The sequence below is a fragment of the Lethenteron reissneri genome, chromosome 56 (genome assembly GCF_015708825.2).
Source record: "Lethenteron reissneri isolate LAM-NWPU_2019-01 chromosome 56, ASM1570882v1, whole genome shotgun sequence".
In the NCBI taxonomy this organism is placed as follows: Eukaryota; Metazoa; Chordata; class Hyperoartia; order Petromyzontiformes; family Petromyzontidae; genus Lethenteron; species Lethenteron reissneri.
In genome coordinates, this window is record NC_083834.1 from 1,962,856 (window position 1) to 2,069,914 (window position 107,059).

The 107,059-nt window shown below is 53.3% G+C and overlaps 2 protein-coding genes across 4 annotated transcripts; both read left to right on the forward strand.

Annotated features, from left to right (window-relative positions):
• The first annotated feature begins 17,012 nt into the window (after positions 1–17,012).
• On the forward strand, positions 17,013–54,641 carry LOC133356956 (probable ribonuclease ZC3H12B). Of its 3 annotated transcripts, none has more exons than XM_061574678.1 (8): positions 17,013–17,124; positions 19,260–19,415; positions 32,954–33,158; positions 46,394–46,772; positions 48,162–48,306; positions 49,094–49,233; positions 49,836–50,070; positions 50,692–54,641. In XM_061574678.1, the coding sequence occupies exons 3-8, from the start codon at positions 32,985–32,987 to the stop codon at positions 52,376–52,378; spliced, it is 2,760 nt and encodes a 919-aa protein (XP_061430662.1). In that variant the 5' UTR covers positions 17,013–17,124; positions 19,260–19,415; positions 32,954–32,984; the 3' UTR covers positions 52,379–54,641. The 3 variants fall into 3 exon arrangements, with proteins under 3 accessions (XP_061430662.1, XP_061430663.1, XP_061430661.1); XM_061574679.1 differs by lacking the exon at positions 17,013–17,124 and adding an exon at positions 17,463–17,491 and having other exon boundaries at positions 32,960–33,158; XM_061574677.1 differs by lacking the exon at positions 17,013–17,124 and adding an exon at positions 17,464–17,491.
• An 8,439-nt stretch (positions 54,642–63,080) lies between these two features.
• LOC133356961 (F-box/LRR-repeat protein 4-like) lies at positions 63,081–87,486 on the forward strand. The gene is made up of 10 exons (XM_061574684.1): positions 63,081–63,119; positions 67,467–67,742; positions 69,090–69,401; positions 70,948–71,509; positions 73,166–73,410; positions 75,365–75,644; positions 77,332–77,403; positions 79,126–79,260; positions 84,556–84,733; positions 85,471–87,486. The coding sequence occupies exons 2-10, from the start codon at positions 67,498–67,500 to the stop codon at positions 85,713–85,715; spliced, it is 2,274 nt and encodes a 757-aa protein (XP_061430668.1). The 5' UTR covers positions 63,081–63,119; positions 67,467–67,497; the 3' UTR covers positions 85,716–87,486.
• Positions 87,487–107,059: the final 19,573 nt, after the last annotated feature.

Consider the following 107,059-nt stretch of genomic DNA (forward strand, 5'->3'; position numbering starts at 1 on the left):
TGCATTGCAATTACATCTGACGTGTGAATGTTTCAAACGGTAAGGGAAAGGCGCAGCCGTGTAAGTGTGTCGTTAAAGCCACCGCCACCCGACACAGCCAGTTAGTACGGTTGCGTTACGTAAATAGAACGTGCCAATTCGTGACGAGTACAGCACTAACCCGGGTGTGTTGTTGGAGAGCAAATCCACACCATTTACACGTTTCACCAGTAATTACAACCGGCATCATCAGGCGGCGGCCAGATCTGTCGGGCTTTACGACGCACTTTTACACCATCTTACCCAAGCAAAACCTGCGCTCTGGACAAGGGTGGCACAGTCGGATTTTTTACAATCGGGTTTAATTGTCTTTATATTAAACCCGATCGTCTGAGATTGGGAGAAATCCGGTTTAATTGGTTCTAATTGCGGCATCCGAGCGGAACTTCTCAACGATGGGCTTCATCCATTCCAAGCTAAGGAACTCACTGGCGCCCATGATTGTGGAGGAGAAGCTCGTGTTCATCAAGACCAACCTGCCCGCCGCATTCTAGGACTAGCCCGTGCCCGGCGGCCCCGAGTACGATAGCAGCACCGACCAGGAAGCAGCCGAAGCCTTGGATCAGAGTTTCGTATTCATTAAACCAGGTTTGAATTCCCCGAAATCGGGTTTAATTATATTAAAGAAAAAACCCGACGCCTGCCGCTGGATAAATCGGGTTTTTTCCACCCGTGGTTCTGGATGATATTGGTCACGAAAGCCGACTGCGTGCTCCAACTGAAAGGGGGGCAGCCTTGATGACGATATGCTAACTCCACTGTTGGCAGAAGGGCCTCCAACTAAACAGAGCTCTTCCTCTGCAAGGTATTTGGCCTACTCTTTCACGCTGTCCAGATGTCTTGGAAGAGGCGGGGGGTACCCACGTTTTACCCCACCAGCACACCTGCCAATCGTAGATTACCCCGTGGTGAACCCATTTACAATGCTGAGTGGAGGTGGGGGGGTTAAGAAACTCCCCATCATTTAAACTGCCGCGCCGGGAGAATGAACCGGTGGCCACCTCTGGGTGGCAAGTCCGGTGCGATCTTGGCTTTTACGCTTGCCAAACGAATGGTGATCAGAATCGTTAGACTGCGGGAGGAATCCGATGAGCTTTAAAGATCTTTTTTTCACAGATGTCCAGTCGGGGCACGGGGTAAGAACGTTACAACAACAAACACGTTATGAGTGCCAAGTACAAGAAATGTAAACATCACCCATCACACATTCAAATACAACACGAAACCATCCCCAAGCAAAGCCCACTGAAGGTGTAGTGAGTTCAACTGAGTCACAGACGTATTCTTTGGAGGCAACACATTTATCAATACCAACACAAGGGGTAACTGCCCCTTAACAAGATAATAACCTATGGTGGTGACCACCAGGCTAACTACCCTAATTACACTGGGAGTAGCTACAACGGACCGCACCACAGCTTGGGTCCCGGTCCACGTGTTGGTGACTTCTGCAGGACCTAGAACGTAGAATGTAGATTCTTCAGGATGAACAACAGCTGGTCTCTCTCGGGGACCCGGCTTATATCCTCTGCGGCGTGGCTGGCCCCGCCCTTGGCCACGCCCACCTTCCAGAATCCTCGAGCAGGATCTCGACCCTGACCACGTGACCACCCCTCGCTCCCACTTGGGGGCCCTGTGTAGACTTTACCGGTCACGTGCCCTCTGGGCTCAACCAGAGTGCCATGGCCTCTAGTAACCCCATTCTCGTGGCCGGCACTCTCACACCCTATCCTGTAGGGGTCGGCACTGCACGCAGAGCGTGGTGCCATCCAGCACTGTCAGCGCTCACGTGGTATCCGCGATGTCGATACAATGCACGCCGTGCCTCTCTAGGGCCGGCATTACACAGTGACATCCGCGATGTCACTACAAAGTTATTAAATTATTAACTTAATGTCCAGAGGCAACGTGGCCACCACAAGATGATAGTTCGACAAAGTGGCTCCGTCACTTGGACATTCATTGCAGCCAAAATAATCGAAATAGTCTCGATGCATGTGTAATGACGACACACTTCTCTTGAGATGGCACTTTATTGAAGACACGTTCACTTGACATCAAGAGGAGACCCCCACTGCAACAGCCCCGAGTCTCCCCCGCATCTCCCCCTTTTATACCAACCGAGGCCACGCCCCCCTTCTCGATCCGTCTCGTTGACTGGACGCTCGCTCCACCGGCAGATTCTACCGTCTTTTGTCACCTGACCATGCTCCCTTCTCGAATAATCCGGTAGCCACCAGTCCCTTTGCACTCACAGCTGACTCCCCTGTCATTACCTCCCGTAGCCACCAGTCCCTTCACACTCACAACTGACTCCCCTGTCATTACCTCCCGTAGCCACCAGTCCCTTTACACTCACAGCTGACTCCCCTGTCATTACCTCCCGTAGCCACCAGTCCCTTCACACTCACAACTGACTCCCCTGTCATTACCTCCCGTAGTCACCAGTCCCTTCACACTCACAACTGATACCCCTGTCATTACCTCCCGTAGCCACCAGTCCCTTCGCACTCACAACTGATACCCCTGTCATTACTTCCCGTAGCCACCAGTCCCTTCACACTCACAACTGGCTCCCCTGTCATTACCTCTCGTAGCCACCAGTCCCTTCACACTCACAACTGACTCCCCTGTCATTACCTCCCGTAGCCACCAGTCCCTTCACACTCACAACTGACTCCCCTGTCATTACCTCCCGTAGTCACCAGTCCCTTCACACTCACAACTGACTCGCCTGTCATTACCTCCCGTAGCCACCAGTCCCTTCGCACTCACAACTGATACCCCTGTCATTACCTCCCGTAGCCACCAGTCCCTTCACACTCACAACTGGCTCCCCTGTCATTACCTCTCGTAGCCACCAGTCCCTTCACACTCACAACTGACTCCCCTGTCATTACCTCCCGTAGCCACCAGTCCCTTCACACTCACAACTGATACCCCTGTCTTTACCTCCCGTAGCCACCAGTCCCTTCACACTCACAACTGACTCCCCTGTCATTACCTCTCGTAGCCACCAGTCCCTTCACACTCACAACTGACTCCCCTGTCATTACCTCCCGTGGCCACTAGTGCATTTGCACTGTAGGCTGACTCCCCTGTCATTACCTCCCATGGCCACTAGTCTACTCACACCGCATGCAGGCTTTATTGTCATTACACATGTGTAAGGACAGTACGGGGCCTAGTGGCCATAATTAATAATTGCAGCGATGAGGACAAGCAGGATGAAGTGAGGTAACTGGGTGAGGAGTCAACACGGGGGTCAAAGTGGAACCCCTGAGGTGTTAGTGAGGCAAAGGAAATCTCCGACAGGAGAGAGTTCTAGAAAAGGGGCATGGCAGAGCCGAAGGGGAACAAAAGGCAGTGCGGAGCGGGGCTCGAGGCTGCCGTGGGGGAGTCGGAGTCCGGATCGTCGTCATCGTCGGGGAAGGCTAGCGAAGGAAGTTATATATTTAGGCCGTAGCTGCTACATTGACGGCTCCTTTATAGTCAGCCAGCTGTGTAGGGAACGTTGTGTAGCCGCTACATAGTCACCCAGTGTAATATAGTCAACCTGTGTCCATCTGTTAAACCTAATCAAGTCGGGTGGACTATTGTTTAATTCATATTAAAATAACTTAAGAAGCGTCTCTGAGTGCTGCATTATACATGTAACACCAGTTTTCTCCAATCGTTTTCAAGAGGGGGGGGGGGACCACTTTCGCCGATAAGACATCGCCAGCGTGGTTGAGTGGCCACCACAACCTTTGAAACCATTGGGAGTTTGGACAGCGCAATGACGATGATGGTGGGGGGGGGGGATGTTTTCACTCTTTGTGTACTGCTCAGGGTCCTCACTAAAGGCCCGTGAGACCTTGTAACGAAGGGGCTATAAGGGTCGCGCTCGTTACACACAAAGTGCTCGCCACAAATGAACCACAACATCTCGCTGACCTCGTCAAGGAGCATCGACCATCGTCACGCGAACTCCGGTCATCATCGTCGCCGGCGGCAGCGGCGGCTTTTGGCGAAGCCGTTGGACAAAAACGGTCACTGCATCGCGCTCTTTCAGATGCTATATACACTACACTATACACTACACTATACACTACACTATACATTACACTACACACTGCTATACACTACACACTACACTATACACTACTACACTACACTATACACTACGTTATACACTACGTTATACACTGCACTATACATTACGTTATACACTATGCTATCCACTACACTACACACTGCTATACACTACACTATACACTACACTGTACGCTACAATACTATACACAACACTATACATTACACTATACACTACACTACACACTGCTATACACTACACTATACACTACACTATACACTACATATTACGCTATACACTACGCTATACACTGCTACACACTACGCTATACACTTTTTTGTACGCTACACTACTATACACTACATTACACTATACACTACACGATACATTGTACACTAGACACTACACTATACGCTACACTACTATACACGACTATACACTATGCTATACACTGCTATACATAACACTATTCACTATACTATACACGACATGACAGAGAGAAACACCGCGAGAGAGACATGGGGGAAGAGAGAGTCACTGGGAGAGAGGCAGACTTATACTGGTAGGAACCTCCTGGTTACACCAGCCCACAGGGGATTATTGTGTCCGTCCGTCGCGCAGGGAGGGGCTGGGTGGGGAGGGGCTGGGTGGGGAGGGGCTGGGTGGGGAGGGTGGGGAGGGGCTGGGTGGGGAGGGTTAGGCTGGGTGGGGGGTGGGAGGGGTGGGGCTGGGTGGGGAGGGGCTGGTCACCCCGTGGTGCCCTTATAAAACTCAACGTTTAACCTACTCACGCTGGCTTGTGCCCGCCCTCACAGTCGGCCATATTTGTGGAATACACCACGCCGCCATTGACCGAGCAACCCAACGTTCCTACCAGCTCCCCCCGCAGGAGGAATGTGTTTTTGTTGAACCCGGTGAGAAATGAAGAGGCCAGGCAGGATCGGAGTCAACCAGCAGTGGTCTGGTGCGTTCATCTGCTGTCAGTAGGGGGCGGTGACTGCCGCTCCTGCTGCTGCTGCTGTGTTTGTGTGAAATCCTCAGCCTCAAATGAGTACTTGGTCGAGCGGTGTGTAGTAAACATCGCCACCGGGGAGACAAAGGCGGCCGGGCGTGGTGCTGGCCACCCATGACCTTCATGTGCCGTGCCGGCCTTCGTAGCTTCTACTCGCTCTCAGCACTTGCCCCAAAAGGTCCGCTTAGACTCGAGTGGGATTCCCAACCGAGGAGTGATTTGTTTGCGCTGTGATGTTTCCGTATTTGGCACAAATTTGGATCGTGATCTCCCCCACCGCCACCCCATCCGGCACACAATTCTGCCCACCACCCACACAATGGCCTCGTCTGGCGAAGGACGTCACGCGGGGTCTTTAACGTGCGAGGTGACGGCAGCCGGTCTCGCGCGCTGGCGATGGTGACCACCCTCAAGCACCACGTGTGTGCGCGTGCACCACCACCACGTGTGTGCGCGTGCACCACCACCACGTGTGTGCGCGTGCACCACCACGTGTACCACCACCACGTGTGTGCGCGTGCACCACCACCACGTGTGTGTGCCGTGTACCGGTCGTCATCAACAGAGCAAAGTGCTCGCTTAACGACACTTTCCCCAACAGCCTGCGTAGGCTATCTTTTGGGGTGGGGGGGGACTTTGTCTTTGTTCTGATAAGTCACCGATATTTGCCTAAGAATGCGTGACCGGAGGCGCTGTGGAGTGCGTGGCGGGGGGGGGGTGTCACGGTTAAAGAAAATAGCAAAAAAACACCCAGCCACGCAATGCAAATGAAAAAGATCAAGACGAGTGAGGTGCCAGAGGTCTGGTTCTTCACGTTCTGTAGATGCCACTGGTTCTTCACATTCTGCAGATGCCACTCATTCTTTACGTTCTGTAGATGCCACTGGTTCTTCATGTTCTGTAGATGCCACTGGTTCTTCACGTTCTGTAGATGCCACTGGTTCTTCATGTTCTACAGATGTAGATGCCACTGGTTTTTCATGTTCTACAGAAGTAGATGCCACTGGTTCTTCATGTTCTGCAGATGCCACTGGTTATTTATGTTCTACAGATGTAGATGCCATTGGTTCTTCTACAGATGTATATGCCACTGGTTCTTCATGTTCTACAGATCTAGATGCCACAGGTTCTTCACGTTCTGTAGATGCCACTGGTTCTTCACGTTCTGCAGATGCCACTGATTCTTCACGTTCTGTAGATGCCACTGGTTCTTCATGTTCTATAGCTGTATATGCCACTGGTTATTCACATTCTGCAGATGTAGATGCCACTGGTTCTGCAGTTCTTGAGATGTAGATGCCATTGGTTCTTCAGGTTCATCAGATGTAGATGCCCCCACCGCCATCTATTACGACTCTCGGTCCGAACGGCCAACCGGACATATGGATAAGGTTTGTTCGTATCTCTGAAAGTTCGTAAATCGAATGTTCGTAAGTAGAGGATTGCCTGTTCATCTTAACATATATATGTAATGACGACTTGACACACTTCTCTTGAGATGGCACTTTATTGAAGACACGTTCACTTGACATCAGGCAGAGACCCTACTGCAACAGCCCCAAGTCTCCTGAGCATCTCCCTTTTATACCAACACGAGGCCACGCCCCCCTTCTCGATCCGTCTCTTTGACTCTGGTCGCTCGCTCCACCGGCAGACTCCACCGTCCTCTTCCGTCACCTGACCTCGCTCCCTTCTCAATAATTGCTGTAGCCACAAGTCCCTTCGCACTCACAACTGATGCCCCTGTCATTACTTCCTGTGGCCACTAGTGCATTCGCACTGTAGGCTGACTTTCCTATCATTACCTCCCGTGGCCACTAGTCCAGCTTAACACACCACATGTAGGCTCTACTGTCATTAAATCACGCCCCCCCCCCCTTCTTAAAAATATAGCCTTCCCAGCTAATACCAAGACTTTTAAAAAAGACAAAAAATTCAACAATTATGGCAGAATGACAAGCGACATCTGCATCAAAAAGAATCCATCGCTCAACTATAGAAACCAACAACAACACAAGATGACGCGTGAGTGGTGGAAACAACCTCACACAAACAACAACAACTGCACCGGGGTACACACACAAAAAATGTTTGGCCTTGGGAATCGAAAGTCCACTTCGTGGTTTGGAGAGCCGCAATCGCAGCCGTAAAACTGTCGACCGGGTCCTTCACGCCGGTCCAGCGCACGTGGCAGAGTCTTGTGGGCCTCTGAGAATCAAAGGGTCGCATTCTGTCGGCGGCACAACACATCCCAGGTTACATAATAATCCCGGACGACTACCCTGGCACGTCGGACACACCAGACCCCGGCCACACAGGATATGGAGATGGGCGGGGATGGATGTATGGTTTGAGACGCGATGGTGGACAAACCAATGGTGACGCCCCGCCTGTACTCGCACGTACTGAGGCCGATGCACTTCCACAATCTCGACCAGTCCCCGCCACGGGCGGTGCAACTTAGGCGATGTCCGCAGTGGCACCTGCGGACAATGCAGCCATGCTCTGTCACCGACAGCCCAAGGAAGCACGTGCTTGATCCGCTCTGCGCTCTTCTCATTAGGGGCCTGTGTCGTGGCAGTATTTTCCGTTGCCGCAGCACGTGCCTCCGACACTCGCCCAGCGCGACCTGCCGTGGCACGGTTACGTCCCGCATTTGTTTCCTTGAAGCGTGTGCTATGGCGGCCCCGTGCTCCCGCCCACACATCAGAGAAAAAATAAACTGGCACTCGACAACGCGACCAGCAAATAGTCCACACACGGAAGTGGCATGCACCAGCCACTGCTACCATGTTCAGTTTACGGAAGTCAACACAGAACCTCAGACTACCGTCTGACTTTTCCATCAGCACCACAGGGGCACCCCAAGGACTGGTCGACGGCGATATTATATCCGCCGCCAACATTTCTTCCACCACTTGTTCACACGTTCCTTCTCAATCGGACACATCCGATATGATTTCTGGCGAACAGAGCTGCGTCTCCCGTATAAATATGGTGCTGCAATAGAGAAGTACGACCGATGTCGAACTTGCTTTTACAGAAAATATCTGAAACTGCAGCAACGACTTCAATTCGCCCCATTGTGCCTTAGACAAATCAAGATTCTCGTTACAAAGGGCTTCTGACCACGTTTCATCTGACCCGGCTCTCTCCTCCATCGCTCCCGCGATCTGTCGCCAGGTCTCCCGCCTCGCAACACGTGGGCATCACGTGGGTCAATACGGTACCTGCTTGGACCACAGCCGTCCTTCCACCTACATTCAACACTTGCAGGAACGGCTATTGGTCCGCTCTTCAGGTCGTCTGCGTACCCGCCAGCGTAAGCTCACGGGCCACACTGTTGGACGGTGTCAGGAGAACCGCCGCATCTGGGTCGGCCGAATGCAACCGCTTGCGGTACTGCAAGGGACCCAACATCTGTATGCTCAGCGGGATCTCTACCGACTTTCTCACCAAGGCCTGAATCGCAACGTTTTCACCCGCCTCCCTTCCAATAGGATCCAATAAAAACAACCGCTGACCCGACGGCATCTCTATACACTTCTGATCCGTCATATTTCTGAGGGGCATTCTATTTGAAAAGTTGGTGTCCCACAGATAGCCCGCGTTTTTGAAATCACAACGGGCCCTGACACGGCAATCCCCCCCAATCCTTACACACACTTCAACCTGGCCCATGATCTCCATGCTTCCTCCATTGAATGCCCGACTTGGGCCATCCGCCCAGAGTCGAATCCCGCCATTCACCCGCGACCAACGCAACCGACGCAACCGACGAAGGATGCAAGGTGACCATGGAGCCCAGGGGATGCGACTGCCTAGATGTGTGAGGTGACGTTTCGGGTCGGGTGTCTGTGGTGTCGCGACTTGCCTTCCGTAGTTATGGAGTGGCCGCCGGCGAGAAGACGGACGCCGATGACGTCGTTGTCCGGGCGTCGCTCCGACATCCCCGTGCGATGTGCCTCGGTCGGCCGCACCTGAAGCAGGCGATGCTGGGCCCTCGTTGCGGAGCAGTCACCTCCCCCCTTGGTCCACATCCTTGAGGCCGTCGCAAAGTCTCGCCCCGGCGTCGAGCCCACCCGTGTACCGCCGCCATCACCTCCTCCCACAGCTTCGGATCCTCCTCCGTTGATGTCCCCGCACTCCCTGCTGATCGGACTGTCGAGGCCTCACCCAACATCGGGTCACCCGACCATGCCACCACACGAGGTCGCCGGTTCACCCCCTCGTGCGCCTGCAGGCATCGGGCCACCCATAGGAAAGTCTGCGCAACCTCGTCCACAATTGGTAGCACGACTGCCATCTCCTGCACCAGCACCAGCATTTTCTCCATCGCCAGATAATCCAGCGCCGTCTCGTTCAGCCACGAGTATGCTACCTGGCTCAGCGGCTATCAATGTGCTGCGATAAGCGAGGGGCATCTCGGCCTCCCCTCACCTCCGCTGCAGGAACTTTTTCCGTGCATTTGACGGGGAATCGAACACAGCCGCCATTTCAGGAGAAAGGGTTTTTTTTCCGTAGCCCTTCGTTCCTCCGGCACAACACGGAACACCAAGAGGGCGTCGTCGTCAAGGGCGGTAGGCAGGGCTCCCAGTGCTTCCCCTTTCGACCATCCAATGGCTGGATAGGCTTCTGGTGAAGGTGCCCCAGTCGCCTTCCACTACTACAAATTATTTTACAGGCATCATCCGCCGTGGGTGGTCAGTTGTTCTTTCCCACGCCGCTGGAGCTGTAGTTTCTTCGGCGGCCATTTGGTTAACTCGCGAAATGGCGGCTTTCGGTTGAGCGGTTTCCACCGTGGCAACTCCCACCGTGCTCTCCGCTGTTCCTCCTCTTGCCGCAGCCACGGCAAGCTGCACGGTGAGCTGCGAGACTCCTGCTAACAGCCAGTCCAGCCATCCCGTTACCTCGTCCCACTCTTCGTATATTTGCTTCTGTCGGCCGGCCCCCTCCTCGTTACCGCCGCCGCTCCCTTTTATACCAACACGAGGCCACGCCCCCCTTCCCGAACCTTCTCGCTGACTCTGGACGCTCGCTCCACCGGCAGACTCCACGGCCTCTTCCATCACCTGACCACGCTCCCTTCTCGATCATTCCCGTAGCCACCAGTCTCTTCGCACTCACAACTGACTCCCCTGTCATTACCTCCCGTAGCCACCAGTCCCTTCGCACTCACAACTGACTCCCCTGTCATTACCTCCCGTAGCCACCAGTCCCTTTGCACTCACAACTGACTCCCCTGTCATTACCTCCCGTAGCCACCAGTCCCTTCGCACTCACAACTGACTCCCCTGTCATTACCTCCCGTAGCCACCAGTCCCTTCGCACTCACAGCTGACTCCCCTGTCATTACCTCCCGTAGCCACCAGTCCCTTCCTTCTCACAACTGACTCCCCTTTCTTTACCTCCCATAGCCACCAGTCCCTTCGCACTCACAACTGACTCGCCTGTCATTACCTCCCGTAGCCACCAGTCCCTCCGCACTCACAACGGATACCCCTGTCATTACCTCCCGTGGTCACTAGTCCACTCACACCGCATGTAGGCTCTACTGTCATTACATATACACACGGAATACTTGATGTCTCGGACAATGGGCCGTCTTCATAGTACAATGCAGCACGAGCAAATGTTTCCAATGTATTGGCCAAATCAAATCACCTAATGCTAAACTAATAACAATGTACATTTATAAAGCGCTCTTAAGCGATCGTTCTCAGGACGCGATGCATGGGAAGGTGGAAATAGTTCAACATCACGCAAGGTAAGAAGAAGTGAGAGAGACGGTTTGAAAATAACTAAAGAGAGAGACAGAGAAAGCCATTTTAAACAAAGACGTTCTTCGTGGAGATTTGAAGATGTGTCAGAGACTCGGAAGTCCCCTGACCTCGAAGGGGCAGCGGGCTCCAGAGTTGAGGTGCCGCACTTGCCGAGGCGCCGTGACCACCCACAAGTCTGCGCCTGGAATTCATTGAATTGGGATCAAAAGGCAAATGTCCCGCATACTGAACAGCCTTGACGGACTGTTGGGGCAAGTGCTGTTAGCGAGTAGCAGCGCCTTATGGAGGCCGGCACCGTGGCTCACAAGTGTGGCAATTAGTTACTAATTCTAGATTTGAAGCTTTCGTGACTGCAAGGATTCATATTCTTAGGTTTTTTTTTGGTAAAGTGACGTAGGTAAAAAATTAAAATTAATAAAAGTTAAATAAAAATAAAATAAAAATCACGACGTTTCGGAGGCAACACAAGCTTCCGTCTTCAGGTGGAACCGTCACAGCACGATAGCTCACTTGATACAGCTATCACTTGATACAGCTATCACTTGATACAGCTATCACTTTATACAGCTATCACTTGATACAGCTGTCACTTGATACAGCTATCACTTGATACAGCTGTCACTTGATACAGCTATCACTTGATACAGCTGTCACTTGATACAGCTATCACTTGATACAGCTGTCACTTGATACAGCTGTCACTTGATACAGCTGTCACTTGATACAGCTATCACTTGATACAGCTATCACTTGATACAGTTATCACTTGATACAGCTGTCACTTGATACAGCTGTCACTTGATACAGCTGTCACTTGATACAGCTGTCACTTGATACAGCTGTCACTTGATACAGCTGTCACTTGATACAGCTATCACTTGATACAGCTGTCACTTGATACAGCTATCACTTGATACAGCTATCACTTGATACAGCTGTCACTTGATACAGCTATCACTTGATACAGCTGTCACTTGATACAGCTGTCATTTGATACAGCTATCGCTTGATACAGCTATCACTTGATACAGCTGTCACTTGATACAGCTGTCACTTGATACAGCTGTCACTTGATACAGCTGTCACTTGATACAGCTGTCACTTGATACAGCTATCACTTGATACAGCTATCACTTGATACAGCTATCACTTGATACAGCTGTCACTTGATACAGCTATCACTTGATACAGCTGTCACTTGATACAGCTGTCACTTGATACAGCTGTCACTTGATACAGTTATCACTTGATACAGCTATCACTTGATACAGCTATCACTTGATACAGCTGTCACTTGATACAGCTATCACTTGATACAGCTGTCACTTGATACAGCTATCACTTGATACAGCTGTCACTTGATACAGCTATCACTTGATACAGCTATCACTTGATACAGCTGTCACTTGATACAGCTATCACTTGATACAGCTATCACTTGATACAGCTGTCACTTGATACAGCTATCACTTGATACAGCTGTCACTTGATACAGCTGTCACTTGATACAGCTATCACTTGATACAGCTATCACTTGATACAGCTGTCACTTGATACAGCTGTCACTTGATACAGCTATCACTTGATACAGCTATCACTTGATACAGCTGTCACTTGATACAGCTATCACTTGATACAGCTATCACTTGATACAGCTGTCACTTGATACAGCTGTCACTTGATACAGCTATCACTTGATACAGCTGTCACTTGATACAGCTATCACTTGATACAGCTATCACTTGATACAGCTATCACTTGATACAGCTGTCACTTGATACAGCTATCACTTGATACAGCTATCACTTGATACAGCTATCACTTGATACAGCTATCGTGCTGTGACGGTTCCACCTGAAGACGGAAGCTTGTGTTGCCTCCGAAACGTCGTGATTTTTATTTTATTTTACTTTTATTAATTTTTTACCTACGTGACTTTACCGAAATAACCTAAGAATTAGTTACTAGTCCAGCGCTAATCGGTGTGTTTGGAGAACAAACCCGCGCCGTTTACAATTCGCTTACCGTGACGTTTCTGGCCAATCGCCTGATGAAGCTGGGTGTCAAAGGGGGCGTCCATAAATGACGTCACGCACCTAGAAGGGGGGGGGGGGTGGGGGTCAGACATTTGTGACGATGTGGGGGGGGGGGGGGGGTTGAGAAATGTGACGTCACATCAAAATGCGCAACTTTAAATGAATATAGACAACACGTTCTACTTAATTAAATAGACTTTTTAATAAATGTTTTCTCCTACAACATCAGAGTGCAGCGCCACATTAAATACGCACTACAATGACAATAGTTTAGAGCGATTTGAAGCATTTTTTTATTTTTTTTGGGGGGGGGGGCAGAGCTTTGTGACGTCATATTTAAAGGGAGGGGGGTCTGACTTTTTTGTGACGCCGTGTGACGACGACGGGGGGGGGGGGGGGGGTCAAAAATCCTCAAAAATCGCGTGACGTCATTTATGGACGGCCCCTAACTAGCGAAACGCTCTTACGCACTCACTCACACTCTTACTCACAAAGATCCCCCGTATAGCCTGTAACCGACTGTAGGGGCAAGTGCTGTTAGCGAGCAGCACCTGTGAAGGCCGGCGCTGTGGCACACGAGGGGGTGGGTGGGTGGCCAGCGCCACGCCCGGCTGCCTTTGTCTCCCTCGTGGAGATGTTTACACGGGACCGGTTCAGATGATCGTCACCAGAGTTGTTGGCCGTGAGCTGGAATCGAACTCGGGTCGTCAGGTTCCGGCCAGCACTCCCCCGCACTCTTCACGCGACAAGAGGTCAAGAAACAGCATCAGCTGTTCGGAACGCGAAGCAGGAAAAGCGCACCACAACTGGAATGTCCCCATGCGAAGGTGACATCGAACATTCCGATTCTCTCGAGCTCGTTCTGTCGACGCTTCTCGTTAGAATTCAGCATCACAGGAAACTGAACTTTTTTCTTTCATTGCTACCAGATGTAAGGGCCCCACTTACAGAGGGAAAAAAGTATTTGATCCCCTGCTGATTTTGTACGTTTGCCCACTGACAAAGAAATGATCAGTCTATAATTTTAATGGTAGGTTTATTTAAACAGTGAGATACGGAATAACAACAACAAAAATCCAGAAAAACGCATGTCAAAAATGTTATAAATTGATTTGCATTTTAGTTCTTTTCCAGAAGTCTCGTGGCTACCACAAATGATGGGGCTCCAACGAAGTGGGGCTTCATCGCGGAGACATTTAACGCAGCGGCCAAATAACTCTGAACGCGTGATGTCGACCACGTGGGGAGAGAAAGAGACGCGCCAACTCCGAATTTCGAACAGGCCTTCGGTCGGGATCGAACCCACGACCTTCCTGTATACCAGGCGAGGGAGTTAACATCTCCTAGCCACCGTGATAATGATGAGAGACACGCAAACTCCAAATATACAGCAGCAAGCGTCAGGGTCGGGATCGAACCCACGACTTCCTGCATACCAGGCGAGGTAGTTAACATCTCCGAGCCACCGTGACGATGATGAGAGAGAGACACGCAAACTCCAAATATACAGCAGCAGGCGTCAGGGTCGGGATCGAACCCACGACCTCCTGTACACCAGGCGAGGTAGTTAACATCTCATAGCCACCGTGATGATGATGAGAGAGAGACACGCAAACTCCAAATATACAGCAGCAGGCGTCAGGGTCGGGATCGAACCCACGACCTTCCTGTACACCAGGCGAGGTAGTTAACATCTCCTAGCCACCGTGATGATGAGGAGCCTCAAACGAAGGTGGCAGCAGCAACCACGTGGCAAGGAGCCGGCGCAAACCAACAATTTCCCAAGCTCTGCGATCCTCTTTATATGATTATTATTACGAAGTTGTCATCGGACATTTAGTGCTGCCCTTTGTGTTCAGTTTGTTGTACTTCCGCAACCCCCGCACCTCCGATTAGCACGGTTGGCTACGTACGGTGCGAAAGAAGTTCAACATGCATACACACTACACTTTACACTACACTATACACTACACTATACACTACACTATTATACACTGCACGATACACTACACTATACACTACAATATACACTACACCACTATACACTACACGATACACTACACTCTACACTACACTATACACTACTATACACTACACTATACACTACACTATACACTACACTTTTATACACTACACTATACACTACACTATACACTACTATACACTACACTATACACTACACTATACACTACACTATTATACACTACACGATACACTACACTATACACTACAATATACACTACACCACTATACACTACACTATACACTACACTCTACACTACAATACACACTACACTATTATTACCCCGAGCTCTCAATATTCTGATAGTGCGCTGTCTTTGAGTTGTACGCCTTTTGGCGTCATCTGGTCCAACACCAGTGGAGACTAGGCTCTAAGAAAAGCTGTCTCGGGTGTGGACCAATCAACTTCAAGGACAGTGCATATCATTATCATTATCAGAGTTGTTTCTTTTTGTATGCATTTTGACTGCTTGTGTTGTGGTTATTGCAAACATGATCCCTTGTATAAAGGTGCCAGTTTTTGTACCAGTTGAAAGGGTAAAAACCTATACACTACACTACTATACACTACTATACACTACACTATACACTACACTACTATACACTACACTACTATACACTACTATACACTACACTATACACTACACTACTATACACTACACTATTATACACTACTATACACTACACTATACACTACTTACACTATACACTACTATACACTACACTACTATACACTGTATTAGATATTGATCAAAGTCCTAAAATTAGACGGAGATAATCTGATTAAAACAAATCACGCGACCACGTGATGCTCTTTTAACATGTATTCATCCTCAAATCATTGAGAATTCAATGTCCGTGAACTTCTGTAACTGGTGTCACCCCCTTGAGCATCATTGACTCCCCCTCGACGTTCCCTGTAACCGTTGGGGGGCTGTCCATAAATGACGTCACGCACCTATGGGGGGGGGGGGGGAGGTCAGACATTTGTGACGATGTGTGACGAGGGGGGGAGGGTTGAGAAATGTGACGTCACATTAAAATGCGCAACTTTAAATAAATATAGACAACACGTTCTACTTCATTAAATCGACGTTTTAATACATTTCGATTTAAAGCTTTCGTGACTGCAGGGATTCATCTTCTTGGTTCTTTCGGTAAAGTCACGTAGAAGGGAAATAATAAAATAATAAAAATAGAACATAATAAAATACAATTCTCACGACGTTTCGGCCACAACGCAAGCAGCCGTCCTCAGGTGAAGAACAGGTCTGTAGCATTCAGACGCTGTCTTTCCGACAGACCTGTTCTTCACCTGAGGACGGCTGCTTGCGTTGTGGCCGAAACGTCGTGAGAATTGTATTATGTTCTATTTTTATCTTTGTAATAAATGTTTTCTCCTACAACATCAGAGTGCAGCGCCACATTAAATACGCACTACGATGACAATAGTTTAAAGCGATTTGAAGCATGTTTTTTTTTGGGGGGGGGGCAGAGCTTTGTGACGTCATATTTCAGGAGGGGGGGGGTCAGACTTTTTGTGACGCCGTGTGACGAAGGGGGGGGGGGTCAGAAATCGTCCAAAATCGCGTGACGTCATTTATGGACGGCCCCTCAAGACCTCCTCCCACCATTGACCGGCGTGGTGAAGTATGGTCACACAACGCGAATGGATACAAGTCGTCGAATTCCTGAGCGAGCTGTCAATCACGTTTCCAAGCCCCTCCCCAACTACCCCCCCCACACCCCTCCCCCCCTCCCACCTCATTTGCATAATAAGCCACCGCCCCCCTTATTTGCATAATTCCGGATGGGGAAACACCCGCACGTGGCCTGCTGGTGACGTCACCGGCGGTCTCGCGCCGGTGGAAAGGATGGGGGGGGGGGGTGGAGTCAGACGGGGCGGGGGGCGGAAAGGGGCGTGGCCTCTACCCAAACTCGGGAGCTGATTGGCTGGTGGGAAAACAGGGCGGGGCAATTTGCATGTGAGGGGGGGTGGGGGAGTGGTGGTGCAGCGGTTAGCGCCAGCTGTCTTCGCCGCGTGAGAAGCCGTCCCCACCCGAGTTCGATTCCTGCTCTCGCCCACCAACTCGGCCTGCGACGATGATCTTGAACCGGGTCCTGGGCCTCCCCTAGGTCGACTCAGCCTTCGAACGGGTAACCCGCTGCCGATGCGTGAACATCGCCACTCGGTATAACAAAGACCCCCCCCCCCACACGGGGCGTGGCGTCCTCGTGTGCCCGTGGGGGTTGCCCGCCTTCTTTCTGTTGCCCGCCTTCGCTGGCGTTGCTCGCCTACAAACAGCCCTTGCCAGAGGCGACTTGCCTTGTGCAAAGGGGGCGGTGGCCTCTAGCGCAGGCTGCGTGCTGATTGGGTAGCTGGTGGTCAGCTGGGGTGGAGGGGTGGGGCCAGCGGAGGTGATTTGCATGCGGCGGTTGGGTGGGAGGCGTGGCCTCAGCAGCAGCAGCTGGGCCGGAGAGTCGAGGAAGCATTGAGGAAGGGGCTGTCTGGGTGAGCGGCTGGGTGAGTGGCTGGTTGAGTGAGTGAGCGAGTCGGTGAGTGAGTGGGTGAGTGGCTGGGTGAGCGAGTCGGTGAGTGAGTGGGTGAGTGGCTGGGTGAGCGAGTGGGTGAGTGGCTGGGTGAGCGAGTCGGTGAGTGGCTGGGTGAGCGGCTGGGTGAGTGAGTGGGTGAGTGAGTGAGTCGGTGAGTGAGTGAGCGAGTCGGTGAGTGAGTGGGTGAGCGAGTCGGTGAGTGGCTGGGTGAGCGGCTGGGTGAGCGAGTCGGTGAGTGGCTGGGTGAGCGGCTGGGTGAGTGGCTGGGTGAGTGGCTGGGTGAGTGGCTGGGTGAGCGAGTCGGTGAGTGGCTGTCTGGGTGAGTGGCTGGGTGAGCGAGTCGGTGAGTGGGTGAGTGGCTGGGTGAGTGAGTGGCTGGGTGAGCGAGTCGGTGAGTGACTGTCTGGGTGAGTGGCTGGGTGAGCGAGTCGGTGAGCGAGTGGGTGAGTGTCTGGGTGAGTGGCTGGGTGAGCGGCTGGGTGAGCGAGTTGGTGAGTGAGTGAGTGGCTGGGGGAGCGAGTGAGTGGCTGGGTGAGTGGCTGGGTGAGCGGCTGGGTGAGCGAGTTGGTGAGTGAGTGAGTGGCTGGGGGAGCGAGTGAGTGGCTGGGTGAGCGAGTCGGTGAGTGGCTGTCTGGGTGAGTGGCTGGGTGAGCGAGTCGGTGAGCGAGTGAGTGAGTGTCTGGGTGAGTGGCTGGGTGAGCGAGTCGGTGAGCGAGTGGGTGAGTGGCTGGGTGAGTGGCTGGGTGAGCGAGTCGGTGAGTGAGTGGGTGAGTGGCTGGGTGAGCGAGTCGGTGAGTGAGTGGGTGAGTGGCTGGGTGAGCGAGTCGGTGAGTGAGTGGGTGAGTGGCTGGGTGAGCGGCTGGGTGAGCGAGTTGTTGAGTGAGTGAGTGAGCGAGTCGGTGAGTGGCTGGGTGAGCGGCTGGGTGAGCGAGTTGTTGAGTGAGTGAGTGGCTGGGGGAGCGAGTGAGTGGCTGGGTGAGCGACTGGGTGAGCGAGTCGGTGAGTGGCTGGGTGGGTGAGTGGCTGGGTGAGCGAGTTGGTGAGTGGGTGAGTGGCTGGGTGAGTGACTGCCTGGGTCAGTGGCTGAGTGAGCGAGTGGCTGGGGGAGCGAGTGGCTGGCTGGCTGAGTGAGTGGCTGGCTGGGTGAGTGGCTGGCTGGGTGAGTGGCTGGCTGGGTGAGTGGCTGGCTGGGTGAGTGGCTGGCTGGGTGAGCGAGTGGCTGGGTGAGCGGCTGGCTGGGTGAGCGAGTGGCTGGGTGAGCGAGTGGCTGGGTGAGCGAGTGGCTGGGTGAGCGAGTGGCTGGGTGAGTGGCTGGCTGGGTGAGTGAGTGGCTGGGTGAGTGGCTGGCTGGGTGAGCGAGTGGCTGGGTGAGCGGCTGGCTGGGTGAGCGAGTGGCTGGGTGAGCGAGTGGCTGGGTGAGCGAGTGGCTGGGTGAGCGAGTGGCTGGGTGAGTGGCTGGCTGGGTGAGTGAGTGGCTGGGTGAGCGAGTGGCTGGGTGAGCGAGTGGCTGGGTGAGCGAGTGGCTGGGTGAGCGAGTGGCTGGGTGAGCGAGTGGCTGGGTGAGCGAGTGGCTGGGTGAGCGAGTGGCTGGGTGAGCGAGTGGCTGGGTGAGCGAGTGGCTGGGTGAGCGAGTGGCTGGGTGAGCGGCTCGGTGAGCGAGTTGGTGAGTGGCTGGGTGAGCGAGTGGGTGAGCGAGTTGGTGAGCGAGTGGGTGAGCAAGTGGCTGGTTTACTCGACAGAGACGGAGCTCTCGGAGGGTGGAGGAAGAAGAGGAGGAGGAGGGGGGAGACTGAAGTGGTTGCAGGAGACGGGGGCGAGGAACTGAGAGGCAACACGAAAGCGGCTGCGGCTGCGTGGAGACGCCAAGTTGAAGGGGAGCTGATTCCAGCCTCGTGGTGAGTAACAGGACAATGCGCGACCCGCGCCGAGACTAACACCACCACCACCATCACCACCACCGTCACCACCATCCCCTGGTGCTGTCACTCTGCCTCACTGTGAGTCGGTATCAGCATCCGCACTGTCGACACCACCACAATCCCTCTGTAACGTGGCAATGTACCGCCGCAACCATTCCTGTGTCATTGTCGTCGTCGTCGTCATCTACAAGACACTTCGCACACCACTCACCTACCCACTCACCCACTCACTCAACTACCCACTCACTCACCGACCCACTCACTCACCTACCCACTCACCCACTCACTCAGCTACCCACTCACTCACCGACCCACTCACTCACCTACCCACTCACCCACTCACTCAGCTACCCACTCACTCACCGACCCACTCACTCACCTACCCATTCACCCACTCACTCACCTACCCACACACTCACCTACCCACTCACCCACTCACTCAGCTACCCACTCACTCACCTACCCACTCACTCACCTACCCACTCACTCAGCTACCCACTCACTCACCTACTCACTCACCTACCTACCCACTCACCTAGCACTCACTCACCTACTCACCTACGCACCCACTCACCTAGCCACTCACTCACCTACCCACTCACCTACCCACTCACTCAGCTACCCACTCACTCACCTACTCACTCACCTACCTACCCACTCACCTAGCCACTCACTCACCTACTCACCTACGCACTCACCTAGCCACTCACTCACCTACCCACTCACCTACCCACTCACCTACCCACTCACCTAGCCACTCACTCACCTACTCACCTACGCACTCACCTACCCACCCTCTCACCCACTCACTCACCTACCCACTCACCTACCCACTCACTAACCACCCACTCACCTACCCACTCATCTACCCACTCACCTACCGACTTACCTACCCACTCACTCACCCACCCTCTCACTCACCTACCCACCCACCTACCCACCCACTCACCTACCCACTCACTCACCTACCCATTCACTCATCTACCCACTCACCTACCCACTCACTCACTCATCTACATACTCACATACCCACTCACTAACCTACCCACTCACCTAGCCACTCACTCACCTACCCACTCAACTACTCACTCACCTACCCACCCACTCACCCACCCTCTCACCCACTCACCTACTCACTCACCTACCCACCCACTCACCTACCCAGTCACTTGGCCACTTCAGAGTATAATTGTCCGAGTGTTGAACTTTACGCTCTCACTCCGGGAGACGCCCTGAGATCTTGTGTACAGTGCCAAGGGCTCAACACAAACCACCAGACGGACAGCAACAAAGAGCAGGTTACTCGAGTGGAGCAATGTTTGTTTAGTTGAAGAGCTTTGGGAAACCAGAGACGATTAACTAATCAGAGAAGTATTGTTATCTGCAGTGATGCGAGTGATTGGGCGAGTGGCTGGGTGAGTGAATGAGGCGATGAGTGAGTGGGTGGGTGAGTGGGTGGGTAGGTGAGCGAGTGAGTGGGTATGTGAGTGGGTAGGTGAGTGAGTGAGTGGGTGAGAGGGTGGGTGAGTGAGTGGGTAGGTGAGTAAGTGGGTAGGTGAGTGAGTGGGTAGGTGAGTGGGTGGGTATGTGAGTGGGTAGATGAGTGAGTGGGTAGGTGAGTATGTGAGTGGGTAGATGAGTGAGTGGGTAGATGAGTGAGTGGGTAGATGAGTGAGTGGGTAGATGAGTGAGTGGGTAGATGAGTGAGTGGGTAGGTGAGTATGTGAATGGGTAGATGAGTGAGTGGGTAGATGGGTGAGTGGGTAGATGAGTGGGTAGGTGAGTGAATGGGTGAGTGGGTAAGAGGAGTGAGTGGGTAGGTGAGTGAGTAGGTGAGTATGTGATTGGGTAGGTGAGTGAGTGGGTAGATGAGTGGGTAGGTGAGTGAGTAGGTGAGTATGTGAATGGGTAGATGAGTGAGTGGGTAGATGGGTGAGTGGGTAGATGAGTGAGTGAGTAGGTGAGTATGTGAATGGTGAGGTCCGCTGTAAGGGTTTAAGTTAGAGTCTTAGTTATGGTTCAGTTATCGTGAGTGACGTCAATCTATTATCAGCATCATGATGACTTCGCAGTATCATCTTGACCATCATCATCACAGTTCCTAAATCACAATCACCAACATCAACCACCATTGCTATGATCACCCCTTCACTGTCACAATTACTCCTGTGACGTCATGTCATTAGTACTGCCTCTGCTGTCTGTAGTTTGCTGTCTTGTGAGTACTCTGCTCTTGTGTACTGTCCTCTTGTGCCTCGTCTGTGATCTTGACGTATCTGTGCTGTCTTGTCTGCGCCGTTTTGTCTGTTTCATAGTTATCTCGTTTGTACTGCATCGTTCGACTTCCTCGACTGGTTCGTCTAGTTTGTACTGCCTCGTCTCTTGTGTCTGCCGACTTTGTACTGCCTCGACTGTATGTTGGCAGTTTAGTTTGTACTGCCTTGTACTGTCTAGTTTGTACTGCCTTGTTGTGTCTAGTTTGTACTGCCCTGTTATGTATAGTTTGTACTGCCTTGTTCTGTCTAGCTTGTACTGCCTTGTTATGTCTAGTTTGTACTGCCTTGTTCTGTCTAGCTTGTACTGCCTTGTTCTGTCTAGTTTGTACTGCCTTGTCTCTCTGTATAATGTGTACTGCCTTGTTCTGTCTAGTTTGTACTGCCTTGTTCTGTCTAGCTTGTACTGCCTTGTTCTGTCTAGCTTGTACTGCCTTGTCTCTCTGTATAATGTGTACTGCCTTGTTCTGTCTAGCTTGTACTGCCTTGTTCTGTCTAGCTTGTACTGCCTTGTTCTGTCTAGCTTGTACTGCCTTGTCTCTCTGTATAATGTGTACTGCCTTGTTATGTCTAGCTTGTACTGCCTTGTTCTGTCTAGTTTGTACTGCCTTGTTCTGTCTAGCTTGTACTGCCTTGTTCTGTCTAGCTTGTACGGCCTTGTCTCTCTGTATAATGTGTACTGCCTTGTTCTGTCTAGCTTGTACTGCCTTATCTCTCTGTGTAATGTGTACTGCCTTGTTATGTCTAGTTTGTACTGCCTCGTGTACTTTGACGCCAAGTCCATCTCAGCCACCGTCACCCCCAGCGGACCAAAACAAACATCGCGAAGATTTTGCATACATCTAATTTGCATGAATCGATTCCCCCCCAAAAACCGTTCTACCACGAACTGGAATCGCGGTAATAGAATCGGTTGCCAAGCAAATAGATTCTAACGACCCCACCCTTTCCTCACTTGACACCGGTCAAAGTTCACCCTTCAGCATCACCACCATCACCACCACCACAATCATCACCACCATCATCATCACCACCATCATCACCACCATCATCACCACCACCATCATCATCATCACCACCACCATCATCATCATCACCACCACCATCATCATCATCACCACCACCATCATCATCATCACCACCACCATCATCACCATCACCACCACCACCATCACCACCACCACCATCACCACCACCATCACCACCACCATCACCACCACCACCACCACCACAATCATCACCATCACCACCACCACCATCATCACCATCACCATCATCACCACCACCATCACCACCACCACCACAATCATCACCATCACCACCACCATCACCACCACCATCACCATCATCACCACCACCATCACCACAGCAGCAGCCATGGTCAATCCGCTGCTGGATGAAGCCCTCCCCGAGCCACAGCCAAGCCAGCGGTCGCACCGACGTCGCTTCCATCTCCACGAAGACGTCCCATGGGATTTGAATTTCGATTTAAAGCTTTCGTGACTGCAGGGATTCATCTTCTTGGTTCTTTCGGTAAAGTCACGTAGAAGGAAAATAATAAAATAATAAAAATAAAACATAATAAAATCATTCTCACGACGTGAGAACAGGTCTGTCGAGAATGAGTGGGTAGATGAGCGAGAAGGCCTTCTCGACAGACCTGTTCTCCACCTGAAGACGGCTGCTTGCGTTGTGGCCGAAACGTCGTGAGAATTATTTTATTATGTTTTATTTGTATTACTTTATTATTTTCCTTCTACGTGGCTTTACCGAAAGAACCAAGAAGACGTCCCATGGGACTCGCGTTCCATCTCTGATTGGTGATGCCCCCCCCCCCTGGTGCTGCCACTCCATCATGACCACCACCACCACCACCATCATCTATCCACTGCTGGATGTAGATCGGTGTCACTCATCTGTGTATTGTTCTCCAATTCGCATGTTCCTCGTTCCGTCTCTGAGTGTAACGCCAAGCCCGCATCTCCCCATGCTTTTACCATGACCACCACCACCACCATCATCATCTATCCATTGCTGGATGTAGATCGGTGTCACTCGCCGCTGTGTTGTTACTGTTCGCCAGTCTCCGTGTTAGTCGCGAGCATTCATCAAACCCCTCCATCTCCATCTCCTTGGTGGACGTTACCGCCGACTCGACCTTTGACGTTTAAATCCACCCAAACGCACCCAAACACACGAGGATGGAATTCAGTCGCTCTGTTCAAGGCGCGCAACTTGACATCGTACGAATGTGGACCCCGCACGTGTCTAGCAGATTTTCTGGACGCTTGTGAACACGCGTGTTTATTCTGGACGCTTGTGAACACGCGTGTTTATTCTGGACGCTTGTGAACACGCGTGTTTATTCACTATTTATACTGATGTTTGTTGTCCGGTAATGTTTGTGGTTTACGTTTTTTTTTAGGGTTTTTTTTCTCCACGTTTACTTCAATTATGTTGGTTTTAGTTTATTTGGCATGCAGTAACGGTGCTTATTCAACTAGTGATGTCCATGCGTGGCTGTCGTGTAGCAGAAACCCATGGTTTAGGTGAGGCTTCAGTCTTGAGCCGCGATGTGTATCGCGGTTTTTGCTTTCGAGGCACTTTCCAAGGGTCTCGCGTATACAAAGACAAAGATCCCCCTTATAGCCTTTACAAACTTTTGGGGCAAGTGCTGTTAGCGAGTAGTACCTATGAAGGCCGGCAAGGCACACGAAGGGGTGGGTGGCCAGCACCACGCCCGACCGCCTTTGTCTCCCCAGTGGCGATGCTTACACACCGCACCAGGTACTCATTTGAGGCTGAGTCGACCTAGGGGAGGTCCAGGACCAGTTCAGATAATCGTCACTGGTGTTGGCCGTGAGTGGGAATCGAACTCGGGTTTATGCCGGCTTCGTAGCGCCCGCTACACCACCCCTCTCCTGTATAAACACACACACATTATACACACACACACATCACACACACACACATCACACACACACATCACACACACACATTACACACACAAAACACAGACACACACCACACACACACACCACACACACCACACACACACATCACACACATTATACACACACATCACACACATCACACACATCACACACACACATCACACAGACATTACACGCACACCACACACACTACACACACACCACACACACACACATCACACACCACACACACACATTACACACTCACATAACACACACACCTACGTACACCATCATTGACGCTTGCTTACCGAACGCAGTGTAATACTTCCCGGTAGCGCAAATAATGATCTCGGGGTGTTTTCCAGGGGAAAAGTTGATGGCATAATGCCTCCTCACTCAGTCCGTGGTGACAGGAGGAGGAGGAGGGTGCCTGGGTGGGGGGGGGGTGAGTGAGTGGTTTAGTAGGTGAGCGGTTGATTTAGTGGTTTAGTAGATGAGTGAGTGGTTGAGTGAGTGGTTGAGTAGGTGAGTGGATGAGTGTGGTTGAGTAGGTGAGTGGATGAGTGAGTGGTTCAGTGGGTGAGTGAGTGGATGAGTGAGTGAGTGGGTGAGTGAGTGGGTGAGTGGTTGAGTGAGTGGTTGAGTAGGTGAGTGAGTGGATGAGTGAGTGGTTGAGTAGGTGAGTGGTTGATTTAGTGGTTTAGTAGATGAGTGAGTGGTTGAGTGAGTGGTTGAGTGGGTGAGTGGATGAGTGAGTGGTTGAGTAGGTGAGTGGATGAGTGAGTGGTTGAGTAGGTGAGTGAGTGGATGAGTGAGTGGTTGAGTAGGTGAGTGGATGAGTGAGTGGTTTAGTAGATGAGTGAGTGGTTGAGTGAGTGGTTGCGTAAGTGAGTGGATGAGTGAGTGGTTGAGTGAGGGATTCAGTAGATGAGTGAGTGGTTGAGTAGGTGAGTGAGTGGATGAGTGAGTGGTTGAGTAGGTGAGTGGTTGATTTAGTGTTTTAGTAGATGAGTGAGTGGTTGAGCGAGTGGTTGAGTTGGCGAGTGGATGAGTGAGTGGTTGAGTGAGTGGTTGAGTAGGTGAGTGGTTGAGCGAGTGGTTCAGTAGGTGAGTGAGTGATTGAGTAAGTGAGTGGATGAGTGAGTAGTTGAGTAGGTGAGTGGTTGAGTGAGTGGTTCAGTAGGTGAATGAGTGAGTGGTTGAGTAGATGAGTGAGTGGTTGAGTAGGTGAGTGTGTGAGTGAGTGGATGAGTGAGTGAGTGGATGAGTGAGTGGTTGAGTGAGTGGTTGAGTAGGTGAGTGAGTGGATGAGTGAGTGGTTGAGTGAGTGGTTGAGTAGGTGAGTGGATGAGTGAGTGGTTGAGTGAGTGGATGAGTTAGTGGTTGAGTAGGTGAGTGGATGTGTGAGTGGTTGAGTGAGTGGTTGAGTGAGTGGTTGAGTAGGTGAGTGAGTGGTTGAGTAGGTGAGTGGATGAGTGAGTGGTTGAGTGAGTGGTTGAGTAGGTGAGTGGTTGAGTTAGTGGTTGAGTGAGTAGTTGAGTAGGTGAGTGGTTGAGCAAGTGGTTCAGTAGGTGAGTGAGTGGATGAGTGAGTGGTTGAGTAGTTCAGTAGGTGAGTGGATGAGTGACTGGGCGAGTGAGTGAGCGGGTATCTGACGTACTGCAATGGGAATGAAAATACCTTGCCACCAGATACGTTCAACCCCATTCCAAAGGTTTCACATTTTGTATGAGACCTCCACCCCATCCCCACCAAAAAAATACCTGATAGATGTTTTGCATTTTAAAATAAGCACGTCATGTTTGTATCCAGCCCACCATTCATAAGCTCCAGGTACAGACTTGCATATGCCTCGGTTCAACAATAAATGGCTTCATACTCTTAGTTCTTTCGGTAAAGTCACGTAGGTAAAAAATGACATTAAAATTAATAAAAATAAATGAATAATGATTATTATTATTATTTTTTATTAATTTTAAAATTAATAAAAAATTAAATTATAATGCTTTTTATTATTTTATTTTTATAAATTTTATTTTATTTTCTACCTTCGTGACTTTACCGAAAGAACTACGAGTATGAATCCTTGCAGTCACGAAAGATTCAAATCTAGAATCAATGGCTTCACACAATGAGCCGATCCCCAATCAAGAATGTCTCTCTAATTGATGCCAAAGGAACTTCTAGAGCAACTTTAGAATGTACAGCGGTGTTGGCGGTCCAGACGTCGTGTGACCTCCCAGTTCATTGACCTCTTACCATGTGATAATTGTTTTTTTACCCTTCTATCTGGCAACAAAACTGACACATTTTTACAAGGAGTCATGTTTGCATAGACCACAATACCTGCAGTCATAATGCAAACAAAAAACATAACTCTGATAATGTGTACTATCACCCGAGACAGCTTTCCTTAGAGCCTAGTCTCAATCAACCAACAATCAACTTCAAGGACAGTGCATACATTATCAGAGTTATGTTTTTTGTTTGCATTATGACTGCAGGTATTGTGGTCTATGCAAACATGACTCCTTGTAAAAAGGTGTCAGTTTTGTTGCCAGATAGAAGGGTCAAAAACCAATTATCATATTTTTACTGGCAAATGAGGTTCCAATGGTGTAAACTCTTACCATGTTTTGTTGTTCCTTTGAATGTTCATTTCTGTTTATAAATCATCATCATCGTCGTCGTCACCACGGTCCATGCATGGGGAGACGGCGCCTGTCGCGGTGGTAGTAGCCGTGGGTGTGTCACTTGTTGTTTCCACTTTCCTCGCTCTCTCTCTGTCTTGGAGTGCCAATACGCTCAAGTAGTGCACATCATAGTAGTGTATAGTGTAGTGTATTGTATAACGTAGTGTATTGTAGTGTATAGTGTAGTGTATTGTAGTGTATAGCAGTGTAGTGTATTGTATATAGTGTAGTGTATTGTATAGTGTAGTGTATTGTATAGTGTAGTGTATTGTAGTGTATAGTGTAGTGTATTGTATAACGTAGTGTATTGTAGTGTATAGTGTAGTGTATTGTAGTGTATAGCAGTGTAGTGTATTGTATATAGTGTAGTGTATTGTAGTGTATAGTGTAGTGTATTGTAGTGTATAGTGTAGTGTATTGTAGTGTATAGCAGTGTAGTGTATTGTAGTGTATAGTGTAGTGTATAGTAGTGTGTAGTGTAGTGTATTGTAGTGTATATTGTAGTGTATAGCAGTGTAGTGCATAGTGTAGTGTATAGCATAGTGTATTGTAGTATATAGCGTTGTGTATAGTGTAGTGTATAGTGTATTGTAGTGTATAGCAGTGTAGTGTATTCTAGTGTATAGTGTAGTGTATAGTGTATTGTAGTGTAGTGTATAGTGTAGTGTATAGTGTAGTGTATAGTGTAGTGTATAGTGTAGTGTATAGTGTAGTGTATAGTGTAGTGTATAGTGTAGTGTATAGTGTAGTGTATAGCGTAGTGTATTGTAGTGTATAGCATAGTATAGTGTAGTGTAGTGTATAGTGTAGTGTATTGTAGTGTATAGTGCAGTCAAGTCGTGTCAAGCTGCTGCTGCTGCACGGTGGAAATCTTCCACGATGCAACACACGTCCCGGATATAATAAGTGAACACCTCAGTTGCGCTTTGCCTGGTGTGATGGGGGTGGTCTAGTTTTATTTCTGCGTGTTTATGGGTGAATTGTTCAGCTAAGGCTGCGTTGGCTGGGTCATGTAGCCCGCATGCCCAGCCACCACATGCCTAAACAGCTTCTGTTTGGCTGGATAGAGGGGTCTAAACAGGCGCGGCACAAGCTAGAGAAGAGATGGAGTGATGTGGTACAGGAGGACGTGGAGCTGAGTGGACTTGCCGATGACTGGTACCAGCGGTGTCAAGATCGGCCTCAGTGGAGGAGGCTCGTGAAGGACGCTACTGGGCAGTTGTAGGCAATCGCCCTACAACAACAACGGAGGGCGTAGGAGCGACGCTCACAACAACGAGCGGAGTGCCGGGTGGCTAAAGCACAGCAAGTTGGCACAGTAGGGGGCACAGGTGGTGCATCAGCCAGTCATCTCGGTCATCTCGGTCAGTCGACCTGTGGCACTTGGGTCTGCCCCGTGACCTCCTGCCAGCGGGCGTTCGACACTTCACGTGGCCTCAACGTGCACCTAGCCTGGCACAAGCGCCGTGGTGACATCATCGCCACTGAGTGGCGAATGGTGGTTGTTGTTGTTTAACCTTTCCTTCTACTTCACATTCCTGTCGTGTCTTTGTATTGTTTGTTGTTGTGCCGACCTTACCCCGTGCCACCGACTGAACCATCTGTGAAAAAACGAGCTGTAGAGATCATTGGATTCGTCTCGCAGTATATAAATAAATATAAATATTTATATATAATATATATATAAATAACCCGCCTCCGATAATGCAGGCAGCATGTTTGTGTGCACAGCTTCGATGCTTGTCAGACATTCATTTCCGTTTGTGCAACCCCCCCACACACACACGCAGCTTCCACACCGCTGTTACCCCCCCCCTCTCTCTCTCACTGAACAGAAGCTTGACGCTTGTTGTAATTGTTCCTGCTGAATGGGTGGGCGATAATCGCTTTGGAAACCTGCTGCCCCCTTCCCCCTCCTTGCGTAACGCCGCTGAAGTCGTCGTGAGACACACAACGCTTGCTGTCTCTCTCTCTCTGTCCGCCGGTAAGAGTCGATCACCTCCTGATCTCTCTTCTGTCGCTGCTACCACCACCATCACCACCACCACCACTCTTCCTGTGAAACTCATCGATTCGTCTCCTCCACGCGTGTTGACAGCTTGGGTCCGATACCGGGACATTTGACCGTCTCGTTTGATCCGCCACAATCGCCACCGCTGCCGCCGCCGCACTGCAGGTCACCAACAAGGACAGAGGTCCCCCGTGTAGCCTCTAGCAGCGGACTGTCGGGGCAAGCGGCGTTAGCGAGTAGCAGCATTCGAGGGCGGGTGGCCAGCACCACGCCGGGGTCACCTTTGTCTGCCGAGCGGAGATGTTTGCACATCGGCACCAGGTACAACGCCGTCGCGGGGAAAAAAAAAAACCCACAAAGCCACGCTCGCGTAACGATCGTTACGATCAGCGCCCACACGGCCAAACTCCCCCGATTCGTGGAAAAGTTTAAAAACACTGTGACACTCGCCCACTCACTCAGTCAGCCATACCTCTCTCGCTTCCAGGAATCGTACACACACACACTCGCTCACACACTCGCTCACACACACTCACTCGCTCTCACTCACTCACACACACACACTCTCGCTCACACACACTCGCTCACACACACTCTCGCTCACACACTCACTCGCTCACACACACTCGCTCACACACTCGCTCACACACACTCGCTCACACACTCGCTCACACACACACACTCGCTCACACACTCGCTCACACACACACATGCTCGTTCACACACACACACACACTCGCACACACACGCTCGCTCACACACACACACTCACTCGCTCACACACTCACTCGCTCACACACACACAATCTCGCTCGCATACACTCGCTCACTCGCTCACACACACTCGCTCACACACACTCTCGCTCACACACACACACTCTCTCGCTCACACACACTCACTCACTCGCTCGCTCACTCACTCAGCCATACCTCTCTTGCTTCCAGGAATCGTATACACACACACTCGCTCACACCACACCAGTTTTGTGGCTGAGTTAACCTAGGGAAAGCTCAGCACCGTTTCCGATAATCGTCACTGGTGGTGACTGAATCGAACCTCCTGTGAGTTCGTAGTGCAACGCGCAAACCGCGACGCTACCGCTCCCCACAACACACTCATCAACCCACACACACTCACCTTTAAACTCACTCACACACTCATCCACTCACCGACTCACTCACACACCGACTCATTCACCCACTCACTCGTTCCCGCACTAATTCACACACCCGCTCATTCACACACCCGCTCATTCAAACACCCACTCATTCACACATCCGCTCATTCACACACTCTCTCATTCACACACTCTCTCATTCACACACCGACTCACCCACTCACTCGTTCACGCACTCATTCACACACCCGCTCATTCACACACTCTCTCATTCACACACTCTCTCATTCACACACCGACTCACCCACTCACTCGTTCACGCACTCATTCACACACCCGCTCATTCACACACCCGCTCATTCACACACTCTCTCATTCACACACTCTCTCATTCACACTCTCTCATTCACACACCGACTCACCCACTCACTCGTTCACGCGCTCATTCACACACCCGCTCATTCACACACTCGCTCATCCATTCACCCACTCGCCACACTGCAGCTCACCTCACTTCTCTTTCTCAGTCTTCCCTCGCACCGCTCGCTGCCCTTTGCAATTCCTTCCCACCATCTCTTTCCCCAACGCTCTCGTAATAACAGCCTCGCTCAATTCAAGCAACGCGTGCTGCTCGCTCATCTGTTGCGACGTCAGTGGCGCCGTCTGTCACCGATGTGTGGAGGTGATGGTGGTGCTGGTGGTGGAGGTGGTGGTGGAGGTGGTGGTGGAGGTGGTGGTGAAGGTGGTGGTGAAGGTGGTGGTGGAGGTGGTGGCGGTGGTGGTGGTGAAGGTGGTGGTGAAGGTGGTGGAGGTGGTGGTGGTCACGCTCGCGCCTTGCACCAAAAGTTGGGGCCTTGGTTTGATTCCCGACTCCGGCACCTTTCTGCGTGACGTGTGTGTGTTCTCCCCTTGCTCTGCAGTGTGAGTGTGACAGTGTGAGTGTGTGCGTGCGAGTGTGTGTGACAGTGTGAGTGTGTGACAGTGTGAGTGTGTGACAGTGTGAGTGTGTTCTCCCCTTGTTCTGCATTGTGAGTGTGTGTGTGACAGTGTGAGTGTGTGTGTGCGAGTGTGTGTGACAGTGTGAGTGTGTGACAGTGTGAGTGTGTTCTCCCCTTGTTCTGCATTGTGAGTGTGTGTGTGACAGTGTGAGTGTGTGACAGTGTGAGTGTGTGTGTGCGAGTGTGTGTGACAGTGTGAGTGTGTGTGCGAGTGTGTTTGACAGTGTGAGTGTGTGACAGTGTGAGTGTGTGTGCGAGTGTGGGTGTGTGAGTGGGTGTGTGCGAGTGTGGGTGTGCATGTGTGTGAGTAGAGCGGCAGTGCAGTGGTTAGCGCTACGCTGCGCTACGAACCCGGCGACCCAAGTTCAATTCCCGCTCACGGCCACCAACACCGCCAGTGACGATCGTCTGAACCGGGTCATGGGCCTCCCCTAGGTCGACTCAGCCTCAAATGAGTACCTGGTGCGGTGTGTAAACATCGCCACTGGGGAGACAAAGGCGGTCAGGCGTGGTGCTGGCCACCCGCCCCCTCGTACCGTTCCGGCCTTCACAGGTGCTCGCTAACAGCACTTGCCCCTCCAGTCCATTAGAGGCTATTCGGGGGATCTTCGTCTTTGATCTTTGTGAGTAAGAGTGTGAGTGATTGCGTAAGAGTGTGAGTGATTGCGTAAGAGTGTGAGTGATTGCGTAAGAGTGTGAGTGATTGCGTAAGAGTGTGAGTGATTGCGTAAGAGTGTGAGTGATTGCGTAAGAGTGTGAGTGATTGCGTAAGAGCGTTTCGCCGGCGATGACACCCAGCTTCATCAGGCGATTGACCAGAAACGTCACGTGACGCGAATTGTAACCGGCGGTGGATTCGCCCTCCAAACACACCGATACGCGCTGGACCGGTAACGAATCGGCACACTCGTGTTTCACGTGCCGGGCCTTGCCGATTGCCTGTGCCGGGCGGTGGTGTGTCCAACGACTTTCGCGATCGAACTCGCGAAAAAAAAGAACCTTTATTGTGGATAACATCGGTCGCGAAAGTCTACGTGTTAAAATCATCATAATCATAACGATCTCTTTTCGATTTAAAGCTTTCGTGACTGCAGGGATTCATCTTATTGGTTTTTTCGGTAAAGTCACGTAGAAGGGAAATAAAATAATAATAAAATAATAAAAATAAAACATAATAAAATAATTCTCACGACGTTTCGGCCACAAGCAGCCGTCCTCAGGTGAAGAACAGGTCTGTCGGGTGAAAAACAGGTCTGTCGGAAAGACACTGAAGAACAGGTCTGTCGGAAAGATGCTGTCTTTCCGACAGACCTGTTCTTCACCTGAGGACGGCTGCTTGCGTTGTGGCCGAAACGTCGTGAGAATTATTTTATTGTGTTTTATTTTTATTATTTTATTATTTCCCTTCTACGTGACTTTACCGAGAGAACCAAGAAGATAACGATGTCTCCTCTGACTGCTGCCCCCGCCCGTGCCGCCACGCAGGAACAGGTGATGCGCAGGGTGCCCGGGCGTCATGCCGAGTGAGTTTGTGGTGCGGGAGGAGGCGGCGGCGCTGGTGGCGCGCCACCGCCTGCACGTGCGCCAGCGCTACGGCGTCGCCCTCGAGCTGGACGGCGCCGCGCCGCTCGGCGGCTCGCGCTGGGTGCGGCTCAGCGGCGGAGACGGCAGCCAGCGGCAGCGGGCCAAGGTAGGGTGATGGCGTCACGGCCGCGGACACGCACGGCCACCACCACCACGACCACCACCACCACCACGACCACCACCACGACCACCACCACGACCACCACCACGACCACCACCACCACGCACGACCACCACCACCACCACGACCACCACCACGACCACCACCACCACGACCACCACCACCACGACCACGGCCACCACCACTACCACGGCCACCACCGCCACGACCACCAGCACCACGACCACCACCAACAACGACGACCACCACGCAAGACCACGACCACCACCACCACAACTACCACCACGACCCCCACCACAACCACCACCACGACTGACACAAACACAAAGATCCCCCGTATAGCCTCAACAGACTGTCGGGGCAAGTGCCGTTAGCGAGTAGCAGCGCCTTGGAAAGCTACCGGCGCTGTGGCACACGAGGGGGGAGGGGTGGCCAGCACCACGCCCAGCCGCCTTTGTCTCCCCAGTGGCGATGTTTATCCGTCACCACCGCGCCGGACGCCCCATTATCAGTCCCGAGTCGTGCCGTGACAGCGTGCCGCTGACGCCGAATCACGGAGCCCCCGCCCCCCCCCCCCCGGTGATGCTGAGTGAGCGATGGGGCATGGGACGGAGCGGGGAGAGGCGAGAGAGAGGCGCAGCCAGCCCCTGCAATGGCGCGCGTCGTCGTCGTTGTTGTTGTTGTAGCCGCAGGGCCAACGTGCACCTTGAACTTCTTTCGCGCCGTACGTAGCCATAGCCAGCCGCGCTGATCGGAGGTGCGCGGGGAAGGACAACAAAGCAGTTGTAAAGAGATTCGTTTGTCAACCTCGATGACGATGGTGGTGGTGATTAAAAAGTGCAGCTTAGCACCCGGTGGCTTCCTAAGATCGTAAGGGAGAACGTTCCAGACGGCCGCAGAAGCGCACCCGAAAGCGCCGCCGGTTTCGCGTCAAGCTGCTGCTGCTGCTGCTACTACTGCTGCTGGCTGCTGCTGCTGCTGCTGCTGGCTGCTGCTGCTGCTGCTGGCTGCTGCTGCTGGCTGCTGCTGCTGCTGCTGGCTGCTGCTGCTGGCTGCTGCTGCTGCTGCTGGCTGCTGCTGCTGCTGCTGCTGGCTGCTGCTGCTGCTGCTGCTGCTGCTGCTGATGGCTGCTGCTGCTGATGCTGCTGCTGCTGCTGCCGCTGCTGCTGCTGCTGCTGGCGGCTGCTGCTGCTGCTGATGCTGCTGCTGCTGCTGCTGCAAGGATGCTGACACCCGGAGTCGTCGCGACGATCGTTCAGAGCCCCCCCTCCACACCGCCGACGAGATTGGCGAGCGAATTTTTAATTCGCGATCGCGTGCAAGCGGCCGTGCGAGGCCTCCATTACAACAATAACTATATTTCGATTTAAAGCTTTCGCGACTGCAGGGATTTCTATTCTTGGTTCTTTCGGTAAAGTCACGTAGAAGGGAAATAATAAAATAATAAAAATAAAACTATCTAATTCTCACGGTTGTTTTATTTTTATTATTTCCCTTCTACGTGACTTTACCGAAAGAACCAAGAATAACAATCACAATCGTAGTCACATTTATTTGTACCGCTTTTCATCAAGGCTCTCAAAAGCGCTGCCACAAGACGTAGCAGCAGCAGCAGACATTCGGCATACATTTTGTTCAAAGAATCCATTGACTAAAACCTTGACCTTGACAATGCACGCGAACTGCTGCTGGGCGTGCCGTGGGCCTCCCGGAGGGGCGGGGGGGGTCATGCCGTGTGGGGGGGGGGGGGGGGGGGCAGGCACGCGGCAACGCTGGCCGGCGGCGTTGAGGAAGCTCTCCCACCGCCCACTCTGAATATTTCTCTGCAGGTTGGCGGCGGCAGGGGGGGTGAGGGGGTGGGGGGGGTGATTTGCCTACCGCGGCGTCGCGCACCGACGAGGAAGTAGAAACCGACCCGACCCGAAGCTCTCTTCCTCGTAGCGAACATTTGCATAGACGCGCTCGCCCCTCTTGGCGAGCTGCGGCGCTTCAAGGGTTCTCTCTCGCCGATGGTGGAGCACCGATAGCGACTGCGTGCGTGCGGCTGCGCGTGTGTGTGCGTTTTGTTGCTTGTGACGGTGCGTAGCCAACCGTGGCCGCGGCGGTGGCGGCGTTGGGAGTGAATGGTTCGCACCGTTTGGCTTGTGAGTGCCGCGGGTCCCGCCTGTTTTGATTTGATCTCAATTGAAACGATGGCGGCAAGTTTGGCAAACCTGCCCGGCCAGCCAGCCAGCTACCCACTCAGCCACTCAGTCACCCAGCCAACCACCCACCAAGTCACCCACCCAGCCACCCACCCAGCCACCCAGCCACTCAGCCAATCAGCCACCCCGTTACCCACCCAGCCACCCAATCACCAAGTCACCCAACCACCAAGTCACCCACCCACCAAGTCACCCACCCATCAAGTCACCCACCCACCAAATCACCCACCCAGCCACCCACCCACCCACCCAGTCACCCATCCACCCACCAAGTCACCCACCCACCAAGTCACTCACCCACCCACCAAGTCACCCACCCACCAAGTCACCCACCAGGTCACCCACCAAGTCACCCACCAGGTCACCCACCAAGTCACCCACCTACCCAGCCACCCACCACCCCACCAGCCAGCAGGAGGAGTCAATGGTTCCCGACCGTGACGCCAAACCCCGTTGCCCCCTTCGTTAGTGCGAGGGGTCGGCCTTTCTCCGTGTGCTCCTGTTCCCTCTCACACACACACACATAATCTATGTGTGCGTGTGTGTGTGCGTGTGTGTGCGTGTGTGTGCGTGAGTGTGTGCGTGTGTGTGTGCGTGCGTGCGTGCGTGCGTGTGTGTGCGTGTGCGTGTGTGAGTGTGTGAGTGTGTTGAACTTCACCAGCACCGTTTGTAGCCAATCGTGCTAATCAGAGGTGCGGGGGTGGAAGGACAGCAAACTAAACACAACAACAAGCAGTTCTAAAGACATTCGTTTTCAATATATGTCAGTCTATGGGTCTGTGTGAGTCTGTGGGTCTCTGTGTGAATCTGTGGGTATCTGTGTGAGTCCATAGGTCTCTGAGTTAATGGGTGTCTGTATGAGTCTATGGGTCTGTGTGAGTCTGTGGGTCTCTGTGTGAATCTGTGGGTGTCTGTGAGTCTATGGGCATCTGTGTGAGTCCATAGGTCTCTATGAGTCAATGGGTGTCTGTATGAGTCTATGGGTCTGTGTGAGTCTGTGGGTCTCCGTGTGAGTCTGTGGATCTACGTGAGCCTGTGGGTCTCTGTGTGCGTATGCAAGTTGAACTTCTTTCACACCGTACGCAGCCAACCGCGCTAATCGGAGGCGCGGGGGTGTAAGGACAACAAACTAAACACAACAACAACAACAACAACCGGTTATAGTTCAATAAAAACTAAATGTGGTGGTGGTGGCAGCGGCGGCGGTGACGGGGGACCCTCCTGAAAACGAGCCGCAGGACTCGGTGCGGCGGCCCTCCTCGGTGAACAAGTGTGGGGCGCGGCGGTGGCAGCGGCGTGAAGCGTGAAGCGTGAGCAGCCCGCGGCTGGTGCCGCACGCGCCCCGACGCCGCGTGGACGGTGTCGGGGCGCGAGGGCTTCGCCAAATCCCCTCCACGGGAGGAGAGCGCTCGCTCTGCGCGAGGGCTCGCAGAGATCTTTAGTGGGAACCGGTTACTCGTCTCTTGCGTCTCACCCCCCCCACCCACGCCTGCTGCTGTATATTTGGAGTTTGCGTGTCTCTCTCTCATCATCATCACGGTGGCTAGGAGATGTTAACTCCCTCGCCTGGTGTGCAGGAGGTCGAGGGGTCGATCCCGACCCTGACGCCTGCTGCTGTATATTTGGAGTTTGCGTGTCTCTCTTTCATCATCATCACGGTGGCTAGGAGATGTTAACTACCTCGCCTGGTACACAGGAGGTCGTGGGTTCAACCCGACCCTGACGCTTGCTGCTGTATATTTGACGTTTGCGTGTCTCTCTCCCCTGTGGTGCTCGCATTAATTTTTCTCCGGGTCCTCTGGTTTTTCCCTCCATAATTTAGAATCAACGTCACGTGTTCAGAGTCTTTGCTCTATGAATTCCCACGTGATGATGACGATGATGGTTATGATAAGCCCACTTCGTTGAGCTATCAATTTTGATAGCCAGGTCACACCTGAAAATTAGCTACGTAGGACCCTTACCTTTCGATTTAAAGCATTCGTGACTGCAGGGATTCATCTTCTTGGTTCTTTCGGCAAAGTCACGTAGAAGGGAAATAATAAAATAATAAAAATACTACATAATAAAATAAAATTCTCACGACGTTTCGGCCACAACGCAAGCAGCCGTCCTCAGGTGAAGAACAGGTCTGTCGGAAAGACAGCGTCTCATTCAGACGCTGTCTTTCCGACAGACCTGTTCTCATTCAGACGCTGTCTTTCCGACAGACCTGTTCTTCACCTGAGGACGGCCGCTTGCCTTGTGGCCGAAATGTCTTATTATTTCCCTTCTACGTGACTTTACCGAAAGAACTAAGAAGATGGACCCTTAGCTTGTCAAATAAAAACAGGTAATTCGGTCGATGTAGTTTAACACCACGTAGCTTGTTGCGACCAACACACAACCGGCGTCCTGACCGAGTAACCAATTGGCACGTTCTGTTTACGTGACAAACCTTCCCATTCGCCTGGTGGCGGGTTTCACGGCGCATTTGTATTGACGCGATCTAACCCCCAAAAATAAAAAAAAACCTCGATTACGGATAGGCAGATGAGGCCGTGGCTGCGGAGGTAATCGTACGGCGCTCGCTCGCAATCTCAACGGCGGATACCAAACCCACACGGCCTCACCACCGCAGGGCGTGCGTGCGTGTGAGTGTGTGTGAGTGTGTGTGTGAGTGTGTGTGTGCGTGTGAGTGTGTGTGTGTGTGCGAGTGTGTGTGCGTGCGAGTGTGCGTGCGTGTGAGTGTGCGTGCGTGTGTGCGAGTGTGCGAGTGTGTGTGTGTGCGAGTGTGCGTGCGTGTGTGCGAGTGTGCGAGTGTGTGTGTGCGTGAGTGTGTGCGAGTGTGTGTGCGTGCGAGTGTGTGTGTGTGTGTGTGTGCGTGTGTGCGAGTGTGTATGCATGTGTGTGTGTGCGTGTATGCGTGCGTGTGTGCGAGTGTGTGCGTGCGTGCGTGTGTGCTAGTGTGTGTGCGAGTGTGTGCGTGTGAGAGTGTGTGCGTGCGTGTGTGTGCGTGCGTGTGTGTGCGTGCGTGTGTGTGAGTGCGTGTGTGTGTGTGTGTGAGTATGTGTGCGTGTGCGTGTGTGCGTGTGTGCGCGTGTGTGTGCGCGTGTGAGTGCGCGTGTGAGTGTGTGTGTGTGCGTGATGTATTTGCATAGGTCCTTGCGTCACTTTCCGGATTTAAACGCGCGCGTTCTCGCTCGCCCGTTCACCCTAAGCGGCTGAATTACAGGTGACACGATTACCATCGTCACCCTCGCCTCCCCCTTGTGTGAGTGTGGGTCTCTGTGTGAGTCTGTGTGAGTCTGTGGGTCTCTGTGTGAGTCTGTGTGAGTCTGTGGGTCTCTGTGTGAGTCTGTGGGTCTCTGTGTGAGTCTGTGGGTCTCTGTGTGAGTCTGTGTGAGTCTGTGGGTCTCTGTGTGAGTCTGTGGGTCTCTGTGTGAGTCTGTGTCTCTGCATGAGTCTATGGATCTCTTTATCGGTATATATGGGTCCCTGTGTGGGTGTATGGGTCTGTGTGAGTCTATGGGTCTCTATGTGAGTCTACGGGTCTCTGTATAAGTCTGTGGGTCTATGTGAGTCTACGGGTCTCTGTGTGAGTCTGTGTGAGTATTTGGGTCTCTGCGTGAGTCTACGGGTCTTTGTGTGAGTCTGTGGGTCTGTGTGAGTCTACGGGTCTCTGTATGAGTCTGTGGATCTGTGTGAGTGTGTGGGTCTCTGTATGAGTCTGGGTCTGTGTGAGTCTACGGGTCTCTGTATGAGTCTGTGGGTCTGTGTGAGTCTGCGTGTCTCTATGAGTCTGTGGGTCTGTGTGAGTCTGCGGGTCTCTGTATGAGTCTGTGGGTCTGTGTGAGTCTACGGGTCCCTGCATGAGTCTATGGGTCTCTATGTGAGTCTACGGGTCTCTGTGTAAGTCTGTGGGTCTATGTGAGTCTATGGTTTCTGAATGAGTCTATGGGTCTCTGCGTGAGTCTGTGGGTCTCTGTGCGAGCCTTCATCAGCCATTTTCAATCCACTGCTGGACGAAGGTGCTGTCGCCGTCTCTGGCGGTCCTGCGACGTGGCAATCCACTCGGCAGCCGCACGCTTTAACGACTTCATCGCTCCGTCTCCGCAGCGGGGAGCGGCGTCCCCTTGGATTGATTCTGTCCTTTGACTGCCACTCCGTCCTTAGCCTCGACCGTCGGCCATCAACGCCCCGTTGCTGTGCCGCTCCCTGCCCAAGATCCCGCTCACTTTCCATCACAGTTTGAATGATGTCATGAGCGTGCGCGCGTGTGTTCTCTAATCCTATAATCCATGTGTTCCTGTTCTGCTCTGTTGTTTGGCATCGTGCGGGAGGAACCGTGATATATAAATAGTCTGGGCGCCAGGGTGGCGAGGAGATGTTAACTCCCTCGCCTGGTGTGCAGGAGGTCGAGGGGTCGATCCCGACCCTGACGCCTGCTGCTGTATATTTGGAGTTTGCGTGTCTCTCTCATCATCATCACGGTGGCTAGGAGATGTTAATTACCTCGCCTGATACACAGGAGGTCGTGGGTTCAACCTGACCCTGACGCCTGCTGCTGTATATTTGGAGTCTGCGTCTCTCTCTCTCCCCCGTGGTCACGTGGATTTTTTTTGGTCCGGGTCCTCCGGTTTTTCCCTCCACACTTAGAAAATCAACGTCACGCGTTAGAGTATTTGGCTGCTGCTATAAATGTCCACACGAGGATGATGATAAGCTATCATTCGTGATAGCTTATCATTAGGTCACTTCTGAAAGAGATATTTATAGCTCAGTGGGCCTTACCTGCTAAAATACTGGAGGACCACGGGGAGAGGGAGAGAGACGCAAACTCCAAATATACAGCAGCAGCAGCAGGCGTCGGGGTCCGGATCGAACCCACGACCTCCTGTAGACCAGGCGAGGTAGTTAACATCTCCTAGCTACCGTGGTGCCACCAACCATGCGCCCAGGTGGCAATTAGCGCAATCGCAGCACGAGGCCACAGTGCCAGCACTTCCAAAGCCATTGATGTCACCACCACCGCCGCCGCCGCCACCACTGCGGCGGTGGCGGCGGCCGCACCTCATCGACAACGCCTTCTGCCCTCCGCCAGAGACCGCAGACGCCGCACAGTAGAGATCTGCCCCGACCACCATCTGGCCAAAGGCTCACTCACACAGAGACCCATAGACTCCAAACAGAGACCCATAGACTCCACACAGAGACCCATAGATTCCACACAGAGACCCATACACTCCACACAGAGACCCATAGACTCCAAACAGAGACCCATAGACTCCAAACAGAGACCCATAGACTCCACACACAGACCCATAGACTCCACACAAAGACCCATAGACTCACACAGAGACCCATAGACTCCACACAGAGACCCATAGACTCACACAGAGACCAATGGACTGCACACAGAGACCCATAGACTCCACACAGAGACCCATAGACTCCACACACAGACCCATAGACTCCACACACAGACCCATAGACTCCACACAGATCCATGGATTCGCACAGAGACCCATGGAGCCCAGCATAATCCCATCACACACAAAGATCCCCCGTATAACCTTGGCAGACTGTTGTGGCAAGTGCTGTTAGCAAGCACCTATGAAGGCCGGTACGGTACACGAGGGGGTGGGTGACCAACACCACGCCCGGCCGTCTTTGTCTCCCCAGTGTGCGATGTTTACACATCGCACCAGGTACTCATTTGAGGCCGAGTCGACCTAGGGGAGGTCCAGGACCAGCTCAGATAATCGTCACCGGGTCACCGGGTTTGGCAGCGCAGCGTAGCGCTAACCGCTGCACCACCGCTCCCCTACATGCACACACGCACAGACGCGCTGACACACACGCGCTTTTCAAGCATTGCAGGCGTCACCTTTGCACGGTGTCACATTCCGCACTCCGCCGCACTCCTCCGCACGGCGGCCTGTGGAGTGTGGGGGGGGCCCTCCCGGCCCTCCCGGCCCTCCCTGGCCCTGGCTGCGGTTGAACGCGGCTCCGAAGTCCACTGGGCGGTCTTTTTTGTGAACCCCCCTCCCCGCCCCGAATTCTCAGCTGATAACACTCGCGGCGGTGCAAGGTGGGGGGGGGGGGGGTGGTGGTGGGGGGATGGGGGGGGGGCTCGTCGATACATGCACCACAAAGGCAACGGGGGGTGGTGGTCTCTCTCCGCTTCCTGGGTCACTACAGAGACACTTAGAGAGGCTCTCCGTGAGCCTCTGAGCCTCTCTACGTGTCTCTCAGTCACTGTGTGAGTCTCTGGGTCACTGTGTGAGTCTGTGAGTCTCTGAGTATCTGGGTCACTGTGTGAGTCTGTGAGGCTCTATGAGTCTATGTGAGGCTCTGGGTCACTGTGTGAGTCTGTGAGTCTCTGTGAGTCTCTGTGGCTCTCTAGGTCACTGTGTGAGTCTTTGTGAGTCTCTCAGTCACTGTGTGAGTCTGTGGCTCTCTGTGAGTCTCTGGGTCACTGTGTGAGTCTGTGAGTCTCTGTGAGTCTCTGGGTCACTGTGTGAGTCTGTGAGTCTCTGTGAGTATCTGGGTCACTGTGTGAGTCTGTGAGTCTCTATGAGTCTCTGTGAGGCTCTGGGTCACTGTGTGAGTCTGTGAGTCTCTGTGAGTCTCTGTGGCTTTCTAGGTCACTGTGTGAGTCTTTGTGAGTCTCTCAGTCACTGTGTGAGTCTGTGGCTCTCTGTGAGTCTCTGGGTCACTGTGTGAGTCTGTGAGTCTCTGTGAGTCTCTGGGTCACTGTGTGAGTCTGTGAGTCTCTGTGAGTCTCTGGGTCACTGTGTGAGTCTGTGAGTCTCTGTGAGTATCTGGGTCACTGTGTGAGTCTGTGTGTCTCTGTGAGTCTTTAGGTCACTGTGTGGGTCTGTGGGTCTCTGTGAGGTTCTATGTGTCTCTGGGTCACCGTGTGAGTCTGTGGCTCTCTGTGAGCCTCTGTGTGTCTCTCAGTCACTGTGTGAGTCTTGTGGCTCTCTGAGTCTCTGGGTCACTGTGTGAGTCTGTGGCTCTCTGTGAGCCTCTGTATGTCTTTGAGTCACTGTGTGAGTCTGTGAGTCTCTGGGTCACTGTGTGAGTCTGTGGGTCTCTGTCAGTCTCTGGGTCACTGTGTGAGTCTGTGGGTCTCTGTGAGTCTCTGGGTCACTGTGTGAGTCTGTGTCTCTGTGAGTCTCTGGGTCTCTATACGAGTATGGAACTAATTATAAATTCAATCTTCATTTGAAGCTTTCGTGACTGCACGAATCCATACTCTTTGGTTCTTTCGGTAAAGTCACGTAGGTAGAAAGATAATAGATCACGACGTTTCGATCGCAACGCAAGCAATGGTCATCAGGCGGAAGACAGAGGAAAGAAGCTGCTGATGCAGGCTGCTTTTAAAGGTTAGAGATGAGCGAGTTGGGGGGGGGGGGGCTAGTGAAGTTAAAGTGAGAAGTTTGCAAGTAAATGTACTGTGTAAATGTGATTAGCATGTCAATGTACTGTGTAAATGTACTGTGTAAGTGTACTGTGTAAATGTGAATAGCATTTTATTGACCTCTTTCGGTAAAGTCACGTAGAATGGAAATAATAAAAATAAAACATAATAAAATAATTCTCACGACGTTTCGGCCACAACGCAAGCAGCCGTCCTCAGGTGGAGAGCAGGTCTGTCATTCTACGTGACTTTACCGAAAGAACCAAGAAGATGAATCCCTGCAGTCACGAAAGCTTTAAATCGAAATGTGATTAGCATGTCAATGTTAGCTCATAGCGTGCCATCACATCGAGGAATGTACATTGACATGCAAATTTCTCACTTTACATCACTAGCCCCCCCCCCCCCCCCCACTTAGTTTATCACTCTGGGACTACGCTCATCTCTAACCTTTAGAAGCAGCCTGCATCAGCAGATTCTCTCCTGTCTTCTGCCTGATGACCATTGCTTGCGTTGCGATCGAAACGTCGTGATCTATTATTTACGTGTATAAAAGGGAAATTTGTGATTGTGTGTCTGTTCAAAATGTTTAGTCTACTTCCCGACATGCAACAAACTTGAAATTTGCCAGGTGGGTACTTCCCAGACTGTAGACCATGCACACATTTTAAAAATAGACTTTTGTATATTTTTGGGGGTGGGGGGGGGGGGCTCAATAATGCATCTATTTTGCACGGCAAGTGAGCTGTGACGTCACCTCTCTGTCATGTGACCCGCATGCGGAAGCGTCACACAGTGTGCCTGCAGACGTCATACACACGTGTTGCAGCTCTACGGCGCTCTTCGTGCAGCGTTGCTGCTTTACTATTTGAGTCGTTTACTGCCGGACGCAGCCTGGAAGTTGTGTGTCTGCAGCAAGCGCGTGTACGTGTACCTATGGGCGTGTGTGTGTGGGGGGAGCGGTGGTGTAGTGGTTAGCGCGTGTGTGTGTGTCTGTGTGTATGGGGGGGGAGAGCGGTGGTATAGTGGTTAGCGCGTGTGTGTGTGGGGGGGAGTGGTGGTGTAGTGGTTAGCGCGTGTGTGTGGGGGGGGGAGCGGTGGTGTAGTGGTTAGCGCGTGTGTGTGGGGGGGAGAGGAGCGGTGGTGCAGTGGTTAGCGCGTGTGTGGGGGGGAGCGGTGGTGTAGTGGTTAGCGCGTGTGTGTGTGTCTGTGTGTATGGGGGGGGAGAGCGGTGGTGTAGTGGTTAGCGCGTGTGTGTGTGGGGGGGAGCGGTGGTGTAGTGGTTAGCGCGTGTGTGGGGGGGAGCGGTGGTGTAGTGGTTAGCGCGTGTGTGTGTGTCTGTGTGTATGGGGGGGGGGGGGAGCGGTGGTGTAGTGGTTAGCGCGTGTGTGTGTGGGGGGGAGCGGTGGTGTAGTGGTTAGCGCGTGTGTGTGTGTGTGGGGGGAGCGGTGGTGTAGTGGTTAGCGCCTGTGTGTGTGTGTGTGGGGGGGAGTGGTGGTGTAGTGGTTAGCGCCTGTGTGTGTGTGGGGGGGGGGGGGAGTGGTGGTGTCGTGGTTAGCGCGTGTGTGTGTGGGGGGAGCGGTGGTGTAGTGGTTAGCGCCTGTGTGTGTGTGTGGGGGGAGCGGTGGTGTAGTGGTTAGCGCGTGTGTGGGGGGGGCGGTGGTGGAGTGGTTAGCGCGTGTGTGTGTGTGGGGGGGGAGCGGTGGTGTAGTGGTTAGCGCGCTGTCTGTGTGTCTGTGTGGGTGGGGAGCGGTGGTGTAGTGGTTAGCGCGCTGTCTGTGTATGTCTGCGTGTCTGCGTGTGTCTGTCTGTGTGGGTGGGGGAGCGGTGGTGTAGTGGTTAGCGCGCTGCGCTACGAACCCGGCGACCCGAGTTCGATTCACGGCCACCACCGGTGACGATTATTTGAACCGGTCCTGGGCCTCCCCTAGGTCGACTCGGCCTCAAACAAGTGTCGTGTGTGAACATCGCCACTGGGGAGACAAAGGCGGCCGGGCGTCGTGAATCCGGGCGAAGCCGGGTAGTAAAGCTCGTTATCTATAAATTAGTCCTCTTCTAAGTTGACTCGGGGTGAAATGAGTACCTGGTGCGGTGTATAATAAGCATCGCCACTGGGGAGACAAAGGCGGCCGGGCGAGGTCATGCTCACCCACCCCCTCGTGTGCCGTGCCGGCCTTCATAGGTGCTGGCTAACAGCACTTGCCCCAACAGTCTGTGAAGGCTACACGGGTGAACTTTGTGTGTTGTGTGGTCTTTATTAATTTATTTTTTAATTCGACAAAACTTGTTCGCCCGGGAAATTTCCTGCCCGTGCTTTCCGGTCGTGAGGCCACGTGGTCATTCGTCAACGTCACCTCGTCGCGCGAAGACAAAGGTCCCCCGTGTAGCCTTCAACGGACTGCCGGGTCAAGTGCTGTTAGCGAGCGCCTATGAAGGTCGGAACGGTACCCGAGGGGGTGGGTGGCCAGCACCACACACAAAGACAAAGATCCCCCATATAGCCTTAGACTGTAGGGGCAAGTGCTGTTAGCGAGCACCTATGAAGGCCGGTACGGCGCACGAGGGGGTGGGTGGCCAGCACCACGCCCGACCGCCTTTGTCTCCCCAGTGGCGATGTTTACACACCACACCAGGTACTCATTTGAGGCTGAGTCGACCTAGGGGAGGCCCGGGACCGGTTCAGATAATTGCCACTGATGTTGGCCGTGAGCGGGAATCGAACCCGTGTCGCCGGGTTCGTAGCGCAGCGCGCTAACTGCTACACTATCGCACCACACACACACACAGACACACACGCCCACACACACACACACACGCACTTACCTGCTTCAGTGCACGCAGCACGGATTACCATCGGGGTGCGTCAAAGCTCACGGAGGTCGTCACCTCCAGGGGTTTTTCCGATGGTTATGAAAAGCATCGCGATGTTGTAGCTGCTGCTGCTGCTGCTCCCCGGCTCGTTCGATGTGAAAGGTATGAAGGGTGCAGCGCCCGCGCTCGCTCACCTACCCCACCGCTGGTGGAAGTGATTCTGCTGCTGCTGCTGCCTGTAGTGGTGCTGCTGGTACTGCTGCTGGTGCTGCTGCTGCTGCCTGTAGTGGTGGTGCTGCTGCTGGTGGTGGTGCTGGTACTGCTGCTGCTACTGCTGCCTGTAGTGGTGGTGCTGGTACTGCTGCTGCTAGTGGTGGTGGTGCTGGTACTGCTGCTGCTGCTGCCTGTAGTGGTGGTGCTGTTGCTGGTACTGCTGCTGTTGCTGCTGCTGCCTGTAGTGGTGGCGTTGGTGCTGGTACTGCTGCTGCCTGTAGTGGTGCTGCTGCTGGTGCTGCTGCTGCCTGTAGTGGTGGTGCTGCTGCTGCTGGCTGGACGGATGGCGAGCTTCAACGTCCGCAGCGAGCGAAGCCACCGGCTCCGTCGCGCTTGACAGTGACTGCCCCCGCAGCGTTCACCGGGGCGGCCTGCCGGGCTCCGAACCGCGAACCTCTGCGCCGATCGGCGAGCCACGAGCCAATGGCAGCCCCGATGACGATGATGATGATCACGGCGGCAGTGATGACGGTTCAACGGCCGAAGCCGGCAGGACGGTAACGAATGGCGCGTCTCTTCCGCAGGACTACATCGTGGCGCTGTGCTCCCCGGACTCTGCCGCCACGGCGACCGGAGATCACCGCGACGCCGCCGCCGCCGACGCCGCCGGCAACGGGAGGACGGCGGCGGCGGGCGAGGAGGAGGAGGCGGGCGACGCGGCGCAGCCGGGCGACGAGTCGAGCTACCAGCTGTGCCTGGACTTTGCGCGCAAACTCGGCTACTCCGAGTCGCAGATCCGCGACGCCATCGGCCGGCTGGGGGGCGCCCCCCTGCACAACACGCTGCTGGAGGAGCTGCTCAAGCACGGAGCGGCCGCGCCGGCGGCGGCCCTGGCCGAGGGGGCGGCCGGCGGCGGCGCCGGCAAGGCGAGGGGAGCGGCGGCGGCGTCGGCGTACGATGAAGGTGACTTTGACGAGGAGGATGAGGATGATGATGACGAGCACCCACGTTCAGTCGTCTCGGTCGTTCGCGCAAAGGGGACCCCCCCCACCACCCCCCCACCACCCCCCACTACCCCCTCCCCACTTCCAATGGCAGCTGTCTCTGCGTTATCATCGCGTAGCGACGCCCACGGACCCGCACAGAGGCCCATAGACTTGCACAGAGACCCATAGACTCAAGTAGAGGGCCATGGACTCGGAGACCAGTGGGCCCATGGAGAGACCCATAGACTTGCGCAGAGACCCACAGATACGGCGTGGCGTGGCACGGTGGCGCTCGCTTGAATGCCGCAGCATTTAAACCGCGGCGCTTTGCGTCACCAACCGTTCCACCACCCTGCCGCAGTGGAGCCTAGAGGTGGGGGCGGGGAGGGGGGCCAGTGGCAGCTGCCCCTGTGCACCGGCATGCAAGTGTCGAGGGCGGCGGTGGAGGTGGGGGGGGTTGTCGCCACGTCGCCATTCAGATGTATACAAATCGAGTGATTTTAAACAAAAATAATAATAGTGAGCGGTGTCACTTTTCACAAACCTGGCGAATTTTGACCGTGGCCCAAAGCAGGAATTGGAGATATTGAATCTTTTGCTTGCGGACTGGAAGAATCCGATGGTGGTGCGAAGCTCTTCTCTCGCCGACGTCCAGTGTAGGGGGGCGCGGGGTCGGGCAAGTTACGACCACGGTAAACGCAACGCAAAAAAACACAACGATCGCACAGACGTGTGGCCTCCTACTCCCCTTCCAAGTGACCGTCCCCAGATCTTTGTACGTCCGTTGAAATTCTTTCGCGCCGTACGTAGCCAACCGTGCCCATCGGAGATTCCGGGAGAGACACGCAGCGAGCGTACACGATCCACCACCACCATCATCATCATTAGCAGCATCGTCAATCCACGTGTGTGTGGGTGCGTTGAACTTCTTCCGCGCCGTACGTAGCCAACCGTGCCCGTCGGAGTTGCGTGGGAAGGACAACAAACTAAACACACGAAGCAGTGCCAAAGAAATTCGTTTTCCCAATCTAGATTTAAAAGTGCATAGCTCCAGTGGCTCGATGGCCACGGTGGTGATGATGAAGTGGTGATGATGAGGTAGCGACGGTATATACATATGTGCGTCTGTTGAACTTGACTACGCACCGTGCGTAGTCAACCGTGCTAATCGGACGTGCGGGGGGACCTCACACCACGGTTGACTACGCACCGTGCGTAGTCAACCGTGCTCATCGGACGTGCGGGGGGACCTCACACCACGGTTGAACCTGCACGCCGCACTATTTACCGTGGGCGGCCGGTCTGCTGAAGTTTGTCGTTTTTTCTCGAATGCTCGCTAACTCTCCCTTCGCTATCCGTGTTGCAGGAGGGCAGGAGCGGCTGCCGCGGGTGTTGGTGGCGCGTGGGGGCGGGGACCCAGAGCCGCCCGCTGACCCCGCGCCGCCCTTTGACCCCGACGACAGCTCCAACCTGCGTCACATCGTCATCGACGGCAGCAACGTGGCGATGAGGTGAGAGCCGGCAGGGCGCGGCCTTCTGATTCGGCTTCATCGGTGAGATGTTAACGACCTCGCCTGGTGTACAGGAGGTCGTGGGTTCGATCCCAACGCTGATGCCTGCTGCTGCTCCACGTGGTTTTTGTGCAGTCTAAACTAAACTCATTTTATTTTACCAGCTAAGGCCCACTGAGCTATGTAGCTCCTTTTTCAGAGCGAGGTGGTTATCACAAATGATAGCTCAACAATGTGACTTATCACGTGGAGATTTCTAGCGGCAGCTGAATAGTCGAAACGCACGTCGATTCTAAATGTGGAGCGAAAAACTAGAGGGCCCAGAGAAAAAACACAGCAGGCGTCAGGTTTGGGATCGAACCCACAACCTCCTGTATACCAGGCGAGGTAGTTAACATCTCCTAGCCACCGTGATGATGATGATGAGAGAGGCACGGAAACTCCAAATATACAGCAGCAGGCGTCAGGTTTGGGATCGAACCCACGACCTCCTGTATACCAGGCGAGGTAGTTAACATCTCCTAGCCACCGTGATGATGATGATGAGAGAGAGACACGCAAACTCCAAATATACAGCAGCAGGCGTCAGGGTCGGGATCGAACCCACGACCTCCTGTACACCAGGCGAGGTAGTTAACACGTCGGGTGGCGGAGGGTCTTACAACACAAATTTTGGCCAGATCGTTACTCGGCTTTAACGACGGCGCTCCGACGACGAATCGTGACGATGCACCCCCCCCACCCTTGTCCCCGACCCTTGTCCCCGACCCTGGCGTTCCGGCTTCAGCCACGGCAACAAGGAGGTGTTTTCCTGCCGGGGCATCGAGCTGGCGGTGAGCTGGTTCCTGCAGCGCGGCCACAAGGAGGTCACGGTGCTCGTGCCGACCTGGCGCCGGGAGCAGCCGCGAGCCGACGCTCCCATCACTGGTGAGACCCCCACCCTCCACCCCCCACCCCCCCAGCCCCCCACCCCCCCACCCCCCCAGCCCCCTCCCCAATGCACCGTAGGCTCAACACTGCACTATAGACTCAGCACTGCCCATAGACTCAGCACTGCCCATAGACTCAACACTGCACCATAGACTCAACACTGCACCATAGACTCAACACTGCCCATAGACTCAACACCACTGCCACCCATAGACTCAGCACTGCACCATAGACTCAACACTGCACCACAGACTGCACCATAGACTCAACACTGCACCATAGACTCAACACTGCACCATAGACTCAACACTGCACCATAGACTCAACACTGCACCATAGACTCAACACTGCACCATAGACTCAACACTGCCCATAGACTCAACACCACTGCCACCCATAGACTCAGCACTGCACCATAGACTCAACACTGCACCACAGACTGCACCATAGACTCAACACTGCACCATAGACTCAACACTGCCACCCACAGACTCACACGTTCGTTGCCCACCAGTTGAGCGTTGCGGAGCGGAGTGGGGGGGGGGTGTGCGGAGGGGGCTGATCCTTCACCATGTTTCCCTCCCCCCGGTCTCCCGCAGACCAGCAGATCCTGAGCGAGCTGGAGCGGCGCCGCGTGCTCGTGTTCACGCCGTCGCGGCGCGTGCAGGGCCGCCGCGTCGTCTGCTACGACGACCGCTTCATCGTGCGGCTGGCGCACGAGTCGGACGGCGTCATCGTCTCCAACGACAACTACCGCGACCTGCAGAGCGAGAAGGCCGAGTGGCGACGCTTCGTGGAGGAGCGCCTGCTCATGTACTCCTTCGTCAACGACAAGTGGGTCTCACCGCACGCACTCGCACGCACTCGCACAGTCTGTCCTCCTGTAACGCGGCGGTAGCGGTCGCGTTCCTGGAAGAACGCCGCGTCACGCGAAAGATCTCGTTGCGATGAATGATTAGTAAACGTAGGGTGGGTAAAGCACCGCCCGCGATAACGCGCGCGAGATGCGGGGTACGCAGGGCCCAGCGAAGACCGAGGTGGTGTGTGGGGAGCGTCGGGAGCAGTGGTTCTTCTTAACCTTAACTGCAGCCATTGGTTCTCAATCATTAAAAAAGTACAATGTCAACAAATACAAAGGGTTTGATGAAACAAAGTAAGTTGTATTTGGATTTAAAGCTTTCGTGACTGCAGGGATTCATATTCTTGGTTCTTTCGGTAAAGTCACGTAGAAGGGAAATAATAAAATAATAAAAAGGACAGTGCATACATTATCAGAGTTCTGTTTTTTGTTTGCATTATGATTGCAGGTATTGTGGTCTATGCAAACATGCCTCCTTGTAAAAAAGGTGTCAGTTTTGTTGCCAGATAGAAGGGTAAAAAACCAATTATATTTTTTACTGGCAAATGAGGTTCCAATGGTGACACCATCGTCGTCGTCGTTGTCGTCTTCCGCAGGTTCATGCTGCCCGACGACCCGCTGGGCCGTGACGGCCCCACTCTGGAGAACTTCCTGCGCAAGGTGCCGGTGCCGACGCAGAACAAGCGCGTGCCGTGCCCCTACGGCAAGAAGTGCACCTTCGGCAACAAGTGCAAGTACTCGCATCCGGAGCGCGCCAACCAGATCCAACTGTCCGTGGCCGACGAGCTGAGGGCAGCTGCCGGGCAGCAGCAGCAGCAGGAGGCGGCGGGGGTGGTGGGGGTGGTGGGGGCGGCGGAAGCAACGTCGGAGGGCAGGGGGGCGCCGGCGGGCAGCCCGTCGCGTGCCGGCGCTCGCTCGCACAGGAAGGAGGCCGAGGTCCAGCATCAGAGCGGCAAGCCGCCGGGAAAGCCGTTTCCCGCCCACCACCACCAGCAGCAGCAGCAGCATCAGCCGCCGCCGACGACGCCGTCGAAGGCGCAGCAGCTTCAGCCGAGTCAGCTCGCCGTCCCGCAGCTCCAGAATCAGCCGGCGCACGGGTACCACCACCACCACCAGCAGCAGCAACAGCAGCAGCAACAGCAGCTGCAGCTGCAGCAGCAGCACCAGCTGCAGCTGCTACAGCAGCAGACGAGGGCCGGCACGGCGGCTGCGGTGGGCGTGTGGGGAGCGCTCGACTGGCCGGAGGGGGGCGAGGAGTGCTCGCAGCAGGACTCGGGGTACAACTCGCTGCGCCAGCTCTCTGCAGCGTCGCAGGATGGCGCCGCCACGCTGCCGTCCGCCCCCACCGGCGGCGGCGGCGCAGGCGTCGTGTACGGCGCGGGCTGCTACTCCGACCCCGGCATCGCGAGCGACCCCTCGCCGGGGCAGTACCGCCAGACGCAGTACTACCAGCACGACGCGTACGCCGTGCAGGGCCCCTCGAAGCTGCCCCCGCATCACCCTCCCCCGCACCCTTCGCATCAACAGCATCACGCCAATCATCAACAGCATCTTCACCCTAATCAGCAGCATCATCATCAGCAGCAGCAGCAGCTTCATCAGCATGCTCACCATGGCAGCCATGGAGCTCCGTTCAACCCGGCCGCTGCGGCAGAAGGGCAGCTCGCGGCGACATTCCCGGGAGGCAGCGGCGCGTACCGTCCCGATCTCCCGTACGGCGCTCCGTGCAGCTGCTGCGTCCACTTCCCAGCTCAGAAGCAGCAGCAGCAGGTGCAGCAGCAGCTGGCGCCAGGTGCGTTCATGTCCGACGGCTTCCTGTACGACAGCGGCTCGAGCGTGCCGCTGCCGCAGCCCAACTCGTGGCACGGGCCGCTGGGCCAGCCGGCGGCGGCGGCGGCGTACCGCTCGCTCTACCCGCAGCACTCGTCACACCCGCCGGCGCACCACCACCACCACCAGCAGCAGCAGCAGCAGCCGTACCACAACCACCACCAGCAGCAGCAGCAGCGGTACCAGCCGCGACACTACCCGCCCAACGCTCAGTCGGCGCCGTTTCAGAACGCCGCGGTGGGCGGTGGCGACGATGGAGCCACGGAGCAGCTGCGGGCGCAGGTTTACCGGAACCTGTGCGGAGTCTTCCCGCAGCCCGTGGTGGAGCGCGTGATGGCGATGCACCCCCACGTCACGGATTCGCAGGAACTGGCGACGTACTGCGTCAAGATGAAGGCCTTGCCGCCCCCGCCGGCGGTGGCCGCCCCCATGCAGCCGCCCAGGTCCTACTAGGCCGGGCGGCACGGTGGCGCACCGCTGGGCAAAGGACGACGGGCCTCTGGGTTGGGCTGCCCCCCCCCCCCCCCCGCCTGGCCAGCAACGAGTTGGCACCGTTGGGAGTGCGATTGTAGGCGAAGAGCGTGGGGACGCATTTTGTAGGAATTTTACTGCGGGTGTTTGTTGTTGTCGTTGTTGTTGTTATACGAGTCGCTCTCGAGCGTTCGTCTTCCAGTGCTCGCAACCAAAAGCAGCGGGCCCCTGTCCGCTGAAGCATTATTGCGGCGCGCATTCTCTCTTCTCTGTTCTCGTGCTTGATTTGGGCGACCTCTTGACCTCGACGACAGCGCAGGGTCCTGTCCTGTGGCAGGTGTCACGTGCTCGCCAAGGTTGCGTTCGGTTGTCGCGAAAGCGGCGGCTACGAGAGGTTAACTCGCTCGCCTGGTATGCAGGAGGTCGTGGGTTCGATACCGACATTGATGCCTGCTGCTGTTTATTTAGAGTTTGCGTGTCTCTCTCATCATCATCACGGTGGCTAGGAGATGTTAACTACCTCGCCTGGTCTACAGGAGGTCCTGGGTTTGATCCCAAACCTCCTGACGCCTGCTGCGTGTTTTTTCTCCGGGCCGTCTAGTTTTTCCCCTCCACATTCAGAATCAACGTGCGTATAAATGTCGACACGATGATAAGCCACTTCGTCGAGCTAACCTTTGTGACAGCCAGGGTCGTTTTTGAGAAAATAGCCACACCGTGGCTCGGTGGGGGCCTTGCAGCGGGTCAAATAAAAGTCGCGGTGGTAGTCGCGCTGTGAACGCCTGCCGGTGGCTTTCGCAACACGGCCGCGTCCAGCGCATAGCCGCGTAATCGCTGACGCGCGATTGCATAACGCTAATCGATCGTCGCGCTCGGGCAGCGGATAACCGAACTCCATCCCCGCCCCCAGCGCCCCCCCCCCCTCGCGTGCCCCCCGCCCATGCCCCTACCTCCACCCCCGTGTGCAGCATTGGGTGGTTCTCAACGCAAGCGAAGCTTGGTTCGAGCAAAGGAGCCCGATTCTGCTGCTCCGTTAAACCAATGCGAGCGAAACTGACCGCTGATGAAACCAACGAATGTCGAATCCGGTCTGGAGTTTGCACGTGTTGTACCGATGGTTCAAGCGAACCTCACCGCTGATGAAAGAACGAATGTGGAAACTGGTGCAGAGCCTTGCACGTATTGTACCGATGGTTCAAGCGAATCTTACCGCTGATGAAACAATGAATGTGGCAAGCGGTCCAGAGCCTTGCATGTATTGTACCGATGCGAGCCTGACCGCTGACGAGACAACGGATGTCGAAACTGGTGCAGAGTTTTGGTTCGTGCTGAAGCAGCAGTGTGTGCTGCCGGTGACAAGATGCGCTCTCAGAAGGGCCGTGTGGCTGACGGGATGTGTGAACGAAAAAAAAAACAATGTATATTCACTTTGTGCTCGTACGTGTGGAGAAACGCATGGGGAAAGAAGAGGCGTTATTTATTTATCTTGCAAACGTACACGCAGGGTGATTGTGTTCGTGAATGGACTTGTGGCGCTTTCTTTTCGATTGTTTTAGGTTATAAACCAGAGTAGTTTATTGTAACTGTGGGATTAAAGAAGCATGCTAGGTTGTAACGTTACTGTGCGGTCATAAGCCATTAAGGGAGCGTAAGGTTTACCGTAACCTAACGAGACAGTCGCCAACATTGCTGGCATTATCAAACAACTATCACCGTCGTCGTCATCATCCACTGCTGGATGAAGGCTTCCTCATGCTGTTGGAGCGGGTGAGCGAGCAATTGCAGGGCTGTGCCTTTGCCTTTTGCCCATTGAATCGGTGCTCTGCCGAATGTTTGGCGGAGTAGATGACCGTGTGCCCCGTCACGTGACTCACAGCCCCATCATGTGACCTTCGCGCCCCCGTCATGTGATTTTCGCGGCCCGGTCACGTGACCGTCGTGGCCCCGTCACGTGAGAGTCACGACCTCGTCACGTCCTCATGACGTGGTCAGCGTGCCCCGTCATGTGACAGTCACATTTCCGTCACGCCCTCGTCACGTCCTCATGACGTGACCGCGTGCCCCGTCACGTGACAGTTACGACCCCGTCACATGCGTCAGAAGCATTACCGGACTCCGGGGTCGTCGAGTTGCGAAGATGCACGAAGACTCCCGTGGGTCCGTCGGGCTTGCGACGGGCGAACTGCTGTTGAAGAACTTCTGAGCGAAGCATTTTTTTTAAGTTCTGAAAAGTGTAAAAAAAACACGAGGCAACAAATATGCTAACTGCAATCACAGTTCCGTCGCGGAAAACCCGAGGGGCGTGACCACGGCGACATGTCACGGTGCGCGTCGCCAGCGTAGAATGCCGCGTTTGTCGTAACGGTGAAACGTCTAGAAATCCAACGCGCCCGCATGCTCGGACGAGACGAGGCCATTGTGACGTTTCTTTTGCGCAAACAAAGAAACCCCTTTGGGAGGAGTAACCCTACTCAAAGTCAATTGTAGGTCCTATGACCAACTAACTATTCCTGTATGGATAATCGTATTAAAACACATCCAGTGGAACGTGGACTTTTATTTGTGTGCGTTTTTTCTTAACCAACCGTGTCTGTCGCAATCTAAGTGTTGTATTTATACAAGTAGGAACAACAGTTCCACACTGCCCACCAGGGATTATGTGTCTGTCGTGCATAGCCCCTCCCAAACATGTAGTACGCTCCCGGATTGGTTGAAGTGCGTCACGTGACCGCGAGCTTTCTGTCGTGCACGAATGCGCTGTCCAACCAAGTCCCTACCTGCCCACTCCGAAGGAACGTGTTATAGAGAGAGCGCCCTTCACCCGAGGCGCTTGACACGGCTTACAAAGCGGTGAGCCAGAGTGTAATGATGGAGTTGACGGGGGCATTGCTACAAGGGTTGGGGAAAGAGTGACGGCGAGAGAGGGGTCCTTTGGGATCGCGAAAGGGGACGGGAGGGACGGGAAGGAGTGGAGGGGCGAGGGGAGGCACGCGGAAGGGATTCGACGATGGTGAAGAGGTGAGGATTTAAGAGAGGAATGGAAGGAGGTTAAGGAGGGGTACTTAATGTACTTGGGCAGTGTTAGGTCTGTGGTGCAGTGTTGAGTCTATGGGCAGTGTTAATCTATGGTGCAGTGTTAAGTCTTTGGTGCAGTGTTGAGTCTACGGTGCAGTGTTGAGTGGGCAATGGTGTTGAGTCTATGGGCAGTGTTGAGTCTGGTGCAGTATTGAGTCTGTGGGCAGTGTTGAGTCTATGGGCAGTGTTGAGTCTGGTGCAGTATTGAGTCTGTGGGCAGTGTTGAGTCTATGGGCAGTGTTGAGTCTACGGTGCAGTGTTGAGTGGGCAATGGTGTTGAGTCTATGGGCAGTGTTGAGTCTACGGTGCAGTGTTGAGTGGGCAATGGTGTTGAGTCTATGGGCGGTGTTGAGTCTGGTGCAGTATTGAGTCTGTGGGCAGTATTGAGTCTATGGTGAGCATTGCGCCTATGGGCAGTGTTGCTCAATATACAGGGGAAGTTGATTCCAGTGGAGATGTGCAAGGAGGGAGGACCGAACACGGGGACTGGGCACAGGGAGACACAGAGACAGAGAGGCAGAGGGACAGAGAGAGAGAGAGACTGAGACAGAAAGACAGAGGGACTTTTGACTTTTAAAGCAACTTTTATTGCCGCAAGCAGCAACAGCACTGGAGGCGATTCCGATACGAAATATACAGTCACCAGAAAACAAATAAACTATAAATCCATGCACTGTGGGCTAAATGCGCCACGCACAACACGAAAGAAAAGTCACGTGGCGGTGGTGGTCATCGCGCACGCCACGGTGACGAGCGAGCGCTTCAGAAGGTGAACACCACGAGGGTGCCGTCCACGCTGGTGCAGAGAGGGGCTTTTCGGGCTCCCCAGCGTTTGAAGAAGACACTCCTCACATCACCGGCATGTGTGTGGTACATGGCGTGCTCCAGCCGGATTCGTGCCTTGAGCAGGCCTCTGAACACTGGAAGCAGCACAGAGCAGCCGTCAGTGTCACCTTGCAGCATCTTTTTCCTCGTTCTGTACACCGCCATCTTCGCCTGAGCACAGAGAGCGACTGAGAGACAGACAGAGAGAGAGGGACAGAGAGAGACAGACAGCGAGAGAAGACTGGGAACGAAGAGGACGAGAGGGGACATGGAAGGAGATGAAGAGAGGCGAGGTGAGGGTAAGAAGGCCACGGAGAGATTTAAGAACTAACCACCGTCCATAGTGGAGTGGAGGGGGGCGGGGGGGCTCCCCACTGTGTGGAGGGACCGAGAGAAAGAGGGTGGGGGGGGGGGGGGGCATGGAAGGAGATGAGAGGCGCGTGGCCACGTGTCCAGGAATCCATTTTGCGAGCGTTGCAGACTTTTGAAGAGGGCTAAGAGCTTTAGACCAGAGGTCGCAACCGGGTACCCGATACCCGTACCCTACCCAATACCCGGCTACCCGTACCCGGCCAGGTACGGGTACCCGTTTGCGACCTTGGTGCGGCCGCGTACGGGTACAGGTAGACCGTGAGTCACTGGTGAGTCACCGTTTGTCACTCATTTCGGGTAGGGTACGGGTCGGGAATCAAAACCCGTTTGCGACGTCTGCTTTAGACTACGAAGCTCGACGCTGTGGTGGGCGTCGAGGGGGGGGGGGGGGTAGATGTTGGGGTCGTGCTCATTACACACGAAGCGCTCGCTACAAATGAACCACGATGATTTTGCTGATCTGGTAAAGGAGCATAAACCATCACCACGCCAACTCCCGGGCATTCTGGCAGCAGTGGCTATCGAACAATGGCGGTGGTCACCGATCATCGCGCGGCGCTTTCGAAAGCGCTTCTGCGGCCGTCTGGAATGCTCTTCCTTACCGATATTACGACGTTGTGGAGCTATGCACTGTTAAACAATCATCTAGATTGACACTTTCATTTCTCCACAATTGCTTGTTGTGGTGTTTAGTTGTCCTTCCCAGCACGGTTGGCTACGTACGGTGCGAAAGAAGTTCAACATGTGTAATGAATTGGGACTGCAAATGTATCACTTCTTATAGCAAGTTGATTGTATTATTGGTTCTTTCGGTAAAGTCACGTAGAAGGGAAGTAATAACATAATAAAAATAAAACATAATAAAATAATTCTCACGACGTTTCGGCCACAACGCAAGCAGCCGTCCTCAGGTGAAGACCAGGTCTGTCGAGGAGACAGCGTCTGAATGAAACACCACCACGCTTGGAGCGTCTATTTAAGCTGTCAGGAAAGCTTAAAATCGAAATTTAAGTTGATTGTCCTCCCTAGCAACGTCCAGTGGCCACCACCAGCCAACTCCAATCCCATGGTGAAAAGCACAATAGGCGTTTTACCCCCCTCTGGCAATCAAACAGGAGTTGTGTTAAGATGTTCAAACACCCAATAGATGATGCACGGTTTGCAATGCATCAAGGCACGGCATTAACCGCCAAAACATTAAAACAAATATTATATAGTATCAGAGCATTCTCTTTGGCTATTTCGCTAAAGTCACGCAGGTATAAAATAACAAATTAAATCACGACGTTTCGGGCGCAACACAAGCGTCCGTCATCAGGTGGGACAACCACAGCAAGAAACAATTGCTGAAGTGGGCAAAATGGCTGCTGCAACAAGAGGCTATATAAATATGCAAAATTCCTCTTGATATGCAAATTATTTTGTCAAGGCGCTCTTCCCCCTCCAACCCAGCTTAAATATACGCTGCCAAGCCTGGTGGTGTTCATTCAGACGCTGTCTTTCCGACAGACCTGTTCTTCACCTGAGGACGGCTGCTTGCGTTGTGGCCGAAACGTCGTGAAAATAATTTAATTATGTTTTATTTTTATTATTTTATTATTTCCCTTCTACGTGACTTTACCGAAAGAACCAAGAAGATGAATCCCTGCATCACGAAAGCTTTAAATCGAAATTTAAGAGGCTATATAAGTAAGAGACGGGGGGCGAAGCCAGGGTGGAGCGATAGAGAGGAGGGTGTAGATTAGGGGGAGTGGGGTGCTGCAAGTACAACACAATGCCGGGGCTGGGAAGTAAGCGTGGCTGGGGGTAGGAGGCTGAAGAAAACTGGTGATGCGGATATGAAGGAAACTATAACGCAGTTTAGGTTTTACCTGGTTAATAACATCCTTAATATCAGAGCATGTTTTCTTATTGTTCATACTTTGATAACGGACGGTCATCGACTTACGAACACAATTCGTTCTTGAGACCCGTCGTAAGTCGAACTGTTCGTAAGTCGGAAAACAGTAATTTACTGTGTTTAAATGCCCACACAGGTACACACAAGCACTCACTCCCAGCATGAGGCAGACTCATTTACATCTCGCGGAGTATCGCTGAGCTGAACAAAAAATTGTCCCGCGGATCAATTAGCAAGGTGAGAGATTTCGCGTTTTAAGTCGATTTAAAAAACAACAAATCTTTCATGGAAGCTGGTTCGTAAGTGCGGGTGTTCGTATGTGTGTGTGTTCGTAAGTGTGGGTGTTCGTAAGTGTGGGTGGTGTTCGTAAGTGTGGGTTGTTTGTAAGTCCGGGTGTTGTTCGTAAGTGTGGGTTGTTTGTAAGTGGGGGTGTTGTTCGTAAGTGTGGGTTGTTTGTAAGTGTGGGTTGTTTGTAAGTGTGGGTTGTTTGTAAGTGTGGGTGTTCGTAAATACGGGTGGTGTTCGAAAGTCGGGTTGTTTGTAAGTGCGGATTGTTCATAAGTGCGGGTTGTTCTTAAGTGCGAGTTGTGTTCGTAAGTGCGGATTGTTCATAAGTGCGGGTGTGCGTAAGTGCTTGTGTTTGTCCGTACGGATTGTTCGTAAGTGCGGGTGTTTGTAAGTGTGGGTGGTGTGCGTAAGTGCGGGTTCATAAGTGAGGGTGCTCGTCAGTGGGGGTTGTTCGTAAGTGAGGGTGTTCGTAAGGCGGGGACTGCCTGGACTGGCAAACAAAGGTCCCGTCATACCACTCCCCTGCCTTCCCTCTCCCCAGGGCCCCCTCCTCCCTTTTCATCCTCCTCGTCCCCCTCTATCATCTCCGCACATCCCCTTCGAACCCGGTGGTTTTTCTTCTTAACCTGGGGTGGTGTTCGTAAGTTAAGGTGGTGTTCGTAAGTTAAGGTGGTGTTCGTAAGTGCGGGTGTTGTTCGTAAGTGGACATGGCCAGATTTTTGTTTAGAAGGTAAATAATCGAAACACAAATTAAGCACGTTTCATCAAACCCTATTCATGCACGTTAAACATTCGTAAACGATTCAGAACCAAGGTTGCAGTAAAGGGTAATTAACACAGGGCTTAACCAATCCCTCTGGATGGCTTAGTCAACGGTGACCCCGCTTTGCCTCTTTCAAATCTCCCTGCCATCTCTCTCAAACCATTCAACCAAATCACCATCGACGCGAGCCACATCATCACCATCGCATCTCTCCTCGATGCAGTAGCGACCTCTTGTGGAGGTTGCGATATCCACCTCATTCACCCCACCACCTTGTCCGATACAAAAGAGATCGCACGTCGTTGAAGCTATCACACTGGTCAACAACAAAAACAACATTTTTTTCTGGCCTGGACTTTTGCAGCTGTTCTAGACTAATTTCAGGGTGCTGATTCCAAATCTGATCTCAGATTTGCTCTATCACATCTCATTTTTATGCTATCGGCATACCCCATTTTCATTGATTTTACCCGAAATTAACTGTCACTTATGATTGCAAGTTGTTGCGAGTCAGTGACTGCTTTAGTGTTAAATATGGTGCTGTATTTTTAGGATAGTGTGTTTAAAATATCATTTTATGTAGATATCCACATTTATTTAATATTTTTCTTCTGCAGTTTTTATTGAAAATGAAATATTTGATATCTCAAAAACCTGATGTGATAGACAAAAAATGATGCCAGATTTGGAATCGGCATCCCAAAATTACCTTAAAACCGTTGGAATACCTTATGCCAGAAAAAGTGTGTTGACCAGTGTTATAATTATTGGTGATGGCCTGCCAGGAGTGGGGCCTTACACCTCGTAATATACAACACACAATAGTTTAGTTGCTACATCATAGGACCTCCTTTGCCAGTTCCAAAATATGATTAAAGGTTTTCCCCTTTTTTCTGGCAACAAAACAGTTGTGTTGAGATGTTAAAACACCAAACTGAAACCTTTTACAATGAATCATGTCTGTATTGACCAAAATTCTTGTGGTCAGATTGCAAACAAAAAACATACTCTAATAACACTGGTCAACACACTTTTTCTGGCATAAGGTATTCCAACGGTTTCAAGGTAATTTTGGGTGCTGATTCCAAATCTGGCATCAGTTTTTGTCTATCACATCAGGTTTTTGAGATATCAAATATTGCATTTTCAATAAAAACTGCAGAAGAAAAATATTAAATAAATGTGTATATCTACATAAAATGATATTATAAACACACTATCCTAAAAATACAGCACCATATTTTAACACTAAAGCAGTCACTGACTCGCAACAACTTGCAATCCTAAGTGACAGAGTTTATTTCGGGTAAAATCCATGAAAATGGGGTATGCCGATAGCGTAAAAATGAGATGTGATAGAGCAAATCTGAGATCAGATTTGGAATCAGCACCCTGAAATTAGTCTAGAACAGCTGCAAAAGTCCAGGCCAGAATTGTTTTTTTTTGTTGACAAGTGTAATCGGTCACATCAAGAAAAAAACTGCAGAAGTCAGCAGTTTGTTCTTGCTGTGGTTGTCCCATCTGATGACGATTGCTTGTGTTGCGATCGAAACGTCGTGCTCGATTATTTTTCTACCTACGTGACTTTACCGAAAGAACCAAAGACTATGGATTCCTGCAGTCACGAAAGCTTCAAATCAAGATTATACTCTGATAATCTATGCATTGTCTCTAAAACTGATTGGGCCACACCAGAGACAGCTTTCTTTTGAGCCTCGTCTCAAAACGGTGTTCGTCCAAAAGACGTAGACCAATCAGTTTCAATGACAATGCATATTATCAGAGTATAATAAAAGGGGTTTTCTCCTTTTTTCTGGCAACAAACTGAAACCTATTTACAAGGATTCATGTCTTCCATGACCACAATACTTGCAGTCTTGTGGCGTCATCTGGTCGATCACCAGTTGGGTCGAGGCTCAAAAGAAAGCTGTCTCTGGTGTGGACCAATCAGTTTCAAGGACAATGCATATTTTTTTCACCTGAGGACGGCTGCTTGTGTTGTGGCCGAAACGTCGTGAGAATTTTATTTTATTATGTTTTATTTTTATAATTTTATTATTTCCCTTCTACGTCACTTTACCGAAAGAACCAAGAAGACAATACATTTATTATTAGAGTATGTTTTTTGTTTGCATTTTGACTGCAAGTATTGTGGTTAATGCAGACATGAATCCTCGTAAAAAGGTTTCAGTTTTGTTGCCAGACAAAAGGGGGGAAACCCTATTATTATATTTTGGTACTGGCAAAGGAGGTCTAATGATGATGATGATATTATCAGAGTATTTTCGTTTGTTTGCATTCTGACCACAAGCATTGTGGTTAACGCAGACGTGATTCCTTCTAAAAGGTTTCTGTTTCGTGTTTTAACATCTCAACATGTATAAAGGTGTCAGTTTTTGTACCAGTTGAAAGGGTAAAAACCTACTACTATATTTTGCCACTGGTAAAGGAGGTCTCATAGTGTAAATGCTTACCCCGAGCTCTCAATACTCTGATAGTTCGCTGTCTTTAAGTTGAACGCCTTTAGGCGTCATCTGGTCCAATACCAATGGGGACTAGGCTCTAAGAAAAGCTGTCTCGGGTGTGGACCAATCAACTTCAAGGGTAGTGCATATCATTATCAGAGTTGTTTATTTTTGTTTGCATTTTGACTGCTTGTGTTGTGGTTATTGCAAACATGAGGTGTCAGTTTTTGTACCAGTCGAAAGGGTAAAAACCTACTACTATCTCAACACCTGTTTTGTTGCCAGAAAAAAGGGGAAAAAATATTTTCATAATCGTTTCGTGTTGTCACGTTCTCACCCCGTGCCCCCACTGGACGTATCTGTGAAAAATAAGAGCTTCATAGCTCTTCGGATTCCTACTGCACTCTACAGGTTCTGATCAAATCGCGTTTGTCAGCCGCACCACTCGCCGTAGTTCCGTGTTTACACCCTTCGGTGACGTCACCCCGGTTGTGTCACCACGTCGGTGACGTCATCCTGCTCCGCAGTGCCATCATCATGGCGCGCAGGCGTCGTTGGCGTCATCACGTACGGCTCTACGTCATCACGTACGGCTCTACGTCGTGACGTCACGACGCACAGGCCGGCCACCAGCAAAGCGCGTCCGCACAACACGCTGTACGCGTGACGTAAGCGCTGCTCCCTTGAGCCCGTTGGTGCACGGTGACATCACACAGGTTTCTTTTAAATGACGTCACTAAACACGTTCCCGGATGTCAACGTAACACGACGCTTCCCGTGACGTCGTAACGCGTATTCGCGGGACGCGATGACGTCACTGCGCACGTGTGCGTTTCCCCACGCTCGCGGCTGACGTCATGGCGTGTGTTTACACGCTCGCGGTGACGTCACCACTTCATGGCGTGTGTTTACACACTCGTGGCTGACGTCATGTCGTGTGTTTACACGCTCGCGGTGACGTCATGTCGTGTGTTTACACTCTCGCGGTGACGTCACCCCGCAGTCAGCGCAGGGGGAAGGCCTCAAGTCGACCGTGTGAGTAGTTCGTGGTGTTCGCGAGCGAAAGTTGAACTCGGACGCCAACTCGCCGATACATGTCTTGTTGTTTCTACCCTCGTGATGGTGACTTTGTAGGATGAACGTTGAAGTTTATTAGGGGGCACGGGATGACCAATAAGGTCTAAATTGGTCTGCAATAAGGTAATTGCACAGTCACCAGCTGTTGGCATCGCGAGACGTACAGTAGTTAGCGCGTTGCCACGGTTACCATTGTTACCATGGGTCGTAGAGACGGGGCGAGCCGGTGTTGTGAGGCTCATTTGCATCATCAGCAGCATCAGCAGCTTGCGCATTGTGAGCTGCTGCTGCTGCTGCCCCAGTAGCCGTCTGGAACTCTCAGCCACTGCACATTCGCAAGCAGCATGCAAGGTCCACCACCACCACACTCACCTGTACCCACACTCACCCGTCAAAGCCCTCACCTGCACAGACCCTCACCTGTCAGGATCTAGCTGGGATAGCTGGGCTAATCAATGAGTGAGTGTCTGGGCTAATCAATGAGTGAGTGGCTGGGCTAATCAATGAGTGAGTGGCTGGGCTATTCAATGAGTGAGTTGCTGGGGTAGTCAATGAGTGAGTGGCTGGGCTAATCGACGAGTGAGTGGCTGGGGTAATCAATGAGCTAGTGGCTGGGGTAGTCAACGAGTGAGTGGCTGGGCTAGTCAATGAGTGAGTGGCTGGGCTAATCAATTAGTGAGTGGCTGGGCTAATCAATGAGTGAGTGGCTGGGGTAGTCAATAAGTGAGGGGCTGGGCTAATCAATGAGTGAGTGGCTGGGGTAGTCAATAAGTGAGTGGCTGGCCTAATCAATGAGTGAGTGGCTGGGCTAATCAGTGAGTGAGTGGCTGGGCAAATCAATGAGTGAGTGGCTGGGGTAGTCAATATGTGAGTGGCTGGGCTAATCAATGAGTGAGTGGCTGGGGTAGTCAATAAGTGAGTGGCTGGCCTAATCAATGAGTGAGTGGCTGGGCTAATCAATGAGTGAGTGGCTGGGCAAATCAATGAGTTAGTGGCTGGGCTAATCGACGAGTGAGTGGCTGGCCTAATCATTGAGTGAGTGGCTGGGCTAATCAATGAGCTAGTGGCTGGGCTAATCAATGAGCGAGTGGCTGGGCTAATCAATGAGTGAGTGGCTGGGCAAATCGACGAGTGAGTGGCTGGGCTAATCAATGAGTGAGTGGCTGGGCTAATCAATGAGTGAGTGGCTGGGCTAGTCAATGAGTGAGTGGCTGGGCTAATCGACGAGTGGCTGGGCTAATCAATGAGTGAGTGGCTGGGCTAATCAATGAGTGAGTGGCTGGGCTAATCAATGAGTGAGTGGCTGGGCTAATCAATGAGTGAGTGGCTGGGCTAGTCAATGAGTGAGTGGCTGGGCTAATCAATGAGTGAGTGGCTGGGCTAATCAATGAGTGAGTGGCTGGGGTAATCAATGAGTGAGTGGCTGGGGTAGTCAATGAGTGAGTGGCTGGGCTAATCAATGAGTGAGTGGCTGGGCTAATCGACGAGTGAGTGGCTGGGCTAATCGACGAGTGAGTGGCTGGGCTAATCAATGAGTGAGTGGCTGGGCTAATCAATGAGTAAGTGGCTGGGCTAATCAATGAGTGAGTGGCTGGGCTAATCAATGAGTGAGTGGCTGGGCTAATCAATGAGCGAGTGGCTGGGGTAGTCAATGAGTGAGTGGCTGGGCTAATCAATGAGTGAGTGGCTGGGCTAATCAATGAGCTAGTGGCTGGGCTAATCAATGAGTGAGTGGCTGGGCTAATCAATGAGTGAGTGGCTGGGGTAATCAATGAGTGAGTGGCTGGGCTGATCAATGAGTGAGTGGCTGGGCTAATCAATGAGTGAGTGGCTGGGCTAATCAATGAGTGAGTGGCTGGGCTAATCAATGAGTGAGTGGCTGGGGTAATCAATGAGTGAGTGGCTGGGCTAATCAATGAGTGAGTGGCTGGGGTAGGCAATGAGTGAGTGGCTGGGCTAATCAATGAGTGAGTGGCTGGGCTAATCAATGAGTGAGTGGCTGGGCTAATCAATGAGCGAGTGGCTGGGGTAGTCAATGAGTGAGTGGCTGGGCTAATCAATGAGCGAGTGGCTGGGCTAATCAATGAGCTAGTGGCTGGGGTAGTCAATGAGTGAGTGGCTGGGCTAATCAATGAGTGAGTGGCTGGGCTAATCAATGAGCGAGTGGCTGGGCTAATCAATGAGCGAGTGGCTGGGGTAGTCAATGAGTGAGTGGCTGGGCTAATCAATGAGTGAGTGGCTGGGCTAATCAATGAGCTAGTGGCTGGGCTAAGCAATGAGTGAGTGGCTGGGCTAATCGACGAGTGAGTGGCTGGGCTAATCAATGAGTGAGTGGCTGGGCTAATCAATGAGTAAGTGGCTGGGCTAATCAATGAGTGAGTGGCTGGGCTAATCAATGAGTGAGTGGCTGGGCTAATCAATGAGCGAGTGGCTGGGGTAGTCAATGAGTGAGTGGCTGGGCTAATCAATGAGTGAGTGGCTGGGCTAATCAATGAGCTAGTGGCTGGGCTAATCAATGAGTGAGTGGCTGGGCTAATCAATGAGTGAGTGGCTGGGGTAATCAATGAGTGAGTGGCTGGGCTGATCAATGAGTGAGTGGCTGGGCTAATCAATGAGTGAGTGGCTGGGCTAATCAATGAGTGAGTGGCTGGGCTAATCAATGAGTGAGTGGCTGGGGTAATCAATGAGTGAGTGGCTGGGCTAATCAATGAGTGAGTGGCTGGGGTAGGCAATGAGTGAGTGGCTGGGCTAATCAATGAGTGAGTGGCTGGGCTAATCAATGAGTGAGTGGCTGGGCTAATCAATGAGCGAGTGGCTGGGGTAGTCAATGAGTGAGTGGCTGGGCTAATCAATGAGCGAGTGGCTGGGCTAATCAATGAGCTAGTGGCTGGGGTAGTCAATGAGTGAGTGGCTGGGCTAATCAATGAGTGAGTGGCTGGGCTAATCAATGAGCGAGTGGCTGGGCTAATCAATGAGCGAGTGGCTGGGGTAGGCAATGAGTGAGTGGCTGGGCTAATCAATGAGTGAGTGGCTGGGCTAATCAATGAGCGAGTGGCTGGGGTAGTCAATGAGTGAGTGGCTGGGCTAATCAATGAGTGAGTGGCTGGGCTAATCAATGAGCTAGTGGCTGGGCTAATCAATGAGTGAGTGGCTGGGCTAATCAATGAGTGAGTGGCTGGGGTAATCAATGAGTGAGTGGCTGGGCTGATCAATGAGTGAGTGGCTGGGCTAATCAATGAGTGAGTGGCTGGGGTAATCAATGAGCGAGTGGCTGGGCTAATCAATGAGTGAGTGGCTGGGCTAATCAATGAGTGAGTGGCTGGGGTAATCAATGAGTGAGTGGCTGGGGTAATCAATGAGTGAGTGGCTGGGGTAATCAATGAGTGAGTGGCTGGGCTAATCAATGAGCTAGTGGCTGGGCTAATCAATGAGTGAGTGGCTGGGCTAATCAATGAGTGAGTGGCTGGGCTAATCAATGAGTGAGTGGCTGGGCTAATCAATGAGTGAGTGGCTGGGCTAATCAATGAGTGAGTGGCTGGGGTAATCAATGAGTGAGTGGCTGGGCTAATCAATGAGCTAGTGGCTGGGCTAATCAATGAGTGAGTGGCTGGGGTAATCAATGAGTGAGTGGCTGGGCTAATCAATGAGTGAGTGGCTGGGGTAGGCAATGAGTGAGTGGCTGGGCTAATCAATGAGTGAGTGGCTGGGCTAATCAATGAGCTAGTGGCTGGGCTAATCAATGAGTGAGTGGCTGGGGTAATCAATGAGTGAGTGGCTGGGCTAATCAATGAGTGAGTGGCTGGGGTAGGCAATGAGTGAGTGGCTGGGCTAATCAATGAGTGAGTGGCTGGGGTAGGCAATGAGTGAGTGGCTGGGCTAATCAATGAGCTAGTGGCTGGGCTAATCAATGAGTGAGTGGCTGGGCTAATCAATGAGATAGTGGCTGGGGTAGTCAATGAGTGAGTGGCTGGGGTAGTCGATGAGTGAGTGGCTGGGCTAATCAATGAATGAGTGGCTGGGCTAATCAATGAGTGAGTGGCTGGGCAAATCAATGAGTGAATGGCTGGGCTAATCAATGAATGAGTGGCTGGGCTAATCAATGAGTTAGTGGCTGGGCTAATCAATGAGTGAGTGGCTGGGCTAATCAATGAGCTAGTGGCTGGGCTAATCAATGAGCTAGTGGCTGGGCTACTCAATGAGTGAGGGGCTGGGCTAATCAATGAGTGAGTGGCTGGGTTAATCAATGAGTGGCTGGGCTAATCGACGAGTGTTGGATCATTGCGGATTGGTGTGCCTGCACAACAGGGCTGGCCCGTTTCCTCCTCCCCTGCACCTCATGCTGACGGTCCTGACCGCCGTGTACTACACCTGCCTACGGCACCTGCCCTTCGCCCACTCTCAACCACCGGCCTTCGATGCCGGCGCCGGCCACCGTGGCGCTGCTGACGATGGTGGAGGAGGGCGAGGAGGCGATGATGTCGTCGTCGATGTCTCATTGTCGGAAGAGGAGACGGACGCTCTCCCCGGGGCGGAGTCGAACCTGGTCTTCAGTCAGTACGCCTCGCAGGTGGTCGACTTCAGGTGCGTGAGTGCGTGCATGCGTGAGTGTGCGAGTGTGTGAGTGTGCGAGTGTGTGAGTGCGTGAGTGTGTGAGTGTGTGTGAGTGTGTGAGTGTGTGTGCGCGAGTGTGCATGAGTGTGTGCGTGCGTGAGTGTGTGTGTGTGAGTGCGTGAGTGTGTGCGTGAGAGTGTGTGTGAGTGCGTGAGTGTGTGAGTGTGTGAGTGCGTGCGTGTGTGCGTGTGTGCGTGAGTGTGTGAGTGTGTGTGTGTGTGCGTGCGTGAGTGTGTGTGTGTGTGTGGGTGTGTGTGTGAGTGTGTGAGTGTGTGTGTGAGTGTGTGTGTGTGTGCGTGCGTGAGTGTGTGTGTGTGAGTGCGTGAGTGTGTGCGTGCGTGAGAGTGTGTGTGAGTGCGTGAGTGTGTGAGTGTGTGAGTGCGTGCGTGTGTGCGTGAGTGTGTGAGTGTGTGTGTGTGCGTGCGTGAGTGTGTGAGTGAGTGTGTGTGTGCGTGTGTGCGTGTGTGAGTGTGTGCGTGCGTGGCGAGTGGTGGAGTAGCGGTTAGCGCGTAGCAGTGAGCGCGCTGCGCTACGAACCCGGCGATCCGATCTCGATTCCCGCTCGCGGCCAACATTAGCGATGAGTATCTTAATCGGTGCAGGGCCTCCCCAAGGTCGACTCAACCACAAATGAGCACCTGGTGCGGTGTGTAAACATCACCACTGGGGAGACAAAGGCGGCCGGGCGCGGTGCTGGCCACCTACCCCCTCGTGTGCCGTGTCGGCCTTCATAGGTGCTGCTCGCTAACAGCACTTGCCCCAACAGTCTGTTAAGGCTACACGGGGGATCTTTGTGTGCACGTGGGACTGGACCAGAGCTGGGCTGTAGTCCGTTCACTTAAGCAATCGACTAATTTCAGGGTGCTGATTCCAAATCTGATCTCAGATGTGCTCTATCACATCTAATTTTTATGCTATCGGCATACCCCATTTTCATTGATTTTACCCGAAATGAACTCTGTCACTTATGATTGCAAGTTGTTGCGAGTCAGTGACTGCTTTAGTGTTAAAATATGGTGCTGTATTTTTAGGATAGTGTGTTTATAATATCATTTTATGTAGATATCCACATTTGTTTAATATCTTTCTTCCGCAGTTTTTAAAAATGCAATATTTGATATCTCAAAAACCTGATGTGATAGACAATTGGAATCAGCACCCCAAAATTACCTTAAAACCGTTGGAATACCTTGTACCAGAAAAAAGTGTGTTGACCAGCGTTATCGCTTCGATCATCCGGTCAATCGACAATCACCTTGAACGTCTTCGCCCTCTACCCCCCCCCACCCGGCTACGCCCCCCACCCCGTCCCCCCAGTTCGCAGTACGGCTCGGAGGGCAGCCTCTCCTACACCATGGGGAACCTGGCGGGGCCGCCCAGCGTCTTCCCGGCGCACGGCGACGTGACGCAGGCGGCCGTGCCGCGCACCTACGGCCGCTGGTGGCAGCGGGGGGCGGCCCCGCCGGCGCGCGCCCCGCCGGCGTTCCGCGCCCGCGACTTTGTGGAGGTGGCGTTCGCTCGCGCCGTGCGCCCGAGCTCTGTCGGCGTGCTGGAGGTCTACAACCCCGGCACCGTTGTCCGCATCCTCGCCAGGGAGAGCGGCGCCGGGGCCGACGGGAAGGGGCCGCGGTGAGAGATGCTGCTGCTGGTGGCGGTGGTGGCGGTGGTGGTGGTGGTGGTGACGGTGGTGGTGGTGGGGGTGGCGGTGGCGGTGACGATGGTGGTGGTGCTGCTGATGGTGGTGATGGTGGCGGTGGTGGTGATGGCGGCGGTGGTGGTGCTAGTGGCGGTGGTGGTGACGATGGTGGTGGTGGTGGTGACGGTGGTGGTGGTGGTGGCGGCGGTGGTGGTGGTGGTGGCGGTGGTGGTGGTGGTGGCGGTGGTGGTGGTGGTGGTGGTGGTGGCGGTGATGGTGGCGGTGGTGCTGCTGGTGGGGGTGACGGTGGTGGTAATGGTGGCGGTGGTGGTGGTGACAGTGGTGGTAATGGTGGCGGTGGTGGTGGTGGCGGTGGCGGTGGTGCTAGTGGCGGTGGTGGTGACGATGGTGGTGGTGCTGCTGGTGGTGGTGACGGTGGTGGTGGTGGTGGCGGTGGTGGCGGTGGTGGTGGCGGTGGTGCTGCTGGTGGTGGTGACGGTGGTGGTGACGGTGGTGGTGGTGGCGGTGGCGGTGATGGTGGCGGTGGTGGTGCTGGTAGTGGTGACGGTGGTGGTAATGGTGGCGGTGATGGCGGTGACAGTGGTGGTAATGGTGGTGGTGGTGGCGGTGGTGGTGCTAGTGGCGGTGGTGGTGACGATGGTGGTGATGGTGGCGGTGGTGCTGCTGCTGGTGGTGACGGTGGTGGTAATGGTGGCGGTGGTGGTAAGTATGTTGAACTTCTTTTGCACCGTACGTAGCCCACCGTGCTAATCAGAGGCAGTGGTTGTGGTGGCGGTGATTGCGATGGCGGTGCTTGTGGTGCTGGTCGTGCTGGTGTGAGGAGCGGTGGTGCAGCGGTTAGCGCGATGCGCCATGAATTCGGTGACCAAAGTTAAAATCCCGCTCATCACGGCCAACATCGGTGGCGATTATCTGAACCGGTCCCTTAGGTCGACTCAGCCTCAAATCAGGCGGCCGATCGTGGTGCTGGCCACTTAACACCTTGTGTGCTGGTCTGAATTGGTGCTTCTAACAGCACTTGCCCCAGCAGTCTGTTGTGAAACACATTGAAGCTGTGGTGAGAGGTGATGGTGGTGTGTGAATGGGGCGAGGTGATAGGGAGTGGTGGTAGCGGCCGGGCGTGGTGCTGGCCGTGCCAAACCTCGGCAGGTAGCAGAAGTGGAACAGCTGAATAGTACACAAACGCTTCCCCGTGTCTCTTCACATCCTCCTGACATCTCATTTCACGTCTCCCCATGTCTCCCCATGTCACCCCACGTCTCCCCATGTCTCCCTGCGTCTCCTCATGTCACCCCGCGTCTCCCCATGTCACCCCGCGTCTCCCCATGTCACCCCGCGTCTCCCCGTGTCTCCTAGCGTCTCCCCGTGTCTTTCCACATCACCCCACGTCTCCCGACATCTCATCGCACGACTACCCACATCTCCCCGCATCACCCCGCGTCTCCCGACATCTCACGTCTCCTCACATCTTCCCCCGCCCCTCCCCCCGCCCCTCACCCCTGCCCCCCACCCCCCCAGCTGGGCGACGCTGTGGTCGGGCCCCCCCAAGCTGCTGGGAGCGAACCGGTCGCGGGAGTTCTGCCCGCGGATCCGCCGGCCGGGTTTTGCGACAGAGCTGCTGCGCCTGGAGCTGGACTGCTCGCTGTGCGACTACTACACCGAGCTGGACGCCGTGGTGCTGCGCGGCACCGCTGCCGCCACCACCACCACCGCCGCCACCGGCCCCCCGCACCGACCGGTGGGGCGCGCCGAGGAGCGCGCCGGCCGCGGGCGAGGAGGGAGCGACGGTGACGACGCCGAGGCCGATGACGACGACGATGCCGATGACGATGATGATGTTGATGACGACGACGACGACTATGACGACGATGGCGATGACGACGACGACGACGATGATGGTGGTGACGTCAACGGCGATCATGAGGATGACGGTGATGGTGGTGGTGGCGGCGATGGTGGTGGTGGCGGCGATGGTGGATGCGGAGGAGATGGGTGGAAGGTCAACGAGAAGATGCCTCAGGCCACCAGGAGCTCGGAGGCTTGCAGCGGGAATGGCTACTTTGACTTGCTGCCATACGAGGTGAGGGGACAGCGACCTCACTCACAAAGACAATGATCCCCCATATAACCTTAGACTGTCGGGGCAAGTGCTGTTTGAGAGCATCTATGAAGGCCGGCAGGGCACACGAGGGGGTGGGTGGTCAGCACCACCACGCCAGTGGCGATGTTTACACACCGCACCCGGTACTCATTCGAGGTCGAGTCGACCTAGAGGAGGTCCAGGACCGGTTGAGATAATCGTCACTGGTGTCGGCCGTGAGCGGGAATTGAACTTGGCTGGCCGGGTTCATTGTGCAATGCGCTAACCGCTGCACCGCTGCTCCGCACTACACTCACCTACGCATTCACACGCTTCTAATTCACTCTTACCACTCACTCACGCATGCTCACACACACACCATCACCCACCCACCCCATCACTCATTAACTCACTGACACACTCACCAACTCACTAGCCCACCAACCCACTCATCCACCATCACACCCACTCAATCACCCAACTACAACCCATACCTCCACCCAATCACTGGCCCATCTACTCACCCATGCACTCACCTACTCATGCACCCACCCACCCACTCCCACACCCACCCACTCACCCGACAATCTACCCACTCTCCCACCCACTCACTCTGCCACCCACCCACTAACTTACCCACCCAGCCATCCACTCTCGCACCCACTCACTCTTCCACCTACTCAATCAATTTCCCACTCTCCCACCCACCCACTCACTTTCCCACCCACCCATCCACCCACCCACTCTCCCACCCACCCACTCTCCCACCCACCCACTGTCCCACCCACCCACTCACTCACTCTCCCATCCACCCACTCACTCTTCCACCCACCTACCCACCCACCCACTCACTTTCCCACCCACCCATCCACCCACCCACTCTCCCACCTACCCACTCTCCCACCCACCCACTGTCCCACCCACCCACTCACTCACTCACTCTCCCATCCACCCACTCACTCTTCCACCCACCTACCCACCACCTCCTCACTCTCCCACCCACTCACTTTGCCACTCTCCCACCCACCCACTCTCCCACCCACCCACTCACTCACTCTCCCATCCACCCACTCACTCTTCCACCCACCTACCCACCCACCCACTCATTCTCCCACCCACCCACTTACTCTTCTACCCACCTACCCACCCACCTCCTCACTCTCCCACCCACTCACTTTGCCACTCTCCCACCCACCCACTCTCCCACCCACCCACTCACTCACTCTCCCATCCACCCACTCACTCTTCCACCCACCTACCCACCCACCCACTCATTCTCCCACCCACCCACTTACTCTTCTACCCACCTACCCACCCACCTCCTCACTCTCCCACCCACTCACTTTGCCATTCTCCCACCCACCCACCCACTCTCCCACCCACCCACTCACTCTCCCATCCACCCACTCACTCTTCCACCCACCCACCTACCCACCCACCTCTTCACTCTCCCACCCACTCACTTTGCCACTTTCCCATCCACTCTCCCACCCACCCACCCACTCACTCACTCTCCCATCCACCCACCCACTCACTTTTCCACCCACCTACCCACCCACTCTCCCACCCACCAACCCACTCTCCCACCCACCCACTCACTCTCCAAAACTCTCCCGCCCCCCGCCCCCCCGCCCCCCCACCCCTCCACCCGCACAGCTGATCCAGCTGATCCTGTCCCACGTGCCGCTGCGGGACCTGTGCCGCCTGTGCCGCACGTGCCGCCTGCTGCGGGCGCACGCCGAGGACCCGGCGCAGTACCAGCGCCTCGACCTGCGCCCCTACTGGCCCAGCGTGGGCGACGCGCAGCTGCAGGCGCTGGCGCCGCGCTGCACTCACACGCAGGCCCTGGGCCTCTCCTGGGCCGGGGGGCGCGGCCTCGTCACTGTCGGGGGGTTCGTGCGGTGAGGCCAACGCCCCCCCCCTCCCCAGTCCTCACCCCCCCCCCCAATCACCACCCCCCCACCCCTCCCACCTCCCCCTCTCAGCGGCGCGGGCACCGGCGACAGGGAGACAGAGCGAGTGATGGAGTGTCAAGAGTGGGTGAGTGGGTTAGAGAGTGGGTGGGTGAGTGAATCGGGAGTGGGTGAGTGGGTTAGAGAGTGGGTGGGTGAGTGCAGCGATAGTGAGAGGGTGGGTGGGTGGATTGGTAAGTGGGTGAGTGGGTTTAGAAAGTGAGTGGGTTAGAGAGTGGGTGGGCGAGTGGGTTAGAGGGTGGGTGAGTAGGTTAGAGAGTGGGTGGGTGAGTGGGTTAGAGAGTGGGTGGGTGAGTGGGTTAGTGGGTGGGTGGGCGAGTGGGTTAGAGAGTGGGTGGGCGAGTGGGTTAGAGAGTGGGTGGGCGAGTGGGTTAGAGAGTGGGTGGGTGAGTGGGTTAGAGAGTGGGTGGGTGAGTGAATAGAGAGTGGGTGGGTGAGTGAATAGAGAGTGGGTGGGTGAGTGAATAGAGAGTGGGTGGGTGAGTTAATAGAGAGTGGGTGAATGGGTTAGAGGGTGGGTGGGTGAGTGAATCGGGAGTGGGTGAGTGGGTTAGAGAGTGGGTGAGTCTATTGAGAGTGGGTGAGTGGGTTAGAGAGTAGGTGGGTGAGTGAATCGAGTGTGGGTGAGTGGGTTAGAGAGTGGGTGGGTGAGTGAATCGAGTGTGGGTGAGTGGGTTAGAGAGTGGGTGGGTGAGTGGGTTAGAGAGTGGGTGGGTGAGTAGGTTAGAGAGTGGGTGGGTGAGTGGATTAGAGAGTGGGTGGGTGAGTGGGTTAGAGAGTGGGTGGGTGAGTGGGTTAGAGAGTGGGTGGGTGAGTGAATAGAGAGTGGGTGAGTGGGTTAGAGAGTGGGTGGGTGAGTGAATAGAGAGTGGGTGAGTGGGTTAGAGGGTGAGTGGGTGAGTGGGTTAGAGAGTGGGTGGGTGAGTGGGTTAGAGAGTGGGTGGGTGAGTGGGTTAGAGAGTGGGTGGGTGAGTGGGTTAGAGAGTGGGTGGGTGAGTAGGTTAGAGAGTGGGTGGATGAGTGAGTTAGAGAGTAGGTGGATGAGTAGGTTAGAGAGTGGGTGGGTGAGTGGGTTAGAGAGTGGGTGGGTGAGTGGGTTAGAGAGTGGGTGGGTGAGTGAATCGAGTGTGGGTGAGTGGGTTAAAGAGTGGGTGGGTGAGTGGGTTCGAGAGTGGGTGGGTGAGTGGGTTAGAGAGTGGGTGGGTGAGTGGGTTAGAGAGTGGGTGGGTGAGTGAATCGAGTGTGGGTGAGTGGGTTAAAGAGTGGGTGGGTGAGTGAATAGAGAGTGGGTGAGTGGGTTAGAGAGTGGGTGGGTGAGTGAATAGAGAGTGGGTGAGTGGGTTAGAGAGTGGGTGGGTGAGTGAATAGAGAGTGGGTGAGTGGGTTAGAGGGTGAGTGGGTGAGTGGGTGAGTGGGTTAGAGGGTGAGTGGGTTAGAGAGTGGGTGGGTGAGTGGGTTAGAGAGTGGGTGGGTGAGTGGGTTAGAGAGTGGGTGGGTGAGTAGGTTAGAGAGTGGGTGGGTGAATGGGTTAAAGAGTGGGTGGGTGAGTGGGTTAGAGAGTGGGTGGGTGAGTGAATAGAGAGTGGGTGAGTGGGTTAGAGGGTGAGTGGGTGAGAGGGTGAGTGGGTTAGAGGGTGAGTGGGTTAGAGAGTGGGTTAGAGGGTGAGTGGGTTAGAGAGTGGGTGGGTGAGTGGGTTAGAGAGTGGGTGGGTGAGTAGGTTAGAGAGTGGGTGGGTGAGTGAATAGAGAGTGGGTGAGTGGGTTAGAGAGTGGGTGGGTTATGATCTTTATCTTTGTGTATCTGTTGTGTGGTGCCCCCCCCCACCGCCCCTCTGCCCCCCCCACCCCCCCTCTGCCCCCCCCGTCCCCCCGCCCCCCACAGCTTCCTGGAGGGCTGTGGGCGGGGGCTGTTGCGGCTGGAGCTGTCGTGCTGCGAGTTTGTGACGGAGGAGAGCGTGGGCGCCATCGCGCGCTGCTGCCCGGCGCTGCGGGCGCTCGACCTCTCGTGCTGCCGCGACACCGCCGCCGCCACCACCGCCGCTGGTGCCGCCGCCGGTGCCGGTGCCGCCGGTGCCGGCACGCCGCAGCCGGCGTCGACCTTCCGTCCCCTCGCCTCGCTGCATGAACTGCGCCACCTCAACCTCTACCGCACCGGCGTGGACGTACGTGCATGTGTGTACACGTGTGTGTGTGTACACGTGTGTGTGTGTACACGTGTGTGTGTGTACACGTGTGTTTGTGTGTACGTGTGTGTGTACACATGCGTGTTAGAAACATTTAGGCTGGCCTGCCTACGATCCATCCTGGGTTTAACAGCACTTGCCCCGACAGTCTGTTACAGGCTACACGGGGGATCTTTGTGCATGTGTGTCATCAGCATCACCATCATGGCCATCATCATCATCGTCATGATAGGAATCTTAATCATCATTTTTATGAACACCTACCTGTCAATGCCTACCTTATTACAGACCAATTCAGACTTTATTGTTCGCTTATAAATCTCAACGTTCATCCTGCAAAGTCCCATCACAAGCGACAAACGCAAACAGACAGACAAACATTATTTTATCTTGCCCGTATTGAAACGGCTGTACGCCGTATGGACCTGAAAACTCGATTTCCCTGTGCAAGAATACGTGTAAACCTTATGGGTTTACGGGTTTACACACGTATGTAAGCATCATCTTACTTGGCGTGATAGTCTTGAACACCAAGTCTGGTAACAAACCACGGAACAACGGTCGCCCCGTCCTGGCGGACGTGACCCATGCGCAGCGCCGGCGCTGCATGTGCAGCTTGCCCCGTCCGGGGGCAGCTGCCACTGGGCGGTGCACTAAGCCGGACTGCAGCAGGGCAGTGGAAGAATTCCGCCACCGTGGCCAGGAGATGTTTTCAGTTTCAGCGTTCAATACCCAACGCGCGTTGTGAAAATACGAGCGTTATAGGAGAACGGATTGCGCCTGATGCCGTGCGAGGTGTAAACATCGTCGCTGGGGGAGACGGGGTCTAAGGGCGTTGTGATGCTGCCCACCCCACCCCACCCCCGCCGTGTGCCGTGTGCCGTGCGCCGTGTGCCGTGTGCCGTGTGCCGTTCCAGCTGTGAAAAAGAGCTTTCTGGCTCGTCAGATTCCTCCGGAGTCAAATTAGTATTCTGATATTCTAAATTCTGATCGGAGCTCTCTAACGCCACTTGTCCCGAACAGCCCTGTAAAGGGTACACGGGGAAATCTTTGTCTTGTGTACGACATCATCGTCGTGATAATTGGTTTTTTACCCTTCTATCTGGCAACAAAACTGACACCTTTTTTACAATGAGTCATGTTTGCATAGACCACAATACCTGCAGGTGTCAGTTTTGTTGCCAGATAGAAGGGTAAAAAACCAATTATCTTATTTTTTACTGGCAAATGAGGTCCAATGGTGTAAATGCTTACCCCGAGCTCTCATACTTTGATGGTGCATTGTCTTTGAGTTGTGCGCCTTTTGGCGTCATCTGGTCCAACACCATGTGAGACTAGGCTCTAAGAAAAGCTGTCTCGGATGTGGACCAATCAATTTCAAGGACAGTGTTTTTTTTAATGTTTTTTGTTTGCATTATGGCTGCAGGTATTGTGGTCTATGCAAACATGACTCCTTGTAAAAAAGGTGTCAGCAGTAGCATCTGCAGCGTCATCATCGTTGATGACGCTGCAGATGCTACTGCTGATGACGATGATGACGACGACGATGATGATGATGCTGCTGCTGCTGAAGCTACCGCTGATGCTGCTGCTGAAAGAGTTGGTGCTGTAGCTGACCTCGTCGGTTGTGTGCGGCTGGCGGCTGTGTGAACCGACGTCGCCGCAGGAGGAGGTGCTGTCGGAGATCATCGGCGCCTGCCCACAGCTCCAGACCCTGAACATCGGCAGCTGCGTCCAGGTACGGCGCCACGCACACCGCACGGGGCACCGCCACAGATGGCGCCGCCACGCACACCGCACACCGCACCGCCACCGGCACCTGATGGTGAAGGTGGTGCTGGTGTTGTTGATGATGACGACGATGGTGGTGGTGGTGGTGACGATGAAGTGTAGGCGGAGTGTGGTGACGATGGAGATGATGAAGCTCATGGTGGTGGTGGTGACGATGTTGATAATGGCGGTGACGATGGTGGTGATGATGACGCTGATGATGGTGGTGGTGACGATGTTGATGATGACAGTGGCGGTGGCGATGGTGCTGATGATGAAGCTCATGGTGGTGACGATGTTGATAATGGCGGTGGCGATGGTGGTGATGATAACGCTGAAGATGGTGGTGGTGACGATGTTGATGGTGACAATGGCGGTGGCGATAGTGGTGATGATGATGATAACGATGGTGACGATGGTGACGAGGTGGAGAGCGGTGATGATGATGATGCTGGTGATGATGATGATGATCCTGGTGATGATGATGATGATGCTGGTGATGATGATGATGATGCTGGTGATGCTGGTGATGCTGGTGATGATGATGATGATGCTGGTGATGATGATGATGATGACGCTGCTGACGAGGTGCAGGTGGAGAGCGGTGATGATGATGATGATGATGGTGATGATGATGATGCTGGTGGATGATGATGATGATGATGGTGATGATGATGATGCTGGTGATGATGATGACGCTGACGAGGTGGAGAGCGGTGATGATGATGATGATGATGGTGATGATGATGATGGTGATGATGATGATGATGGTGATGATGACGATGGTGATGATGATGATGATGGTGATGATGATGATGGTGATGATGACGATGGTGATGATGATGATGATGATGACGATGGTGATGATGATGATGATGGTGATGATGATGATGATGGTGATGATGACGATGGTGATGATGACGATGATGATGATGATGATGACGATGATGATGATGATGATGGTGATGATGATGATGGTGATGATGACGATGGTGATGATGATGATGATGGTGATGATGACGATGGTGATGATGATGATGATGGTGATGATGACGATGACGATGATGATGATGATGATGATGGTGATGATGATGATGACGATGATGACGATGATGATGATGATGGTGATGATGATGATGATGATGGTGATGATGACGATGATGATGATGATGATGACGATGATGATGGTGATGATGATGATGGTGATGATGACGATGGTGATGATGATGATGACGATGGTGATGATGATGATGATGGTGATGATGATGATGATGGTGATGATGACGATGGTGATGATGACGATGATGATGATGATGATGACGATGGTGATGATGATGATGATGGTGATGATGATGATGATGGTGATGATGACGATGGTGATGATGACGATGGTGATGATGATGATGGTGATGATGACGATGGTGATGATGACGATGATGATGATGATGATGACGATGGTGATGATGATGATGATGGTGATGATGACGATGGTGATGATGACGATGGTGATGATGATGATGATGACGACGATGGTGATGATGATGATGATGATGGTGATGATGATGATGATGATGACGATGGTGATGATGATGATGATGGTGATGACGATGGTGATGATGATGATGATGGTGATGATGATGATGATGGTGATGATGACGATGGTGATGATGATGATGCTGACGGGGTGCAGGTGGAGAGCGGTGACGACGTGCTGGTCGCTCTGGCGCGCTCCTGCCCGCACCTGGAGGCGTTGGACGCGTGGAGGCTGCACGGAGTGACGCACGTTGGTCTCGTGGAACTCGTCGTGTCCTGCACTCACCTACAGGTCCCGCACTCACTCACCTACAGGTACCGCACTCACCTACAGGTCCTGCACTCACTCACCTACAGGTACCACACTCACCTACAGGTCCCGCACTCACTCACCTACAGGTACCGCACTCACCTACAGGTACCACACTCACTCACCTACAGGTCCCGCACTCACCTACAGGTCCCGCACTCACTCACCTACAGGTACCACACTCACTCACCTACAGGTACCGCACTCACCTACAGGTCCTGCACTCACTCACCTACAGGTACCACACTCACCTACAGGTCCCGCACTCACCTACAGGTACCGCACTCACCTACAGGTCCCGCACTCACCTACAGGTCCCACACTCACCTACAGGTACCACACTCACTCACCTACAGGTCCCGCACTCACTCACCTACAGGTACCGCACTCACCTACAGGTACCACACTCACTCACCTACAGGTCCCGCACTCACCTACAGGTCCCGCACTCACTCACCTACAGGTACCACACTCACTCACCTACAGGTACCGCACTCACCTACAGGTCCTGCACTCACTCACCTACAGGTACCACACTCACCTACAGGTCCCGCACTCACCTACAGGTACCGCACTCACCTACAGGTCCCGCACTCACCTACAGGTCCCACACTCACCTACAGGTACCACACTCACTCACCTACAGGTCCCGCACTCACCTACAGGTCCCGCACTCACTCACCTACAGGTACCACACTCACTCACCTACAGGTCCCGCACTCACCTACAGGTACCGCACTCACCTACAGGTCCTGCACTCACTCACCTACAGGTACCACACTCACCTACAGGTCCCGCACTCACCTACAGGTACCGCACTCACCTACAGGTCCCGCACTCACCTACAGGTCCCACACTCACCTACAGGTACCACACTCACCTACAGGTCCCGCACTCACTCACCTACAGGTACCACACTCACCTACAGGTACCACACTCACCTACAGGTCCCGCACTCACCTACAGGTCCCACACTCACCTACAGGTCCCGCACTCACTCACCTACAGGTACCACACTCACCTACAGGTACCACACTCACCTACAGGTCCCACACTCACCTACAGGTACCACACTCACCTACAGGTCCCGCACTCACCTACAGGTCCCACACTCACCTACAGGTCCCACACTCACCTACAGGTACCACACTCACCTACAGGTCCCACACTCACCTACAGGTACCACACTCACCTACAGGTCCCGCACTCACCTACAGGTCCCACACTCACCTACAGGTCCCGCACTCACTCACCTACAGGTACCACACTCACCTACAGGTACCACACTCACCTACAGGTACCACACTCACCTACAGGTACCGCACTCACCTACAGGTACCACACCACCTACAGGTACCGCACTCACCTACAGGTACCCACTCACCTACAGGTACCGCACTCACCACAGTCACTCCTACAGGTACCGCACTCACCTACAGGTACCACACTCACTCACCTACAGGTCCCGCACTCACCTACAGGTACCGCACTCACCTACAGGTACCACACTCACCTACAGGTACCACACTCACCTACAGGTACCGCACTCACCTACAGGTACCACACTCACAGGTACCGCACTCACCTACAGGTACCACACTCACTCACCTACAGGTCCCGCACTCACCTACAGGTCCCGCACTCACTCACCTACAGGTACCACACTCACTCACCTACAGGTACCACACTCACCTACAGGTACCGCACTCACCTACAGGTACCACACTCACCTACAGGTACCGCACTCACCTACAGGTACCACACTCACTCACCTACAGGTCCCGCACTCACCTACAGGTACCGCACTCACCTACAGGTCCCGCACTCACTCACCTACAGGTACCGCACTCACCTACAGGTCCCGCACTCACTCACCTACAGGTACCACACTCACTCACCTACAGGTCCCGCACTCACCTACAGGTACCGCACTCACCTACAGGTCCTGCACTCACTCACCTACAGGTACCACACTCACCTACAGGTCCCGCACTCACCTACAGGTACCGCACTCACCTACAGGTCCCGCACTCACTCACCTACAGGTACCGCACTCACCTACAGGTCCCGCACTCACTCACCTACAGGTACCACACTCACTCACCTACAGGTACCACACTCACCTACAGGTACCGCACTCACCTACAGGTATCACACTCACCTACAGGTACCGCACTCACCTACAGGTACCACACTCACTCACCTACAGGTCCCGCACTCACCTACAGGTACCGCACTCACCTACAGGTCCCGCACTCACTCACCTACAGGTACCACACTCACCTACAGGTACCGCACTCACCTACAGGTACCACACTCACTCACCTACAGGTCCCGCACTCACCTACAGGTACCGCACTCACCTACAGGTCCCGCACTCACTCACCTACAGGTACCGCACTCACCTACAGGTCCCGCACTCACTCACCTACAGGTACCACACTCACTCACCTACAGGTCCCGCACTCACCTACAGGTACCGCACTCACCTACAGGTCCTGCACTCACTCACCTACAGGTACCACACTCACCTACAGGTCCCGCACTCACCTACAGGTACCACACCTACAGCCACCGCACTCACTGGCACTGTACGTACTCAGCGCGCTAATCGGAGGTGCTCGGGAAGAAACAACAAACGAAACACAACAACCAGCAGCTCTAAATAAAACGAGTTTGTCAGTCTCGATCAGGGGCGGGGAACGTCCGGCCCGCGGGCCGTACGAGGCCCCGCAAAATCATTTGGTGTGGCCCTGCCAAGGCAACCGCAGGCGTGACTCGAAATTCAATAAATCTCGGAGCAAACCTGGAAAAGCAGTTGCGAGTAGCAGCAACATCAACAATAACGGCTAACATCACACGCCTCGCCAAAGAGAAGCAGTGTCAGCCATCGCATTAGGGGTGAGTTAATTAAATGTTTGACCAAATATAACAGGCTAATTTTGAAGTTGATAATTTTGTATGGCCAGCGAATGATGTTATAAATATCCAAAATGGCACGGCTCCAATGGCGTAACTCCCATCATTAAGTAGGTCCTTAAAAACGATCCTACTAACAGCCTAACGACAAAAACTAACAAAATCATCACGAGTTCGACTTCCCTAATCGAACCAACCAAACGTCCCTCTCTAAAACCATCGGCGGCAAGACCTCCCCGACTCTGTGGTCTTCCCAAGATCCATAAAGAAGGCACCCCGCTACGACCCATCGTGTCGACGATCAACTCTCCTACCTACAAACTGGCCTGGTTTCTATCAGATACTCTGCTTCCCTTCACAGGCAAGACCTCTTCGGCAGTACTCAACTCAACCCAATTAGTCTCTATGGTTAAGGACATGGTACTATCTCCTGATGATATCCTCGTCAGTTTTGATGTAGTATCTCTGTTTACCAAAGTCCCAGTACCTGACACCCTGACAATAATTGAGGACTTGGTCCAACATGGATTGAATTCGGATGTACCTGCGCTGGTTAGGCATTGCCTCACAACACTTATTTTACCTGGAATGGCACCTTCTACAAACAGAATGAGGGTACCCCTATGGGCTCCCCCTTGTCACCAGTGATAGCCAACTGTTCATGGAAAAGTTTGAATCAGACGCCATCCAGACATCCACCCTGCGTCCTTCCCTGTGGAAGAGGTATGTGGATGACACTTTCGTCATTTGGCCACATGGCCTCCCAGCATTGAACCATTTCCTGGACCACATCAATTCCAGACACCCATCCATCAGATTCACCATGGAAGTGGAGAAAGATGGTAAACTACCATTCTTAGATATTCTGTTTGAGAGGAGACCTGACGGATCCTTGGGACATTCTGTCTACAGGAAAGCCACCCACACAGATTCCTACTTGAAACCTGATTCCCACCACTACCCATCTCAAAAGAATTCTCTCATCAAAACGCTATACCACAGAGCCCATGGCATTTCTGACCAACACCACCTGGCCAGTGAATTAAGACATGTACATCGGGCCCTCAGGATGAACGGATACTCTGACCGCACCATCCGCCAAGCTGTTTCTCCCACCATACAGAAACAGCCACTTGAAACTCCGATCAAAACTACCACGTTGCCATACATAGCAGGCGTGACCAAAACGATCTCCAAAATTCTAAACAAACATAAGATTCAAGTCCGATTCAGTACAGTACATAAAATCCGTGATCTAATTCCATCTGTGAAAGATGTCATTCCTGACTTACAATACCCTGGAGTCTACAAACTGAGTTGCAGTTGTGGTGATTGCTACATTGGAGAAACGAAACGTCATATCTCTGATCGTGTCCGCGAGCACAAGTCAGATCTGAAGCACGGCAAAACTGATTCTTCCGCCGTTGCCGATCATTGCTACAACGCTGTGTGTGGGTTCCCATGAAATTGTCTTTTCCGAGACTAAGGTGCTTTGCAAGCCTCCTGGCTACCATCAAAGGTTTGTACACGAGGCCATCCAAATATACAAACACAGACATAATTTCAATTGTGATGATGGGTACAAACTTAGTAATCATGCAAAAAAGATTTAACTACACATATTTGGAGCATTCCTGGCAGCAATTTCAGCCGCACCACCTCTAAATAACAATAGGCTCAGTCAACCATTCTACACAACAAAGACTCATTTCCTGGCAGCGATTTCAGCCGCACCACATCTACATAACAATAGGCTCAGTCAACCATTCTACACAACAATGACTCATTTCCTGGCAGCGATTTCAGCCACATCACCTCTACATAACAAAAGGCTCAGTCCCATTTACACGCACCTTTACATCATCCGCACCTAGTTTACACAACAAAGGCTCATTGCTAACAGCGTGCTTCAGCCGCACCGAACCTCACAAAAATAATATCCAGGGCCTACCTTGGCTCCTCCCACCCTCAACCAGTATATATACAAGGACTGTTTTCTTGGAATTTCTCTCACTTGATACAGCAGTCATGCTGTGACGGTTCCACCTGAAGACGGAAGCTTGTGTTGCCTCCGAAACGTCGTGATTTTAATTTTATTTTTTATTTTACTTTTATTAATTTAAATTTTTTACCGACGTGACTTGTTTTGTACCGTACGTAGCCAACCACTAAAACACAACAAGCATTTCGAAAGAAATTAGTTCGCCAATCTAGATGATTTAAAAGTGGCTTAGCTCCGAGTGACGACAGAGCGTTCCAGACGGCCGCAGGAGCGCGGTGACCACCGCCTTCGTCCGACGGTCGGCCAAAAAGCCGCCGCTGCTACGAGGATGACCGGCGCTGGCGCCTGCCTTGCAGGAGCTCGACCTGGGCTGGTGCTCGGGCCTGCAGAGCGGCACCGGCGTGTTCCAGCTGCTGGCGCGCAGCCTGCCGGCGCTGCGCCGCCTCTACCTCACCGCCAACCGCACGGTGGGCGACCACGACCTGGCGGCGCTGGCGCGGCACTGCCCTCGCCTCCAGCAGCTCGACATCCTGGGTGAGCTGGGCGAGCTGGGCGGGCTGGGCGGGCTGGGAGGGCTGGGCGAGGCGGCGCCGCTGCTCGCGGACGGCGCTCGGGCCGGGGGGGGGCGTCTGTTAGAAGGCTACACGGGGGTGCGGGTGTGTGTGCGTGTAGGTGTGTGTGTGTGTGCGTGCGTGGCTGTGTGTGTGTGTAGGTGTGTGTGTGTCTGTGTGTGTAGGTGTTTGTGTGTGTAGGTGTGTGTGTGTGCATGCGTGGCTGTGTGTGTGTGTGTCGGTGTGTGTGTGTCTGTGTGTGTAGGTGTTTGTGTGTGTAGGTGTGTGTGTGCGTGTGTGCGTGCGTGTGTGCGTGCGTGGCTGTGTGTGTGTGGGGAGCGGTAGTGTAGCGGTTAGCGCGCTGCGCTACAAACCCGGCGACACGGGTTCGATTCCCGCTCACGGCCAACATCAGTGACGATTATCTGAACCGGCCCTGGGCCTCCCCTAGGTTGACTCGGCCTCAAATGAGTACCTGGTGGGGTGTGTAAACATCGCCACTAGGGAGACAAAGGCGGCCGGGCGTGGTGTTGGCCACCCACCCCCTCGTGTGCCGTGCACACATACACACATACACACACGTACACACACGTACACACACGTGGGTGACGGTGTTAGTGAGTGGCGGGGCAGCGGTTAGCGCCCTGCGCTCGCCCCCATGACGCCCTGCTGAGGCTACGCGGGGGGTGGTGCGTGTGGCGGCGGCGCGTGCGTGTGCAGGCACGCGCATGGTGAGCGCCAGCGCGCTCTGGGAGCTGCTGTGGAGCTGCCGCGACTTGCGCCTGCTGGACGTGTCGTTCTGCTCGCGCGTCGACGCTCGCCTCGTCGGGGAGCTCCGCGCACGCTACCCGAACGTGGCCATCAAGCGCAGCGACTGCCAGCGCAACCTGCCCGCCCGCCGGCACCGTCTGCCCGCTCGCCGGCACCGTCTCGCCAATCGCCGGCGCAATCTGCCCGCCCACTAGTGCCGTCGACACGCCCGCGCTGCTGCTCGCCTGCCCGCTCGCTTGCGTCATCGCCCGCTCGCTCGCCCCGTCGCTAACGCTGCCGCTCGCCCGCCTGCCGAGTCGCTAGCGCCGCCGCCCGCTCGCTCACCTGTTTGCTCGCCTATTTGCTAGCGCTACCACTCGCTCGCCCGCTCGCTCGCTCACCCGTCCGCTCGCTCGCCCACCCGCTCGATCGCCCACCCGCTCGCTCGCCCACCCGCTCGCTCGCCCACCCGCTCGCTCGCCCCTTCTCTAACGCCGCCGCTCGCCCGCCTGCCCAGTCGCTAGCGCCGCCGCCCGCTCGCTCGCCTGTTTGCTCGCCTGTTTGTGAGCGCTACCACTCGCTCGCCTGCCCGCTCGCTTGCACCATTACTTGCTCGCTCGCCCCTTTGCTAGTTCTGCCACTCGCCCGCCCGCCCGCTCACCAGCGCCGTCGCCCGTTGGCTCGCTCGTTCGCTTGCGCCATCACACGCTCGCCCGCAAGCGCCCTCACCCGCTAAGACCATCACCCGCTTGCCCACTGGTTCGCTCGTGCCATTACCTGCCTGTGAGCGCCGTCAGCTACCCGCCCACGCGTCCCACCCACCAACAAATGTGCACAAGCAAGGCTGACGGACCAAGCAAGCAATCAAAAACACTCGCCCGCTGACTGTGATGATGTGTGGAGGCTCCTGGACTCTGTGGCTTTGTGTGGCGTTGTTATTTAATTTCACGGTTGTGCGTTTAAATCTTTCCGCGTTGCTCATGCTGCTGCTACGTTGCGTCCGATGCCTTACGTCAACGTTGACCCCCTTCCCCCCCATCGGAATCCGATGAGCTATGAAGCTCTTTTTCGCAAATATCCAGTCGGGGCACGGGGTAAGAACGTTACAACAACAAACGTAACACAAACACGATAGTAGTGCAGAGTACCGTAAAGGTAAACAAATCACACAACACACGAATAAATTTCGATTTAAAGCTTTCGTGACTGCAGGGATTCATCTTCTTGGTTCTTTCGGTAAAGTCTCGTAGAAGGCAAATAATAAAATAATAAAAATAAAACATAATAAAATACAATTCTCACGACGTTTCGGCCACAACGCAAGCAGCCGTCCTCAGGTGGAGAACAAGTCTGTCGGAAAGACGGCGTCTGAATGAGCACCACCAGGCTTGGCAGCGTATATTTAAGCTGTGTTAGAGGAGGAAGGGCGCCTTGACAAAGGAATTTGCATATCAGCAGAGCAATTTAATATATTTATGGAAAATGCTGCTAATCCTACATAATGCACGGGCATAATATGACTTTGAGACCCCCCCACCTCCTACGCATTCCAGAAGTAGTGACTAATCAAATATCTGAATTTTCCATAAATATGCTAAATTCCTCACACGACACACAAATAGTCTTTGGTTCTTTCGGTAAAGTCACGTAGAGAGGAAGTTAATAGATGACGATGTTTCGATCGCAACTCAAGCAATCGTCATCGGGTGAGACACACAGCAGAAGAACTGTTGACGCAGGAGAAATAAACACAAACAACCATCGCCATCCTACCAGGGGGAGCCCACTGGAGGTGGTGACTTATTCCATTGGTATTTCATTTGCCAGTAAAAAATATGATAATTGGTTTTTTACCCTTTTATCTGGCAACAAAACTGACACCTTTTTTTTACGAGGAGTCATGTTTGCATAGACCACAATACCTGCAGTCATAATGCAAACAAAAACACAACTCTGATAATGTGTAATAAAGGACTCTTTCTCATATGTCGATCTCCGTTGTCCTTTATTGGGTTCGTAGAATCTCGTTACCACGGCGTCCTCGCTCAGGCCCGCGTCTCTCCCGACGATCTCTCCACAGCCACTCGGCTGCTCCGATATGCAGTCTCCCTGCTGCTCCGTTAGGCAGCCTCACTCTTGCTTCGCCTTGCAGCCACACCGCTGCTCCGCTTCCAGCTTCACTGCTGCCCCGTATACAGCTAGCCTCCCACAGCCCGCTAGCTCTCTGCGTCTGACCCCGATGGCTGACGGTGTCGACGTCTCCCACCGCGTGGCGACCGCGCCACTCTCCCCGTCCTGCCCAGCGTGGCCTCCTCCTGTTTCACTCCGTCTCAACTCCCCCTTCCCCTTCCGGTTCTCCCCCTAAATCCTCTCTCCCACGTGACCCTAACTCCGCCCTCTCCCCACGTGACCCAGACTCCGCCCCCCCTCAATCCTTGCTCGCATTACAAATGTATGCATTCTCCTTGAAGTTTTGGTCCACACCCGAGACAGCTTTCCTTAGAGCCTAGTCTCAATCAACCAACAATCAACTTCAAGGCTAACACCAGTGACGATTATCTGAACCGGTCCTGGGCCTCCCCTAGGTCGACTCAGCCTTAAATGAGTACCTGGTGCGGTGTGTAAACATCGCTACTAGGGAGACAAAGGCGGCCGGGCGCGGTGTTGGCCACCCACCCCCTCGTGTGCCGTGCCGGCCTTCATAGGTGCTCGCTAACAGCACTTGCCCCTACAGTCTGTTAAGGCTATACGGGGGATCTTTGTCTATGTGTACGTGTGTGTGTACGTGTGTGTGTCTATGTGTGTGTGTGTCTATGTGTGTGTTTACGTGTGTCTGTGTGTATGTGTCTACGTGTGTGTGTGTCTACGTGTGTGTGTCTATGTGTGTGTGTGTCTACGTGTGTGTGTCTACGTGTGTGTATGTTGAACTTCTTTGGCACCGTACCTAGCCAACTGTGCTCATCGGAGGTGTGGGGGTGGGGATAATAAACTAAGCACAAAATATTGGAGGAGGAAGTCACCCCCTGTGAGTGGCTGGTCGAGGTGCCATCTGTTGAAGTACTGAAGGTGATCCAGAGTCTGGGACCAGGAAAAGCACTGGGCAGAGATGATCTCCCAAGCGAAATTCTGAGGGAGGGTGGCGTTTGTGCACAGGCTGCCCTATATGACATCAAAACAACAGTCTGGACCACTGGACGGGTTCTGGAAGATTGGAAGGATGCCCTGGTGGTCCCCCTCTTTAAGAAAGGGGACCGCACAGACTGTAACAACGACAGGGGCATCTCACTCGGCATTATCTTTTCATCGGTTGCATAACGCTGTGTGGAAACTACCTGGTCTGTCGCTCCGCACGAAGCTTCAAGTCTTCTCAGCCACAGTCATTCCCTCCCTTTATGCTTGCGAAACGTGTACCCCGCGAATAGAGCATCTTCACCGGTTATAAACATATAGGCTGGCCTGCCTACGATCCATCCTGGGTTTAACCAGGCTGGATTGTGTGAGCTCACAAATCCTTGAAAGATCTGGACAAAGTCCCATCGGTGAGCTCCTCCGGCAGGCAAGGCTGCGTTGGCTGGGTCATGTAGCCCGCATGCCCAGCCACCGTATGCCTAAACAGCTTTTGTTCGACCGGATCGAGGGGGCTAAACGGGGCGCGGCACGGGCTAGAGAAGAGATGGAGTGATGTGGTACAGGAGGACATGGAGCTGAGTGGACTTGCCGATGACTGGTACCAGCGGTGTCAAGATCGGCCTCTGTGGAGGAGGCTCGTGAAGGACGCTGCTACTGGGCAGTTGGAGGCAGTCGCCCTCCAACAACAACAGAGGGCGGAGGAGCGACGCTCACAACAACGAGCGGAGCGCCGGGTGGCTAAAGCACAGCAAGTTGGTACAGTAGGGGGCACAGGTGGTGCATCAGCCAGTTTCAGTCGACCTGTGCCATCTGGGTCTGCCACGTGACCTCCTGCCAGCGGGCGTTCGACATTTCACGTGGCCTCAAAGTGCACATGGCCTGGCACAAGCGTCGTGGTGACGTCACCGCCACTTAGTAGCGAATGGCGGGTGTTGTTTACGTTTAACTTCTTTGGCACCGTACCGAGCCAACTGCTCATCGGAGGTGCGGGGGAGGGACAATAAACTAAGCACAAATGCAGCTCAAAAGTAACGCGTTTTCAGTGTAGTATAGTGTATAGTAGTGTTGTGTATAGTGTATGGCATAGTTTATTGTAGTGTAGTGTAGTATTGTAATGACGACACACTTCTCTTGAGATGGCACTTCATTGAAGACACGTTCACTTGACATCAGACGGAGAACCCCACTGCAAAAGCCCCTAGTCTCCCACGCATCTTCCTTATATACCAACCGAGGCCACGCCCCCCTTCCTGAACCTTCTCGCCAAGTGGACGCTCGCTCCACCGGCAGACTCTGCCGTCATCTTCCGTCGCCTGACCACGCTCCCTTCTCGAACATTCCCGAAGCCACCAGTCCCTTCGCACTCACAACTGACTCCCCTGTCATTACTTCCCGTAGCCACCAGTCCCTTCGCACTCACAACTGACTCCCCTGTCATTACCTCCCGTAGCCACCAGTCCTTTCGCACTCACAACTGACTCCCCTGTCACCTGTTATTACCTCCCATAGCCACCAGTCCCTTCACACTCACAACTGACTCCCCTGTCATTACTTCCCGTAGCCACCAGTCCCTTCACACTCACAACTGACTCCCCTGTCATTACTTCCCGTAGCCACCAGTCCCTTCACACTCACAACTGACTCCCCTGTCCTTACCTCCCATAGCCACCAGTCCCTTCACACTCACAACTGACTCCCCTGTCATTACCTCCCGAAGCCACCAGTCCCTTCGCACTCACAACTGACTACCCTGTCATTACTTCCCGTAGCCACCAGTCCCTTCACACTCACAACTGACTCCCCTGTCATTACCTCCCATAGCCACCAGGCCCCTTCACACTCACAACTGACTCCCCTGTCATTACCTCCCGTGGCCACCAGTCCCTTCACACTCACAACTGACTCCCCTGTCATTACCTCCCGTGGCCACCAGTCCCTTCACACTCACAACTGATACCCCTGTCATTACCTCCCTTGGCCACTAGTCCCTTCGCTCTCACAACTGTCTCCCTTGTCATTACCTCCCGTAGCCACCAGTCCCTTTACACTCACAACTGACTCCCCTGTCATTACCTCCCGTAGCCACCAGTTCCTTCACACTCACAACTGACTCCCCTGTTATTAACTCCCATAGCCACCAGTCCCTTCGCACTCACAACTGACTCCCCTGTCATTACCTCCCAAAGCCACCAGTCCCTTCACACTCACAACTGACTCCCCTGTCATTACCTCCCGTGGCCACCAGTCCCTTCACACTCACAACTGACTCCCCTGTCATTACCTCCCGTAGCCACCAGTCCCTTCGCACTCACAACTGACTCCCCTGTCATTACCTCCCGTAGCCACCAGTCCCTTCGCACTCACAACTGACTCTCCTGTCATTACCTCCCATAGCCACCAGTCCCTTCACACTCACAACTGACTCCCCTGTCATTACCTCCCATAGCCACCAGTCCCTTCGCACTCACAACTGACTCCCCTGTCATTACCGCCCGTAGCCACCAGTACCTTCGCACTCACAACTGATACCCCTGTCATTACCTCCTGTGGCCACCAGTCCTTTCACACTCACAACTGACTCCCCTGTCATTACCTCCCGTAGCCACCAGTCCCTTCGCACTCACAACTGACTCCTCTGTCATTACCTCCCATAGCCACCAGTCCTTTCGCACTCACAACTGATACCCCTGTCATTACCTCCCGCAGCCACCAGTCCTTTCACACTCACAACTGACTCCCCTGTCATTACCTCCCATAGCCACCAGTCCCTTCACACTCACAACTGACTCCCCTGTCATTACCTCCCATAGCCACCAGTCCTTTCGCACTCACAACTGATACCCCTGTCATTACCTCCCGTGGCCACTAGTCCCTTCGCACTCACAACTGACTCCCCTGTCATTACCTCCCATAGCCACCAGTCCTTTTACACTCACAACTGACTCCCCTGTCATTACCTCCTGTGGCCACCAGTCCTTTCACACTCACAACTGACTCCCCTGTCATTACCTCCCGTGGCCACCAGTCCTTTCACACTCACAACTGACTCCCCTGTCATTACCTCCCGTGGCCACCAGTCCTTTCACACTCACGACTGACTCCCCTGTCATTACCTCCTGTGGCCACCAGTCCCTTCACACTCACAACTGACTCCCCTGTCATTACCTCCCGTGGCCACCAGTCCTTTCACACTCACGACTGACTTCCCTGTCATTACCTCCCGTAGCCACCAGTCCTTTCGCACTCACAACTGATACCCCTGTCATTACCTCCCGTAGCCACCAGTCCCTTCGCACTCACAACTGACTCCCCTGTCATTACCTCCCATAGCCACCAGTCCTTTCGCACTCACAACTGATACCCCTGTCATTACCTCCCGCAGCCACCAGTCCTTTCACACTCACGACTGACTCCCCTGTCATTACCTCCCATAGCCACCAGTCCCTTCACACTCACAACTGACTCCCCTGTCATTACCTCCCATAGCCACCAGTCCTTTCGCACTCACAACTGATACCCCTGTCATTACCTCCCGTGGCCACTAGTCCCTTCGCACTCACAACTGACTCCCCTGTCATTACCTCCCATAGCCACCAGTCATTTTACACTCACAACTGACTCCCCTGTCATTACCTCCTGTGGCCACCAGTCCTTTCACACTCACAACTGACTCCCCTGTCATTACCTCCCGTGGCCACCAGTCCTTTCACACTCACAACTGACTCCCCTGTCATTACCTCCCGTGGCCACCAGTCCTTTCACACTCACGACTGACTCCCCTGTCATTACCTCCTGTGGCCACCAGTCCCTTCACACTCACAACTGACTCCCCTGTCATTACCTCCCGTGGCCACCAGTCCTTTCACACTCACGACTGACTCCCCTGTCATTACCTCCCGTAGCCACCAGTCCCTTCGCACTCACAACTGACTCCCCTGTCATTACCTCCCATAGCCACCAGTCCCTTCACACTCACAACTGACTCCCCTGTCATTACCTCCCATAGCCACCAGTCCCTTCGCACTCACAACTGACTCCCCTGTCATTACCGCCCGTAGCCACCAGTCCCTTCACACTCACAACTGATACCCCTGTCATTACCTCCTGTGGCCACCAGTCCCTTCACACTCACAACTGACTCCCCTGTCATTACCTCCCGTAGCCACCAGTCCCTTCGCACTCACAACTGACTCCCCTGTCATTACCTCCCATAGCCACCAGTCCTTTCGCACTCACAACTGATACCCCTGTCATTACCTCCCGTGGCCACTAGTCCCTTCGCACTCACAACTGACTCCCCTGTCATTACCTCCCATAGCCACCAGTCCTTTTACACTCACAACTGACTCCCCTGTCATTACCTCCCGTGGCCTCCAGTCCTTTCACACTCACAACTGACTCCCCTGTCATTACCTCCCGTGGCCACCAGTCCTTTCACACTCACAACTGACTCCCCTGTCATTACCTCCCATGGCCACCAGTCCTTTCACACTCACGACTGACTCCCTTGTCATTACCTCCCGTGGCCACCAGTCCCTTCACACTCACAACTGATACCCCTGTCATTACCTCCCGTGGCCACCAGTCCCTTCACACTCACAACTGACTCCCCTGTCATTACCTCCCGTAGCCACCAGTCCCTTCACTCTCACAACTGACTCCCCTGTCATTACCTTCCATAGCCACCAGTCCCTTCACTCTCACAACTGACTCCCCTGTCATTACCTCCCGTAGCCACCAGTCCCTTCACACTCACGACTGACTCCCCTGTCATTACCTCCCGTAGCCACCAGTCCCTTCACTCTCACAGCTGACTCCCCTGTCATTACCTTCCATAGCCACCAGTCCCTTCACTCTCACAACTGACTCCCCTGTCATTACCTCCCATAGCCACCAGTCCTTTCGCACTCACAACTGACTCCCCTGTCATTACCTCCCATGGCCACTAGTCCCCTCACACCGCATGCAGGCTCTGTTGTCGTTACAGTAGTATCGTGTATCGTTGTGTACCGTATATTGTGCTGTATAGTAGTGTAGTATGTAGTATATAGTAGTGTATATGTATGTTGAACTTCTTTCGCACCTCACGTAGCCAACCGTGCTCATCAGAGGTGCGGGGGAAGAACATCAAACTAAACACAGCAACAAAACGCAGTTAGTCAATGTCGATGATTTAAAAGTGCACACCACTCAGTGGCTTCCTAATATCGGAAAGAAGAGCGTTCCAGACGGCCGCAGAAGCAGCGCGTCTGAAAGCGCCGCGCGACGATGCAGTAACCACCGTCTTTGTTCGATGGCCAGCAAGAGTGTAGTGTATAATGTAGTGTATTGGGTAGTGTATAATGTAGTGTATAGCAGTGTATAGTGGAGTGTATATGTAGTGTAATGCATAGAGTAGTGTGTAGTATATGGTGTAGTGGAGTGTACAGTGTAGTATATAGTGTAGTGTATAGCAGAAGTGTGTAGTCTAATGTATAGTCGTATATAATGTAGTGTATAGCGTAGTGTATCGTATAGTTTAATATATAGTGTAGTGTTTAGTGTATAATGTAGTGTGTAGTAATTCATAGTAGTGTATAGAGTAATGTATAGCGTAGTGTATAGTGTAGCATAGTGTCATAATTTAACTTATTTACTAAAGACTGAGCTATGTAACTCTTTTTCAAAAGCAACCTGGCTATCGCAAATGACGGCTTAACGAAGTGGGCTTATTATCGTCATCATCATCATCGCGTGGAAATGCATAGCAGCAGCCAAATCCTCTAAACGCGTGGTGATGTGGAGGGAAAAACCGGAGGACCCGGAGAAAAATCCACGCGACCACGGGGAGGGAGACACGCAAACTCCCAAATATACAGCAGCAGGCATCAGGGTCGGGATCGAACCTACGACCTCCTGCACACCAGGCGAGGTAGTTAACATCTCCTAGCCACCGTGATAATGATGAGAGAGAAACACGCGAACTACAAATATACAGCAGCAGGCGTCAGGGTCGGGATCGAACCCACGACCTCATGTACACCAGTCGAGGTAGTTAACATCTCCTAGCCACCGTGATGATGATGACTGAGAGACACGCAAACTCCAAATATACAGCAGCAGGCGTCAGGGTCGGGATCGAACCCACGACCTCATGTACACCAGTCGAGGTAGTTAACATCTCCTAGCCACCGTGATAATGATGAGAGAGAGACACGCAAACTCCAAATATACAGCAGCAGGCGTCAGGGTCGGGATCGAACCCACGACCTCATGTACACCAGTCGAGGTAGTTAACATCTCCTAGCCACCGTGATGATGATGACTGAGAGACACGCAAACTCCAAATATACAGCAACAGGCGTCAGGGTCGGGATCGAACCCACGACCTCCTGCACACCAGGCGAGGTAGTTAACATCTAGCCACCGTGATGATGATGAGAGAGACACAAACTCCAAATATACAACAGAAGGCGTCAGGATCGGGATCGAACCCACGACCTCCTGCACACCAGGCGAGGTAGTTAACATCTCTTAGCCACCGTGATGATGATGATGAGAGAGAGACACGCAAACTCCAAATATACAGCAGCAGGCGTCAGGGTCGGGATCGAACCCACGACCTCCTGCACACCAGGCGAGGGAGTTAACATCTCCTAGTCATCGTGGCGAGGAGGGGGTGGAGTTTGTGACTTTTTGTGATCTCCGGATTTGCAAACTTCACCACCATCGGTCAGCGCCGTGTGGGTTAAAGTCTTCGCAGTGATGCTGCTGCTGCTGTTTCGCCACCAGATGCCGCTACAACAACAGCCCCACACAGTCCAACGACGCTTTGTTGACAATGGGAGGCGACGTTTCAGGTAATAGGCCACAGCGTCACCGCGGCGATTTGATGAAATAATCGATTCGATATCGATTTTTTTAAAACAAATTATAAGGTGTCAGTTTTGTTGCCAGATAGAAGGGTAAAAAACCAATTATCATATTTTGTTCTACTGGCAAATGAGGTTCCAATGGTGTATATGCTTACCCCGAGCTCTCATACTCTGATGGTGCATTGTCTTTGAGTTGTGCGCCTTTTGGCGTCATCTGGTCCAACCCATGTGAGACTAGGCTCTATTTTTTTTATGTTTTTTGTTTGCATTATGGCTGCAGGTATTGTGGTCTATGCAAACATGACTCCTTGTAAAAAAGGTGTCAGTTTTGTTGCCAGATAGAAGAGTAAAAAGCAATTATCATATTTTCTACTGGCAAATGAGGTTCCAATGGTGAATTATTGTTGTTTAAACTAGATTTGATTTCGATTTGAAGCTTTCGTGACTGCAGCAATCCATACGTCGGTATAAAATAAAAATAAATCACGACGTTTCGATTGCAACACAAGCAATCATCATCAGGTGGGAAAACCACATCAATAAATTTTCATTTCTCGTTAACCACCGTCTCCTTTGTATTGTTTAGACTCTTTAGACTCATAATCGTCATTTCGTTTTACTATCTTATCCTGGGAGGAATCCGATAATCTCCGAAGCTCTTGTGTTCTTTCACACCGAGCCTAAGCGAGTTCTCGGATCGCCACAAAGCGACGGCCGGACTGGCAACAGCGATGGGTGGAATCCATCTGTGCGGAGTTTCGTGACCAGCCGCTCGTATTCAGCGCGGCGCTGGGTTTGCTCAGAGACGAAGCCGGCGACCACTTCCTTTAGTCTCCCCGGCAAGGCCGCACTGAGCTATGGAGCTCGTAGTTATCATCGTGGTCATCATTAGCAGCATCAGCATCATCATCAGCATCAGCAGCATCAGCAGCAGCGTCATCAGCAGCAGCGTCATCAGCAGCATCGTCATAAGAAGCAGCATCATCATCAGCATCAGCAGCATCATCAGAAGCATCATCAGCAGCATCATCATCAGCATCATCATCAGCAGCATTCTCAGCAGCATCATCATCATCATCAGAAGCATAGTCATCGTCATCAGCAGCAGCATCAGCAGATCATCAGCATCATCAGCAGCAGCATAGTCATCAGCATCAGCAGATCATCATCATCAGCATCATCAGAAGCAGCATCATCATCAGCAGCATCATCAGCATCGTCAGCAGATCATCATCAGCAGCAGCATAATCAGCAGATCATCATCATCATCAGATCATCATCAGCAGCATCGTCAGCAGCAGCATCGTCAGCCAGGGACGGGCAAGCTGAACTCCACTCTTGTTGATTGTTGCCCGGTGCAAGGCCTCACTGAGCTGTGGAGCTCTTTGTCAGACTCGACCTGACCATCACGAATGACAGCTCAACGAAGTGGAATCATCATCATCATCACCGCCACGTGGAAATGTACAGCAGCAGCAGCAGCCAACTACTCTCTAAACGCGTGGTGTCGATTCTAAATGTGGAAGGGGAAAACCGGAGGACCTGGAGAGAAATCTACGCAAACTCCAAATATATAGCAGCAGCAGCAGGCATCAGGGTCGGGATCGAACCCACAACCTCCTGTAGACCAGGCTAGGTAGTTAACATCTCCTTGGCACCGTGATGATGATGAGAGAGAGAGAGACACGCAAACTCCAAATATACAGCAGCAGGCATCAGGGTTTGGAATCGAACCCACGACCTCCTGTAGACCAGGCGAGGTAGTTAACATCTCCTAGCGACCGTGATGATGATGACAGAGAGACACGAAAACTCCAAATATACAGCAGCAGGCGTCAGGGTTTGGAATCGAACCCACGACCTCCTATGTACCACGGCCAAACATCCCAACGTGGCAGGACCCTCCTGGGACGGAGACTCCACCGTAAGTTTGCCACACAGACACACACACAGCGTATAACAGACAAAGATCCCCCCTGTAGCCTCGGACTGTAGGGGCAAGTGCTGTTAGCAAGCAGCACCTATGAAGGCCGGCACGCACACGAGGGGGTGGGTGGCCAGCACCACGCCCGACCGCCTTTGTCTCCCCCGTGGCGATATTTACACATCGCAACAGGTACTCATTTGAGGCTGAGTCGACCTAGGGGAGGCCCGGGACCGGTTCAGATAATCGTCACTGGTGTTGGCCGTGAGCGGGAATCGAACCCGGGTCGCCAGGTTCATAGCGCAGCGTAGCGCTAACCGCTACACCATTACAGACACACACAAACACATTCACACACACACACACCCAGACACACACACACACACCCAGACACACACACAGACACATTCACACACACACATACACACACACAAACACATTTACACACACACGCTGACACACACACAAATACATTTACACACACACACACAAACACATTCACACACACACCCCCAGACACACACACAAACACATTCACACACAAACACACACAAACACATTCACACACACACACACCCAGACGCATTCACACACACACAAATACATTTACACACACACACACAGACACACACAAATACATTTACACACCCATACACACACACAAACACATTCACACACACCCAGACACACAAAAACACATTCACACACTCCCAGACACACACACACATTCACACACTCACACGCACTCCCAGACACACACACACGTTCATCTCATCATCCCTTCACAAACACACACACATTCACACACTCACACAAACACACACACGCATCCATCCACTCGCAAAACCCGATCCCCCCTATCGCACCGAGTATACACGCAGACACACACTCAGACACACACACTCAGACACACACTCAGACACACAATACAGATAAACAAACACGCAGACACACAGACACACACTCAGAAACACACACAGACACACACACAGACACACACACACGACACACAATACAGATAAACAAACACGCAGACACACACACAGACACACACACACAGACACACACACTCAGACACTCAGACGCACAATACAGATAAACAAACCCTCAGACCCACACACAGACACAAAGACAAAGATCCCCCGTATAGCCTGAACAGACTGTAGGGGCAAGTGCTGTTAGCGAGCACCTATGAAGGCCGGAACGGTACACGAGGGGGTGGGTGGCCAGCACCACGCCCGACCGCCTTTGTCTCCCTAGTGGCGATGTTTACACACCGCACCAGGTACTCATTTAAGGCTGAGTCGACCTAAGGGGGGCCCAGGACCGGTTCAGATAATCGTCACTGGTGTTAGCCGTGAGCGGGAATCGAACCCGGGTCGCCAGGTTCATAGCGCAGCGCGCTAACCGCTACACTACCGCTCCCCACACACACAGACTACCGCTCCCCACACACACAGACACACACACACTCAGACACACACACAGACACACACACACAGACACAGACACTCAGACACACAATACAGATAAACAAACACGCAGACACACACAGACACACACACACAGACACACACACTCAGACACACACACAGACACACACACAGACACTCAGACACACAATACAGATAAACAAACCCTCAGACACACACACACACTCAGACACACACAGACACACTACAGATAAACACTCAGACACACACACAGACACACCCACTCAGACACACACTCATGCACACACACAGACTAACACACAGACTAACACACACCCTAAACCCAATCCTTCACACACCCCCATCCACACGCGCATCAAAACCAGACCCCCCCACACACACAGACACGTCAAGTACACACAAAGACAAAGACGTCCCGTGTAGCCTTCACACACTGTTGGGGCAAGTGCTGTGAGCGAGAAGCACCTATGAAGGCCGGCACGGTACACGAGGGGGTGGGTGGTCACCACCACCACGCCCGACCGCCTTTGTCTCCCCAGTGGCGATGTTTTTACACACAGCACCACGTACTCATTTGAGGCTGAGTCGACCTAGGGGAGGTCCAGGGCCTATTGGCCGTGAGCGGGAATCGAACTCGGGTCGCCGAGTTCGTAGCGCAACGCGCTAACCGCTGCACCACCGCTCCCCAGCTCACCAAGTACACACACACACACAGCAAGTACACACACACCATGTACACACACACACCACGTACACACACACACCATGTACACACACACAGCAAGTACACACACACCACGTACACACACACCATGTACACACACACACCATGTACACACACACACCATGCACACACACACACCATGCACACACACACACCATGTACACACACACCATGTACACACACACACCATGTACACACACACACCATGCACACACACACACCATGCACACACACACACCACGTACACACACACACCATGTACACACACACCATGTACACACACACACCACGTACACACACACACCATATACACACACACACCATGTACACACACACACCATGTACACACACACACCATGCACACACACACACACCATGTACTACACACACCATGTACACACACATCATGCACACACACACCATGTACACACCATGTACACACACACCATGTACACACACAACATGTACACACACACCATGTACACACACACACCATGTACACACACCACGTACACACACACCATGTACACACCCCATGTACACACACACACCTTGTACACACACACACACCATATACACACACCCCACGTACACACACACACCATGTACACACACACACCACGTACACACACACCATGTACACACACACCATGTACACACACACACACCACGTACACACACACACCACGTACACACACACACCACGTACACACACACCATGTACACACACACACCACGTACACACACACACCACGTACACACACACACCACGTACACACACACCATGTACACACACACCATGTACACACCACGTACACATACACCATGTACACACACACCACGTACACACACACACACACCACGTACACACACACACACACCACGTACACACACACCACGTACACACACACACACACACCACGTACACACACACCATGTACACACCACACACACACCATGCACACACACACCATGTACACATACACACCACGTACACACACCATGTACACACACACACCATGTACACACACACCATGTACACACACACCACGTACACACACACACCAAGTACACACACACCATGTACACACACACCACGTACACACACACACCAAGTACACACACACACCATGTACACACACAGCATGTACACACACACCACGTACACACACACCACGTACACACACACACCATGTACACACACACCATGTACACACACACCACGTACACACACACACCAAGTACACACACACCATGTACACACACACCACGTACACACACACACACCACGTACACACACACACCAAGTACACACACACCATGTACACACACACCACATACACACACACACCAAGTACACACACACACCAAGTACACACACACACCATGTACACACACACACACCATGTACACACACACCACGTACACACACACCACGTACACACACCATGTACACACACACCACGTACACACACACACACACCACGTACACACACACCACGTATACACACACCATGTACACACACACCACGTACACACACACACCATGTACACACACACCATGTACACACACACCATGTACACACACACACCATGTACACACACACCACGTACACACACACACCACGTACACACACACACCATGTACACACACACCATGTACACACACACCACGTACACACACACCACGTACACACACACACCATGTACACACACACCATGTACACACACACCACGTACACACACACACACCATGTACACACACACCACGTACACACACACACCACGTACACACACCATGTACACACACACCATGCACACACACACCACGTACACACACACCATGTACACACACACCACGTACACACACACACCATGTACACACACACACACACCACGTACACACACACACCATGTACACACACACCACGTACACACACACACCATGTACACACACACACCACGTACACACACACCAAGTACACACACACCATGTACACACACACCATGTACACACACACACCACGTACACACACACACCATGTACACACACACACCACGTACACACACACCATGTACACACACACACACCATGTACACACACACACCATGCACACACACACACCATGTACACACACACACCACGTACACACACACACCATGTACACACACACCACGTACACACACACACCATGTACACACACACACCATACACACACACACCATGCACACACACACACCATGTACACACACACACACCATGTACACACACACACACACACCACGTACACACACACACCACGTACACACACACACCATGTACACACACCACGTACACCTACACCACGTACACACACACCACGTACACACACACACACCATTACCCACACACACACCACGTACACACACACACACCATGTACACACACACCACGTACACACACCACGTACACACACACCACGTACACACACACAGCATGTAACCACACCATGTACACACACACACCATGTACACACACATACACACACCACACCACACACCAAGTACACACACATACACACGCCACGTACACACACACCACGTACACACACCCACGTACACACACACACCATGTACACACACCAACCACGTACACACACACACACCATGTACACACACACCACGTACACACACACCACGTACACACACACCACGTACACACACACACCACACCACACCACACCACACACCCGTACACACACACCACGTACACACACACCACGTACACACACCACGTACACACCACCACGTACACACACACCACGTACACACACACCACGTACACACACACACCACGTACACACACCACGTACCACACCACGTACACACACACCACGTACACACACACCACGTACACAACACCACTTACACACACCACGTACACACACACACCACGTACAACACACACACCACGTACACACACACACCACGTACACACACACCACGTCACACACACACCACGTACACACACAACACCACGTACACACACATACACACAGACGAACCCGATCTCTCCCTCCCCTCCCCTCCACCCTCCCCCTCCACCCTCCCCTCCACCCTCCCCTCCACCCCTCCCCTCCACCCTCCCCTCCACCCCTCCACCCCTCCCCTCCACCCCTCCCCTCCACCCCTCCACCCCTCCCCTCCACCCCTCCCCCTCCATCACGACTCCTCCTCCCCCCCTCCCCCTCTCGCCCCTCCCCCCTCTCCACTCTCACTGAGAGGCGCCGCCTCTCAGCGCCACACCAAGCGGAGCTGCAGCCGGGACCAGTCCGAATATCATCGTCATCAGCAGCAGCAACAACAACAGAAGCAACATCATCATCAGCAGCAACATCATCAGCAGCAGCAGCAACATCATCAGCAGCAGCAACAACATCATCAGCAGCAACAACATCATCAGCGGCAACATCATCAGCAACAACATCATCAGCAGCAGTAACATCAGAAGCAACATCATCATCAGCAGCAACATCATCAGCAACATCATCAGCAACATCATCAGCAACATCATCAGCAACATCATCAGCAACATCATCAGCAGCAGCATCATCAGCAACATCATCAGCAGCAACATCAGCAGCAACATCAGCAGCAACATCGTCCATCAGCAACAGCACCACCAACATCACCACCACCAACATCATCATAAGAGAGCAGCATCAACACAATCAACAGCGTCATCAGCACCATCACCACCAGCAGCAACATCATCATCAGCAGGAGCAACATCATCATAAGAGAGTAGCATCAACACAATAATCAGCAGCAGCAACATCATCAGCACCATCACCACCAGCAGCAGCAACATCATCATCAGCAGCATCATCATCAGCAGTAACAGCAACATCATCATCATCAGCAGGAGAAGCAACAGACGGGCAAGAGGGGCAGCTGCTGATTCTGCCCATCGACAGTCGCTATAACAGCTACAGTCTATAGTAGCTACAGTTATAATAGCTACAGTCTATAGTAGCTACAGTCTATAGTAGCTACAGTCTATAGTAGCTACAGTTATAATAGCTACAGTCTATAGTAGCTACAGTCTGTAGTAGCTACAGTCTATAGTAGCTACAGTCTATAGTAGCTACAGTTATAATAGCTACAGTCTATAGTAGCTACAGTCTGTAGTAGCTACAGTCTGTAGTAGCTACAGTCTATAGTAGCTACAGTTATAATAGCTACAGTCTATAGTAGCTACAGTCTATAGTAGCTACAGTCTATAGTAGCTACAGTCTATAGTAACTACAGTCTATAGCAGCTACAGTCTGTAGTAGCTACAGTCTATAGTAGCTAGTCTGTAGTAGCTACAGTAGCTACAGTCTGTAGTAGCTACAGTCTGTAGTAGCTACAGTCTATAACAGCTACAGTCTATAACAGCTACAGTCTATAACAGCTACAGTCTGTAGTAGCTACAGTCTGTAGTAGCTACAGTAGCTACAGTCTGTAGTAGCTACAGTCTGTAGTAGCTACAGTCTATAACTGCTACAGTCTATAACAGCTACAGTCTATAGTAGTGACGTCTGTAGTAGCTACAGTCTGTAGTAGCTACAGTCTGTAGTAGCTACAGTCTATAACTGCTACAGTCTATAACAGCTACAGTCTATAACAGTGACGGCTGTAGTAGCTACAGTCTAGTAGCTACAGTAGCTACAGTCTGCAGTAGCGACGTCTGTAGTAGCTACAGTCTATAACATCTACAGTCTATAACAGCTACAGTCTGTAGTAGTGACGTCTGTAGTAGCTACAGTCTATAACAGTGACGGCTGTAGTAGCTACAGTCTAGTAGCTACAGTAGCTACAGTGTGTAGTAGCTACAGTCTATAGTAGCTACAGTCTAGTAGCTACAGTAGCTACAGTCTGCAGTAGCGACGTCTGTAGTCGCGATGGGAGACGGCGAGAGAGAGAAGCGCAGCCGCAAGCCGGCCAGACCGCTCAAGAGGAAACTTCCTGCCGAGATGGCGGCCTCTAGTGCGAGCAGGTGAGTGGGTGAGTGGGTGGGTGGGTGAGTGGGTGGGTGAGTGGGTGAGTGGGTGGGTGAGGTGGGTAGAGATGAGTGGGTGAGTGAGGTGAGTGGGGTGGGGAGTGGTGAGTGGTGGTGAGTGAGTGGGTGGTGGGTGAGTGAGTGACGTGGTGGTGAGTGCTTGGGTGCGTGAGTGAATGAGTGGGTGGGATCGAAGTGGTTGGGTGATGTGAGTGAGTGGGTGGGGGCTTCGGGTGAGTGGGATGGTGTGAGTTGGGTGCGTGAGGTGGAGGTGAGTGGGGAAATGATGGGGTGGGTGGGGTGGGTGAGTGAGTGGGTGGGGGAGTGGGTGAGTGGGTGGGTGAGTGGGTTGAGTGGGTGGGTGAGTGGGTGAGTGGGTGGTGGGGGAGTGGTGTGAGTGTTGTGAGTGGGTGTTGGTGGTGAGTGGGTTGGGTGAGTTGGGTGAGGGGGAGTGGGTGAGTGGTGTTGAGTGGCGTGAGGTGGGGTGGGTGGGTGAGTGGGTGGGTGAGGTGGTGGGGTGGGTGAGTGGGTGGGTGGTGAGTGGGTGGGTGGGTGAGTGAGTGAGTGGGTGAGTGGGTGGGTGGAAGTGGGTGGGTGGGTGGGTGAGGTGAGTGGAGTGATTGGGTGGGTGGGTGGGTGAGTGGGTGTGTGGGGTGAGTGGGTGTGTGGGTGAGTGGGGGGGTGGGTGGGTGAGGGGGGGGTGGTGGGTGGGTGAGTGGGTGGGTGGGGGGTGAGTGGGTGGGTGGGTGGGGAGGGGGTGGGGTTGGGTGAGTGAGTGAGTGAGTTGGGTGGGTGGGTGGGTGAGGTGGGTGGGTGGGTGGGTGAGTGGGGGGTGGGTGGGTGAGTGGGTGGGGGGTGGGTGTGTGTGTGTGGTGGGTGGGTGAGTGGGTGGGTGGGTGGGTGAGTGGGTGGGTGGGTGGGTGGGGGGTGGGTGGGTGAGTGGGTGGGTGGGTGATGGTGGTGGGTGGGTATGGGGGTGGGTGAGTGGGTGGGTGGGTGGGTGAGGGGGGTGGGTGGGTGGGTGAGTGGGTGGGTGGGTGGGTGAGTGGTGGGGTGGGGGTGAGTGGGTGGGGGTGGTGAGCTGGGGTGGGGGGTGGGTGGGTGAGTGGGTGGTGGTGAGTGGGTGGAGTGTGTGAAGTGGATGAGTGGGTGGGTGGGTGAGTGGATGTGGGTGGGTGGTGGTGGTGGTGGGTGAGTGGGTGGGTGGGTGGGTGAGTGGTGAGTGGTGGGTGGGTGAGTGGGTGGGTGGGTGGTGTGGGTGAGTGGGTGGGTGGGTGAGTGGGTGGGTGGTGGGTGACTGAGTGAGTGACTGGGTGAGTGACTGAGTTGAGTGACTGGTGACTGAGTTACTGACTGAGTGACTGCCGAGTGAGTGACTGAGTGGGTGACGGAGTGAGTGAGTTACTGGGTGAGTGACTGACTGGACCTGAGTGACTGACTGAGAGTGAGTGGCTGAGTGACTGACTGAGTGACTGAGTGGGTGACTGAGTGAGTGAGTGAGTGACTGAGTGAGTGAGTTGACTGCTGACTGAGTGACTGAGTAAGTGAGTGGGTGAGTGACTGACTGAGTGAGTGACTGAGTGAGTGAGTGGGTGAGGGACTGAGTGAGTGAGTGGGTGAGTGACTGAGTGAGTTGAGTTGGTGAGTGACTGAGTGAGTGAGTGGGTGAGTGACGGAGTGACTGACTGAGTGACTGAGCGAGGGATGGGAGGATGGCGAGTGTGGTGCTGACAGGGCGGTGTTTTGGTCGTGTTGGTGTGAATGTTTGTGTGATGGTGATGTTTGTGTAATGCGGTGTGTGTGTGGAATGTTTGTGTGATGTTGATGTGGTGTGTGGTGATGTTTGTGTGGATTGTGTGATGTTGATGTGGTGTGTGGTGATGTTGTGAGTTGTGTGTGTGAATGTTTGTGTGATGGGATGTGTGTGGTGATGTTTGTGTGGGTTGTGTGATGGTGATGTGGTGTGTGGTGATGTGTGTGGTGATGTTTGTGTAATGCGTGTTGTGTGTGAATGTTTGTGATGGTGATGTGGTGTGGTGATGTTTGTGTGGGTTGTGTGGGTGATGTAGTTTGTGGTGATATTTGTGTAATGCGGTGTGTGTGTGAATGTGTGTGTGTGGTGATGTGGTGTGGTGATGTTTGTGTGGGTTGTGTGATGTTGATGTGGTGTGTGGTGATGTTGGTGTGGGTTGTGTGATGTTGATGTGGTGTGTGAATGTTTGTGTGTGGTGATGTTTGTGTAATGCGGTGTTGGTGTGAATGTTTGGTGATGTTGGTGTGGTGTGTGGTGATTTGTGTGGGTTGTGTGATGGTGATGTGGTGTGTGGTTGTGTGTGGGTTGTGTGATGGTGATGTGGTGTGTGGTGATTTGGTGTGATGGTGATGTGGTGTGTGGTGATGTTTGTGTGATGTTTGTGTGATGTTGATGTGGTGTGTGGTGATGTTTGAGTG

What these genes read in the sequence shown, in the direction of transcription:
- LOC133356956 (XM_061574678.1), top strand. Translation starts at nt 32,985, where the DNA reads ATGCCGAGTGAGTTTGTGGTGCGGGAGGAGGCGGCGGCGCTGGTGGCG. An exon ending in GCCAGCGGCAGCGGGCCAAG is followed by an intron (nt 33,159 to 46,393) that starts GTAGGGTGATGG and finishes TCTCTTCCGCAG; the next exon opens with GACTACATCGTGGCGCTGTG. An exon ending in GGCGTCGGCGTACGATGAAG is followed by an intron (nt 46,773 to 48,161) that starts GTGACTTTGACG and finishes TCCGTGTTGCAG; the next exon opens with GAGGGCAGGAGCGGCTGCCG.
- LOC133356961 (XM_061574684.1), top strand. Translation starts at nt 67,498, where the DNA reads ATGCTGACGGTCCTGACCGCCGTGTACTACACCTGCCTACGGCACCTG. An exon ending in ACATCGGCAGCTGCGTCCAG is followed by an intron (nt 77,404 to 79,125) that starts GTACGGCGCCAC and finishes GACGGGGTGCAG; the next exon opens with GTGGAGAGCGGTGACGACGT. An exon ending in TGTCCTGCACTCACCTACAG is followed by an intron (nt 79,261 to 84,555) that starts GTCCCGCACTCA and finishes CCTGCCTTGCAG; the next exon opens with GAGCTCGACCTGGGCTGGTG.